Source organism: Haliaeetus leucocephalus, unplaced genomic scaffold (genome assembly GCF_000737465.1).
Source record: "Haliaeetus leucocephalus isolate CR32 unplaced genomic scaffold, Haliaeetus_leucocephalus-4.0 Scaffold228, whole genome shotgun sequence".
Taxonomy (NCBI): Eukaryota; Metazoa; Chordata; class Aves; order Accipitriformes; family Accipitridae; genus Haliaeetus; species Haliaeetus leucocephalus.
In genome coordinates this window covers 16,240,388-16,384,566 of record NW_010972664.1, presented here as the reverse complement: position 1 = coordinate 16,384,566, position 144,179 = coordinate 16,240,388, and the positions used below count along the sequence as shown (strand labels likewise).

Here is a 144,179-nt window from a genome sequence, read left to right as displayed (position 1 = left end):
CCGCATTCCCTCAACAAGCAGTGACAACTGGATGGGTTCAGGATTCCAACTTAAGTTGGACAAAAGCATCTGGAAAACTGATATGACACCACAACACTTACTCCGCTGAAGACACAGTAGTCACCAGCTACAGAAATCCTAGGTTGTCCCTTTTTCCTTTCTTTTTTTTTTTTTGGTCAAAAATTGGAAATAGTGACTCACTAGCTCTGTATCCTACAAATCCTACCCCCTGCAAGGAAGTTTAATCATTCACAGCCACTCCCATCACATTGCAGTCACTTGAAAAGGCTTCAGTTTTTAAAGGAAACTTGTGATTTTCATAACATTTTCTTCTCATACTGAAGTAAGCCATTTAAATCTCTCTACTTTATTGCATGCTCCAGTACACCAAGCAGTCTGAACACAGGGAAATGGATTAGATAAATAGAAATATTTTTGTTATGACCTAATTTAAGGATCTTAAAAATAATACAACAACTTCAAAAACTGCAAGGCATCAAAAGGCTTAAAAATATTGCAGAGACATGAGAGTGCAAGATATCTGGCAAGTATTGATAGAGTAACATTTAACTTGAATGAGAAACAGGAGGCATTCAAAGACACATGGTTACCATTCACATAAATTTATGACCAGGGCATTTCTGTTACTGTAATACTCTTTGTACCAGGAGCCATATGCAATGGCTCGCTCTTTTATGTGCAATGTCCGTTTATGTCATACTGGTGAAAATTGAAGAAAGGTTTGAATTTGGAATTTGCTGGCCGCCAGTACAACGTAAAAGATGAAGGTAGTGCAGCTTCTGCTCTTTGTAAAAGAAATCAACAGCCCTAGGAGAAAGAATCACACAGCTTTTACAAACTTCACAGCAAGCGATGGAAGAGATGGCTATGAGACAAAAGTATACTTGCCCCATCCTACATGCAATTAACATCAGTCTAATACAGTTCAAACTACACCCTTAAGAAAGCTGCCTAATGTTTCTATCAAACCAATAAATGCACTGCTTCCTTGATTACCTCAAAAGTTCATTTGTGGATGTGCACTAGCACTGAAACTTTGTTAGCATTATAGCCTGCTCTAGAGGATGCCTTTGGTAAGCCACTTCCTACCACATAGTGAGTGGTCTTTGGTTCCTTGAACAGAAGTTTAAAGTGAACAGTGCAAAATACAGTCTCCAAAGCAGACACACAATGCCATCTGTATTGCAATTCCCTCATTAGTTATACAGTTTATATTATCTTCCATATTACATTCCTTCTTACAGAAGGACTCGGGCATCACAGCCTAAGTAATAAAACCCCAAATAATAAATAGTAACAACTTCTCCTTATCAGGCAATGTGTCCAGGATCCCAAATATGGTGAAGCAATTTGTAAACTGGAGAAATAATGAGTTGCAGGAAAAAATATTCCAACTCCTATCACAAACTGTTTTTCCAGAGGGTATCTGCCTCTACCTGCACACCAAATTCACATCGTTAAGATGTGATGGGAAGAACTCCTCAGCCACATGCTGTTCACAGCTTAGTCCTTTGATTCTTGGGTATGATGCCTGACCTCCTCAAATCATTCTTTACTCCCTGGTTTGCCAGGTTTATGGCTCCTCCTAAAGGCATTTACTTCAAGGGAAGAAAAACACTATGCCTAAATCCATCGGAAACTCCACTGCCCCAACCTTAATCCAAGCTTGTTTTACCTCTTGCTACTCCTTTAAATTCCACTGCATGTGTCTCCATCCTTCTGTGATCTCTTGTACTCTGTCATCATCTCTCTGAGGGTATTTGCACAGCCCAATACAGCACTGTAAATCCCCGAATCAGGCACCAGTTTGTAACACATCTACACAAATGCAACAACACATAAGCATAACATACAGTGCTAGCACATTTACGTTCCCAGACCCCAAGTAAGCTCGCTCAAAACCAGGTTAGGTATTTCTGCACAGCTTTGCACTGCACTATGGAGTCAGGCTCTCTACAGAAGAAATAATCTTTCGGCTCTCTGCATAAAGCACCTTGTTCAGCATCAAGCCTCAGAAGCGAGGTCCCTAGGCACTGCACAAATAAAAATAATCAACAGTATCAATAGAGCCCTCTTGTATATTCCTAAAAACCATGAGTGCACTTTGTTGACTGCTGAGAGACATGTTTTCCCTTTTCCTATGATGGAACAACATGCCAGTGTGGTTCTCTACAACAAAACACAGACAGAGGAGTCGCAACAGAACGCAGCTCCACAGGAAGCCAGGCGTGGGGGACAGAGCCCAGCCCAATACCTATGAGAACTCCAACTTGAAACAGAGACAAGAAAACTACATGTTTTAATAGCTTATTCCCATGTCTTTACCACAGTGCGGCCAGAGGCAAAAGCAGCAAGGCCACAGCTGAGGTTAAATTTAGACAAAAGTTTTCTCATAGGTAAAGGTTCTTCAAAGGGAGATGGGTTTATTAAGTCAGAAACATTTTATCCTGTGAGTTGGTAAAACCTCAAAAGCATAAGAGCATCATTGCTCCAAAGGAAAGCAAAATGTTTTCATGTAATAAGCTGCTTCCCCTAACTTCCCTGACCATTCATCAAGAATGTCCCCTTCCCTACCTACATCCTTCTACTAAAAAGCCTTCTTTGGAGAATAGTAGTGCGTTTTCCAGATGGAACATCTTGTTTTACTTGTTTGTTTGCTAAAAAAAAAAAACAAAACCAAAAAACCCCAAAACCAAACCAAACCCAACAACCACCCCAAAATGAGGAAAAATAAAATAATTTTCCACTTGTAAGCAGCATTCTTGGCAGGAGAAAAAAAATCAAGTACCTCACGCACACAGCAGAAAGATTGTTGGTTGTTTCACTCTGCTGGAATGCTTTACAAAATCACTTACATCCCCATACGGAATAAAATGTCACAGCAGTTCCTGACACCTCACCTATATTTTACAAATGTCTCAGTTCAGAGGCCATGTACATTTTGCTCTCAGTTCTTCAGTGTGCTTTGATCTTTCTATAGTATTTTTAAGGCAATTTTCAGATTGTGGAGTAAAATGGATTCCATTTAAAGGACATGAATTATCATACTGGAGAGTAAAGAGGAAAGGAGAGAAATAAGGTTACATGTCATGGACAACATTTTCAGAACTTCCTACATGAGTTACACATTTAATCCCATGAAATCTCAATGAGACTGAGAAGCCCAATATGATGTAGATGCTGTCCCCACGCTAACTAAGTGCATGCCTGGACCCCCCCCCCCCAACACATCAGCTACAGACTTCCAACCAGGGCTGTACCTTATTCAAAGGAAATACTGGCCACAGCCAATCCCTCTCACATTGCACGTAAAGAGTAAGGGCACGCAGCATTATCTACATCACTGGGTGTTACAGGTGTCACAAATGCACGTCGTGGTTTGTCTTATCTGTGTACTTGGGGGTTTTCATGACCACGGTTCAATTCCTGCTCAAGGTCACAAAACGAGAAACAAACTTTTTTGGAAGTCAAGGCATTTGGGAGACTTTTAAGGCCTATTTTTTCAATAACTAAAATCATCTGAAATTAATAAGTGAAATATTAAAAAGAAATTTTCTGTCCAGCTTTTAACATTTGTGGAGATGCCTGCTTTTCTTCCATCAGTATCTGAGCAGCTGATAAATGAGAACTTCAGGAAGCTTGTAATGCTGCCATGTAAGACATTATCGCCCCAAACCTTTAACAGTAGCTTAAGCACACTGTAAACCGACTGCAGTACACTAAAATTGGACAAGAGAGTCAGTATGCATCATTTGAGTAGGACAACATAAGAATTTTACACCATTCGTAACCAATCTCTTGCTGTTTGTGTTATGCAAGTAATGCCATTCACACTTTAACAAAGGGGGGGAAAAAAAAAAGAAAAAAAAAAAAAGGGCAAAAACCCTAACGCTTCACTGCTTTTCCAAAACGTGACTACCCCTTTGGTCTGTTATTATAAAGACATTTCTATTGGTATGGATGACTGATGGAGAGTTTACAAATTAATAATTCCCAAAAGCTGCTTTAAAGCTACATTTCACAGATTTTTTTAATTCAACTTCCATATTAGAAGAGGGGATTAGTGTCACTGTTATAGAGATTACTGCACATTAGGATAAAGACTTACAGAATTTTGAGCTGGTGCCATTGAAGCAGAGCACTGTGCTATATGGGAAACTGTTACTGCACTTATAATAGCTCGTAATATGTTCAGAAATGCAACAAATCAGAAAAACAAAATCTCAGATCTAATTCATTATGTTCATATATTTAAAATAATGCATGCAGTGCTTTACAATTATTTGCTCTTCCATAACCATGGCAGTATTTTGACATTTAAGCAAAAAGACTGCTCTGATTTATTTGCAGATTAAGTTGTATTTTTGTGCTTAATGCTCAGCTACTCTGCCCCACAGACCAAATCATGACATTTGTTCATATATGGTTATTCTGGGATGCATGGAAAGAAAAAAAAAAAAAAAAAAAGAAAAACCAAACCAAGAAGTTACTCAGTTAAAAGCTTTCTCCATCTGCCTGGAGTTTTATTAATAACTCATCACCATGGTATCACAGCATCTTAAGGAAAATAAAACAGACAGATAGTTGCTAGGCTCTCCAAACTCTAAGGATAAAAGGCAATACTTCTTGAGGAAAAGTGGGAGAAACTGTTTTGGTCTTGTTTCCTTATCACCCTTGAGGGTGAGGCTAAGCCAAGAGATGGACCTCATATTGTGTTCTGAAAGCTGCAAGTATTGTGGCCATCACTCAAATCTGTCATCCATGACCCAATTCTCTGCACTAGCAGTTACATAAAATAACAGAAATCCAAGCTGTGAAGGGACAAAACCTAAGCAAAAGAGAATCGGATGAAGGAATGCATTGCTTTCTTCAGCATTCCCATTTAACCCTCAAAAGGACTCTTCAACCACATCGCTGTTGCCCTCATTCATATTAACCTAAAATGAGCTGTTTGCTGACATACACTGAACTCTATCTTGCAGAAGAGGCTCCAGGATCAGCACATGGCATGGACATGCCCACACTGAGCCCCACAGCGTCGTGCCGTAAATGAATCTGACATCAATGGTGGGAACCAGGGAACGGTTCAATGACAGGTCCTCTACCCAGAAGAGTCTCAGCTGTTTCTCACAAGTATTTTCAAAATTACTGAGTCTGAGAAGCGTAACCCTTTATTTGTAGCGCTCTCCCTATCAGTACCGAGAGAGAAGATGTCCCCATGCCTCTGCCAGGTTTAGGCTCTAGAAGGAACAGGCAGCCAGCACACACACTTGTAAACATTATCTGCTTCAGTAAGTGAAGTGAGCTCAAAATAGGCTAGAACATCTTCAGAATTCTAATAGAGAGAAGCAGCAAGCTTAAAGGCAGTAAAACACATACGGCAGAGTTTGCAGTCTACATCCCCTTTCAAAAAGCATGTACTGCAAGGTTGCTCATGTCTGACTGTTGCCACACTATTATTCCAGGAAAGAACAGGACAGCAAAGGAAAAATCCATAAAAACAACATATAGACTGAAGGGTACAAAAGTGTGCTTCCTACTTACAAATAATTACAATATCAACTGAATTCATTCTAAGGCCAAACAGCAATGCAGTCATAAGTCAATACCTTGAGTCGGTATGCTATTCTGCTGAAGTATCTCACGAGCAGAAAAGCTTTACAGAACCATTATGTCTAGTACCAGGGAGAGACATCCAGATGCGCCAACCATCCAGTCTACCACCTGTGAGAGGTACAGTGAGTGGTTACACCACCTCCTTCCCTTCCCTCTGTTAAGACAAGAAAGCAAACAGGGCTACAAAAAAACCCCCATGAGATGTGGTCGATTTGTCTCCAGCGCCATCTCCTTGAACTCCCAGCACTCATTACTTTCTTCACATTTAAGGTTAACACAGCGAAAAGATTGTGCAGCTCAAGGGGGAGAGAAGACAAGAAGCGCCAGAGAAGTGCCTTCCCCACTGAAGGGCTGGCATGAAATGAAATTCCACAAGCAGCAGGCCTGCCCCACTCCCCCAGAGACACTGCCATAGCTCAACAGACTTCCCTCTCAGAAGGGCCTTCACTCCTGTGTGCTGCTTATTTAATATTTTAGAAGGAAGGAAACTGCTCTTTATCCCGTCTTTTTCACACTCATGTTACTGCATACTACAGCAGAAGTCTGCACCTCCATCAAGTATAAAATACTGTATTTTGGTCTCTCAGGTGGCCTCATGTTAAATTTCTTAGAGTTACAAGAGAAGTAAAGCACAGGAGGAGACTGTTCCCCTTGTCCTTCAGTTGCTTGGCTAATTAGTGCAAGCGATAAGAAGCCAGAAAATCTTTTTATTTTTGCTAGATAGTTGTAGCTCTTGAGAAGGCAATGATTCCTGCAACACGAAGCTGTGTGCTACTTAGGGTCCCCCTTTTAGGGTGAAAAAAAAAAAGCAGAGGTCAAGGTAAAAATATCTGGAAACAAACAATCACCCTGATTTACCCCTGCCTGTCAGGCCTGGTGCATTTTGTCTCTCTTTGTACCCAGAACATATACAACTAATTCTATTTTCTAGAACTGCAATTGTTGATTGATGAGTCATCTTTCCTGTAAATTTATTTTTTTAAGTGATGTTGGCATTGTTCCTTGAAATTCCTCTCTGGCTATGTAATGGAAAATTTGACCTCACACTCTGGTTTCTTTAACATCACAGATACCAAGATTACAAGTTTAGGAAGACCAAAGAGTTGAATAAAGGATGCAATGAAGAAATCTGTAGCTTAAAAAGCAAGCAAGCTGCACTAAATAAACTCTCAAGTAAATATTTAGCTGTATTGGCCATTGGGTTATGTTCCTAATAACACAGCAGCTCATTTATCATAATTAAGAATCCATGGGGGGAAGGAGTTGCTTCCCTCTTTCCCCTCCCAAAATTGGTCATGTGGCCAAAGTTAGTGGCAAGTGAAACTTGGCATATATCAAAGTTCAGGTTTTTTTTCTTTTAATTTGCGACTCCCCATATTATGGTTTTGAAAACATACTGCAATTAGTAGTCAGAAAACAAAAAGTAGAAAAATGTAAACCAGAAGAGAGTAGAAAGAAACCAAAAGCACCAAATAATTCATTCATGAGACAGAATTATTGCATAGAGTAGCATAACACTTTTCAGATTATAACCAGCAAGATGAAGGACTTTTCAGCTCCCTATCCTTCCTCCGTTTGGGGGCAATGTGGAAAATACATGGTAGCCCAAATTTCTCAAATATGCTAAGTTCAAAATACATGACAAAGAGCTTGGAATTTTGCACTGCCTTAGTCCCACAAGAAAAATTAGATGGATCCTTATAGTAAGGATCAAAACTGAACACATTTGTGAACTACTCCAATTTATCTAAAATGTCGCTTAATAAATAGAAGAGAAACTCCTTGATCTACTCACTCAGTCTGCATTCAGCTGGCAGGAAAACCCCGCAGCGCTCAGAAACAGGCGGATGCCGCTAACACCTACTGGAGTCTCTAACCAGTAATTACCATCAGCCAATTACAATCATCATGGCAAGCTAAATCTAAGAAGTTGCACATCCATGACCCACGAAGGCTAAGACTATTTAAAATGAATTGACATTCATGCCTGTGTTTCAAACATTAAGTGGGATAGCCAAAGGACAGGACAACATGAGCTTCAAACTATGCATTCCTGGAAAAACTCTAAACGAGATTTCTCAAATGAGAACGCCATTATGGTCTCTGGTAATTATTCATTGTCCTGCTGGGGGGGGCATCTCACTCTATCCCTCCCATGTTTAGCTTGCACCACCAACCAGCTTTCACTGAGGCCAACCAAAGGAGAGAGAGTATTTGGAAATGAGCTCCACTGCTGCTCTAACCACAGGACAGCCCACAGCAATCTCTTCACAGGATTCATTAGACACTGACCAACTTAAATGGCCAATTTAAGCCACGAAGAACACAGCAAGTTTGAAACTTTGAAGAGAGTCTCTGCTCTTCCCCATTAATGTAGCACTCTGAATGGAAACTGTGCACCCAACAGTAAAGTAGCTCTGACCACACAGGCTGGGACAGAATGTGCTGCTGGCACCCCAGACAGCCTTGCAGCTGCTTTCAAACTCATAGGAATGTCTGTCCTCAGTCTGTTGCAATGACAGAGTGAGTCAATATGACTTGTACAGGTGTGACGACTGACTGATAAGGTTTCCAAAAACATTTGTGATAAGATGCTACTGAAAAAAATCAATGTGTAATCACATTCCCAGCTCTTGTCATAACCTTAATGAAGTTGAGTTCCCCAAAAACCACAGCATTTGGGGGAACGGGGACAGTCAATTACTTTGTTTTTTACCCTTCTAGTCTCAGCAATCAGACTAACAGCTGGCAAAACCCATTCTTATGGGGGGGGGGGGGGGGATCTTCAAATTTCCATGTAGAGAAGGTCTATGGAAAAAACCAGCTCAAACTCCCTGAGAACAGGTAACAGCCACGCTGAAAGTGTTTCTACATACATGGCTCAGAGATGGCTGCAGACTAGGAAAATAATGCCTGTGACATAGGGAGAAATACAGAGGCTTTTAATACAAGGTAGTACAGAAACCCTTACATACTGCCATTAGCGGACGCAGGAGAGAAACAGCCAAAAGCTTTCTTGTTACACCGACTGACACAATTTTAAGTAAAGCATTTCCAAATCCTCCAAATCATTCTCTTCAACTTCATAGGCAAACTTTCACCGACTCAAATGTAAGTCATATACTGGGGGAGGGGGATGTCCGTTCTAGTGATGAACATACAAACATCATAAGCAAAGTTGGGCAGAATATGGGGAAAAAACATTTAGCATCTGTGTAGTTACTTGAGCTGCTAGGGAAACTTCCACCAGATGTTCCTAGATGTTACCTCAGCTGCCTCCCAAACCACTATCATGTCTGCTCTCTTCCTTACTGAATACCAGTGTTATTAACTGGAACCATACATAGTTCACTCCTGGGAGAAACCTTAATATATCATTTATAAGCCTGCCAAGTGCCACATCTCTTATTAGAAACTGAAAAGCTCAATAAAGGTAACATGCTAAACTCGGCAACAGGTTATGCAAATGGAACAGGAAATAAACGTTCTCCTCAATCTCCTCTCAGTCGGGAAAATTCAGCAAGCATCGCAACAGCCTCATTTTTACACACTAGGAGTATTTTCCAATTGATTGTGTGAGGCAACATTTTAAATGCTTCCATCCACCTCATAAAGAATGTTGCATGTCTAGGGGAATACCCTACTACCAACGCAATCACTAAAATATCAGAGGTCTGTAATTACACAGAAAAGGAGAAAAGTAGCTGGCCCAGAGAATCCTGACACTGAAAATGAGAAGGGTTTGGGCATGGGGAAGAAGACAGATAGAAATGTCTTCCTCTTCCCAGGAATATGATTATGTTACATATAAGTGTACCTGATTTAACTTGGGTAACAATCCATGAAAACATGACAGCTGAAACATGGTAGCAGAAACATGTCAGAAAGCACTCTAATTTCTGTAAAATAAATTTATGTTGACTTCATTTTCATCCTCAGCAACCCTCCTCCACGTTAAAGCCACTAACAATAGAGGTTCATGGACTGTTGGGAGAGGAAGGGAATCTTTCTCCCTGGGAGGAAAGGGGAACACACAGCCAGGGATCCTGAGTGGGACCTGGCCAGAAGTTAAGAGTAGTTGGGCTAGAGGATGGCCTGACACTGACAAGGAAAAAGGTTTGGGCTACACGGGGAAGAGAAGCGTGTTTCTACTAAGATACTACTAGTAATATCAAAAAAGAAAAATAAATAGGAAAGAGGTGAGTTGTCAAACTGTATTTAACCTCAAATGTAAACAGCTTTCAACTTGGACAGAGCACTAAGGAGAGATGATGGTAGGTGCTCACTGCTCAATAAAACACACACATCTTGTGCACTCTAAATGAAAGTTTTAACTGTTTTGAGAAATCAGTTTCAAATGTCTATAGTTTAAAAAAAACACCCAAACCCTAAATTTCTTAACCATTGCTGTCTGAAAATTGTTCTTTCCTCTCATGCAAGAAATTACTTCTGAACTAATGTTTTAACTCATCTTTGTAAAACATTGAGCACCCTAAAAGAACTTTTTTAAAGGGATAGGCTGCTCACAAAAAGTACTACGAAAAACCCCAGTAATTACATGATTGAATAACGTGAAATTCTCAAGTTATTTAATATATGGGGAATAGAATCACCTATCCAAAAGCATTATTGGAAGTGAAAATATTTTTCAAAAACACAAGGACTGAAACAGCAACAGAAATAACGGTCCATGTAAATTACCAGAATTAAAGAGGGAAAAGGGAAGAAAAACCATCATTACTAAATGCACTTTTATATTAGGGAGACTAAAATCCTTCCACAAGGCCTTCCTAATATACCTAGTACTGAAACGATCTTCTGTTGTTCAGTTACTGAAAAGTCCCTCTGCCTATCGCCATTGTTGTATGCAGGATTGGATTACACTTAGCAACAGTGAAAGTACTGTACTTGTACCCTTCAGGAGAAAAAAAACCCCAACCAACCAACCAAAACTAAAAAAACCCACACACAAATAAAAACTTCTTATCCTAACATATTCTATCCTGGAATTTAAAAAATTAACCTAAACTTAAGTTTACGCATAAGCAATATATAGTATCTGTGTATGATTTTAAAAAGTCCAGAAGGAAGTATCCTGGTAAGACTAATAGTATAGTCCAGTTCATCTATTATTCTCAACTACCATTGTTTTAAAAATGTATAGGGAAGTAATAATTAATTACTCCAAACTCTCTCCAGTTATTCTCCAGACTTTATACATTCAGCCCAAAGAATTTTTCCAGTTATTTTCTAGGTATGTTGCACTACACTGTTCCATGTAATGCAGAGGAAAATACAATCAAGACATCAAAAAAAGCCCAAAACTTAGAGATCCATGTCACCACTATGTTCCAGCTGATACACTGGGTGACCCTGAGCAAATCACTTAGCCACATTCCCACCAAAAATGGAGAAGGCTCCAGACTCTGAAAAATGACTGTCAGACCAAAAAATGTTTACAGAGCAGCTTGCAATCATCAAACAGAGGGCTCTGCAAATGGAAAGTATTACAGCATATGCTATGTTCTAGCCATGAGTTTTAAAAAACCAGAAAGAACAGTAGAAAAGAACCTTTGCAGTCATGACTAGGCACACGTTCCAAACAGAAATGAATCTCCTGTTTCTTGGGTATAGCTCTTTGATTTTTCATGACTTATACTGGATAAAGACTAGGTCTAGAAACAAGAAAAATAAATCAGAAGTTCATACATACGGGATCATACGAAAGCTGTTGAAATACTTCACAAACTGCAGGCGCAACAAGCTTCTTGGAAAGAGGCAGCATCTATTACTAGATTTAATTCCTATAGCTAAAGGTCAAATTTCCAGGTACCAAAGCCCTTCTTGAGGTTTCAGTCACCTTTGTAATGTAAGGAATAAAAGGAAAAGCAGCACTTTCCATGAAAGAGCAAGATGCAGAAGGGAGAAAACAACCTGTGTCAGGTCAGGAGGCAACAAAGCACACACAAACCCTTGATTTGACAGATGGAATGAGAAGCCCTTGCCTTTGATTTGCGCATGAGAAATCAAGATATGTTGGTGTTTATTTGCGGGAAGAGAGGGTGTCACCATCTGAAAGGCACCCAGCAAATATTTTTTTCTCCTCCTGCTTGGTCTGGTTGGTAAGATTTGGATGAAGGTGCAAAGAAATCAAATGCCACTCTGTTTCCTAGCAAAATGCTTGTTCCATCCAAATGACTGCTCCCCACGGGGAAGGCAGCAGCAGAGTTTGCATTAGCTTCTTCTGCAATGTATCAGTTGCAAGTGCGAAGACTCAGCAGGAGGAATGAGAACTTTAACGCAGATAGAGGCTCAAGCTGTAAGTGTATGATAATTTACTGATAAAAGCAAATCTTGTTTTATAGTATACACTGGCCAGTGATACTGCCAGCAATTAATTATTGCTATGAACAATGCTAGCTAAGACAAACATGGTGGGAAAAAAAATGACAATATGATTAGTCACTGTGCAGGAAATTAGAAGCAAAGATACAAGTCATAATTTTGTCTTTTACATCTACATGAAGTAGGGGTACTCAGGTTTTCGAGAGTCTATGAAAGGAACCACTGGAGATTATTTATAATTTTACAGGGTCACTTTTCCTTTTGATTCTTAAGCTTTAAACCAAGCAAACAAGCCAATAAAAACTAAGAAAATGGGATTATGAAGTGTAAAAGAAGGGTATAGACATTTTGTTATCCTTGTTTACGTTCCTCTTCTCATCTGCCTCTACATGAAAGAATCACATAAACACATTCATTGATTAGAAAGGCACTGTGTAAGACCAACTCAACACACATTGTTCCCAAATGCATAGCATAAGCAAAGCAAAATCCTACTCTATTTCCCATAATTATCTTTCTCTTTTAAAAGAAAAAACAAAAAACACATCAGCGATACCCATCATTCAACATGTAAATCTAAACAGACAGAGAACAGAAATAAGCATTTTCTCTCCATGTGTGAAATTCATGATTACTCCAAACAATTAAAAGCAGCAGAGTGCCTAACACCCATTGGTTTCTCCAAGCATTCATCCATACTGCACTCCTGGCAGTGGTTTCAAAGAAAATCTGGATTAAATAACATGATTCAGATGTGAAAAGACTGACAATAAACAGCATTTTAGTACCGCTCAGTCATAAAACAGAAAGCTTTAGTACTGCATGTCCACTTTAGGAAAAATGAAACTGTTTCTTCCGAGAACACCATGCTGGGTGTTTGACCCATGTGCCCTGCAATGAAAACCAGGGGAAATTTGTTTTTCTGATTTCCCTTGTTCCATCAACATTTAAAAGCAGCCATATATCATAAAGTGAAACTATTAAAAAATCCCAACTTTTCTTTTAATATCTTATAAAAACAATTTTTAAATTAATTACCCACTTCTGTCATTTTTAATAAAGCCATTTTATGATGTTCGTCTTAAAGAACAATGCTCACAGAACAACTACAAACAAAGCCTTAAAAGGCTCTTCTCAAAGATCACTAAGCAGATTGGAATGCCCTGATCAATGCAAAAGCATTGCAAGCATGTCCTGACGCTAACATAAATGATAGGCCTGCCCATGGCAAGGAGGCAGCTACAGAGCTCTGGGAAGAAAACATGAAGCACAGTGACTTCTTCAACATTTTATAAGGGCCTTCCTTATCTCTCTTCAAATCCCTGCAGGAAAGGGTCTTTTAGTAGTTTCCATAACCATTAGTTCTTCTCTAAAATGGATAAAAGAGCAAACACAGTAATGGGACTCACCACATTTCTGGAGTCATCTAGGCTATGGTGGACAGATGAACTTATCCTGCTGTAAAAGAAACTTCTCAAATGCAAGTATATATCACAACACACTACTAGCAGATGGCGATTATAAAATGTGTGTGAGGGAGGCTTGGGTATGCTTAGTCACACTGTTCACAAGAAAAGACAGATTACTATGGAGATTTTGCCACAACGATGCATAACTTCCAAAATTCAAAGCTGAAAAAAGATTTCAGAATAGAATTTGAGTAGAATTGCAGAAAACAGCAAGATGTGGCAAAAAAAAAAAAAAAAAAAAAAAAAGGCGCAACTGTACCCTTGCCTCATTCTTGTAATCTTTCTGTGGCTAACAGCTATGGCTAGAAACAAGATAGAGCTAGATGGACACTGGTCTGACACAATACATCTGCTCCTCAGTGCTCAGGAGAAGCCAGATATAAAGAAGCGATAGCCTTTCTTAGTTTAATCATGTTACTGATGGTGTGATCTTTTTATTACTTAATTATTTAATAGCAGTTCTTTTATTGTTAATGGATGTGGTTTATGCAAATCTCATCCACTACAGATACAGACTTATAAATTACTCTAAATTACAGTGCTGTAATTGGACAGTGTTGACATGAAACTTGAGTAGTTTAGGAATTTCCAGAGGCACGATGCCTGGAGCCAAAGTTTAATTTCAGCTCTGAAGCAGATTCTCTCTGCACCTTTAGGCTACTCATCTCCATTTCCTCCTCTAAACTTGCCTCCCATGACGGTGCTAGAGGTTTAATTAATGTACGTGAATCATCTTAGCATTGCCGCCTGAATTCCAGATATAACCAATAATGAGCCAAAGTTTTACTCAGACAAAACTGTAGCTGCATTTGAGGAAAAGCACACCTTCCACTATGCCAGTCAGAAGCAGTCTTGCAAAACATCAAAACCAAAGCTGTGCTATTTTTAATCTCTGCCAACAAGTGCAGTAGCCTGCCTTTAAGTGTGCAGCCACTTACGCTGTTAGGCTTCCATACAGCCTGCACTCTGACCTGTGGCATCATGGCTTCTCTGCTAACCATGCTCAAGTTAGCAAACTAAGATACAGCAGTCAGACGATAATCTATGTGTACCTGCCTTCTCAACCCCCAGATGCAAAGCAGACACCGTCACTGGTTGTGAGCATGCATCCTCTGCCAGGAGTCACCTCTCCTCAGATGATTTGTCTCCCCTTTCCCACCCACCACCACAGGGCAGGTCGACACTCCTCAAGCTAGCTGAGCTGCTTGCATGATCACTCCCTGTTTCCACCCAAGACAGGTTAGCACAGATGACCTCCTTCAGCTTTTTCGGTTGAGCCCGCTCGTTCCAACCGAAACACACCCAGAGAACAATTGCAGCTGAGAAAGTGGGAATGAGGGGGTAGAGGAATATCGTAAGAGATGTCTGGTAAGTTCTTGTACGTGACCACCATACCATTAATCAATGACAAGGGACTTGTTCAAATTACATGGCTGCCAGATGTGTTCCTCTCTGTGCCTTCATGTCATTTACATGACTTCACATTCATGAGACTCCCTGAGCACCAGATTTGATCACCTCCATCTCTCTGTTCAAGTACTTTTGTATGCTGTGATCCCAGTTGTTTTTTGGCATCAGCATGAAGAACATAATTTCAGGCACGTGTTATTGAAGAGACTGGTTTTTTATGTGACACTAAACAGCTTTACACTGTAGAACAAAAGGAAAAGGAAGCTACTGGAAGTACTGTAACTGGAAAGTGCCATTACTTTCCATCTGGTGACCTCCTGGCAATTCCAGAGGTATCACAGCAGGCACGTTCCTGTCCCACCTCCCTGTTTAGTTTCTCATGACAGTCATCATCACCCTCTTATCTTGTCTGGCCATTAGGATCACTTCATCACACACTGCAGGCTAAAGATCCTCATTTGAGTAATTTCAAACCTATAACTTCAGAGTTGTGAGACAGCTTGTGGGTGAATGTCCAGTTTTAAAGACAAGATGTGAAGTGATGGGAGGGGCTGTTATGCCTCTCAGAGGCAAGCTGTTCCTTTAAGTTCCAAGACCAGTTTCAGCAAGTAAATGTCAGGAAAAGAACTGTCAAAAAAAAAAAAAAAAAATTAAACCTACATCAGTCATTTATTACACAGAAGAGAATTAAACTGCTGTCAGTCATAAGTTCCTCAAGGTCTGACTGTTTCTGTTTCAGTACCAAGTATATTGCCAGATCCATTAAAAAAAAAAAAAAAAAAAAAAAAAAGGGACGACAAAACCAATGCATGTACATGCATGTGCCCAGACACACACACAGTGGATGATATTCACTCCACGCAAATCTCATGGCAAGATCCATTTAAAATATCTGCTAATTACCATCCTGGAAAAGAGATTATATTCAGATTTTGTGACTGATATAAAAACCACACATGCATTGTTAACACAAGACAAAACATGAGCATCTCATCATGGAACTACCTGAAATCTACCACTTATTTTCATTTCATCAAAACAAGACAGGTGGTCCACTCATCATCAAAAGCTCGCCTTTCTCAGAGATGTCAGCCACTGTGAAAACCTTCTCAGAGCGTTACAATCAGCAAGAGATGGAAACTCACTGAATGTTAAACTTTATTAAATTTCTATTGATATTATGTTACAACCAAGACATTACAGGCCCCCTGTTACTAACTGCAAACCAGAGACCTGAATACTCAAAGGATTAAGGCTTTCATCTTTTTCTCTAATGGTTAAATTTGTTTTCAGGTCAAAACAAGCAAATTAATATGTATTTTTTTAAACTGAACTCAGACATCAAATCTTTCCACTATACATACCATTTGTTAGCAAACTTGCACATACTTTCCATCCATTTACGTTCACTGGCACCAAAGCACAGAGAGAGTATGAACTGCTTTCCCATTTCCCCGCAAGCAGCATTCTTCTCCAACCTTTGATTAGCTAAACTGAAACTAGTTACAGGACGACTAAAAGCAGTTACCCACGTAAAACCAGTATATTAGTGAACAACTGATTATATTAAAAATGTGATACTCATTTGAGAATAGCCTTACAAAAAAATCCCATGGCTTTTTAGGAGTCTTTTAAGCTGTAATCTAGCTTACATACACAATTTATAGCATAGAAACTAAGTCAGCTGCTATGTAATCAAGGCTCCTCATGAGAAGTACAGCTTTGCAATAACTCAACGTGCATTGTTCTCAACGTACAGGAGTCTGGAACACTGCAATCATTACCAAGGGCAGCTCACGGAGTTTTACCCCTAAAATTCACAGGAAGACATTTTCACCTTCCCCTCCCACTCAGAAACTCTCCTAATTGCTCTGTTAGAAAATGGAGTCTGTCCTTCTCTGACACAGCTACTGCCTCCCAAACACAACTCCCACCTTTTGACATCTATGAGTAAATAAGTGCCTCCAGTATGAGACTCCCCCTGCCCTGAAATGCCTGGTCTCTTCTTAACATGCTAGGAGAGGCTAGGCTGGCAGGAGAGACTATACTCTGACCTAACTTTCAGTCCTCCCTTCCTCCACACCCTGCTGTGTGTCCCTTTGCCCGCAAGTCCAGATCAGGGACGCTGGCAGGAAGGGATGCTGCTCACTTCTGCAGAAGTGAGACCTCCTCTGTATGGAAATGCAGAAACTCTCCTGTGAAAAGCCTTCCCTTTGCATTTGGAACAGGCCCAGATTTAACTGAAGGCAAATTTTCCTATTCAAATGGGAAACGAGCAGAAAATGCAACACATATGAGTAAAAACTCATGTGCATGAGAGTTCCTGTTCCTAGTAAATAATTATTACCTGCAGTAACAGGCAGTGCAGATCCTGCCTCCCCCCCCTGCTCCCCCCCCCCGCCTTTTTCCCCCCCTTTACTTCAATCACAGCATCAAAAGAAAAGCAAGACCTTTTAGAGACATAAGTGAAGCATTCCTGCTCTGGAATGGCATCAGCATCTGGACACCTGGCAAAACATAGTTCAATACCTACTGTACCTATTTCTCAACCCTCCTGACAGCAAGCATGAATATTCTTGCCTTTCTTCTTATTTACCAACAACATTTAAAGCCAAGAGTGTTCAGAAGTCCATTTCAATGGGTTTTGTTCTGGTTACATTACAGCAAATTGCTTTGATCTGGGGGAGGGAGGAGGAGGGGAGCAGAGAACATCTTAAGTTCACAAAGCCAAAAGCCAAGATGCACAAAACTGAAACATTCCAAAGTTAAAAATAATCGTCTTTAAACTGCAAGAGCAGAGCTGTAATTTTGAGCAGTACAGCATGACATCATGGTTTATATGGGGCCAGCTCAATATATCAAACCGTGCCTAATTAGAGATCCTACTGCAAATCTACATTATTTGGACAAATAATTAAAACAGGACAGACCGTAACACAAGCCAGATATATTTACTAAAATATGTTCTTTTCAAACTTTTAGGTTCACTACTGCTTACAAAGCTTTCACATTTAGTAAATTACAGACCCCTAAGCTTTTATTTTAGGCTGACTTCACTTTCAAGGAATTCTTCAATTAACTTTACGTTGCTTTAAGCTCTTCATCCAACGAGAAAACAATCTGTGGTTTCTTACGTCTTCCAGTGCCAATGGCTGCCCTCCACGTTTGACTTGCAGACTTACTGTCTTTCTAGAGCCAGGGTCTGTTTGCCTAAAACCAGCCTAGTTGTCATAGCATTTTGACAAGCCCTCTGTAAAAGGAGAACAAAACTTTGTGGTGGGTAAACTGCTGAGAATAATGAAGGTTGTTCTCACAATCTCAACAGACGAGCGCCAAATTTAAGGAACACTCAGCAATAAACCCAGAGCTGAAAGCTCTGACTACCTGAGTTGCCCTTCTTTCCTACCTACCCCAATTCTTAAGTTTCCAGTTTCTACTTTTCTCTTTTCAGTTGTTTTTCTAAAATGTGTGCTTTTTCTCAAATCTAAAAGCTATGACATTCTCAAACATTTACAACCTAAAAAAACCAGTGGTATCAAACGTTACTATCTGTAGATAGTCAGGATGCCTCTGAATTGTTGGAAATGCTGTAGAGACTTTGACTATCAGTTACTGGGTAGATAATGTTAAATCAAGAGCCAAAGAACTTAATAAAAAGCATGAGCTGAACAAAAGGGACAGGACTGATTCCTAAACTGCACATTTTTCCTCCTAGAGTTTGAGAGATTTGTATGTATTTTTTTAATCTCAGATTAAAAAAGAGGGGAGAATGGGCAGCTCTCCTTCCTTTTCCCTTCTGACGTTTGACTTGCTAAATGGACCAACATACAGGGAATTAGAAAAACTGTAAAGACAATGACTGAGGAGCAAAACGTTTGACACTGTCAACAAAAAAGGGCTACACAAAAATGAGAGTTATATCTATTAGTGCAGTATTATGTTGTCCAATTAATTTTCTTCTGTAGAACGTTAACCAAGAACAGACATGGAGAAAGTATCATTCACTTCTTAATACACAGATTTTAGATAAAATAATCCGGAGAGTTTTAAAGGAATCAAAGTGTATTAAATATTATATGCACTGCATAACAATGTTCATAAAGACATGGCAAATGCACCTCCTTCAACCACAGCCACCATGATCACCATAACCTTAAAACAGGAATGCACCTTCCAGACCTCCATTTGAATTCTTTGTTACAATAAAAATGCATCGGATGGGTAAATTAAGATTTTTTTTTTTTTTTTTTTTTTTAATTTAAGACTATCTTTGTGGACAGAAATATTATGACAGACCTCTGTTAAGTGCAAGCATTTGGAGCCATAGCCATTCCAACTCCCTTACATTCTCAGTGTGCAGCAACAGATTTCTCAGGAAAAAACCACCCTGTAACTATTTGGACATACTTCTGAAAGCAACAGTGAAAATTAAGAAAGCAGCCTTCCCAAAGTAGTATCTATTTTTGCAATGTGTGCTTTTAAAGCACAATGCTTACGGAATGAAATACTTAAGTTCTCTTGTGTAAACTTGTACAGATTGTTTGCTGTTGATCTTTTGAGTCATATTTTGGCAGTAAACTGGTATCCTTGTAGAAAATATAAGTCCTACCGACTAAGTGATGTAATCTGCATCTATATATAACTACTTTTTACCTTTTTTTTTTTTTAAAGAGGAAAACTCAGGAAAGGATATGAAAATCAAAGACAGGTGAAACAAAAAACCCCACCCCAGAATACATGTAGTCACATTTCTATTTCAAAATAAATAATCTGGACTCCATACTTCATTTTTTTTCCCCAGATTACAAGCCTTGTGATAATGAAAACCTTCAGAAGAAAGAGATTGTTTGTTTGTAGGTACATGGCTCTTAAGTCACAGGACAGAGCTCAAATGAAATAAAGTGGTGTTTCTACCTGTACTCAAGATGTAGGACTATAAAGTACTTTGTTAACTGAATGACATAAAGTGACTCTATAAAACCAGGGCAAAAACTGATCTCAAGGAACTGAAATCTACATTTTTCTCACAGCAGATTCTTCTTTCCTTCCTGCCCCCAAGCTACTGTCTATTCAGAAAAAAAGAAAAAAAGAAAAAAAAAAAAGAAAATTGCACTGTAGCAAGGCCATCCATGTGGCTCAGGCTTGTGCAGCGTGCGCAGTACATGTACATGCACACACTGATGCAACATTCCCTCTCTACTTCTGTTGTGGCCCAGAGCAGATGCCACAATGTCCAGGTTTCTAGTCCTTTGTGGAGTATGTAACCCTGCATGGCAGTTTGGACAGAAGCAGGGAGAGCCTATGGAGAAGGGTAGCTGACAGAGGGAAATTAATACAATGCTCTTGACCGGTAATTAAAAGCTTTGCTCAGCAGAGACATTGCCAGGAAAGGACAAGAGTGAGTGAGAGAAAGCGCATGAGCAAGAGTGAGGGCATGCACAGGACATGGAACACATGTGCTTCCCCCATTCCCTCTCTCAGGTTTCTCCCATCAACTGAGAACCACCACTACCTAAGGGCTCGAATCTCTTCAAAGTCTGGTCACCCTAAAAATAAGAACACGGTCAAGGCCAATAAGTTATTCCTCCAATAACTGGAGGAATCCTACCCTTTCAATCTTAGGTCAATGTTTTCTTAACTCTCTGAAGCAGGGACTCACTGATGCCAGCTTTTTCATACCCTTTCCTTACTCCTCATGCCACCAGTGTCACTGCCTCTCTACCCTCGCCCCTCCTCCTCACACAGCCTCCCACCTCTTCCTCATTGGCATCTGGGAACCAGTCGTGTGGGGAGCGGTGAAGATGAGGACAAACACCATGAACCTACTTCTGGGCAACTACGAGCTGTGTCTCTTGGAATAAAGCATCTCAAATCTCCAGAGTTCATCTGAGAACATCACTAATTGCCTTTCAGATGGATTGTTCAAGGAAGAAGCATATTTAAGGCTTGAGAAAATTAAAATCCACACAACTTGCGTTGACTTCATTAGAGGCTGAAACCCACGTAAAATCTGTTTGAATAATAAGCAGAAAATTTTTGCCTTACATTACACAAAGGATCAGACTAGATGGCTACTGAGGGTCCTTCTGACTAAGCTGTGACAATACAGATGCCAGAGAATTTTAAAGATCAGGATTATTTCCCAGTATAAATTATACTATTTCTTGTTTTAGTTTTGGTCTTCTAAAGCCAGACAAAACCCAAAGGAATATTATGCACACAGCAGCCCAAAGCCTGCCTTTAGATACTGTCCAAATGACATACTACTTTGACCAAGGAGATAGCAATACCTCTGTTTCCATTAATTCTCTATTGAGAATCACAGGATTCACATTGTTGATTTCCAGCATTACCTCATGCCCAGGCCTCTCACTAATTAAAACTGTATACATATAGGAAAAAGAACAAAAAAGCAGAACTGCAATACTATGAACCAAGAGTGTCCTTGATAAAAGAAACGGACTGCTGTTCTCAACTCCTTTCCATAGGTTGATTGTGAATTGTAACCAGACAAGATCTCCTTTTTCAAGCTTCCAGCAACTGGCAAACATGTCTAATACACAGGAAGTCATATTTATAGTTGCATTACTCTCCACAATATACCAATTCTCTTACAATCAGAAGTTGTCTCTAGTCCTGCTAAATGAAAGATCTTTTTCCTTGGGATTGCAGCCTTTTAACAAGAAGCTTCCAAATCTACAGTTAGTAATGGCTGCGGAGGCGAAAACACAGTACAGTACAGCTCCCCACATCATTGTTACACAGTAAAGACCTAGCAGACTTTGTTTTTTTACAAAAACAACACAACTCTGGAATCCTGGTATTGCAACTTGCATTAAGTACTCTGTTGGATCATCATTTAACTTACAATATATGTTTAACATACCTACTTTTTGCTACCTAGGTTTAAATTCTTCTTGGGTATAGAGAGATAAAGACCCTTCTACTACATAAGCTTCGTTATATACTTGGGCAGAGCCTTTGAGCATGCAGATACTCCACAGGAAATATGAAGCAGCACACTCTGCTTCATTAAAGGAAAACCTATTTCAAACTACTGCAGGTGACAGTTAATAACTTGCTTGTGCATTTGTACTATCACCCTGCATATAGAAAATTTTTCAGAAAAAACCCAAACACCTACTTGAGATTTTCAAATTCTCTTCCAGCAACCATACCAGACTATTTAAAGGGGCACAGCACTAGCCTTGGTCGAGGATTCCCCCTCCTCCCTTAAAAGTATACCATTTTTTAAGGAAGATAGAAAAAGAGATCAATACTTTACCAAAGGAGAAATTCTTCCAAAGCAGAAAACCACTGCAAAATTAATTCTTACCTAAAATTGAAAGAAAAGAGAGGGGAAAGTAAGAAAGATTAAGAATCATCCCTTGGAGCATTGCACTTTCAAAACATAAAGAATTCCTGAACAATATTTTACAGACATCATGACAGCCATGGAACAAATCTAAAGAAAACAAGCTACACCAGAACAGGAAATTGCTATTTCTTTGAAACAGTAATTAACCTTAAGAAGGAAACCACTACTAATATAAACAAACAAGTAATAAATGAAACCCTTTTACCACAGGGAAACCTGTCTTAAAGCAGCGGAACAAGGGAATATAAAAAGAGTTTGCCAGAAATCATGGGTCTTTAAAGAAAATCACAGCAATTCTGTAGTAAGGATGATGCACACGCAGACTTCAAATAGGTCACCTTCAAGGTTTCAAAGAGGAGGCTGGACCACAGAAATTCAGTATCCTTTAAATAGAGGACTCAAATTTAAACTGAATGTAATCTCATACTGCTGGCATTTACACATAATCAGGAGGAGTTTGAAGGATATCTAGCAGGCTAAATTGCTTTTATAATCATAGCTTTTGATGCCCAATCCTTGTCAATTATAAATAACTACAGTTATAGTAAGCATCTTGGTGATTATTTAATTATCTTAAATGGGAATCAGAAATGGGAAAAGATGAAAAATGAGAAACTTGAACTTTTTTCATCAGAAGATAATGATTTCGAAATCTTTCATGAGAAACATGCATAGAAAATTGAAAAAAGGTCTAATTTTTAGAATTTAAAATCATTACTTTTAACATAAAAACTCATTCTCAAATCTGAAGTATTAATTTTTGCTTCCTTCTGCAAGTGAGCAGTAGTCTGCTTGTTTTTACTGATATTCCAATGGGAGAAAAGAAGTTCACAGGGGTATAAGAAAGCTGTAACTAAAATAAATACTAAAAACAGAAACAATTTATTTCAGATGTTAAGTCAACTATCTGCAAGTAACAGCATTTCAGATTGTCCTTATTTGTTCTTGTTTATTACACTGGTGCCTTTTGTGGTTTCTAGTATTTTGGCAACTGGAACATACACAGTAAAGCTAGCAACACAACACAAGTTTAGCAAAGGCAACCATAATTTGATTTAAAAACCAACACAGCATAGAGCAAGCAGCTCTATGAACAGTGGAACCAACCTAGTTGGGCTTCCTACGAATTTGTGTTCTATGGGGATTTGAAAAACCTTCCATAGGTCCACAAGCTCACAATAAGATCTCTCTTCTACCTGGGAAGCCATTTTAATGAAATTTATTCAAACTTATTGTCATCAAAGTCTCTGTTTCTCAGCTGGTCCATCCCCATCACTGGGAATGACTGTCAGACAGGCAGATAAAAGTCCTTCTTCCCTAGAAGAGCAAGCCAATGAGAGAAGCATCAGATCCAGTACTTCTACATAGATTCATTCCATTTTTACACAGTGGCATTTAACTAAGAAAAAGAACTTTCCTGGTCTCCGAACCAGCTTCTTAACACTATAGCAGTGTTAAGTTTTGTGACTTCTTGCTATCTTTTACACTCATTTAGGAGGAAAAACCTTTATACAACGCTAAACCAGATTCACAGTCAACAAGTTCCAATAACTTACCTACAAGGAGATTTTAGTAAAGTCAGAAATGGAAAATATTTATTATGGAGATCTGAAACACAGATAGACCACCTGTGGCTCATCACCCTCACAAACTGGGTTTTTTCCTCTCTCTCCTAAAGGGATGTGGGAAATGGAAATTCCCAAAGCTCGACAAATGGCAGAAAATAACATGTACAAATTAAGAATGTCACAACGTTGCATTCAGGAAGCTTAAAAGATTATCGCTGGAAAAACCTTCTCAAATGGAAAAATGGTGGCAGCAGCAACCATGGGAGATGAGGAAAAGGCAGGCCTATCTGAAAACAAGACAACCCCCCCCGATTCCCAGGAGGAAACTTAGAGCAAGAATGAAGTAAGATCGCTGATGTTAAAGTTACGCACTTTTCTCATGCTGTTAAACCAAAGAGCAACAGTGCATTCAGAAACCCTCTGCATTACCCTGTAGCTGTCTACCTACTTGAGCTCACCAAGGGCTCCCAGGTAGCTAAGCAGCAAGCCAGAAAGCTCGAACAGTCAGCAACGACCCTGCAAGGGGCTGTTTTAAGATACAGGCAGACCACCAACGAACCAGGAACAAGGGCTTTGTTTCTGCAAAAGTCCCCACAGAGATAGAGTCTCAAAAGAATTGCAAGAAATCCCAATGTAGAGATGGTGTCTGGGCCCTTCTCAAAAGCCAGAGGGAGCCAAAGGAAAGGCTCCGGGCATAGACCTCTGCACTGCTATTGCACTGCATCACCAGCATGAACCATCTCTCTTTGACACGTGATGCCTTCATAGCACAACCTTTGAGCATCATGCCTATGCCCAAGATCATAATTTTCTTCAATTCCAATTGCTCTATTACTTTTCTTTTTTTTTTTTTTTTTAAAAAAAAACAAAACAAACCCTGAGGTTCCCCATATCATTCTGGTATCTTGTAACGAGAGATTGCTCAAGTGATGAATGGATACCAAGAACATGCAAAGTCTGAAAGCAGATTTGAAGAAGCATTTCTGTGCACTCTCCCTAGAAGATAAGGTGACAACACCCAATTTAAAGTTTGCTGTAGGCTTCCTATGGTCCTGGTATGACTAATACACCCAGGTATCTTTTACACCAGGAAAGGTCACAGGAAGAAAGGCATACACAGCAAAAATAAAATACTCAATCTTCACTGTTTTGGAGACTTCACAGGGCTTTTTCTGAATATGCAGGACTCTAACGTTGGCCTTTTGCATTCCCCTATGCATGGTGATCTTTGGCCAAATACAAGATAAAAAGTACTGAAGTACCAAGATGACCATACAAAGCATTTGGAGAAAGCTACCTAGCTGCACACAGAAACAAATGGTGACCTGGAGCATTATCAGACAAGCTGTCTGAAGCTTGACAACAGACCACAAATGCCAACCAAAGAAAAGCATGTGCAAAAGTCACATTAATCCTTAGGTAAATCTAGATTTAACTAGCCCAATAAATAAGACTATGAACTATTGTTCTGGCCATTTAACCCACTTACGTTATTTTGGCTTGGTACACTTGCTGTCAGGCCACCTGAGCCAGGACACTGCTGCTAACATCTGTTTCCTGCCTCTTGGGCCCTTCCTCAATCAGAGCTTCCTCTGGACTCGTTTCACCAAGCCAAGGAGCCAGATGGAGTGCTCTCTCTCTCTCTCTCCGTGGACTGTTTGCTGCTTTGAGCAGCAAAAGGCAACTACAACTTGACATGAACTGCAGAGTGGGCAATGTCCTGCCTCATAAACCTGGAGAAACGAAGGTACAGGTTTTACAGAAGTTGTTTAAAGACAGTTTCTTTCTTGCATATCTACTTCATTTAGTGCCTTGAAGTTTTGAAAAAGAAATTTTTAAGCTTTGTTTGATTCATTTTCTAGCTGAAAGTGCAGGAGAAGAGGGGTTTAGATAAAAAGCAAAAAATCAGTTCTACACTCAAGGCACTGGCTATTTAGCCAGAAGAAATCAAAAGCCAGAAATACCATTTCACTGCTCAAGCTGAAAGACAGATTCTAGATACACAGCTTACATAAAGGCACGTGTCAAACAATATGCTTGATTTTTGCTTAAACACTGACTCACTGAATAAAATGTACGTTACTCTTATGTAAACAGTTCCTTTAAAAGGAGCAAGATGAAATACAGGCAACATTGAGCTGGACGTGAACTTTTGCCATCCCCATTCAGGCATCTGTGTAATTATAATCATTAACTCCAATAACATATACTGCAATGTGTGCAAAATGTGCTGCATGTTGCATCAGAGAACTTTTTTTTTTTAAAGATTTTTTTATGATATGTTTATGTTAAGAATTTACTAATCTGGTGCACCTTTTGACACTAGCAGATCATAGGATGAGTTTGTTTTCCTTTAAGATATGTTTGTAAAATGTAATCAGAAAGCGCATACGGAATTTTATCTCAGCATCAGTATGGCCCTTATTAGAAGCAGTAAAGAGGTATACCTTATAGAAATAAGCTGGGGTCTTTTTCTGGTTAATTATTCACTTTGACCATTCTTTTCTCTTAAGGGAATGTTATTTCCAAGAAATGTCACTTATCTAAGTATGAGGGTTGTTTACATTCTACACAAATGTTACACTCTCAAGCTCATTTTTGAAAATGTCAAAAAGTAAGGGGGATGATGCTGTGCTTGTAAAAACATTCTTTATTAACAGAATGAGTCTCATGGCATTTTAGGTTTCCCACAAGACATTTTTCTGTCTATCATTTCAGAACTTTTTCCCACACATTGTGTTCCTGATACAGGCTTTGGCAGGTTGCAAGATATGAGCTGGCTGGAAAACGGTAGCTTGTTTTCAGCATAACCTTCTACTGTTAAACATCAAGCGCTTTTTGCACAAGGTAATTCAGACTGAGCAGCACACACACAGAGGATACGACAGTTTTAGCTGAGGAAAGCTGAAGGATGTCAAATACTTCATGACAGTTTTACAGAGAAAACAAAGGAATCTTGAAAAAATAATCAGCATTTCTTGCAAATTCTACACGGTCTTCATTCTGGTCTCCTAAGAGACACCTGAGAGCATTTGACAGAACACTTTCTAGCAAGTTTAGGGGAACATCAATACAGACACTCTACAAGGAACCTGTAAGTTAAAGAACACACATACGCAAATAGCAGAACAAATACTGATCTTCAGGTACAAAAGAGGTCCAGTCAGCCAGCCTACAATAAGGGAATGACCAAGACTTCAAAGTGTTACCAGTGAACATGCTCATGTTTTCTTGATCAGCAAGATGAACTTCCTGACTACCCCATTAAGTAATGAATAGGTGAACCGAACATGATGGAAACAGTTGCACCTGCAGCCCAAGGAAGTTTCAAAAGCTGGAGACAGCATCACAAACTTGCCATTTGTATTCTGCAAGCTTGTATCTGTGCAAATACACAAGAAGAAACAGGAGGCTTTACTGACATACAGCAACTGACTCATGGTCCTGTTGCAAAGCTTACTAATGTCGTAACGCTATCATTGCTAAACCCATGAATGTGAAAAAGGCTTTAGCTGATAAAAATCAGAATTCATATAAGGACAGAGAAAGTTTCTAAAGCTGCCTGGACCACAGATATCTAATGGTGCTTTTCATTTAGCATTATGGTCAGCTATCTCTAAGAAGTGTATTTAATGTTTCATAAACATAGAGTTTAAAACAAAAGTGCTTCTAATCAGATCTGGCAGGAAAGGGAGAAATGCATACATAGAATGAGGTAAGTGTGATCTTGCCCAGCTGAAGAACAGGGAATGGCAGGGCTTCAGGCCATGACTCACTCAGACACTAAACAGTAGAGAGCTACAGATAATTCTCAGGTAAACTTTGCATGAGCCACTACGTCATCCTTCTCTACCCTTCCTGCATTAATCATGTCATTAGTAATCTGACGCAGCCCAAGAAGAATGTCTGATTTACAGGGAGCAGAGCAATGCTAACAGAACAAACACTTTGGCAGGTCAAAAAAGGAAAGAGCAACCTAAATTTCATTTTAGTCCAAACCACACCCTAGAGAACAAGAAAACGAGGAAAAAAGAAAAACAAAACCTGAAAAAGTTATCTTCCCACCGTGAGATTGCATACTTCATTAAAAGTTCCTGATGAACCAGTTACTGAGAGTACAAATACGAAGGATATGCAAGAGCACATGGATAAAGAACCAGCCTGAACATGTACCTGAACAAAGCGAAGAGGGAAAAAACCCCCACGCTTTCTTTTGAATTTTTCATCACAGTTATGCAATTTCCACATTAGTCTAGATGTTTTTAAACATCTTTTATAGCGTACAGTTGTGAATCAATTGTACAGTGAGTACCAAGTGTACTGTTAGGAAAGAGTCATGTCCCAGCCAGGTATCTACCTTACTCCACTAAATTAAAAAGGACAAGGGGAAATACTGGGGCAAAAGAAAAATATAGAGTTTCACAATTTCTTTTTAAAATTATTACTCACTCTTGATTGATAGCAGTCTCTTTAATTCACGTGGCTATCATTTAAAATATTGTATATGGCTATTTCACCTTAAACATCTCAAAAAAGTAATGATCATTTGAAGGAAGGGCAGATCACTTCACTCTGAAACAAATAAAGTACCCTCTAGATTACTTAAAAAGCAGAATGAAGTTATCCTTAAGTTTCTTGAAGCAAAGAAAATTACCACCCAAAACATGCAAGGGGTGCAGGTAGCAGCAGCAGCAACTGCATTAAAAAAAGTCCACAAGAGCCATTTCACAGTAGCAGTTCTCAGAAGAGCATCCACAGCAAACGTGGGTTTTGTTCAGGTTCTCATGACTTCATCTGCTTCTAAATCTTCCTAAGTAAGCTGCCTATTTTCTTAATGTTTCCTTCCCATAGAACACTCCCTTTTCCCTCACTTTCCTCTCATTTTATCTTAGCGCCAATCCTGTGAACTGCCAAATTGATTTCTTAGCTTCATGACTTTAAACCACAGGGTTGTAGGTCTACTTTCCAACATAAGGCAAAGCTCTAGAAATTGAAAAGCAAAGTCAGAAAAAACTGTTTTATCTCCTCCTTTTCTTCTTTGTCTTTGGCCCACTACAATGGCTGCACGTGAGCTACTAATAACTAAATGTGTCACCTCAGTTAAAAACAGCTAATCATTTTGTTCTTACTGATTATTCATGGCATCCTTTTCTCAATATCAAAAGTAGCATACAAAATATTACCAATTTTATAGCTAAAATGTTAAGACAATACATCAAAAATATTAGTGGAATGCAAAATAACAAAGAAAGTACAACATTTATCTTCTGATACCAATTTAGAAAGCCTCTCCATTGTGTCATGACAGCAAACCTAAATCTCTCATTAAAATTTAAATCAAGATGTTTTGAAGGTTTTTTCAACTTATGTAAATAGGCATGTCCCTTTCCTGGCTTCTTGCTTTAAGGCCAACATTGACTTGAGAGAAACAAAAAACTGTTTTGTCCCTGATAGTTGTTCAATGTCATATGCAGAAAACCACTAGTAATCTGAAATCCAAAATAGGCAGTAATCTGCTTTATAACTATTCCCTTTCTCATCAGTTTTTTGAAGGTCAGCTAAAGACTATTTGGGTAACAGTGAAAAATCTCTCAGGAGAGTCCCAGCATAGATAAACAGGGCTTGCCAGAAAATGGTAGGTTGCTAAGAGTGATCTGTTTCTGCTTCATTCAGCAAAGGCGTTAAGAACAGTTTCACAACTTTGGTTTATTTTGGGAGGAGTGGGGGTGTCTGGTTTGTTCTTTTTTAACTTAAGACCTTCTGAAACCAAAGAAAAGATTTAGAGATACAATGCCAACAGCTTAATGCATAATGTATAGTGTATATGAGCATCCTGGGGGAAACCTGCACTCTGATAAACAACAGATTCCATCTTTCCCTACCCTGAGGAGTATAAACCAGGCTCACAGTTTACACCTAATCTAATGGTGGCTTTCAAAACAAGCCCTTCAGACATATCTAGCAAATACTCCTCTTCCCACTCTGCATCCAAAACTTTCTCATGAAAAAAAGGCCTTCCTCCCTGACAAAGACTTCAAGGATATCTTCCAAATCTGCTGATGGCTTGCATTACATAGTACACCTAAGAATTTTAAACTGACCTTTGTCCCCTCCGAGAGGGCCGTCAGTCTGTTCCAAATGACCCACGCACACTCAGCAGAAAGCCAAAGCTCCCAGAAACTCTTTCAAATACATACTGTATCTTCCCCATGGGGTGAGACTGCGTGTGCCTCTACGTGCACACGAAAGGGTGAAAAGAGCTTTCCACACTCTTGAACATCCCACAGCACGCATCTGGTCCAGAGAAGTCTTTCCCTATTCCTTGCTCTGTGGCACTGCTTCCTTCCATGTCCACGTCTAAAAAGGGTCTCAAAAATTTACTCACAACTTGGAATTAACGTGCATGTGTGCTGTGCCAGCACAGGCTGTAGAAAGGCAAGGAGGAGGAACACCCACAACCCACTTAAGCTGCACACCTACTCTAGCGAGGCTCCTGGGATGGGAACACACAGCATAAATACCTCCCCCAGGAAGCTGCTCTTTCCCCAAGGGAGCTTGCAATGGAGCTTGCACGGCTGTTATATGCCCCATGCAAATGCAGAGTCTTCTGGCGGTGGAAACTGAATTTGATACCTTCTGCCAACTTAAAAATCTATCTCTAGTGAGGAAAAACAAAGAAACAAAACAGACAATGGCCATAGAGACTCCAGAGGACTGTAATGACTATAACAAAAGGCAATGGCAGTAGTGTGACACGGGCTTGATTTGTCAAAAAAACAGGCTGAAATGACTCAGCCGCAGAATCAAATTCCAGCAGGATTGCCTTAAATCTCCTTCAGAGATTGCAGGCCTTCGCGCAGTTTGTATTCAAGTTCTCTTGGGACCACTAAAAACGAAGGCTCTATCTGCTCTTTTTACCTCTTGATCAGAAGGGCACCCTACCAAAGCAGGGCAGCGTCGCTATCCCCTTTTAGCAGAGCAGAAACAGGCTCAGAAGCATCAAGCTGTACCCTCTTAATGAAGGGCAGCGAGTCAGAGCAGAGCACAAACAACTCCTACCAAACTGCCACTGGTGCAATGCAAATGGTTTTCTTAAGGTGATTGTAAAACTATGGTAAGATAAATGCAACAGAAGTTTGCACAACTACTACTGAAAGAGCATATAAACAGGCTATCAATGTGAAGAGAAGTGACAACACTGGAGTGACTTAGGTATTTTATCGCATTCATTCAAGGGAAGGCATGTCTAACCATCTTAAAGCCTCAGTCCTTCAAAACACTACCTTTGCCACTATTAGGAAGCAGGCCTTTCATGCACCCTATATACTTCAATATTTCAGCTTGTTTATTAATGCATATGTAGGTGTCATTCCAAGTACGCAAGAGACAGCAGCGTGATGTGATTTTGAGCATTTCTTCATTCACGTGTAACTACTCACAAAATTGACACCTTCAACCCGTCTATGCCACCAGGCCTTCTCTCAATTATCCACCTTAAATAGCTCAGTAATACAAAGATTAAAACATGAATTCAACAAAAATCTTAATTCCTTATTTACAATGATTGTTACCCCCCCAAAAAAATCAATTAAGAAGTCCTACTCTTTTCACCAACAAATCCACAGATTTTCAAACAGAGCTTTCTAAGCAGCAAGACATTGTCTTCCTTGATGTTCCATGTGCACCATGGAACAGCCTTTGAAGGGGACAGTAACAACAGTTTGGTTTTAGTTTCTTTCAGATTACCAAGTCAGGTGCCAAATTCTTCTATATATTTGACGGGGAGGTCAATGCCTATAAGAGTGCTTCAGCTGGATGCCTAAAGATGAAGGAGAAAGACCAGAATACACCGAGATCAACAAAAGGACAGTCATGGACCTGGCAGGAATTATGAGCTGAAGAGAAAAGAAACCCACCACATTTTGGACAGGGGTGAGACATGGAACAGACCTCTCTACAGTTGCCAGAAAAGCAACAGAGTGTCAAAAATTAAACTTGCTGCAAACCATTACTCAAAGAGTGACTCAAAATAGTAAAGAGCTATTTCGTTCTTAAATAAAGTACTACGACAATGTGTCAAGAAGCATTACATTATCTTCTTATGACTTAAGTATTTGTGAAAGCTATGTAAAAACCTTCCTTTTTCCCTGCTTGGAGGGCTCAATACTAGCAAGAAATCCCTGAGATCCTGCAATCATCTCCTTGGGGATTCAGCATATTGGACGAGTCACTGGTCTTAACAAGTGCACCAATTCACTTCTAGTATTGTCTTAATACCCCTCGCTCTGACTAAAAACAAAAAAGGACCATAAAGATCTAATTGTGCTATACTGAAAATCAGGAAAAGATTTTTTTTCTCTTCTTTGAAGCAGAAGCACAGAATTTCCTTACATACATCTTGTTATTAGTCAAAAGTAACTCAGTATACTTTGAAGAAAAACAAATAACGCATTTGACTTGATTGTTACATGAAAACAAGTTGATCAAATGCTTTGTGATAAATCACCTTGAAAACTCAAGGACACAGACTGATAGATCGACACCCTTTGCCATATCTTACATCGCTAGATGATTTTGTAAGGTGCATATTTACACAGCACTTCACAGAAACTTTCCTAAGAGAGTCAAATTGTTTTAACCAACAATTAGTAAAACGGGATTCTGGTTTTATCTCTCTCCGGTGACTTCATCAGTAACTGTTCAGTAAGTAATTACAGGTTTTTCAAAATGGTAGCCCTTTTTGACTTTAGAGACTAAATCCCACGCTTCACCATCAAAAATTAGGAGCTTAAATCAGAAAGCCACTACAGATCCAGAAATCTACCACCTGTAATGTTAAAAATCAAAAATACATAAAATGTAAGTGAGAAAATGCTTCTTTTGTTAAGAGATGTTATTATGGCCATTATAGTATTTGTTATCTTATTATAGTACCTAACAGAAAAGTGATCAAATGGCACATTACCTGAAAAAGTATGAGGAAGACTATCATGGGAGTACTTGAGATTACCTGACACTGACATGGGAGAGGAAACAATTCGTCACGTCCAAAAAGCAGTGGGAAATCAACATGCCCTAGTAGAAGTTTAGAAATCTAAGAGTTCAAGAAAGAGCTATCCAGATCACATGAGCTAACCCAGACTAACTGGTGCCTTCTCCCTCTACTCTGTCATTATCCATCAGTAATAGATGGTTTAATACTAGAAATATATTATGTGGTTTTCACTCTTGGCAATAACTTCCAGAAACGGCAGGCAAATATAAAATATAATTCAGTTTGAAACAACTGTGTGTGTATATTAAATTAGTTGCTACCACCAAATAACAAAAAATGCCTTCCTGTGTCCAAAGAATTCCATTTTCCTTCCCTTTCTCTTCTGTTACATCCTTGGATCATCTTCTAAAAACACAGATCATACTTGTTTCACTTCTCAGCATGTGACAGGGCTGAGTTCAGTTTCACTCAGGTCTTCCTCCCAGTAGCCTGCCTTCATGTCCTCCTGCACTTCACCTGAGCTCCTTGGTCACATCTCCATAAAAAAGACAAACCCTTGCTAGTATACCATTCGACATCAATAGCGTGGCATTCCTTCCCCTCCTGTAGCTGCCTGGCTGTGGGCTACACTCTTCAAAGGGTCCTTCAAGATTGGTGACCTAGCTTCACAAACCAGTGGATTCCCAAACATGAAATTCTCTGTGTAAGTTCTAGCAGCTAGAATTTGCTCACTCCCTACCAATGCAAACGAATATTTTTTGAAACTATAGGAGAATACAGAAAAAAGTACAGAGGAAGCAAATCTTTAAATGAAAAATCAGATATTAAATAGCAGTGCTTTAATTTAATATTCTTACAAGCATCTGCAAGACTTCATAACAGTTAATCAGAAGAGCATATTATTAATCTGCAACATCTTGAATGGTAGAATCTTTACTGGATCTAGTCTAAGCCTTAATAAATTATTTTACAAGAATTTATCAAGTTAATGCTGAAATAAGGTCCTCTGAAGTCAAAAGAAATCTCTCAAGCAATATTCACTTCTGCTTGTTAAAAAAAAAAATCATAATTGACTTTTGAATTTTATTGCAGATTCATACTACAGGAGAGACTATTCTGGACACAACTAAGAGGAAATTTAGGGAAAATATCCCTAAATATCATCAGAAGAGCTCTGAACCGGTAGGAATTATTTTTATCTGCATGTTTTTAAGTGTGTGCTACTGAAAAATAAAAATAAAATACAAGCTCATTTCTGATGTATGAATTTTTAAATAGGATGAAAATGATAGGAACCTGTAAGTATAGGACACTTTTTGCAGATAACTTGGTAGACTGACTAGTGAAAAATGCTAAATCTTTTAAAAAGCAAACCATTCCTACTTTCTTGGCAAAAACTTGGAAGACTTTCTCACACTTCCTAAACACAGCAGGCATTGCTCCATTTATCCCATTCTTTTAAATTCCAAGTCACTGAATGCAGCGAGGAAAAAAACTGGGATTTTTTTCTGCTTACTACGGAACTCTCCTAGTTGATTAAATTAATTAAAAGCTTGTTAGATATCAAATCTCTTTGAATGTAAAGTAAATGTGAAAAACATATTTTAAGTAGATTTGTATTTCTCCTGTACCACTTTTTCAGGTCAAAGCCCCCCCTAAAAATAGTAAACAAAACTATCAAAAAAGTATGTGAAGCCTCCAGATGTTTAAGTAGGTTCATATAGCCAGCAATGTCATTATATTAAATGAGTACAGCGGTTAACTCATCTGCTTTTGCCATTTGCACACTAGAACAACAAGCAATGGGTTTTTTGGACTGAAATAATGTTTCTGTAAACACATTCTGGAATTTCACTGTTCCATTTAAATTAATATGGATCTTACGGTAAGTGGCCCTGGGAGAAAGCACATTTCTGATGTCTTTGCATGAAACATACCTTCCTGAAACACTTCCTGTCTCGCACCCGTTTTTGGATATTTTCACTGTTGTCTGACAAGAATGAGGTCAGCTAGGATTGTAGCAATACTTTAGAGCAGCTGTCAGGCATTTCTTTGAAACTCCACAAGCCTTTAACTCCTTAATTGCCTCACCACAACAGACATTGTAGTCTTGCAGAACACTGGAAGAATGACGACTTTTCAGGGTGCCATCCACTGAGCAATCTCAAAGTGCTTAACTGAGGGAAATAAAAGACTAAGCTTTTCAGGTGAGCAAAAATGAGAAAGATCATGAACAGGCCACGTGATGTGGAATTGAGAAGCGTTACCACCTTTGTAGCGGCCAGGCCCAAAGAGAGCTGGTGAGGCAAGACTACATCATTTATGCAGAAGAAGGAGAGACATTGTGCTTTAAAAACAGCAGAGACAGACAGCCAGATTTAAAATAGTAAGGTTTATCAGCACTCTCCCACTGAGACACACTTGGCTGACACTCAGCAAATTAAACTCTCCAGTTGTTCACTAGGACCAATAAAGCTGAACTGAACCTGTATAAGCAGCAAAGAGTACTCTGAATTTGCACAGAACATACTTATAATGCGACACAAGGAACTTCCACCCCCACCACCCTCACAAAACCTTCCTGATGCGGACTGTCAGAAACCTTTTAAATTAATTTATGAAGCTGTATTCACACAACCACTAGCACGAGCTCTGTGTATGAATGAATCTTTCAGTAACAAAAATTTGATCTGTATCAATCATGCCCGTATTTCCACTAAATGAGCCAAAACTTGCACCCATGTTACATTGGCTGTGGGAGGACAGAGCCATCCATAATGATGCAGACTGATGATATCTGGCATACAAGCTTTACTTGTATAAAAGTTAACATGTTGAATTTCTTTTAATAGAGTAGAAAGTTCCACTCATGGTGTAAATTTATTCCATATCAGTGCACTGAACTGCATGGTCACCATTTACATTTGAGAAGCTTTGAGATGACACAGACTTAACCGCATCACCAAACCGAAGTGCCTTTGTTGCTTTCTGACGCACTGCGTAAGAGCTGTTGAGGGGACAAGGAGAACAGCTCTGCGCCACACCACAATCTCTCCAACTCAGGCACCAGAAGAGGCTGTGAGAGAACAGCAACTGGGAGTGCCAAGTATGTTCTAAAAACACTCAGTTATGAGACTGATGAGAGACAAAGAGACTGTGATCATGCAGCATAAATGTCCTGATAAGATGCGATTTCCACGGCTTCTTACTTTCCTTTCTTACTATGTGTTCACAGCTGTCATGCACATCCTCCCCCTTTTGTATAGTGAACCTCTTTTTTACATCTTGTTTCAAGGATAGTGGGATGATTTTGTGACTTAAACCATTAGTTACAAGATCAAGGTTGGCATCATCTTAAAAGACCAGCGTTCCTCCTTAGGCTGCCTACTGCTCACGCTTTGCAGGCTTTTAGCAGCAAGCAACTTAGCTCATCTGTTATCACACTGGAACACTTCAGAGTGCATACCAGATTTAAGAAAGCATTTACAAACTCAACTTGAAAAAAAAGAAATAATAATAAAAAACTCTTTCACAAAACTGATTCCATCTTGCAAAAAATCTCTGTATGCCTTTGGCTGCTTCTGTTCCCACCTGAGGTAGGGTGTATCCACATGTAATACATTATACATGTGCGTGCAGGTCTGCAGGGCAACCCTCTGTGCTTCCTTCCAAATGGCAACTTTTCAAAAAGCAGTTGCCGCTGTGTACCTTATTGTGTACAGTAACTCAAGCTAAAGGCTGAGAAGCAAGTCAATACGCAAGAAATTAGCTCAATTTTGCCTACAGTAAAAACCAAGCAAAACACAAATGCAAAAGTAAGCAATTTCCAACCACTTCACCTGGCTCAAGAATCAAACGACAGCCTCATAACGCTGTACCAAGATGTGCTGCAATAAATACTACACTGCTCTAAACTAAAGAGATTGTTAATGTCAACCTGGCATCATCATTGTCAGCAGAAGATCTCTTCCTCCCCCCTTTCCTTTTTTTAAACTAGCCAGGTCTCAGTGTCGAACTACAGGTTGTCTGGAAGTTCTGTTTGCACCTGGCAAAGGACAGTCTGGTTTTTTGGATGAGTTAAAGCCAGATAACCAGCAATACTGAACAAGTAGCTCCTTTATAAAATCCCATGATTCTGCAGTTATGGACAACTAATGGAAAAGGGCTGAAAGCTGAACTTAGCGTAACAGACATGATATGAAACAAGTTGGGTTTTTCCCCCCCAAGCCAAAAACAAAAACATCAGATCCATGCAGCACATCAGAATACTATATTTAAAGGCCTAAGGAGCCACAGATAATTAGCAAGATGGCTAGGGTATGCTTCTTTTAAGCTGGTATCATTATGTGGCGTCGCATTAACAGGACTGGGTTTTTATTTTGGCTAGATTTTACAATACATTATTTACTGCAAGGAAGAGACAGATGAACTTGAGTAAGAAAAAACAGCTGTTCCCAGTAAAGAATTTCCAAATTAATTGATTGTTACATACATTTTAAGTCAATATTTTAATGGGTAGAACAATTTTGTGTCAAAAGTCAGGTAAGTTTTGTGGAAAGCAAAAGAGAAAGTAAGGAATAACACTGTATTCAGCTATTTCTGGAATCTGACCACAACCAGTACCTCTGCCACAAGAAGATACAAGAGTTGACAAAGCTCAACTAAGAACTAGGCAAAAATATTATCTCTAGCTAAATGGGCAAAATTGTCCCTTTTCATAGACTTTTCCCCTCCCTCCTGTTCTAAGCTGAAGATAATATATTTCTGCAAATGAGATGATGGAGCAAGACCTACAGGCAAGCCGGCAGAGCACACAGGTAACAGGGAATGTACAGCATAAGAGTCCCACAGCTTCTAGCCAGCATTTGTAAGTTGTCAGATGTCGTCTTCTAGTCTGAATTTCTGAACAGGTATTAAAAATTCATTTAGGAAAAAATTATTTCAGAAACATTGTGCAAAGGCCAAAACCTTCCTGACTTTGCAGCTCCAGAAACCTAAAGGAACCAACTTTTGAGAAGTATACCTTTACCAGTAATTCTGTCTTTGTTGCTTTAGTGTAAGGGTACACCCACCATAAAGTCAATGCCTTGCAACTTCTATTAGCTTACATCCCCCACTTCAGAGGGCACACAAGACTTACTAAATCTTAGGAATCAAGAAAATATTTCCCAAAGCCAAAAATTAAAGTATGTGTACTACTGTTTGCATTTGGTTTTCAGTTGCCCTCAATTTCCTTCTTTTTCCATAGCTATAATGAGTAGAGTAAATATAAATTTACCGGTTTTTATATATACATTAAACAATACATTAAAAAAAAAAAAAAAAAAAAAAAGAGGGAGCTAATTAAATGATAACAGACCAGAATCATTTCGGTTTTGAAACCGTTTGAAAAGCTACCGTGTTCCTGCAGGCTCACACAACAACTCAAATTGGTTTGTTTTGTGTTCTGTACACATTGGCACCTAACTGTTCAGATAGTAGCAATGTGTTCTTCAGGGACAAATTATATTTGATGAAGTGGGGAAAAATTGTCCAATCTTACAGACAGTTTAAATTATTAATTTTAGCTTGTACTTACTGATGAATCATTGACTTAACCTTAATGTAGCTTTAAGTGCCCATAATGGGCCTTTTCATGTGCCTATTGTAAGGCTTACACACAAGTACCTCAGTGTTAAAGGGGAAAGGGGTGAGGGAGAGGAGACCAAGGGAAGCTGATTAGGAAGATCTAAGAGATGCCAAACTTTGTGCAGAAAATCCAGTCTGAGAGAAACAAAAGAAAATACAAGACACTAACAGCTACAGCTACTTAATCTGATACATGCAAGTTGATTTAAAACATTCACAGCAGACAGTATCACAATACCTATCCTAAAATACTTGTAGTTTGAAGTATGCAAATGTTCACCAGTTCACTCAGCTGAACAAAAGCAGACAGTAGCAAGAAGGAAGCCTGAATCGTTTTGCCAAAGCTAACAGGAAAGCAACCCCTTACAGCTTGGGTGCAGGTTCCGCTCTGGAAATCTAAGGACCAGGAAATATAAACGAGCGAAAAGCTTCACAAAGTCTTATGAGGACTGCAAAATAATTTCCAAAGGAATGCAGAGGAAGTCTCATCCCTTGTGATACCTAAAACGAGGTGCAACAAAATAGTGTAAAGTAGCCCAAGGAAAAAACTAGTACTGGCAAGCTGACAGGCTATATGGAATACATTTTTTCTTGCATCTCTGACTTTTATTAACATTTTTGTGGCTCTTGAGGCAGCAAGGTACGAGCTTCGGTTTATACTCCATAAACACAAGCCAAAAGCCTCCTACGGTTCCATTTGGTAACATCAGCTTAACATGCTCAAATACACACAGACTTCTGACAATGAGTCAAGTTCCCACTCAAATGTAAATTATGCCAAAAACCGCCTAAGATTATTTTGACTAATAAACACTTGGTTAAAAAACATGTCAAATCAACTTGGTCTTTACATCAATTTAATTGCCTCTTACCACAACCACTGCCTATGCCATAGTATGCTGCAGGAAGCACCGAAAGATAAAGGCGATTGAAAACATTCTCACAGCGCTCCTCTGACTGTCATCGCTTCTGTGGTTGCACAAAGCTGAGGAGTCTGCACTAGGAAAAGAGATTCTCTAGCAACCAGGCTTATGTTGTGAAAATCATTTTAAGGATGTCAACGTCCTGACCCCTGAAGACTAGAATTTGGGACAAGTACTGCACCAAAATGAAGTTCTTAAAGGAAAGGTCAAAATTTTGTATCTTGTCATGGTACACAGTTTCAAAGTCCTCTCAAAATGTTGTCCCTTGAGTCAGCCTTCATAGTATCATTCTTATAAATGACATCTCTTCACAAGAAATACAATACTTGAAAATATGCATAACGTTACCCCAAGTTTATACAGATGCTGTTCATTAGCATATTCATTCTCTTTATAAAACTGTGACATTTGGACTTCAGATTTTTCCAAATTCCTTTCCAACTCCCCTACTGAGTTGGTATATCGAGCATTAAAAAGACAACCAAAGCAAAAAGTAAAAAAAAAAATTCAACACAAGGACACAACCAAAGTGCAAAGTAACTTGTGACAAGTTGGATTTACAGATGCTAAATCGTCTTCTCCAAATGACTGTTCTTTCCAGAATTGCGTATGTAGTTACAGTAACACAGAAGGCAGAGCTGGTGTGATTAGTTCTTGCCCAAGAAGCCTTTCAATGTAAGTAGCATCTCTAATAGACCACTCTGACAAGCGACTAGAGAAAAGCAAAGCAAATTTCTACCAGGCAGACCAAAGGAATGCAGCAGAAATGCATTTGTCAGTCAAAACATTGATTGAAATAGCATCACCAGCAGCAGTTATAGCATGGAGAAAAAGACTGAAATATCCTAGGGACTACTCTACTGCACTAAAAGCTGATTTTTCTGATTAGGACCGAGCCACATTTGAGAGGCTAAGCTGAAGTGCACCTTTTCCATAAGAACAAGCCTTCTTCCTCCACAACTACCACGCTGAGGCTAGCCATGGACAAATAAATACTAAATTCACTCAAAACAGTTCAGAGACAAAACTTCTTAAAGACAACCCAGTTCAACTGAAAACACATGTATCTGAACATAATGTCCTGCCTCCATATGTATTTCCTCTTACAGAATGGTGACATGAGCTAAAATTTCACTCCCACTGTGAGATCTCTTGAAGACTCATGGCAAGATGAATCGCTATTCTCAATGGAAATAATGACTTGTGACAGCTGTAACTTCTGATATATGAAGTAATACATGGGCAAAGTTAGCCTGACTCCCTGCTGTAAATAATTAGTGGATTGCAACAAAATTTATTTCACTACCTAGCTTTAAAAGGTACTGGAGAATTAATAGTCTAGAGTCTCACCCATGCTACAGGACAAATGCATGAGGAAAGCCAGAGGTTGAACTAGTTCCAAAACTTTCTGACATGGGCCAAAAGCAGATGCTTGGACAAAGAGAGCAACAGGAGCATCAACAGAATGATCGTTCTCCTAGCATGCCCTCAGCTGACATTCAAGGATTTAAGCTGCCTCCAGAACATCCTGGTAAACTACCACAACCAAACTAATCCTCTTTTAATCTCACTGAATGTATTAACACCTCTGGCCTTGGTGATATCCTATGGCACTGACCAATACAGTTTGACTATGTGCTGTGCAAGGAAGTACTTTGTTTCAATTTTGTGGCAAAGTGATTCACTGAGTGTCCCCCAATTATCATGCTATGAGAAAATAATTATTGCCATTTACTTCATGTGTGCTGCTCAGGATATCTGAGTCCTGAATCAGATGCCTCGTACACATTTTCTTTCCTATTTTAACAGCCATGGTCTAGTAGTCCTAGGAGACAAAGCATAAGTAATCTGGTGCTACCTTACATTTTTTGAAGATAGGGAATCAACTGCATCCAACACCCAAAATATATTTGCATGAAGGCATAATGATTCTTTCCAGTTTAGCTTACTTGCTTTGTTAAAGCTGTCTGCTTTCCAACCGGTGCTAGAGACTGAGCTGAAGTATTCCCAGAACAACGGAGAGGGATCCCCTACAAGCCCTCCTTGCAGAGTAACACTTGCTAATAACTACCTCAGGACTTTTTCTTTGAGATATCACCAGAAGCACCTAATTAAATAGGTTGATAAGCCACCTATTTTAATAATTTTCCTGCTACAACTCTGACATCAATTCTGCAGGGCTTCAGCAAAACAAATTCTCGTATGTTGCACCGAACAAGCAGTTCAACATCTTTGAGAAGCAACACTGATTCCTCTGGGAAGGAAGAATGCAGAACAGGGAAGGAAGCAGTTTTCATACCTCAGTGCTTAGGTACTTAACCGACCAGTCTCTTCAGTTTCCTGCTACACCTCATGGAGAAAACAGGGCTTCTCCTGAGCAGGAATCCAGCCTTGGACTTGTGGAAGTGCCCTCTGATAGCTCCACCCCTCTTCATCGCCTACAGCCAGCTACGCTACGCATGTATGCACAGCTAGTGTGAAAACTTTCCCGCATGCTCCTCTGCATATCTGAAAGCAAACATTTATATTAAGATACCTGATTCTGGACAAAGAATCATCCTTTTTACAAGGCGTCATGGTCTCAGCCATTACAATTTTTCCCTCACAGTGGAGTAAGTTTGCATATGTATATATTTACACATTTTAAAAGATATATGCATTTTACATATGTAAATACATAGGAGCCTTATCTGTGTCCCACAGTAGGGCACAGTGTTATTCACAGGCTTCCAGATGCTCTGCCCAGTTCAACCTGCACACATACCTTCCGTAAAACAAAGCTGACACACCAACACTGGCAGCCACTTCCCCAAAACTGTCGTATACATCTTTTGCCAAGGGCTTCTTTCCTCCCTCCTGGCAGACTCTCCTGCCCCTTCATCCTTCCAGGCAGTCCTGCTGGCCCCAAGGCAGCTGGTTCGCAGGTGCAGAGGTGCTCTGCACTCCAGCACACAGCGGCAAACTCAGAGCCACGCAGGGCTGCCCACCGCGGGGTAGGGGACACGGCAAGAGCCCACGGCACCCCTAGGACCAGCGCTGGCAAGCACCGCTGCTCCAGTGGTTAGACACTGGCTGAAACGCTGCCTTTATTGTACCTGCCAAGCCGGGGAGCAGATGACCAGGGTCCAAGCTTAACAAGGCAGCTGCAAATTCGACAAAGCTATTTCTTACAAGTATTGTACAAGCCCTTTGGGAAGGCGGCTTTAAATCTCCACAGGGTTACGTCTTGCACAGGTGGCCTGTATAACTTCACAGGATCCTGTTCTTAATATTTTTTTTCAAAGCTTGCTCACTACATTTATTACTGTAGTTCTGACTAAGCCTCCAAACTATTTTTACAGGCCCTGAACAATAGTAATCATTTAGGATCAAGTTCAACTTGCTAAACTGAATTATATCTAGTCCAGATCCTTAAAACCCCACACCTCTGACAAATCCTGTTGATCACAGAACACAAAGGGTATCAATTGGGATAATATTGGTTTAAGAGATATATTAAGAACACCACAATAACAAGAATTTGCCGTAAGGCTTTTTCATCATTTAGACCCTGAAGAACTGCAATGCATTCTAACACCCTCTTAGCAACAACCTCCTTTTGAAACACACAATGCAGATGCAGTAAGGTAAAGACGATCGGTTTCTGAACGATCACTCTTGTCAATTTCTTCAATGGCATTTAAGAACCCTGTCTAGGACCTAACAGGACATTAAGAACTTGCAAATATCATTCTCCAAATAAAACAACACTAAATCTAGAACACATATTTGCAAAAGGCTATTTTCAAGACTGAAGATTTTACTTAACTCCCTTGATGGGCAGCAGAAATAAATTCTTTTGGCTTATTTGTAGAAAGACAAGTTAAAACTATTCCAATTTGATTCAGTTTCCTGAAACAATTCCTGATGCTCAAGCACTACCATTTACTATTGAAGCATTTGCCTGGAACCATATACGTTCTAAAGAAATCACTAACTAACCTTAAAGAAATGGGTAAGTTTCAGCTCTGCAGTTCTAACTCGCATAAAGCTGAAATTATGACAAAAACAATCTCATTATGCAAATGGTCTGAGGACAAACCTACATAGTTTGTCTTAGACTCATACAAGGTAAAAAAATAATGATGAATGTGTATGATAAAATGGTATTGCTGTCATTATTAATACCAGTGTTATGAGCCACAGTCTACCTCACTGTTAGCATATATATGCATTTCTTCCTCAATTCTCCTGCAGTTCTAACCCTAAAAGCCAAACTGGACAGTCAATTTTACTTCTCAGCTATCATGAAAATACCTTCCCCTCTCCTATCCCAGTGAATTTTATGTTCTGTTTTGTCATGTGTCCCTGTCCTGCCGTCCCGCCCCCTTTATCTTATTTTTCAAGACTATATGGCAAGAAAATTACTAAACCTTAAAGTAAGAAGAAGTCATCTTACTGTCTCTAAATTTGTTTCCTTAATTAATTAATATGCTCGTGTTAACAAAAGACCTTTAAAAATGCTACATTTTGAGACTGGCCAGACTATACTTAAAGGAAAACGCTGGTACTCAAGAGTTATACTCGCAGTAAGAGTCACAAAATACAATCCCCGACCCTGTAATCCAATCTTACACATGCAGCCCCACAGACTTTAACAGCCCTACCTGCACGAGAAAAGCTTGCAGAATCCCACCACATGCACTCTGATGTTTCCTGGGTATTTGGTATTAAAAGATGCAGGACAGATTCTCCAGCCTTTCCTTTAAAAGCTTTTCCTTTATTTTATCTGCAGAAATTTATTTGAGCAGAAAACTTCACATTTTGGTGTCAGAGGAGTGTTAGGATCTGTGATCGTCCCTCAAATAGAAGTGCTTGCACACACAGGAACAACTAGCTATTCAGGGCTGTGTATCGTTTTAATCAACGTAAATCCACTCTACTGTTAACACTTTTTAAATACTTATTCACTCACTCAAACTAGAATTGATTGGAACAGAGCGCTAAGAAAAATTATCCTCTTAGAGAAAGAACGTAAATACTACTAACGCACAGGAACATATGATCACTACACACACACCTGCTGTGTGTTAAAATGACTCTTTTACAGCCACTCAGAAATCAAACAGGGGGCTGCTTTGGAATTATTTTTTTTAATGCTAAGCAAATGTTCGCAAGCAATCTTACATGTAGAAGTTTGATCAGGAAGTGTCTTTTTCATATATGTCTAGCAGAGATGTCTGTACCTATATAACAGAATTAGGAGGATACATTCAGATGATGTGGTGCACAAGTACTTTCAGAAGTGGCATTAATCTGCCGATTTCATATATAACAAGTTAGCACTATTTATGTGCAGAAGAGGCACGGTGCTCTCGGGAGCTAAACATTAACTTCAGATAAAATAATTTTGGTGAAGTCTTACTAAACAGCAGCTCTAAGGAGGCCCTCTGTGCCTGCAGGATATGACTCATTGCTTTGCTAGGAAGGACTTGCATGTTAAATGCAAACATTTATAGTCACCTGTCCATGCCCTCCTCAACACACCTAAAAAACTGCAGACCTGTCCTCAGCTGCCAGGAAAACACCAGTGGGAACGTAACAGAATTGCCACCGAGACCAAAAAAAGCAACTCCAACAGGACTCTCCTGGCAGATCAACCCATTTATGGCACCTGCTGCTCAGGGACCGATTCCTTCCCAAATCTTCCCATGATAATTGCAGGGCTGAACACAGGCAGCAGAAGGGTCCCCTACTGCATCCCTCGGGTCCCATCTTGCCTCTGCCTAGTTACATGCTGTTTGTCACTGGCCATCACAGAGGCGGGCGGACAAGCTTTCTGCAAGTCTCTCCAGCACCAACAGACATGTAACAGAGCTCCAGCAAAACACAGAACTGGTGCTGAGCAGCTAAGCTAGGTAATACCAAGATTTTGCTTTGATTTTAATTACTGTTCTTCCAAAAGGATAAACAGGTGTTTTAACTGGGCTTTTCAGAGAGGCCTTTAAAGGGGTGGGGATAGGGAAGAAGGCATCCGGACTTTAGTGTACCTTAGGACCATTCTGAACATCAGAACCCTGGAAAATATTCCTATAGATACATCCATTTACATCTGCAAAATCCCTTTCCTCAACTCCCAGTAGCTACTGGGCTAGCAACTGGCCACAGCCATATTTTATTTGAACAGGGGGAAAACCAAAGAGAAGAACAAACAACCGTATGGGCTCTAAGCTACCTCTCCAGCATGCCTTGCCCCCCCTCTGCAAGGACTCAGCTACAGTATAATCAAAACCAGGGTGAAGTCACAGCTGCAGCCACAAATCAACATTTGCCTTTACGTATGAACCTCATGTAGCACAACTGCGGGGTCCTTATGTAGCAATGAAAGGAACATAGGAGTTTTCTCTGCTTGTCCTATGCCAAAGCACAGATGATGGCCTCAAGACCAAATTTCAAACAAAAAAAAAAGAAGAAAGCATAGCCAGGGACACAGAGAAGGTACATCTACCTGGCCCACCAACCTCCATTCCACTTCCTTTTTTCTGTGAGGAGGCAATTTAACTTCACTGCTTTTAAGAAACTTCCTATTAGAAAGCTGTGGTTTCCAGTGCATTTTTATTGCATTTTCCAAAGTTGCGTCATCAGAGCAGGGCATATTCCTATGGGAGCTGAAGGTCCAAAACTGTAAGCCATTATAATAAATAGTAACGAATGTCATGGCTAGTAAAACCTGTAATCTGAACACATACAAAAATTAATTTCACTGTGTACAGTTACTTTTCAAACGCTGTGCTTTTCACATTTTCCTGGCAGACACATATAGTCGCAGTCACCAATTAATATGAACAATATAAAAGACATAAGCCACCACTCAAAGTTGTAATTTTATTTTGGCTTATTTAAGGCAATAACCAATCTTAATGAAAAAAATTCTTCAAAAACTAAAAGCGAACTACAAAGATGACTTGAGAATCTACCTGTAAGCTCATGTTTCCTTTGTGTTCAGTTGAGCAGAGGTCACCCTGCACCAGACAATTAAAAAAAATCATGCTGCCACAAAATCAACAGGTAGAACCAAGATAAATAGGAACAAAACAGAATACTAAAAGCCAAAGAAAACAAAATAAAAAGCCTCCAAACCAACAAAAAGCAGAAATCCATATTCCTGCGCAAAAAGAGATTTTTATTCAAAACACCAATGCAACACTGACTTCCACTGCCACCACAGCCTAGAAATTAGTTTTCAAAATTTCTTCAGAGCATCTTGTGACTCTAGGGTACTCTTGTCAAAATCATGCAACTTGTCACCATGAATCATCGTGAGAGCCCACAGGCAGCATTTGTGGTGTTGGACAAGGGAGATACAGGGCACTGCCCGTCAGCACTCCTGCCTCAGAGGAAAGAAGGGAACTCATGCCATTCACCCCAATGGCAGCATCCCTTCCCTTCACTAAAACTGAAACCCAAAAACCTCTGTTCCATAGGAAATAAGGTCTAATCTGCATAGAAAGGTTACAGCGAGAAGACTGGAGATCTGAGAGATTTTGTTTCCATTAAACTCCTGGGAAAGAATGATTTAGGATATTTATGTGATTTATCCAAATTCTTCTCTTGGATATTAGATTTGGAGAATGTGGGTGTGGGGAGTGGGGTAAGGCATGTTCCATGGCCGTCTGCATGTTGCTGTTTTGTAGTTGCAGTTGGAAGAGGAAAATGCCAGAGCAGATTTCTTGCACAACTAAAGATTGTCTCAGTCAGAAAAAATATGTTAGCCTGCTGTTACATACTTAGGTATTGCCATTAATGAGAAAAGAAAGCAAGGAGAATAACAACATGCAATCACACTGGTTTTGTATTACAGAATACAAAGAAAAACTCAGTACTTCCCCAACTATAGGAACACAAAGTACCACACCACAGAACGTAATAAAGATCTGAACTTTAGGATATATAAGGAAAATCCAGTCCACAGCTAAAAAAAACCCCCTAAAATCCAGGAAAAAAGCAACCAGAGTGATTTCATTTCTAATCAGATAAACCAATGAAAGATTACTGTCCGATATATAGATAGCAGCAGAACATAGTCGTTGATGCCGATGGTATGAAGAAGTTTGGTTTAAAACAGTAACAAACAAAACCCCAAACAAATCCCACACCAACAACTCAGATATCCTAGGCTTAGATACAAGCCTGAAGTCCTACTTTGTGTTGTTCACAGATGCTTGGGTGCCAGCATGACAAAACCAGTGAAATCCCTCAAAAAGAGAAACGCTATTCTCAACAGCTTCTATGAGTCAAGTACTCTCTGCTATCAGACAGCAGATAAAGATTTGGTCTGAAGCATAAAAGATGAAGTTCATGAAGGCAAACAGACATGAAGAGAAACATAAGAAAGAAAACCCAGGGCTTAGGAAGAACAAAAACTAAGCTGTTTTCCTGAAAGCTGTCTAAAGGTGGGGAATTCCAGATTAGGGAGAAGATCACAAACTTTTAAAGCTTGCCTAATATGTGTTCTGTGTTGCTTAGATGCAAAAACAGCTGAAAAGGGATTTTTTTGACAAATCAAATCAAAACCAAGCAAGCAGGCAAGGAAGCAAACAAAAGATCAGATACATAATTTGCATGAAGCCCTGTAAGCCGTATCTGAACACTTCACCTAATTTCAACAGCCACAAAAGCAGATAAAATTGCGTATGTAAAAATGTCAGTCAACTCACATAGAACTCTTGAACATGCACTACTAAAGACAGTCGTTTGAAGTAGAGCATCCCACACCATATAGTGGGAAAAACAACAGAGTTGGTTTTGAAAAGTTATTTTATTCGTCTGTCTGGGAAAAATTAGGGGGCATCTGTGGATTCCCCCACCTCCTCCTTCTCCAAACAAGGCATCTCCTCTCAGAGTAGGTTGCAAATGATCAAATCAATGGAATAATGATCTTGATTGTCTTAGCCAGCTCTCCATAGACATGAGTTCACAACAGAGGCAGCCATGCCGCTTCCTCAGATGTTACTAAAGACTTTTGATCTTTCTTTGAAGCAGCTTTTCTCAGGATATTTAAAAGTCTGTGGTTTATTTTCATGTGTGGGGAAAAGCAATACTGAGGCAAACACTCCCACACAAAGAAATGTCTCAACAAAGCTATGCTTGTCAAAAATACCCTTGAAGAAAATTAATATATACTCACTTTGAAGGTGTACATTTTTATTCTGTAGTCCTCACTGTGGTCTCTGCTGCCTATTCCATGACTCATGGATGTATGGCACTCCATGCAAACACCGAGCAGATAAAAAAATGAGTAAAATGGAAATGGAGATGGCTGCAAGAGTTAAGAAGTTTGGGTCTTGGATACCCAGACCAGTTACTGTGGGGTAACAAATTAGCTTACACTAGATAACATATACTAGATAATCCTTGCTTACTAATCATACATTTTTCATTGAAAACAAAAGCAAAGTACTTCAACTCTGTACTACTGCTCTTTTGCTGAAAGCTTATACAGGACCACTTATTTTGTATTTGCCACGTGCACCAAGCACAAGAGAATTACACAGACACACACTTGGCACAAAAATACTTTATTTAAAATGGTGTGTGTGTGCGTGGAGACACACTCGCTGAAATACAAGAAATACCATTGGTTTCTTCCTTCTCTTCTGCCCAGAGCTATTATAGCTAATAATACCATAACATTGTATTTCTTCAATTAGATTCTCTTTAGAGAATTGTGATTATAGGCTGCTTTTCAAAATGACCTTATACCACATTACCAGCATGTTTAAGGGCACACAAGATGACTGTTCGTCACAAGCACTTCTTTGCCAGAGTCAATTTAGCCTCCACCAGAAAGGAAGGACCGTACTATAGCAGACACACAGGCCACTGAAATGGTGTTTGTATGCACACATGCTTATGTGCAGGGAAAGTTAATCGCTGAAGTCAGAGATGTAAAAATTGCACTAGGCTGTGTGAACTTTTGTCTTTTAGTCTCACAGACTTCTCTTCATTTTAGTGTGATTTGCTTATTCTTACTTTGAAAAATAGTTTTAAAATGAAGAGGTCTGTCATGCTACTAAAATCATCGGAGGAAAAATACTGAATTGACAGTATTTTAATTTGGCTTAGATGATTAAAATAGAACATTACATGTTCCCGTTCTGGGGGGTGACAGGAAGTTTTGGGAAGTGGGAAAGAACACTATAAAAATGGGATTTTTTTTTTTTTTTTTTAAACCTGATATCACAAAACTCACCTTAAAATATTTATAAGATTACGACACAATGATGGCATTTGGGCTAGATCAGGTCTGTTGAGGACAGCAAAAGAAGTGTGGGCAATAGCCTAGATTGTCAGGAAGTCAGAAATAGCTGCTTTTGCAGGTTCCCCATTTACCAAAAGCATGTTCAACTTGGGGAAGGAAGGGCACATACCTGCCTGCTGGGAGACAAGCAAACACATGGAGCATTTGGAGTGCCTTGCACACTGAGAAACTTCCCCCGGATTTTAAACTATGCCAAAACTGTCATGTACTTGCACAAAATCAATTCCACTGCTGAGACAATACCTTCAGGATTGCACCATGTTTCGTCCAGGGAGACACTAACCTTGACCAGGGCCTGTGTAAGATTTCATTTAGTAAGTCTCTAATAGGAAGGGGGAAAGCAAAAGCCAGAAACTAGGTATTGACCTGAGAGGCACATGGATCTCACGTGAAAGAATCAGAAATATGAATGTACAAACTAGAGCAGATCAATAACCTGCAAAACATAAAATAAAAGCCAGTAAAAACCCTCAGTAAAGTTGGGGGAAAAAAAACCCAAAACCAACAAAAACCACCCAACACCCAAACAAAACCACAACCCCCCACTGTTCAGTAGACAGAAGGTGTGTGACTTACCATACAAAAAATTTTGGCCTATCCTGAAACCCCAAACCTAAAAACTTTTGGATTGGATTTTTTAATTTGTTTTCAAATCTTGCACATTTTTATTTTACAAAAAGATAGTTAGCTCCTTCTCAAGTCTTCAAATACCCTTCTTTAGCTATTGCCCGTGGGATTTACAGAAACGTATTACACACCATGCAGGTAATTTTTGTTGCACAAGTCTGAATATGCCACCCTTCAGCTTCACAAATACTCCCATGACAGATGGTTCTGCAAAAAGGGCAACCAAAGTTTCCAGTGTATTCTTCCTAATGACAGCCTGAGCTTGTTTCATTTCTCTGTGGCAATGAAGCTGCACACTTTGTCTATCCGGGGGTCCCATCCTGAACCACTGCCAATTTCAAACAAGCCAGAGAGAGAGGGCAAGATACTGACATTTCTACAGATTCCAGGGAAAGCGGTGCCTGCAGAAAGCATTGACAGCCAGCCACAGTGAGGAAAAACTGAAATGTGGGATTCAAACTCAGCCGCAGTAGCTGCTGCCTTTGCCTTTCTATAGGCATAGATCTACAGATAACCAGGCTCCGTTAGTAGTTCTGTCTACACAGCTTCTTTCTTTTTTTATTTTAATTTTTAAATATATACTTGGTTGTATACACTATAGTACTTAACCTAAAGTGGAGCTGAATTATCCTGCTACATAAACGTCTACGGTGCAGTTAATTTCAAGATATTCAGGAAAAAGGACAAGTTTAGATACACAATTTCTAAGATAGGAACATTTTCTTTTCATGGAGCACTATTTCCCATTTTTGCTTTGGATAATGCTGTAATTACAGAGTAATTATACACTGGAGTCAAAATTACAGCAGCTGAATAATAAGTATTAAACCACAAGTACACTGGTATTACATAACATTAACTGTTTCTTATGCTTATAAAAAGAGAAAGTTCTGTATTTGGAAAGCAAATTGAAATTGAAGCAGTTGAGTTTTATTTCAGTGTAATTTACCAATAAAAATCTGTCATACAGACAACTGCAAGATTCACTTTTAGAAGGAGAAACAGGTAAGATGGCATTGCAGAGTTTACCTGTTCAAACACTTAGAGATCTACTTGATGTTAGTAACATTTTTTCACATGCACCAAAAATCTGTCTTGCATTAATCCTTATAAATAATCCACTTTTAGTATCTAATTACAAAACAAGTGCAAAACATTTTACTTCAAAAAGAAAAAAAAAACCCTAAATCCAAGGAGGCAGACAGAGAAAGTTCCCCATATTTATCTCCCAGAAGCAATTCAGTGGAATTGCGTAAAATTCACCACAACCCTCCATTCCCAGAAATAGAAAGTTAAAGAAATTCTAGCTATCTTAATTTTGATTCCTCCTCAACCTTTTGAACCCGTGAAAAGATGGGATTATACTAGTGTTGTCACCCTGTAGCAGCACATTGACGCTACAGTGCACATACAGCTTAGGAGTCATTCCGCCACTACAACTAAAACCTTACCTGCACATTGTGGCCTTGCAGCCTGTGTAATACCTCACTGAGAAGACAAATCACCTCAAACAAATGCAGTGCATCCAACCTATTTGCTACATAAACTGTATACATATAACACAATAAGTAATCTTCTAAGACTACCATCAACTTAGCAAAATGCTGGACCACAAACTAGGAGAGCTGAATTTCTGTGGAGGAGAGAGAAGGGCATAGCAGGAGGAAAAAGTGATACAAGTGTCTTTGAGTGTTAGGTATGGTCAGAAGTTGTTCCAAGGTATGACCAGAGACAAGGGAAAACCAACCCATTTGATTGGTTCTGATTTCTGAGCTGGAACCTCTGTGGAATACAGATCTTCATTTCAGATTTCAGAACAGCTACCCAGTTTTGCCAAAGAAATGTTAAGCGATACAGCAAGGAGCCCACCTCTTCATTTTCTCACGGATAACCACAAAGAGGTCTAGTACCCAGGCCATTCGGTTTTACAGACCAGCTGAAGAACCCTGCTTAGAACAATCGTGCCCCAAACCACATTTTTAGTGATGGGCAGAGGATTTCAGACCTCTTTCCAAAAGACATCATGTGTTTTGTGCTCTCCCATTACATTGGCACGCTAAGCAATTGCATCTCAACTCCTTTTAAAAGTCAGCCTGTTGGTAGGGATCCTATCAATTTCAGCAAATCAAAAGCATTGCCATAACCCTTTAAGGGATGTTAAAAAACAGAAAGACATAATTCCTTGCTTAGTCATGGATTTTTGGAAGAAACAGCAAGTTCTCAACTGTTCAGGATCCTTACCCTGGGATTAAGGGAAGATTTGGTCCTGTGAGGGATTTTGTTAGCTCATAAGTCAATCACTGACTAAAGAGAAAACACTAAAGGGAAAAATAGACGGAAAAAAAATGGATGTCTCTTAAAACCCTACAGTGTCTGTGGTGAAATCATCTCTGAAGGATATTCAGTCTTTCCCACAAAAGTGTGGGGATTTCTGAACCACCTGCTTGTTCACTGCTGCCAAACAGACAAATGCAGTTTCATCTCCTTCAGCATATGATTGAGAGGGTGGAGACCAAGTTAATATCATAGAAACATTTGGTCATTTATTCATCTGGCTCTTCTGGAAAGTATATTTTGATCCCTCAGATTACTTGCTTATCACCAAGGAGAGGAAAATTTCTCCTTTATAGGCAGAAGGACAGCACACATGTTCAGAGATGAGCAAGCTCTTTAAAAAAACAGAACAGAAAACAAACTGTAAGAACAAGAACACGAACACTGAGAATAGATTCAAACTTTGCAGAGTATGTTACTTGCAATAATTTGATTTACCAGAACGTTTCAATGTCACCTACCCTTACTCCATTTTCAATCTGGAACCAGTCTACCAAGCTGCACTGAATCTGATGAGCCTGGGAACCAACACCTTGTGACTTCAAGCAAGATAGCACTACAAAATCTTCAGTAAAACAGACACCTCATAACATGAAGGAAAGCACAATAGTGCAGAACACAGGCCTTGTGCTCTTCAATTAGCACACTTACAGTAAACTAACCTCTATTAAGTGCCTACTGCATGTTGGTCTGTGATTTCACAAGACGTGACTTCATGATCTGGACGGTCCCTTTCAATCTTCTTTCATTTTTGATGCAAGCAGATGCCGCCTAGATGGTGCATAAAGCATCATATGAGAATGCTGACAAGTATCCTTGTTTCTTCTGTTCATGTAGCTACAATCCCTGCTGTACAGTAATCGATCCAAAACAGATGAAAGATCACAAGTACAAAGCACACACCTGCTTTCTTCTTTCTTAACAGTTGTTTACTGTTTTCTACAGTATCTTATATTGTCATCCTTCTTGGTGGTACAGAGAAACAGGGCTTAAAGTAGCTTCTATACAGAAGTTTACCACAAGATGCAAGAGTCAGTCCTCCAGGAGAAACCACAGAGACTCTGTGAACTACAACCCCTGTTACAAGCAGGGACACTTCTTCCTTACCTCTTTTTTTGCAAGACAGCTCTCTTGTACGCAGCCCCCATCAACATGTGATTTAAAGTAAAATCGGGCTAAGACACAGGTATGCAAAAAGGCAAATTTGCCACTCTTTAGTCTAATCTTTAGAGCTTAGGCTCAGGAGGGATGAGATACCTTTTTGGGTGCCATGAGACAACTGATACCCACAAATTTTATGAGCCTATTAACATTTTTACCTTGGGGCAGGGGGGAGGGGAAGTGGGGGGGGAGGAGAAATGTAGCTCTTCATTAACCTTTAAAAACATGGAAAGAGTTGTTCAAAGTAGAAAAAATAACCCAACATGCCACAACACAGAGCTGGAAAGTTTCGAATGACACTGCTTCTATCTTGAATGTTACACTAGGGCCGTTCAAGGGCTTAGTAACATTGCAGAAAACCAGCATCCTCTGGATTAAAATGGAACATCTTTCTGCCATGGTGCAAGTGCATGACACGGCAGCTGATATTCTGTCCAAAATGTCAGGTGCACTTTGAGGGTTAGTCCCTTAGATGGTGCCACGTCTAGGGGGTCTGACAATTTGAAGGTGGTGAGGAATTTCACGGCAGGTGGATGGGATGTTTATTTTTGTCCGTTCCTGAGCTCCCGCTTTGCTTGCTTTACCAGCAGCTACACTGTCTGCAGTAATGTGAAGCTTTGAATTGCCCTTCCGTTACTCATACCTACATCCTTTGATGACCACATTAACACTAAACACCCTTATGTAAACAGATAACACTACAAATAATAAGAATGCCAGTCAATGTACAGGTAATAAGGCTTAAATAAATCAACAGAGAAAGAATATGTTAATAAGGGGCCCTACTAATACCAGAGTGTTTGCGCCTCTCTTGTGAGCTACATTCAAGTACCAATAAAAAAGTACTTAAAGGATACATTTAGTATGCCACTTCAATCTCTTATCTTTCATGTTAATTGGTAAATCTAGATAAATATTTGCATTAGCAGATTCAATAATAGGCACTGGGATTCAGGAATGCAAGAACAGAATGCAGCTAAAGTGTACGTAACAACTCTGCTCAACAAGAAAAGAAGAAAAATCCACTCTGGGATGCTGCAAAGGCACCATCTCCATAGGAGGGTCACCTGTTTGGCAGGTCAGCTGGCCTTCTCAGGGACCAAGTACCTTTTGCCAGTGCAATAAGGACTGATCTACCTGATTAAGAAGTAGGCATGACAAGCTTAAAAGGGAGTCACAGCTAGCCCTCTGTAGCTGTGAAAACCGTATGTGGCACGCGGCCTTGAAGCCAACAGCATGTGTACAGTGTAAGAGAAAACATGGGGGAGGGTGTCCTTCTTGGCAGGATCGCCGAGACTACTGTCCTTTCAAGTTCAGGATCCTGTTGCCAGATGCAGCCAACTCAAAAAGCTTGAAAAGGTACGAACCTCTTCCTTACGCACTGGTTCCTCTTCCCTTCCACAAGGAATGCCATATTGACACTTGTTGTCAACAAGTTTGACAGTAGCTTGATTTCCAATTGAGACTGCTGCTGCACCAGGCATGCCATGAGGTGAAAAATGCAAGGGCTTCTTGGACTATTTATGCATTTCACAGCGTCCTGTGCTTGCGGGATCAAAGTGCATGGACAAGCTCATAATGCATTCAGGTTACCTGATTTAATTCACAACTCCTACATTTGATCTTATAAACACTAGCTATTAACCGTACGTAAAAGCCAAACAGGCATTCGGCATTTTAGGCTCAAAGGAAACCAATGGTCTTCTTCCAAAGTAGTAATACTTTGTAAGCAAGATACAAAAGGTGAGTAAGCCTAATAAGCAGACCACAGTGAACAAAGAGAAACTACATTCAACTGAAAGGACAGGATGAGCACCAACTTAAACTAATCATCATCAGCTAACATCCCTGCCGGCCTGCTACGAACAACTCTTGTTTCCTACATGCACTGTAACAAGCCTCCGTCCTAACCTGACACTGTTGATGCACAGCTTCACAAACAGGTTCCAGTGCACACTGCCAGGCAAATCTGACACACCTTGATTTTTGGAGACCTGGAGAAACAAGTTTTTCTTACGAAATACAAGCTATTATGAATGCTTTAAATTAGACTAGAAGAGACTTCAGCATTATAGAAAACATCACTTGCTTTTCTTGTAAAGTTTTTGATAAATTCTCCCCACTCTCAGCCATCATCCATTACAAACTAAAAGCTTCTTCCACCTCCTCTGTTCTTGCAGAAAAACAACAAAATGAAGTATTTGTAGCGTTCAGTGGAAAATCAGCACAGTTAAGGAGTGCAGTCACAGAGTTTAGGGTTTAGAGTCAGAACCTGGCATAAGGGGGAGCTCTGAAAGAACTTTATTAGGCACAGATTTGTGAGACCAAAAAGCAACAACACAATCATCTCCTGCTTACCATAGGCCACAAGAATTTTCTGGACCTTTCAGCAATTAGCTTTGCAGTTTGATAAGAAAACGTCTGCCTTATTTGTATTTGGAACACATTTAGTTGCACCTTTGAATCACACGATCAGGCTTTTATCTGCTGGACAGTATGCATGACCACAGTTTTCCTGTAGAGGTGGACTATAATCCATTCATACCTTAATGTGAGTGCTGATAAGTAAAACCAAGTTCCTGAGGTTAATCAATATTTATACAGTGTTAGTCATTTATCTGCAAAAGGCATTAGGGCATGTTTATTTAACAGTGGCACTTCAAAGGGGCCTAGTTAGGACAGGTCTCCCTTTGGCCAGGTACTAACACCTCTAGAATGCTAGAGTCTAGCACTAAAGAAGTAGTAAGGTTTCATACTATATGGGTATTGGCGAGGCAGACCACAATCAGCAAGGTAGTTTGGTTTTCGGAGTGGTTGTGTTGGGGAGGGGGTGTTTACAACAAGGTTCACCCCTTGCAGTCTGGACGTGCTAACCCTACATTTTGCCAAACGTGGAGAATGCAACTACATAACTCGTAGTAGTGGAGAACCAATTCTGTGCTCTCCCTTGGAAAGACAAAGAAAAACAAAACACAGCTATACAGTAAGGGCTGGTACGTTATGAAATTGGAACAGAAAGATTTTCCTAGTGAAAGCCTTCTAAATCTCTAAATTTGCCTCATCACAATAAGTACCTGAAAGGTGAGGTAGGCGCTGTCTCTCAAATGGAAAACGTGGTCTGCTGTGATGTGCACAGTACTGTTGCTAAAGTTGCTGTCTTTGCAAATATTGAGGAGGGAATTGTTACAACTCCTTAAAACCAGTTAAGACTCACTTTACTAAAGACATCCAGTAAGGATCACGCCCAGTCCTGTTGGCTTACATGAGGTTGTCAGTTTTTGTCAAATGACAAACAGCCTTGTGTGGGAGGGAAAACTACCAGTCTGGAGGGAATAATACCCACCATCATAAATTATGGCAATAGTTTTATAGTCTTTGTTAGTTAAAACAATTACTTTTTTTCCCCACCTTCCTTCAGCTTCAGAGATATAAACCATGCATTCCAGAAGTAACAGCACAGAAAGCCCAACCAGACCAAAGCTGAGCCAGCAAAGGCCGAAAGACCACCATAAAGAAGAGGTCGGTTACAGTGGGAGAGGAAACGTGCAAAGAAGGCAGAAGGAAAAGGATGATGTAGCCCAAGCCAGTACCATCCTAAGAAGCCCTAAGGCAGAAAAAAACCAAAGTTCTTCCAAGAAAAGAGAGGATCTCTCTCGTGATGACTTGCTATTTCTTCTTAGTGTCCTCGAGGGTGAATTACAGGTGATTTATTGTCTTATTTTATATTCCAGATTAAAACACGCTCCCCGCCCCACCAATTTACTGCAAACACATGCTGCTTTCATGTTAAAGAAACACCCTACCTAATCTGATATACAAGGGCAAATATAAACAGCAAAGTACATAAAAACACAAATTATAGCTATTACTATATTACAGCTATCAGCCAGAAAAGGTGATCTTTATCCCACCCTTAATGCAAATAATATTTATTCAAAATGTACCTGTATCGCACTAAAAACACTCATGGTCCACTGTGAAGGATCACGTAACTCTCAGAGCAGAGAACTCACAAAACTGTCCTATTGTGCTGCCCCTTTCTAAGTACTCTGAATACAAAGTATTTTCACTGTAAAACCTATATGGAGAACCTTTAATATCTGTTAATTATTTCTTATCTCCCATCTCCAACAAAGTCACGAGCATTACTGTTTACGAATCACTGTGTGCCAGATCACAAGAACTAATTCACTCAACAGTATTCTAACATCTTTTCCTAGAAAAATCAAAATAGCCATTTTATTTCACATAATATTAAGCCTAAGTGTTGCACACTACTTAGCCCACAAGATACTGGATTTTGAAGAGCGAGCATTTTTCTGTCTGGAAAAGGAGCCAGCTGCCACGTGGTAAACGATGCCTAACCTGGTCAAATGTAATTTTAGGAAGTGGGAACCAGACTTCCACTGAGCAGGAAGAATATTTCTGTGGCAGGCTGATTGCACAGAAGTAGTGGTAGCCTCTTAAAACTGCTCACAGACAGAGGAAAGAGCAAACTGGCCAAAGTGGTATAAATGGGTGTATCACATGGTTTCAGAGTTTATTACCTAGACAGCACCTGGGTAGTTCCATTCTTAACATAGGCATACATATATTACATAATAATACATATAAGCTTAACAGAACGCACATGAAATATGACTATTTAATAGATGTACCAATCTCTGAGGGTAAGATCCAATGCAAACTTCTAGAGAACACTTCATTATGCAAACAAAACAATTTCCATGTTTGCAAAACATTTCTCTCTGGCTCACATGCCCTTTCTTAATTTAGATTATAATTCAGATGTCACACACTCCTCCAAAACAGTTCTCTCTTCCTCTCAGAAAAGAGATGTTTGTGTATGTATATTTATATATGTATTTATATTACACACACACTTCATTACACTTATGTAATATAAATATATATATATATATATATATAAAACCCACATACACTTCAATTCTTAAGATTTAAAACTGGAACAGAGTGAAATAAGAAACTGGAAAACAATAAGCATGACATGAACATTTTAAATCATGTCCAACATTCCAAAGGAAGCATCATGAATGAAAGAAGCAAGAAGTCATTTTTTATTTCTAATTTTCCACCACCTGTAATGCCAAGTCAAATCTCTGAAGATCAGCTGTCAATCCAACCATAATTAAGTTTCAAAGTTAGATGCCATTACTTTCCGATTCCAGAACATTTAAGATGCACAAAGATCACTATTCTAGGTTTCTTCCACAGGATTAGAAATAGAGCATTTTATATTTTTTTTTAAACACAGTCACAGATAGAGATACAGAAGTGCTCTAGTCAAGAGCAGTCAGACTGAAAATTGTTACCCTCTCCTGAGATATATCCCTCTCTCTGATTTCTTCCCTTCCTATTCTACCCTTCTAGGATTAGCATGTATTTCATTTTGGTTTTAACAGAGATCATTGCAGACAATGGATGTTTGAGATAGTTCATGTAGTTATGTCACTATAACGGAGGCAGGGGGCAACCTCCACCACCAGAGGATGCAGGGAAAAAAGACATGGACACAGCCCTAGGGGAGGTGGTGACCTAAACCAGTTTCCCCCCCAGTGCAAACATTCACATAATCAGATATTCTCATAAAAGAACATTCATTAGAAGTGGGACTTCGAGACAATTAGCACAATATTCGGAGCAGGTATTCTGTCTCCTTCAACTTAATGTCTAGGAACTAGTAACTTTATAGGAAAGAAGTGTTCTTGGTGGCTTGTTTTCTTTTTTAAAAGAGCAAAGAGAATCTATAGATCACTTCAAATACTGCAGATACATACAGCATGTTTCTCCAGCATGGAGCACGGACTTACAGAACAATGCTGTATGATAGGAAGAAGGCATGTGTACCTGCCAGCGCGCAAGAATTTCTGAAATACATACATAGAAGAACATACTGAAAACATACCTGAGAACATATTGTATCTACTCTTTGGTAACAGGATGTCATCAGATATTTTATAAGATTAAGGAAACAAATGAAGTGACATTAGAAAAGGAAAAGTATAATGCACATATTTAGGCTATACTTTTTGGAACTACACGACTTTTGGAAACCAGATAACACCACCACCTCTCAATCATTATCTTTTAAAATGCCTTTTTTTAACATGCACTCACAAGTTGTGAATACCCTTACAGCAGTTACTTCCAAAAAACTTGATGCTGCAAGGTTGCTTATTACCTGAGTGCAGGTACATGAGCATGTGCACATCTACATGTCTATAAAGACATAAGGCATGGTCTCACACATGCATGCACACGTACATATACATGCACACAGAACTCCACTGTCAGCTTTGAAGGCAATTAATCTTGTTTTAAAGAACTGCCATTATTGCATGGCTCTGGAATGTGTGTTGCGAAGTGTCACATCCCCTGCACAGCACACCTCACTACATTCACTGCTCAAATGAGCTCGGTATAACAACAGAAGCGGACAACCCCAGGTGGGTTTAAACTACAGAAGCCACCTTTGCACCCAAAATATACATGATGTGCAGCACTTCCAGGCTTCAAGAACCAGCCTAACATCTTGCACTGCCACAAGTCACACTTTGCCCTGAAATTTTGCATTGTGAATGCTACAAACTTGTCCAGAAACAGCAACACAATCTAATCACTAACAAAGTACTTAAGCATTGATGAGGGTTCTGAAGATGTTGGAGTGTATGCAGAACTAATAAAATACAAAGATGAATAGCTCCCTCATGTTTTTTAACTGTCTTCATGTTACTGACTATTTTGGGGCACTTTACATAAACAGCATTCTTTAAAAGTTTTTTAGTTTTCTTAAAATCAAAAGTAGAAAGCTAACCTATAAATACACATATACAGTTTAACAAAATAAAACCTTTGTGTTTCTGCAGGCTCAAGATGAAGTTATAGGAGTACTTAAGGCTGAAAAAATTGACTTGGCTTTGCTTGAAGCACAATATGGCTTTGTTACTCCAAAGAAGGTGTTAGAGGCCCTCCAGCGAGATGCTATTCAAACAAAGGCTGAGCAATGGCAAGAAGATATCTACGAAAAGCCTATGGGAGAGGTATGAACATGTAATTGATATTTAACTGTAGTTCCCACCAAATTCAACTGTAAATATCTCACTGGCTTCAGGGGAAGAAAGCAAATGAGCTCTAAATCTAGAATCTAACACGAGTGTAAGTGATAGAAGAACAAAGTCCAGGGTCCAGTGGGTTCCCTAATAAAAACAGGTATCTAATGATCCTCATTTATACTGTGCATTGGGGCTTTAAACATAGACACAGCCATGATCTTGTCTAACTCAAACTTTGATAATCAGCCTTCTATTTTTGACATCATCATTTTTTTTTTTCTTTTCTGTTATCCAAATTCACAACCTATACAAAGAGATGCCTCCCCATTCGTCTCATTGAAGCCATCCTACCAATGGCTGGTAAGGGCCCATTCAGCAGTAATCACACAGCTGTCTACCTGTACATATCTCAGCTCCCATTAATTCTGGGGGAGTCATGGGCATACTAACTTGGTCTGAGCAGTTACTGTAATGAGCTGTCATTAGAAACTTCATCCAGGCAGAAATCTAATAGTCTCGCATTATACCTAAGTAACCTTTAGTTTCACTACACTGCAGCAGCAGCCATACTTTCTGAACAATGTTAATCTGAATTTCATTTCTGCCCTGCAATGCAAATCACTGGATATTAAAATACCTTCATATCAGAATATATGAGTTTCTCCCAAGAAAGTGTCTCCTCTTGAATTTAGATAAACATTTTTAATATGCTGCTCAGTATAGATAATCATCATAAAAATAAAAGCAGAAATTATTAATACAATTCTTCTACCAAGTGTTTTCCAAGCTTTCTGAACAGAAATGTACCTAAGGATATAGAGTTAATTTCAGCAAAAATTATGTCAGGCAAAAGGTCAACACTCATTTCAGAGGCTCAAAGGTTAAAATCTCTGGCTATAATCTGAAACAGATAAAGTTCAACTGTGGAGGTTAATTTATTTTAGAACGTTGTGGCATTATGTCACAGAAACTTTGAGCACAAATGGAAATTATTTGAAAAGAAGTCCAAAAAAGTTTGAAAACATAAGTTCAGTCTGTTACTTTACATAAGTTTATACACACTTTTTCCTTCTTACACTTAATGGCAGAGAAGAGATTTCTAACACCACTGGATTTGGCAATTCCAAAAGGCAAAGGTAAACATCCTGAAAGCAACTGAAAGGCTAGAAGGACCACTGGCACTTCATATATCTTGGTAAACCAAAGGATGCCATAATCAGCAGGCATTCCACAATTTGTTTCAAAATCCCCCCAAATTAAGTCAGAGATCCATTTAGTTTTTGTTCGGATTTTTAAAAAGTTTATAAAAACCAAGGGAGAGGTGGAACCAGCCACAAGGTATGGGAATGGACCATTTAAAGTCCCCCTTTGCCACCATGACAATGTACCTTTGTATCCGCCTACAAAACCTCTGCTGATCCAGTTCCTCTAGAGCATGTGCGTCTTGCCCTTGACAATTTAGCCTTGTAGTCCTGAACACAGAGGATCTTCCCAAAACTCACTTGAAAATATAGGAAATTTCAGAAGGCATCGGTAAGATTACTGGTCCTTTGATGTTCTCTCACAATTCACTCACCTATCCTAAACTTTATGAAGTTTCTTGGCAAATTTGATTAAAAATGTAGTGGGAAAATTTGGTAACTGGACAGCTTTACTCATCAGGAACAGGATTCATAGATGAAGAAATGTAGCAAAATAGAAAATAGTAGTAACACATATTCCTTTGCAAAACCTATGAGAAGTGTGACAGACCAAAACCATGTCGTCTTTTTTTTCTTTTTTTTGAAAGCAGAGGGTTTTTTCAGCCAAATTTGCTCTACACCTATTTCTTTCTGCAACCTAACAAATGCCAGATAAGCTTACTCTTATTCCTCGCACTCAAGGATACAATGAATTATGTTTAAATGGGCAGAAAAGAAAATACTTTTATTTTATTTTTGCTTCTGACACAAAGGCTTGAAATGGTTTTCCATCTTTGTACGGTTTATAAATTTAGATCAAGTCAGTTATTCATGAGAAAATCTGGCTTCAGCTCAATTGCCATTTCTCTTGAATAGAAAACAAACAGTATTCAACATTCTAGCAAATACCAAATAACAGCATAAGAACCATTTTCCCAGATTCAAAAATAAACAAATAATTTTTTAAAAGAATCAGAAAAACATCAGAGAAGGTGATGTAGGAAAAGAGATAAAGAGGAAGATACTGCAGAATTTATGGAGTCTTTTTCTCATGTTTCAAACTTTCATGGAACTATAAAAGCCACTTCTGGTTTCTAACTTTCCCCAGCTTCCAACAACACAGTCAAAGATAAAAAAAATCTGGTGCCTCACTGTTTTGAAATGTGATGAACAATACCTCCTACCACTTCGAGAACTCCTCTAAAAGCAACAAAACTAGAAGAGAGCCTATATTCTACATCCATCAAGGCTAATTCAAAATCAAATCCATTTTTAAAATCCCAGTGCCAATCAACTCATGGAAAGATGCATCCTCATCAGCCTTTTAACAAAGTCTTATCTGATTGCATCCTCACAACATCTTACAAGTGCTGGTTACAACTTTCGAATGATGACAGCTGTAGGTAGGGCACCAGTAAGTTACAGTCATAGGAAGAGACTGAAACAATAACATTGACAACATAGCATTCAGGAAAAGCAGACCAACATATCTGCATGGAAACTTGGCTCAGCTAGGGTTGAAAAAGACAAGTGAGGAACTGCTCCCATAATCTCCAGTAATCCTAAACTCAGGATTATACATTTATAAACAATGACCATGAGGATATTATTAACAGGAATAATACTTCACTGAACTTTGGATAAAGAAATGTAACTAACTTGGATTTTATTCTGGCACAGCACCAAACACAAAACAATCTAAAAAGAGAAAGACTAAAAGTCTAGTTCCAATGTAACAGATACGAGACACACCATCCTAGTCTGACTTCAGACATGAGTTGGTGGTAAAATGTATTTAAACGGTTAAATTTCTGTGAATTTTTAGCTTGCTGAACTATTCACAGTTACGTAAGACCATGCCTCTTATTTTCCATTGTATTGTACAGTATGTTCAAGTATTAATTCTAGCAAAAAGCCCATATGGTTAGCAAGAACAAAACAACAAATCACTTAATTAAGATTTTATCACTTTAATTTTCAACAGAAGACATTTATACTGCTGCTTATTAGTCCTCTGCGGTTTTTAGCCAAGAACTGTATATGCTGAGTGTGTGCATACATATAAATGGATACCTCTGCATGCGCAGATTTAGCATTTGGACAGAGTAATTTGCGGAACCAGGGGCTGCTGGAGACCACTCTTCTGTGAGGATCTCACACTAGCAGGGGTTCACATGACTTCTCTCTCTTCTTTGCTGGATACGTGGGAGTCAGCCACAAGATCTCACAGGGAAAATGCAAGAGTCAATTTTGCTCCCTGGGGAAGTGCCCTTATCTTGCAGAGGGACACAATAGAGCTTCCAAACAAACCACAAAGAAGCGCAGCAACCCAGTACCAGACTCTGCTCTGCTTGGTCCTGCAGGGAGGGAGAGGCATGCTGCACAAGAACAGACACAACTGTCACAAGGCCAAATGCTCATACCCATCATGCAGCTTACATGCAGATCTCAAGTGTCTGCATTAATTGTGATTAAGATCTGCTGCCTCTCCAATTCTCTTCTCTATCACCCACCTGTACCAGGACACGGGCCCAACATCTCTTCCCTTCTCCCCCAAGTGGAATCTCAAGCTCTTGCTCTCCACCTTGTCCCCAGCCACAACAGCTTCACACCAGCTGCAAATGCTCGTGGTAGAACTGATTTGACAGCATTCTTGAAAAGAACACCTAAATGCATCTTCCAATCTGAGCAACAGGAGAAAACTGCAACATGAAAACAACTTTGATGCAGCAGCTTATTTACTTGTCTCTCTTACCTTTTCATGTAAGCAGATCTCCCCAGGACACTACTGTTCTTTTACCCATTTTCAAACTCCTTGTTCCATTTACCTGCCTTGAATATACACCTCACCCATCCCAAATACCAGTTTGTATTCCAAACTGCTAATCTCAACACTGACAAAAGCACAACTGTGAAGTGAAAGGCACTGGCACTGATCATCAAGAACTGCAAAACAAAAACCTGGAATGACTACCTTTCTTCTTGCATACATGCTGCTTGGACTACTGCTTGAATTAACTTCTTCTAGCCATTCAACAAATACTCTAGAGCAAACAAAATATACTGAACCCATAAACCACTGCTGGCAGGTCCCACATTTTTCACATCCAACAATGCAGAAGCAGGACTATCTTCTATCTGGTTAATGTTGTTTGTGTTGACGACTAACCCTCATCTCCATCAGGCATTTATATGTTTGGAAACAGGAGTTACTTGATCTATGAACAGCTTGTAGCGAGAAATTTCAGTATTTTCTTATGATAGCAATTTACACATCCCAGAAGATTCTTACATGTACTTTTGAAGCTGTGGACCAATCCATACAAATGCATCACTTCACTTTCTTAATCCCATCCATGCAGACTGCCTGCCAAAAGAAATCAGTTCACACCTTTACCTTCTTCCCCACCTGACCTTGCACTGAGGGCTGAGATCAGCAAGCAATATCATGCAAGGCTTATGCCCAGTTCATATCAATTTAAGCAAGACACAGCCATAGTTGCAAGCAGCACTGCATCAGAGGCAGGTTGCTTTCTGAGAACAGCATATCGTCACCTGACATGACCTTTAAAAAGGCAAGGATCAGGAACCCAGGTGATGGTGCCTCATGCATCTGTGCAATAGCTGTTCCAAAAAACCCTCCAAAATCTTGGTGGGGGAGGAAGGTTGGTCAAACACGCTGAAAATTCTCTTCTCTCTTTCTGGTAAGCTAGTATCTGAACAAAAGATTTCAGATTCTGAAATTTCCACTTCTGCTAGAAGAAGGGAGACTGTGGAGAAATTAGAAAATGGCCAGTTTTCTTCAACCTGACCTTTTTAGGCAATTCAGTTGTCAACCTCTGTACAAGACATAGAAAACACAGCCAGGAGATTACTGTATAAAGTGGCACTTGCTTACTGAGAAAAAATCCATATGCAAGGGTTTAGGTAAGAAATGTTTTCCCAAAGGAGGTCCTACTTCAGATCACGGTTCCAGAAAGAAGAATTGACCTTGCTGGTGTAAAAGCATGCAAATTATGAGTGAACAAGACAAAAAACCCCTTAACATTCTGCTGTAAGAGCATGACAAAACAGCCAAAAAGGACGCTCAGGTTTCTTTACATTTTTTGATCATGCATGAAATGAGCTTAGCGATGTCACAACAGAAAAGACACTCTAATGTCGTAAGCAGAAAGAACAGGCAATTTTCAAAATGGTCCGCATTTCTGTTGTAGTATTTTGCACTCAAACTATCTTCAAAGTCTTGTCAATGGTTCCTTTTTTCTTATTCATAGCAGTGTCACCAAAAAAGTTAGCAATGATTTAGGAGAAACATAAGAGAATATATAAAGTTTAAAAAGAAGCTGAGGTAAGCAGAGGGAGACTCGGAAGCCTATATAGAAATTGAGGTTCTCACTCATTCAAGAAACTCATGTTCAGGCATTCCAGCTCTTCCTGTCATCGCTTCTATTGGCCAAACTGTGAATAAACATGAGGAAAAGACAATTAATCATAGTCCTTGGAATTAAATTGTCCAAAATAAGCAGTGGCCCTTAGAATCTGAAGCTCCAGTGTTTCTTGTGGCACATGGAATTCCTTGTGAGGGAAACATCAGAGAACCAGAACCAGCCTTGCTTCCCACACCGCCCATTTGTGAATTCTTTCCTATTAATAGAATGAAGCACTGCAAAGCAGCTTGACCTACTAGAATAGACTGTGGTTAAAAGGAGGCACTGGGCCTTGAGCTCAAAATTTCTCTTTTCCAAAAAGGACACGAGGACTCCTGTGTTGACCTGATGAGGGAGGCAGTCTCCACAGAGGAAGGGGAACGAGCAGGGAACAAAGACTCTCACAAATACAGACTCTTCCCAGGTCTTTAGATGGCCTCCAGTGATCTTTCCTCAAACTTCAGCTAGATCAGTAAAGCCTAAGGAAGAAAACCCCCTCTTGTTTCATACACACACTTGCATAACTCGGTCACATACTGAATTCAAAACTCTTAAGAGAATCCTCAGAATGATAGTTTTCACTCGGTTTCTGGAATTCATTTTGTTTAACAGCATAACTCCAGTGAACAGTTATGACAATACCTCTGTGGTTTACAAAAACTAAAAATTATTACCAAAACCTAAAATAGATTATTTAAATTAAAATACCACTATACAATAATATTTAGAAGCTCAGCAGAAATACCTGGGGAAGGGTAGGGAATTTGATCCTCAAAGTGTGCTATAAAGGTCCTATCAGCAAGGCAAACCCCTTTACATGTGAAATTTGAGGAACAAAATGGGAAATGCCACCATTAAATAAAAATACTTTCAACTATTTCAAAATTTAGCACTTACTTATTCCAGAAACCCAGAGCCATGCTCAGAGTAAGCACAGGAGACAGGACTGTTTTCCACTCTTGCTTCTATCACATGTTTACTGTGAAACCAGAGGAAAACTGCTTTTTGATCTACCTGTCTACCTTACAAAGACAATTCAATGCTCTTATTTCCTATGGAGGTACAAATGAGGCAGCTATTTCTATTCAACCTAAAGTCAGTTGTCTACTGTATGAAGCAGAGGCTTCTTCTGCCAAGACATCTGGTTCTCTACCACAATGATCAATGAGAAAAGCACAGCCCTGGGAACAGTAACTGTTAATTAGCAGCTGTTGAGGATCAGTCATGGCAGGAGGAACAACAGCAGGTGACTGAGGGTCCTGCAAAACTGTACCTTAACTTATTTTTCTAGTTTTTCAGAATTAGACTGACAGAACTAAATAACCCCTTCCAAACAGATACCAAAGGACCTGGCCATTAGGCTATTAAATGCATTTTTTATTATTTAAGCCTCTCGTAAAATCTTTTATTAATGAAAGCCTGAGCAAGTAAGAATTTCAAAAGACATCAGGAGTTTTTGCTTTTTTTGTAGCTTGATAAAGTTGTAGAGAAACAGAAAGAAACTCACAGACGAATGCTGGAGCAACTTCTAATGGTAGAAAAATCACACAGACAGACACTGTATGAACTAGAGGAAGAGAAGAGGAAGCACAGCAAATACATGGAAAAAAGTGATGAGTTTACAAACTTACTGGAACAAGAATGTGAAAGGTAAGGTTACCTCTTCCCATAGTACTAAGAAATATCTACAGTTTAACATGTCTAAGCATCTGTCCGCTTTCTTATTCTGCATCCGCTAAAAATCAGTGCATTTGCAGAGATGTATTTTGAGAGTTCAGCTGTGAAAACATGACTAATTACTCCTAAATAACAGTAATGTCTACATATCCATCAGCAGGTAAGGTAGGTCAAATGGTTGGCATATTCTTCAGCACTGTTGCAGGATGACAGGTATGTTAGACTACAGAGAATACAAAGAGAAATGCAAATGTGTAAAGTTATAACCAACATGAAGTAGGTAACCTTTCAGCATGTTTAGATGTTCAGTGTACACTATAGGATGTAAGTAACAGAATATGAAATCAGGCATGCAGCCTTTGATGGCAGAAGAAAAAGACATGAGGAAAAGTAGAAGGTGTTTGGACAGACCACAGAGAGAGGAAGCAAAGGCAGAGGATAATTTACAGAAAGCTTGAAAATAAGAATGCCATAAAGTTCTCATATCAGGATTGGCATGAAAACCATAAATCCAACTTTAAGTATAACCTAAAAGCACCACAGCTTGTTTAAGCACAGTGTGAGGGTTTCATTACCAATTCTCAGAAGGATTAAGAAGAATTTAATGTCACTTACTGTCTTTAAAAAAGCCACTTTAAACTGTGGCTTCTCTGAATCTGCACTAAAACTGAATACATCTTAAGGAAAAAAAAATATGTATATATTGAAGAACATTTCCTATTCCCTGGATAGCTACTCCAGAAGATAGGAGAATATTGTCTCTGTTTCCTTTCGCTTAGGAACAGCTTCCAGATGGAAATGTTTGGGTGTGAGAACGTCAAGCTTATTCTAAACTCAGATTACGCGTAGATAATTCTTCCTCTGCTTCGCCTGTGTAACATCATGTTCCACATATTTTGGCAGCGTTCACCCTCCACACTACACCTCTCTCCTGCAGGTCTATCGAAGATAGCACATATGCTTCCCACCAAGTACACAGCCATATTTATGGTTTGCAATTAAAGAGGCTGGGGAAAAAAAACTTTTGCTTCTCAGAAAAATATATACAGATGCAGGCAAGCACAGGCGTACACAGAAAAGCACATACAGAGTCCCCCCACAAGGCACAGAAGTGACTTCTTTCTCTAAGAACTGTTTTTGTGAAACACCATCATATCAGGAACTAAAACCTGAGCTGAATTTAAGTTTTAATCTCCGCTGTCTTTTTCTCAAAAACTGAGACACACATCTCTTGCAGACAGAGCTAAACAACTACAGTTGCTAAAAGTGGCAAAATGTTACATCAGACACGTGCTCACACAGTGTGAAAAGCTGCATAGAAGGAAAGACTAAGCATCAGAGTCCTTGTATTTTTTTTCTTGTGAAAACAGGGTAGACATGGGATTAAAACTCTCTTCCCTGCCCCTCCTCCATATTGCCCCCAAAAAGACTATAAAACTTTTACCACTGTTATCTGCAACATTTAGTCTATCTGCCTGGGAAAAGGGGGGCAGGGGAAATACTGAGGTACCTAATGAGACCTTAGAGGATGTAATAATACATTTCAGATTAAGTCTCAATTTTTGTATTTTCTTTGGAGGATGTATTTTATGTGGAAACCTTAAGGGGGTGTGATGTCACATGTTGAGCCGATTCCAAAATATTTGCCAAGTAATGTCGCCATCAAGATCTCCGCACAATTGCCTGCCCTAACTAAAAAAAAAAACAAAACCAAAAACAAAAAAAACACACTCCAAAAAAACACCCAAACCCCACAACCAAAAAAACCACTCAGCAAGTTAAGGCACAGCTCTTTCTACATTAGCCTGCCTGACCTGACATTCAGAATACACACCCATAGGCAGCGAAGTGACCTTTTCTTCCATTTCAAAAACCTTAGTCCAATTTAAATTTTCTCAGGATGTGAGTTTTGCATTTGGATTACGAACAAAGAGAACTCTACGAAAAGTTTCATACATAAAGTGATAACAAATGAATTTTTGCTTCCCCCCTAATTCAATTTAAAAAAATAATCAGAAAAGCAGTAAGTATTAACCAATGAACTTTCTTATTTTTTCAGCCAGAAGCAGTATTCTAAGTGTGGAAGGGTAGATAGCATTCCTCACGGTATTTCAGTTTCAAAGCAAAATCCTCCACTCAGTCAAAAAAGTATCTTGCTTTTATCAAAGAACAAGGCTACAGTATATGCTAAAGTTACCTTGAAGAGTATAGAATCCATGAAAGCAAAACAAGGTACATGAATAATATGTGATTATGTGATCAAAATGAAAAAAAAAACAAACCAAAAAACCTTAGATGTTATGGGACAGTGATGCTGAAGCACTGAAAACTACTCTTGATAGCAAGAATACACAAACTATCAGTCACATCCAACTCTTACATATGACTCCGAATATATTTTCAAATAATGTGGAGAGAAAACATTTCCTCTTTCTTACATATGTCCGCAGGAAGAACAGACCTGAAGAATTCTTAACTGAAAATTTTACTGATGAACTAATTTATCAGATGATCAAGTTTTAAAAAAACTAGGCAAGCCTCCACCTCTAGTGCCTTTCTACTCCCTTACTCCCTCCATACATGACATTTCTCACTAACAGAGTTAAAAAACCATGTCCAGATCAAGCAAAATATTAGCAGTCTTCACTGACTCAGTAAAAACTCTTCACCTTAATCATTCAAGAATCCTTTTGACTTCATAGCAAGCCAACAAGACTAAGTTTGGCCTCAGCAATTGTACGTTGTCGGAATTGGGAGTTTAACCTTATGACAGGACTAGTGACAGCTTTCTAGATATGAGAACTGGATTAGCATTTAAGGTTAACCCTTCAGGCATTTTAAAGCATTCTTCTTGTTGCCAGCCAAAACTAATCCTCCATAGTCTTGCTGTAGTTAAGAGACAAAGATTGCTCTTCCAAACTGAAAAGAGTCTCAATACTTAGCAACAGACATTTACCAGTAAAAGGATGAAAAAAATCACACTACTACCATTACATTTATTCCTCTTCAGTCATACGTACTTTTAAAGCATGGAGCCACTGACAAACGCCTATCAGATAAGGAACAGTTTTGCGGAGGAAAGAAGGCCAATGGGCAACGCCTGCATAGGTCTTTCCTGCATTTCAACATGAATTGTACTCTGTATGTGCGCAGATCAGACAGGAACACAAAGACAAACTACATGTGCATGGTAGTGCACTAGACCAACTCTACCAGAGTCTAGAGGGGAAAATTTTGTTGTATTGCAAGAGCCTAAAGAAATAGCAGCACCCAAACTCACAGTACAAAAAACTCCAGAAGCTAGATACACAGACTATGCTACTGAAGAACCATAGCATAAAAGCCATTGAACTTGTTTTGAAGCTCTTGCATTTCATGGGCCTAGGGGATGGAGGGCAGGACTAAAGACTAGGAAGAATACTTACTTTAGATTCAAATGCAGATTCCATCGTATCTTCCCTGAGGATGCACCCATTTGTCCAAATATATTTATCCACATTCCATATTTTTGCAGTACAATTAAATAATAAGAACTATTTTAGAAAACATTTTACAAAGCTAAAATATGAAACGAGAAGGTTTTCCACATATGCGTGTTCCCAGTTTGAAAACACATGCCATATGCATACAGGTATTTACGTATTTACATATTACTCTCCACCCCCCCCACCCCCACCCCAAAAAAAAAGAAACGAAAGAGTAAAATAGTAAAATGATTAGCATTTACACAGCCCTTTTCCTCTGCAAATCTCAAGGAGTGTTAAATACTACATAAGCACAGTTATTGCCCATCTTCTGAATACTGAAAGGAAATGAAGGTATGAGTGGAAGAAACCAGTCGCAAGTACCCAAGGGTTAAACTGGAGGAAAGGAAGAAATCTCCTAATGTGTAGGTGTGTCCCATCTTCAAACCTTCTATACAGTGTATAGACTTTCAACTGTACAAAGGGTAAAGCTTTATTATGAAGATACATTGGTTAAATAAGTGAATGTTGTTCAACAGGACAGGAAAAAATAGCAGTTTTTCAAATAAACAATATAAACATTTTTAAAGGCAGTTATGATAAATGTTGCTCACAGGAATTCAAATATCAGCACAAAACTTTGCAGGTCAGTATAGCAGGAATTAATAAGTTTAAGGATCATCTGCTAAGATGAAGGTTATAGGGAGGAAAGCCATCGTAAGTTTTTGTTTTAGCTCTGAATTCACACTCACAAAGGTCATATACAGAACCTAGTCCAAAGAAAAAGAAAACACAATTGTTTACGCATAAGACAATCCTAACATTTCCTAAAACAAAACTTATTCCTTAAGTTTTAAGCAAGTGAAAAAACCTAAGCCAGCCACCAAACTCTATTCTACTGTATCAGACATTTCTTCTTAAAACAACAAGAGCATTTTCAGCATTAAGGTAAGTTATTGTTATACCCATCTGAGGAGTCAGCATTCACCAACCATAAAAAATGGAACCTAACCTGCAAAAGTCTCACAACTGTAGTCTTTCTCATCTAACACACCACCACAAAACACTGTGCTTGTTGCTCCAACTGGTGCCCCCCTCAAGGTCAGTCAGTTCATATGACAACCTGTTGAGTGATACAGGTTAGAAGGGACCTCCAGAGATCTCCAGCACAACCTACTGAGTGCAGGGCGAACTTCACAGTCAGATCAGGTTGCTCAGACCTTTGTCAAGCTGACTACTGAAACCCCCAAGGGACAGCAATTCTGCTGGCTGCCTGGGCTCCTGATGCAGTCTTTGCCGTCCTCACCAGGACACCCTTTCCCTCAGTTTCATTGTAGGCACCATTCAGGTCTGGCTTCTGCCCCATGTTCAACTGAAACTGCTCTCATCAAAGGCTCGATAACTTCCCTTCCGGCAAACCTCTGAACCTAATCCGTCTTCACCATCTCTGATCTTTTGGCTGCCTTAGACACAAATGAGCCTTCAGCACTTCCCTGCCACCTTACCCCCACAGAGTTTCTGTGACTCCAGCTGGACTCCTCTCTCTAAGTGCTTCCACAGTGTACTCTGAATTAGAAACTTCTCATTGTCCACCTGTGCTCTGTCCATAGGACCCCACAGGTCTTATTCTTTAGGTCTTTTTATCCATTCACTCTCTGTGCTTCTCCTCACAGAAACTCAAAGCCAGCCATCATCTCTACGCTGATGATTCCAACCACCACCACCAAAACAACAACAAACGTCACTGTTCATGAGCAACCCCATGCACCATCCCCAACTCCATGAGATCGGAAGGGAACTCAGTCTTTTAACCCCCTGCCCTTGGTTTCATCCTTAAGATTCTTAATACCTCAGTTCTTAAAACTGGGGTAACAAAGTCATACTGCTTGTCACTCAGCCTGTCATACCTAGGCACATTTTCTACCTGAGCCTTTCTACATTTAAGTCTCACAAATTCTTTTTCATAGCACCGCCAAGAAAATAGAAAATAAAATAAAAACCAAAACAAACACACAGCACCACCACCACCACCCCAAACCGACACAAATAAACCAAGCACATCTTTCTGCCCATCCAAATAACGAAATCCTTTTCCAGGCCCCCACTTCAAAAATATTTTTTATCATTTCCACATTAGCTATTTCACCCCTCTATGTCTCCTCACTGTGTGCACTCTCATTACTGAGTTAAGGCTATGTGTTTCCTCTTGTGTACCTTTACAGTACACACTTACCCTCTTATGCAATGTTATTACACAGACTAAACATCACACTAAAAATGTACCCAAATTAAACAATATTATGTTATAATACTGCTCAGATATTGAGTAGGTAAGAAATGTGATTTCATAAAACTGAGCATTCTAGGTCAAGTGGTTTGTTGTGTTTTTTTAAAGCGTCAGATGAAAGTAATTGCTACACACAGTAGGTCAAGTGAGCAACGCTTGAAAACTGGGACAGGGCATCAAGGAGAGAAGGAACTATCTCAGCTAAAAGGTGAAGTGTGTTAGTATGTTGTCAGCATAACATTGCTGTACTTTAATTCTGACACATTCACACGTTGGAATAACAACATATTGCATATGCCCAGGTCTGGAAAATTTCATATTCTATAACAGTTGGTATAATTAATATTTGCTGTTTTTCTTAATGAAGCCAATCAAATATTATAAGAAGCAGGATCTTATCTCTATAGAAAGCTACAGTAAAAATAAACACTATCGACTTATTTATTCTACATGCGTTACCAGCAGTTTTTAATTTCATGCACACTGAACTATTGTTGTAGATTGCATTGTACTCAAATGCAATCATTTCCTTTAAGCTTTCTGGCAATGAGTTATATATATTACATATGCCTGAGACTATGTCTTGCAAGTTGTGAAATGGATGCCAGATCTCTGTACATTTGACCTTTTTCATGGGTATCTAGTGTTCTGTAGGTGAATAAGAGAGACCCACCACAAGCAAAACACTAGCATTTGTATTCTACATTACACCCCAATGGGACAGTCCCACTAATAATACCACTGAGGCACGAAGACAGACTCAAGGAAGTGATGTACACAGATTAATTACCTCGTGCTTGTATGTGAAAAACTTTGTACCATTGCGCTAAATAACTTTCAACAGATGTTCTGAAATCAAACCCTTGACAAATTCAAGGATTCAAAGATTTCTACAACAGTTTCTGTGCATGATGGAAGGTTAAAATACTCTATCTTAAAGCAAATAAATTGATAGAATCCAGGTTAACAAAGGGATTAAAAAACCCCCAAACTGTTAAATAGTCACATTATGTTTATTCAAAACAAAGATTAAGGATAAATACAAATAGAAGCAGGGCTTTCAACTTGGTGTTAACACAACTGAGAAATTCTCTAGATCCATGGTGCAATTCTAAATCACTCCACCTACTGTAATCAGCAAGCAGATGCAAGATCTAGTTGATAACCATTTCTCATGCAAATGCACTGACATTGGAGAAATGACACAGAGAAGTGAGGTTCATATTTAATTTTTTTAAATTCTGAGCACATTAAGATGTCTGTTCACTGCTTCAGGCACACTGTCACGATTATCAACCGATACTATCATTGCACACTTTGAGGCTGGGGAGGACACAATGAAAAGCCTTAGTCAAACATCCTTTTCCTACACCACTACCATCTCTCCCCGCATGAGTGGGGAAAGCGATGGCCATTGCCATACGCCCTCCCTCCAAAAGGGCATAAATTCTCCTGAAATAGATGATCATGGAAAACCGCCCTGGTGGTAGCTCTAGTCAGCACTTTTAACCCTAGTGTCAGAGCTCAAAGGGAAAGATGATCCTTCTAAACTGGCAAGTCTCAGAATATTTATGGCTCTTGTAAATCAACACCAACTCCATATACTCTGTTTGGAACCTAAGCAGTGACCAGCACTGACGACGAAGCACTGGCCAAATATGCTCATGGTGAGGCGCTGCCCTCAGTAACGGGGCACTTGCTCTAGTCACCAATTTACATTTCCAAATAAGACTGAGTGCACTGCTCCATGTGTGGCACAGCATAACTAGTCTAATCATAAGCAACAATAGAAGCGGATGACTGCAGCAAGACCTGTGACCAAAAAAAGACACGGTGCACTTCTGATTCATTGTAGGGTGGGGCTGTGAGAGAGGGAGAAATTGGCACAGGATTTTGTAACTGGAGTTTGAAAAGAAAACACACAACATCAGACAGGGAGAAAAATCTATAAATCATTCTCCGAGATAGAAAGTTTGACAGTATCATAATTTTCCAGAACAAACCATTGCTATGGGAAAAGTTATATTCCTGTTCGAGTGTGGAGGAGGAGAAATCTCAATGAAGTTAAGATCTTTCTTGTGGCAGAAAAATTTAAGTGATTTATATGTGCTATAATTAGTTACATATCTTAAGAACAGGCAAGAGAAAAATGGCCATGAGAACTGAGAATGCAGGTCACACACCAGTTTCCAAGACCTGTGGTCTAAACTTGCAACCAAGTTTCCCATGGCATATTATGAGCTTCAATGTGTTTATGCCCAGCTACAAAATCTCTAAGCATTATATACACATATGAAAGTAGCATGCATGGGAGACTGAAGCAGTTTAAGAAAAATGTCTCAGCCTCAGTCTCTGTGCTAAGACAGTAATTTTAAACAGAGAGTAAAAAAGAAAATCAGTAGCACTACATCAATTAAGAACAGAGATTACTGGACAAAATTGTTAAAAAATAAACACCAAACTCTTCTTCTGTGATAATTTTGATTTTCACATAAGTACTTTTTTTGTTGTTGTTTCTTGAGCCTGAAATACACACTGTATAACCTTTCAGGAAAACACCACACACTTGGACAAGGTAACACATAACCTGTTTAGTGTCTGAAGACCAAAAGTGTGAACACATTGAAAAAGTATGTTCAATATTTGAACCCTTCTGCTAAGAAGACTGGAAAAAAGCCAGAGAATATGTATAAATTCAGAAATAAACTAAAAGGTCAGGAGGGACATATGAACCATCGTTTCTAAAATTTCTGTTTCAGACTCCTATATGGGGGGGGGACAGGACGGGTGCATGGCTCAGAGTAGGAAATGGGAGTAATAGGAAGTAGATACAAGAAAAACCATTAGATCATCTAGTCTCAACCCTGACAACAGAAGGTTGTTCTCCAAACAATACTGTCGACAGCTTTGCTTCTCATTACAAATGCCCAAAATACAGAAAGGTCTCAATCCCTGTAGAACTGTTCTATAAAAGTTGCATTGTTGTAAATAAAATTATACTTATCTATTCACTCAATAATTCATTCTCTTCAACAACTCAATACAGTCCTTCCTGATAGGACTGTTACTCTGTTGAAAGATTTCTAGATACTTGGCTAAGACTGAAAAAGACCCCTAAGGCACCCATTTTGGTCACAGAGACAGACCCAGCTGAGATCCACAGCAGATAAAAGCCCAAGATGAGAGTTTCAGTGGGCTACAGCAAGGTCTGCTGCTTAAGGACGATTCCAAAAAGAGAACTGCTCACTCCCCTTCTGCAGTAGGTCTCAACTGCGCATGCCTTGGGATAAAAACCCAACTCAATGGCCCCTGCAAGGCACAATTTGAAGGAACTCCAAAGGCTGAGCAGGCAGAGAGACTTAACCAGTCCCTTCACCCTCCCACAGGAAAGCTAGAGCTTCTACAGACATACTGACAACAGAAGGCCTAAGCACTAAAGGCTCTCGAACTATCACTTGATCATCAACAAGGTTAATTTTCAAGCAGGAAAAAAACCCCAAAACCAACAGTTGTGATGGGGTCATTGTGATCAGGCTACTGAAAGGGGAGAGGGGAAGTATTTTGCCATAGGAAGGTTCTATTCCCCTCCAAAACAGGAAATTGAAAGAGCCAAAGGGACAATAACACTGAAAATACCCAGACAAGTAACTGATTTATGTCTGCCAAATTTGGCCTAGCATCAGTTACCTTCTCCCAGACTCTATCTTTACCAGGAGTGTTGGAGAAGAAGGGAAACTCACTGAATCCTGAAACATGGTTGTTTTCAAATGTGCATATGAGCTTGACGAGATATACCTTGCACAGGTCTGCTTTCATTCTCTGCCCAAGATACTCCTAGCAGTTTCAGTGGAGACAGCATCAGATTATGGCACTGCAAAAGAAAAATCACTAAAACTGCTCTTTGGAACAATGCCTTATTTACTTCCTTGCCAATACTTTTCAAGTTACACATTTTGCTTGAAATTATAAGAGCTGATTACAAACCTGTAACTTGAACAGAGCTCTTCACTTTTAAAAGCAGTGAGAGTCTTGTCTCTCGTACACTACTGGGAAATTTCTTAGCCTCAGCACTTTGATTCATAGTATTCTCAAGTCACTGGGGAAAAACACATGCCCCACAGACATTATCAGGGTACAGCTAACAAAACTGGTTTTCTTGAACTATCCTTCCATTTCAGTCAATCGTAATTGTTACCATCTCACTTGTACTTCCTTACACACTATGCTAGCCTCCTTCCTCCTCATAACCTGGAAAAAAACCCTGAACAAAACCAGACAAATCTGTGGAAAAGGAAATAAAACCTAGCAGAAATGGAGACCATGCAGCCTCCTCCCCCTTCAAGTTGATTTGTATGCTAAGAATTTTAGGGTTATCAGAAAATTCTTAGCACTGTAAACCTTATTCTGACGTATAAATTTATTACTACTAAGATGACTTTTAGGAATGTTCAGATCCTACAATTTGCATCTAAGTCATCAGGAAATTGGGTCATCATTTATTCAAATGTTTAGACAAGATTTCACATGCTTCTCATTTGAAAATTTTATCTTGCATCCAACTGGAGAACTGAGAAGCAAGACACACTCCCTGAAATCCTAAAATTCTCCCTTTTTTTTCAACAGTATTGCCAGCTAAACTCTGGATGTCTTTGCGTTCTGTCAGACAGGAGAATGAGTCAGTCTGTCCCTAACTGGCCTTCTAAAAAGGAAATTAAGAAGTTTGATGACATATTTGGATAAACACACTCACTGGATGAAGTTACTTAACTTTTTATATCTTTAAGTTTGCTATAAACCTTCAAAATCCTTATAGACTAGATTTAAGTATAGCCAATAAAAACTATAGATTATAAATAAACTTAATGAAAACCACTATATTAAAACTCTAAGGACCTTGTAAACATGCTCATCAAAGTTTCACCATTGTAATACAGCACCACATCCATAAATCCATGTTATTAATTGCTAGTCATCTACAACTCCTATTGAAATATCAGCCCGATAGAGATCATCTTTGATTCAGAACCCAGTTTTCTGATGGTCTCTGAACACAATGTAACAGCCAACATTGTAGCTCTGACTGAAGGAGCAACAAATAAACCCAGAGTTTATACAGTTCAACTCCCCTGAAAAGACAGTGAAGACTACTGTTATCATCTATATGCGCTTTAGGTCACCCTGAGTGTAGTATTCGGCCTAGAAACATAAGATGATTGAAAAATACAGTACTGAACCTATAGAAGGGCACAAATACCAAGCTGACTTAGCTTCTTAAGCCCTCAGTTTACCAAAGGGTAAGGAAGTTTAAAATATCATTTTGGAAAGCATAATTTCTTGCAACAGTGAACATCCAACAGCACAGTGTGTAACTCAATATAGTTTTAATAAAGGAATGTACCTTACAGATTCAAGCTCCTGACCTCTGTGAATTCTCATCTTCTTTAGCTCTGTATTAACTTCAGATGTAAAGAAAGAAAAGAAGGCATTCCAATGCAAAGAAAGAAAAGAAGGCATTCCAAACAGAGCTTTTACTAGATTCATAAAATAAAACATTTATTTCACATGAATTATACATCAGGCTGTTTTCCACACATGCTTATAAACAGTATCAAATTTTAAGATTAGTCTGGTCTAAATTTCTTGTCTGTAACCAGTCTTAAAATTAAGCTAATTTCATATAATTTCAGATTTCACTACCAGCATTTCATTGAAGTGTCCAGTTTATCGCTTACATATGTAAAGATCTGAGTCTCAAAACAGTATACACAATCTTGCCCTTGGGTGTTCTGATTACTAAATGCAAAGATAGTGGTTTTATGATACCCAGGAGGCATCCAGAGCATTTCTTGGAGAAAACTGAGAAGGAGCTGTTCACGATAAAAATAACAACATATAAAGGAATTCACAAAGTGCTTGGAGACAAAATTAGCTTTTTAGCCACCTGACTACAAGACTGTTTCCATGGCTACATCTTTGAAACGATCCTAGTACCAAGCACAGGTTCAGGCAGCAAAGTACATTTCATTAAGTAGTTGAGAAAATGATGCAGGAAGAAAGGGTTCAGTTTTACTAGACTGTGGAAAGACTTTTGGAATAGGATGCACAAACTTTACCTAAAATAAAACAAAAATAGGCTGCTGGTATTTAAGTTTAAAATTAAGATGAAGATCATTTAAACTTAGCAGAAAGCTGGCAGCTGCAAAGGCATGCACAGGTCAGGATGACACATCGATTAGGGATGCAATCATTAAAACTCTGTATTCTTGGAAATAAAGCATTAAAGTAGTTAATGAAGTTTGACAGGAAATAGCAAAGCTCTGTCTAACCAAACAGTATTTCAATGAAGCAGAGTTTAAAAAAAAAAAAAAAAGACAGACAGCGAAAGAACAAGGGTGCAAGGGCTCCTATGTTAATGCAAATCCAAGAATCCAATAAAAACTACACTGTCTAGTATTAAATGTGGACATGGATAGAATGTGCTTCTCAGTGCATGAGAAGAAAACATTCAGAGGAATACGATTCTACTATTGATAAAGTATTTAAATTAGAATGAGAGAACTAATTATGCTGATGTAGGAGCTGTACAGCTGTAACAAAAAAAAGGAAAGCAGAAAAATGGAGAGAGTGAAATAAGATAAATGTATTTAACTCTCTAAAAGCATATCCAGACTTTCTGTGAGTTGAAGCTCATACATAAAGAGGTAGTCATATAAATGCTAGACTACTGACCATCAATCCAAAATAATGATACTTACCACATAGTGATGAGAGGTAGAAAGGGCAGAAATAAGCGGAATCTGCAGTTATTTTTTACATGCTGGATAAACATCACACTAGAGTATAACAGAGAATAGCTATTTAAATACTTCAACTTTTTGTAAAGCATCTAATCATAAATTTCAATAGTAGAAGCAAGTTATGGCTTTCGCTCCTGCTAGTCCACAGTGTAAATATTGAAAAGCCAGAGATGCATGAGGCACCACAGAAACAATTTTAACAACACTGACAAAGCAGATCCCATGTAAATGTGTTATCAGCAAATCAAAAGCAACTAAAATACTCTCCCCAAAGCCAACTAAGCAATTTAACAACAGATTAGAATAAATTAAGTATAAAGACATCTTACAAGGGAAAATATGTGCAAACAAAGATAACGTACAAGAAATAGAAATGCTGGTATGTTAAAATCCATCCATCCATCAAAAGTGGGAAGTCTGCATTCTACACAAAATGAAGAACATGGAATTGCTCTGGACATTCTTCTCCTCTGAACACTGAGGCATAAAATTAATTTGGTTCATTTGTCACAATCTTAGTTCTGTTTCATTTGCGTTTTTCCCTAACCAACAACATTGGATTCCACTGTTTGGGAAGTCAAGAAGGTTTTCACATTAGACCCTCTTTACGGAGAAAGAGTCTGTGAAGCCACCTGAAGCTAAACTGATAATAGAAAAAGCTTTAGATCAAATTTGTACAACACAACGCAACAAGCTTACTAGCACCTTACCAGGACTAAATGGTATTTAAGTGTTCTAAAAGAACTTGCATGAGAAACTGATGAACTGTTAGCTGGTGGGTCATTCCTCTCTTTGAAAAGCCAGAGAAATGGGAAGCAGCACTAGTTTTTAAACAAGAGATTCTAGGAATAACTCAAGCAGAACTCAAGACCAATTCATTTGATCCACCAACTAATTAGAAGAAACTATAGTAAAGAAGAGAACTGGCAGGTATCAGGCAAACACAAAATACTCCAGCCAGTTGAGAGGAAAGCAGAATCATGTGCCAAGTCTGCTCTCCTTCCCCACCTGTCCTTAAACTGAGTAATACTTTGCCCTTCTATCCTCCTGTTAATCGTGGTATCTGCAATGAAGCAAAACTGAGCTCACAGTGGTTCATTTACCCCTTTCCCAGCATGAGTATGTTTTTCATGCACTTTGACGTGCATAAAAACAAAACTCAAGGGTCTGACTAGTTACTTAAAATTGTTTGAAATAGATGTTTATAAAAGCCAATTTTTAACTGAGTTCCTTATGGCTGTGTGCCTATCCATCATCATCCCATTTTCTCATCTCTCAGCTAATTTCAAATGAAGTGCAAGAAAGAAGCAAAGACCTCTAAATTATGAAATGCCTACAGGGTTCTTGAAAACAGATACCTTTTCGTGTCCAGAATATTAAGCAAGAGTCCAGTTTGACCTTGACAGAAGTACATTGCATAAAAACTTTGTGTTCATCCTAACAGGGGGAAAGCCTAGTAGCTTGCACATTATTGGACACTAAAAAAATCCAGCCATGAAACAAACTTCCATAATGCATTTTGTTTCACTATACAAACAGCTTTTTTCCACAGCAAATAACACTGCTTTTACAAACCTTATGGAAAGAGTAAAATCAGAATGTTGATTTGCTGTTGCAAAAGCTGAATATTTGGATAGTTGTAGAACATCACAATCTTCACTTTTTCCTTCTCTTCTTTCTAAAAATCAAAGAATGAGATTATAGGAACCCATGCATAAGTCTCATGAAAATATCTATAATGAAATATTTAGTCAAATTTTCAAGAAAGAAGTACTAGCATGTGGGGTCATCATTTCAAAAGAGCTCAGGCATGCAGCCTTCAACCTCTTAGAGAATGCAGCCAGACTTCCCAATGCATTCAGGAATGCAGCAGCTCACAACAATAATGGGGAGAAGAATGAAGATGCTGAGCTCACTGGAACAGTTTGGCTTTTAAAAATTATTCCCAATAAAGCAGAGCTCTCCTATCTCCAAGGAGAGAGGGAGAGGCTGTTTGTTTTTAAAAGAAAAATACTAAAAATATATTCAATTATTAAAAAAAGCTGGAGAGTACATATCACAAGTCCTCTTCAGCTGAATCCACACAAAAAAATGTGATAAGGCAAAATGTATATGATGAATGAATGTTTAAGACACTGAAATATCTTCAAGAATTAGGATACAGAAGTACTTGGATCCCAATACTAGATGACATTGGGACCGTGAATGCAGAAAAAAAAGTCCTGAACTATTTGAACACCATTCCACTTTCTCATAGCATCCAGACCTCTACCTTAATTCTTTAAGAAACTTCTCCTCATGTTATCCTGTTTGTTCAGCAGTTATAATTCCTGTGGGAAAGGGAAAGCTGATGATCTGCTGTATAACACTGAAGAAGTTATTACACTTCCTTATTTAACACAAACACCTCACTTTCCTCAAGTGTAAAATGGAATGACAACACAACACCGTAAGTTATTACTCGTGCCAAGTCTTATTCACTGTCATTGCATTCAGGACAAATACATAAGACAAGAGAGTACATACTACCATGTGCTACAGTATATATAAAGTATATACTAAGCAGATATTCATATGAATGCATTGGTTTCTTTTTTTTTTTTTTTAAAATAAGTTTATTCTATTTGATCCACCTGTCCTCAGATAACTTCAGTCCTTAGTATTAAAATAATTCAATTTCATTTCCTTTTTGGTTCTTGTCATCAGCTCTATAAAGAGTACTTATTTTTGCAGAATTTATGGCAAACCACAGATTTTTGGTTGCAGCCTCAAAAGAATCCTAAACTTCACTTTCTCTTCAGATAATGTTTTTGTTTCTCCAATTTTATACAAGGTGTCCAGAGTATCTTATAATAGGTATATTACTTCACCTTTTAGTAACCTTACTTAACATGGAGCAAATTTTGCCCTCCTAGCACTCATGTTCCCCTCTCGGCTTTCGACTGTAGCTGTAAACTATGTTCAGAAACAAAAGGTAAACTTTATCCCATGTTTGACATTAAAGGCGTGATTCAGCTTATAGATGAAGATATCTAAAGTAAGTGACTTTGTTCAGATGCCTCCATTGTGAGGCAGGCACCTAAGATCCAAGCGCTGTCCATGGAAATGTACTCATGACAGCTCCACTCAACTGACTGAAGATAGTGTCTTCACAAGGACTAATATCTCACTCCAAAAGTGCTAACTTGTAGATAACTCAGATAGGGCCACTACGCCTTTCTGTAACCTCTCTTTGAATAGGCAATTTGAAAGATAAATCTCTACTGGGCTGTTCCCTACATTTATTACACAATCATTTGCAACATGGTTTCTTGTACCTCTCCCTCATGTGCTGGTATTGACCACTGTCTCTGACCCCCAGCTTAACCATTTCACATCTATTGCATCTGCCCATTCGGATTTCTTACCATTCTACTTCTGTTTACACAATCAGACTTCACATTTCAGTTCTCAAGGAGGAAAAAACACCCTTTTGGAAGAAAATGAACTCGGCAAATGGAAAAAAAAACAAAGCAAGCAAAACCACCAAAAAAGAACAAACAGCAAAATCCCAGAAATATCTGGAAATTACAGATCTTATAGAAGCCCACTAACTTCCATTCTGTACTCCGAGTTTGGAGCAAGTGGAACATGATGAGCAGATATGCAATGTATGGTGGAAGTTGTGTCAATTCTCACAAGGATACACTTGGTAGTAAAAGATAAAATGGTTAGGAAATTGGTGCTAAACCCACATGGTTAAAAACAAAGAACTGTGAAAAAAGAAAAAAAGTTGTTAGATTACTGCTGTCTTTTCTCATTATTCAAGCTGGGATATCCCTATTTATCAGCAAAGGAAAGGAAAAATATGTAATGACATTTTCATGGAAAGACGAAAAAAATAGAGTCAGTATTTGATTTTTAACTGTTTGGCTAAGTTCAGAGTTACAAAACATGTTTACATTAAGAACCTAAGCTTTGTTTGAGTGTTTACTTTATAAAAGCTCTGAGTTGAGAAGCTAGCAGAATAAACTGTGTATTATCATTGTCAGTGTAAATTACAGGTTTTGTTTGCCATAGCCCTCTGCAATGAGAAGCTGGCCAAGAGCCAAACAAAAGTGAATAATTCAAAACACTCAATCAGTTACATTCTGAGACATTTTGTTTAGTGTTTAATAAGCTCTCCAGGGATGGAGAAATTACTAAAGCACATTGTCTTGACATGAGCTGAAACGGTTCTCTCTCGTCACCACATTTTTGGGAATTTGACATTAATGTATTAGATGAACATAGGTCCGTATATATACATGCATATATGCATGCTCCTATTTTTGCACATACGTATATTGAGATACATTTTGACAGTTTTGCACATCTGATGTTCTTTATTGCATTCTGTCTTTGAACTGAAATGTGTATAGAAATTTTACTGAATATGGACATTTATACATTCCCCCACCCATCTACACTCTCTGCAGGATTTCTTGTTTTACATAGTAAGAGAGGACACAATCAAATGCATCATACACTATGGATCACAAATGAAGGCTGTTCAGGAACTGTTCTTTACTTTATCTCACATTATGGAGAAAGAGAGCCTCTATTAACATAATAACATGGTAACTCCAAAACTAAAAGTATATAAAAAAGTTTGTGTTTCTTTCACTGATAATCAGGTTATGACACTCACTTTTACTAGAAGTTTCTGAGCCCAAGACTTTAGGAAATTCTGCTGAGACTTTAGATGCAAAACAAAGAGACTGAAATTGTTAACAGTTGTTTCTGAGGATTCAGTGGCAAGCAAGAAAAAGACGGGAAAACTATTATTTTGAGATCAAATGTATCTCCTCTCAGAAATCAAAATGTGACATTATCATAGAAGAAATTATTCTGCCCCTGTTTTCCCTACAGTTTGGCTCCTACAATTTTGTTAGGCATCCTGTGTGAGTCATCGTCAAGAGTCCTGATATTATGCTAGAATAAGTGTCCTAACACAACAGTATGTAGGCTCTGATTTCAACACCTATCATTAAGTTTTATTTAGGACCAAAAGGGAGGTTGGGACATTTCATATAAAGGCCTTTCAGAATAGACTGTGGCTGTTCACTGAATGTAGTTTCTTTAATTGTGTACCTTAAGAAATTCAAGACACCACACAGGCTCTAAGGAGTGGACAATACTGATGCTTCTCAAAATACAGCATTTCATTGGTTGTGCAAAGGAAAGGTGCACAGGCTGGAGGGTTTGCCATAATGCATGAAGTCTTACCGCACAGCTGTCCTCATCGTTTGAGATATGCCATTCACGCTTGTCCCACTCTAAAGGTGTACATACATATGTCACACAGGCAACACACGATTCTTTGAAATAGCGCCTGTTCAGCTGCAGCCCTACCTGTATCTCAGCCGCCAGCTCAAGAGGGCATGACAGGCCTCATGGCCTCCAACTACAACTTCTGTTGATGGTCTGGAATACAAGTCAGAGGCACAAAAGCTACCCTGCAGCCTCTAGCCAGCATTTTCAGAGGCATTATCAACACCCTCCCCATCCTGGGAAGGACAGTTTTACCTAGTGCCTCACCAAAGTTGCGATCTTATCTAGAAGTCCGCATCAGGACTAAACGGAGACTGTATCTGCATACATATACATGTATACACACACACTTTCATGCAGCCAGCTTGTGTTACTGATAGCATCATACTGCAAAGCTGTAAAGAACACTGAACCCAATTAGGATATTTGCTAATACATGATGAAAGTTACTTCCTAGGTATCCAATAACAACTTCTAAATAACTGTAAATGCCTTTGAACCATATTTAGGGGAAAGCAGGTTGTGAAGAGGAGCCAGGAAGGCTTAAGGAGAGAGTAAATAAACAAGTTAAAACCAAAACAATAGAAGAAACCATTCTACTAAGTTGGAGCAAAAGTGCCTCGCCTTTCAGAGTAGGCCAACAAAATCTACTATGAGGCTGTTTAAGGTCCAAACCCCAGTGTCTCCCTAACATCACAGGAAAGGTTGTACGACTACATGACATGACCAAAATGCTGGTGTTCCCTATAACACACGTGCCCTCCAACATGTAAGACATGGTCATTTCACAGAGGAGGACAGCAGAGAACAGGTTACAGGCCAGCAGGACAATTCATAAAGCCCACACAGGACTCCTTACCTTAAGGAATGATAGTAAAAGAAAAAAAAGCCTGGTCAAGTGTTCTGGCAGGCCATGCCCAACCCCAATGGTCACAGACTGGCTCTCCTGATCTGAAATAAGGTTTTGGAGAAAGAAATTGGGAAGAGATATTTATCAACTGAAAGCCTCAAGTCATCCTCAAATGCACAAACTTGGGATGAGGTCTGGCACAGGGTTCCTTATAGACGGTGCCGTATGAAATACAGACCCTGCAAGTTCATAGTTTTATCTGTTATTCTTATAAACTGTACTGGCAATACGTTGCCTGGGAGGAAGAAACAGCTGAAGCTGTGAGAGTCAGCAGGCAAGGATGACTCCCTGCTGCTGTCGCACGCAGTTCCAGAATGCTTTCTGACACCAGCTTTTGTATGTACTATCCACTTCTTACCCCTCTCATAAAGAATATAAGAAAGTTTGACGTGCTATTACTCATCAAAAATAGCATTTAGGAATCTGTTATGTGATTTTGCCATTTTTCTTCTTTTCCAATCAAACTAGATTACATTTGGCTAAGCTTTATGATTATAGATTGTCTTCTATTTGGCAGTGTCAACAAAAACCACAAAGGATTACATGCAGAAAAGGTCACGCTACACCCCCCACCACTGTCTTTTTTGCGCTGTGACACTTTGAACTGCCGCAAGTTATTAAAGTGAGTAAAAAATGGTATAGCTTGAAACCTTTATACTTTGGCTGTTTGATAAACAGGAGTTCTTACTGCAAGTGCAACAAATCAAATAAAATTTCACCTCCAAGGATATCCATCAAATAAGAAAAGCTACAGCCTCTATAAAATGAGTTGCACACAGCCATGTGTTGCATTTCTCTCTCAAAAACAGAAGTACATTTCACACCTCCTTTTTCATTTTCTTTAGTAACATTCTGAAAAGGCCAGAAAATCTCTACCTGCAAGTGGCAAAAAAATACTAGGAAATATTAAAGTGAATTTCAATAAACTTAGTTTAGACAATCTTTTTATTCTCTACTCCCAAGTCACTATGAAATAGCAATGGCTGTTGTTGCTGCCCTAAATACACATAAATAAATATGAAAAAATGAAATTAGGATGTTTTGGATTCCTGGAAGGGGAAGGGAGTAAAGGGAAAGGAGTTTGCAATGCCTATTCGGGGGGGGGGGGGGGGAAATTCCTGACCTGGTGTCCATCATCTCAAAAGGTGAGTTTAGGTTTCAATTACTGTCATCTATTTACATTGTTGAAATATTTAATTCATTAGCCTACATGTAAACTATTTTTATACACTTTAATTTCTCCACACTAATCAGATAACATCCTAGGAGTTTACATCTTTTAAAAACATACAAACATTCTGCTTATAAGGAAATGGTATAAAATAGCATCAGAAGACATTCTAGACTTTAAAAAACTAATATTTACATAGGATCTCTACTCTAATCACGTTGTATCCTCCTCTTAGGATATTTACAAACTTCAAATCATCATTTGCAATAAAGCCCAAAACCCATTAGATTCATTGCCTCTTTAGTTTATCCAGAGTTCTTCAGAGTATGCAATTCTTAATCACCTCTAGGCAAAATTTCAGCATTGTGGTGGGTTGACCCTGGCTGGATGCCAGGTGCCCACAAAAGCCGTTCCATCATTCGCCCCTGCCTCAGCTGGACAGAAGAGAGAAAATATAACAAAGGGCTCGTGGGTCAAGATAAGGACAGGAGAGATCACTCACCAATTACCGTCACGGGCAAAACAGACTCAGCTTGGGGAAAATTAACTTAATTTACTGCCAATCAGACTAGGGTAATGAGAAATAAAACCAAATCTCAAAACACCTTCCCTCCACCCCTCTTTCTCAGGCACAACTTCACTCCCGGATTCTCTACCTACCCCCCCAAGTGGCTCAGGGGGACGGGGAGTGAGGTTTACAGTCAATTCACCACACGTTATCTCTGCTGCTTCATCCTCTTCAGGGGCAGGACTCATCACACTCTTCCCCTGCTCCAGCGTGGGGTCCCTCCCACAGGAGACAGTCCTCCACGAACTTCTCCAACATGGGTCCTTCCCACAGGCTGCAGTTCTTCATGAACTGCTCCAGCATGGGTCCCTTCCACGGCGAGCAGTCCTTCAGGAGCACACTGCTCCTGTGTGGGGTCCTCCATGGGCTGCAGGGGGATATCTGCTCCACCATGGACCTCCATGGGCTGCAGGGGGACAGCCTGCCTCACCATGGTCTTCCCCATGGGCTGCAGGGGAATCTCTGCTCCGGCACCTGGAGCACCGCCTCCCCCTCCTTCTTCACTGACTTTGGTGTCTGCAGGGTTGTTTCTCTTACATGTTCTCACTCCTCTCTCCAGCTGCCGTTTCTGTGTGCCCCGCAACTTTTTCTCCTTCTTAAATATGTTATCACAGAGGCAGTACCACTATCACTGATTGGCTCGGCATTGGCCAGCGGCGGGTCCGTCTCAGAGCTGGCTGGTATTGGTTCTGTCGGACATAGGGGAAGCTTCCAGCAGCTTCTTACAGAAGCCACCCCTATAAACCCCCCGCTACCAAAACCTTGCCACACAAACCCAATACAAATGTAGAAAAGAATCTACAACAGCAGCAGCAATCCGGGTAGGATTGGGAAGTAAACAAGAAAACTGATCCCCAAGACTCAGAGAAGAAATTCATCCCAGTAGAGTGAACCAACACAGCCTATATTCAATCCTGAAAAAAACAACTCCAATGACACTGGACAAAAGAATTTAAAGAATTCCAAATTTTGAAGAAGCTCAAATCTACCCTTGTTAGAAGTCTCAGCTGAGAGAACATCCCATCTTCTCAGCATTAGAAAGGGCAGGCTGAACCCAAACATGACTGTGATATCCAAACCAAAGTAAATTTATGACTCTCCTCAAAATAGTTCATGCCCACTGCTGTATAACAGCACAGGTAGGACACACAGCAGGCAGGTCAGCACCGATTAATCATGCCACTGTTTTAAAACCAGCTAACTTGTTGGTGGTCATCTTTACAATGTTAGATCTTTAGACATCTTCCTGTGTCCTGTAGAAAGGTGCACCAAGTGAACCAAGAACAAGGTTCTGTTAAGGAACGTAGGGAGAGATGCATGAAGACATTGCTCCATTTCAAATACTGAGTGGCAAATTTAATGGGATTTCAGATCAGCAGGTCTGTAAGTGAAGACAGCTACACTTCTGATCAATGCCCCACAATTCTAGTGCCGAGAAGTCAAACTCGAAAAGGGTTTCTCTCAATGCTCTGATGGCAAACCAAATACAAGTTAAATACAGGAAGAAGATACTAATTTTGTCAGCACCACTAGTTGAGTCTACAAATAAAGCAGTCTGCTGAAAACTGAGCATCAGATAGATCTTAATTCAGAGTACAGAAAACAAGCAGCCCCACTCCCAACTCTTGTGAGAAATACCCAGACCAGATCCTGAATTAGTTTTAAGGAGAACACTTGGCCAAAACTTTCTCAAAAACGCTGCATTCACAAACTTGAACATGAGCATCACTCCACTGATACTTGAACAGATTATCTATCTGAACTCTACAAATTAGGCAGAAAATGGGCACCTTTTCAGATTTCGGAGCTACACACCCACATGACACTTTTTTCAAAGCTCCAAAGACATGTTTTAAGCAGCCAATAGCTCATATAAAAAAGAGCAACTGTTTTTAGGGCAAATAATTGCCAGGTGTCCTGGTAAGAACAAGCTCCTAAAGCTCAGCTGATCTAGAGAAGGATATGTCACTTTATTAGGAAAAGGTAAGACTCCTGGTGGCACAGATTTCAGCCTTCAATCGGGGAGGGATGGCAGCAGTGGCAGGCTCTCATCCAGCATTTGCTATATGGGGATTGAAGTAACATGGAGCAGTAGAGTTGCTGCTGGACATGAGAAAAGGAATGGAAAAAAGGATGAGTTCACTCATGCTGAAAAGGTTGTTAGCATTACACAAGAAATAACTACCCGTGCACGTGCACTCCATGCCCAGCAGGCAGCCCGCACATGTCTGTTTGAAATTTGCTCTTCTGCAGGATGGTTGCCAGTCACGGCACACAGACATGCTGCAACTCTGTTGCTTAAAAAGGCTGTACAAACCATTTGGACTTTCTCACACCATAAAAATGTCACATCTTGTGACTACAGTTTCATGGTGGTGGAATAGAATGACGTAAGAGCCATGCACTGACTCTCTTCCGCCACCTGACAGTGGATTTTAGTTGATATGTTTTAACCAACATACTGAAGCAAAAAGCTGTACCTCAAACAGGACAAGTCCTCACAGCATTTTATGCTGGTGTGATGGCCAGTTCAAGGAAAAACTCCAATCAGCTGAAGGGTTTATTGTATAAGATGTAGTTATCTCCTTAGCAGTTACTTGCTCAGAAACTGAAACTCTAACAGAACAGCAGAAGGACCCAATTCCTTTAAATGCACTGTACAAAACTGATTCATAATTAGGAAGCAGGGCCCCACAACAAGGATACAAGTCCTTGTCTCTTCTGACCTGCATCACTCTAGTCCACACATAATTAGTTACAGGATTCTGCATGCATGGAAGTGATTCCACCAAAGTCAACTTAATAAAAAAAAACCTACGGGACAACTGAATGCATTTATACTTAAGTAAAATAAGACATACAGAAGCTACCGAGTATATTTAATAATCTTCCTGAAACATCTTTAAAAACATCTCCCCCTTCCTCCAAAACAAGTAGTACATTATTAATTTTTGTTGTTTAAAACCAAAAAGAGTAAAAAACAGGTGCCCCATCACATACTTATAAAAAGGAAGAAAAAAACCCCCTAACCAACTCCCCAGATTTCTACAAGTTCCAGATGTGTTTTCCTGGCTTTTTGTTAACACGGGTGACAACCAGAATAACATAAATAGGTTTCCTTTCAAAACATTTGTTTTCATTCCTTTTGCTGACAGTATTTGTGATGTCATTTACTCTAGTAAAGAAACTAGCTCAGATTTCTCAAGTTTTCAGGGCGTTAGTTGTTAACACAGAGTACTGATTATGGAGGATTTTGATTTTTTTTTTTTTAATTAAAAAAACTAGACCTGGCTTTTTATCTATTTTTAGAAGTTTAACACTGCATACTTTCCGACTTTAAGTAAGATTGGTAAAGCATCTGTCCTTCTTCTCTACATAATAAGCTACATTTGCTGGCATAATACAACCAACTTTATAATTATAATGTCACATAGGACTTACCATCTCAGAATGAAATCACTAGACCATAAAATCCCAGAGCCAGAAGAGGTCAGAGAGAAGAGTGAACAAAATTAAAGTGCCATTTAGTCAATTTTCCTTTTCCATGCAAGGATTAAGATCCCCTCAGACTACGGGCCATAACATGACCGAGCAGTTGCTGAGTTACAGTTCTCCAAGGGCCTCACCAGTCTTCAGAAAAGAGGCCATACTTCTGAAGGCAAACATGGTGAGAGACATTCTTCCAGGTTTTGATCAATCATTTTTCAATAGAAAGAAAACAGACTGCTTTCCTCCTAAGCATTTTTTGAGAGCATATTCTATGGATTGAAGAGTTTTCAGCTGCAGGCCAAAGTAAGTTCCTAAACAGACATTTGGCTTATCAACAGAAGCCCTAAAGGACCGGGTTTGATTTTGTCCTTCCCAACAACACTCTCACTTGAAATTGATTATTTAACAAGGCACAAAATGAACTGAGGAAACGGAAAAAGCTACCCATGTTTTCTCTACATCACAGTTTGAAAGACTGCATTTTGCTTACAATTGTGCACAGATGTGTGCACAGGGTAGGAACGCTTCTATTTTGGATGATGCCTGTTTCCAGGACAACTATTCTTTTCACTAAGCAGTTAAACTTAAGTTGCATTAAGCCATAAACGTTCTTGCTAACTTGACATGGTTAAAAAAAAAAAAATCCACAAAACTGGATATTAAAATACAGGAGATTTTCAATTTTTCCTCTTTTAAAATGACAATATGTACGAAAGCAGGTTTGTGTTTTTGCATCCAGATTTTTCCCTCTATTCCTTGGCAGAGAGGCTCTGAACCTTGCACATCACCTTCCACTCCCTCAGAGAAGTCTTTAGACAGACATTATGAAGGAACTACAAGATATGGACTACATACAGAAAACCTGAATAAACGGAGCATACATTTTTGTCTTTAAATAAATCAGTCCCTCAGAAGTTAAGTGTACCAATTATGTGGCTAACATTAGGGCAACAAATTTTCCCTTGCCTTCCTATTGCCATATGCCTGTCATTTTTTTCCTACAGTTTCCACTCACTGTTTCAAACATATGTTGCCACTTATGTGCCAAGAAAGGAATCTCTGAATTACCCCCTTCATGTATGATGAAATGGCAGACTGGATGGAGCCAGAGAGAGCACCATTAGCAGTTATTCACACTTCTGTTTTCTCTTAACTTCCTCTTCTCCAAAGTTTATTCCTCCTATGCTAGGGGATGTAGAACTATAAAGCCATCCATGACTCATGCTGCAAAATATATAGCTGCAGCCTTGTACCAGAGAAGCAATTTTTTAATTTTTTTTTTAAAGGCCACCTTAAATAAACTTTTTCTCCTTTCAGTTTCCAGACGGAGGATTCTTTTGTGAATCGCTTACCCAAGCATCAACACTGGTGATCCAACATTCTTTTCTTGTAAACTCACTGCTCAGTTTACCAGTGGTTTGCAGCCTCTCTCCCTGCAACTCCTGCTTCCCGGGGTCAGCCTCGGTGCACACTTCACAGTTCGAGAGCAGTGGACCTCAAAAAAACCATCTATAGCACTACCCCCCCTATTCTACCATGAAAAGATAAAGTCATGCACATAATTCTTCAAAGACGGGGGGGGGGGGGGGGGGGGGGGGGGGGGGGAATCAGTAAAACATAAATGGAGGGAAAAAACAGGATGCACAAACAACCAAAAAGCAAGTCAGTTTAATGACTTAAATTCCCACAATGCCAAGACATCCATGCTCCTGAGGGTGGTTCTTCTGGCACCCTGAAAACGCAGCTGAGTAACAGCCCATGAGGATACAATAATTTCAGCACTCTAAGAACTCAGTAGAAAAAAAAGCTATCTACTAAAACAGATGCCAGCAGCTACCTTTCTACCTTGCTAACATTAAACAGGGGTAACAAGAAGTTAGTCCATCAAGAATTTTTTTTTTAAAACAGGTTAAATGTAACCAAGCATTTCCAGAAGGAGTCACTCAATGTCAAACACAGTGCAAAAGTAAATATGTTGGAGAGTTTCAAGAGAAGTTACCAAAAAAAAAAAAAAATTAATTAAATAAAAAGTACTGCTAAACTACAATGAATTCAAATAAAATTAATACCTTCACTATTTTCTTTGATGCTCTTGCACTGGTTATCAGAATCAAAATTGCTATGTGGTAATACTAGATTTTTTTTTTTCCTTTTCTTGTTTTGTGGGGGTTTGTTTTGTTTTGTCTTGCTTTTTGGATTTTTGGGGGGTTTGAGTTTGTTGGGTTTTTTGTTTTGTTTTTTTTTGTTTGATTTTTTGTTGTTTTTTTTTTTATGTGAAGAGATACAGGCAGAAGTTTTCAAAGGAAAAAACCAGAATCATACATTTAATGCCAGAAAATTACTTAAATTAAATTGCATAATTAAAGGCCAAAGAATTACCTTTTGCCTCCATTTAAATTCTCAAGAGCATAATGAAACCAATAAAGATGCACAGCCTGAAACCTGGTATTTTTTTAATTTTGTGAGGACGTTGTTAATTACTTAAAGACATGGGTTCATGCTAAGAATGGGAACTATCCAACACATCTTACTTTTACACTGTATTTTGTTATCGAGTGACTCTTCCTGGACATGCTTGGTTATATTTACCTATTTTTTAAATATAATTGTCATCCCAGGGTTTTATGTTTTTTACTGCCAAGGCATCCTATGAAACCAACTGCAATTCATACAGAATAATGCTTTTCCTTAATTCTCAAAGTAGTGGCCCCAAAGTGAAATGATGTCATGTTGTTCTTATTCCTCTTCAGTGCCACAAATTTCTGCCCTTACAGATATCAACCTCACCTTTTCTGGAAGTTAAATAAGCAATTATCATATTTCTTGACAAACAGAAACATAGTAGAACATAGCTCAAACCCTCATATTTATGCTGATTCAGCAGTGAAAATTGGAAGAAATCCTCCACCACTTACTTCCATCACTAAAACGAACAAAGACGGGCCCCACAACACAGTGTTTTTCAATTCTAACTTTCTTCAAAAAGCATATAAAGAAAATGAACAGTCAGCAGGGTAAAGCAGCAAATACTGGGTCCCAGAAAGTTTCAAATGATCCACTGTTTGTGAGGGGATGCAAAAGTTCTTTGGTCCTTTTGCAGAAAAAGGAATATTAAGGCTTAAGTCAGAGCGGTCAAAAGGCAAGAAAGTCACATGGCAAGCTCCACTGCCAAAAGGGAGAAATCCCACAGGCTAATGTTTTTCTACCAAAATCCAGGGGAGTGAGGGGGTGGGAATCAATCTTTTTTTCCTAAACACACATCATTAACATGTATACTTAGCTCTCCAAATTAACTAATAATCCTTTGTCCCAATGTCTGCACCACAACTGGTATAAAGATCACTGGGAGACTGAAACAGTCACTGATGCCTACATGAATAACTATCAGGGACAAAATGTCACACACGCACACCGCAAACTTTTCTAAGCAGAACTGCTGATGAGTAAAAGTAAAGCAAGCTGGTAAGATGCTAAACATCACCTATTGCCCATCAAACGGATAACAATTGGAACTTGCATTCATTTTATTTAATCAAAAATTTGAATATTAACTATATTAAGCCTACTGAGTACTCATCCATGCTCTTTCCTGCGGATGAATGACAAAAAAAGGTCTAAGAACTACACTGCTGTGAACAGATAAAAATACAGTGAAGTTTTAAATAAGTCTTTGCAGTGTGTGCCTTCCTTTCCACTTGAGGATCTTCAGTATTAAACACACTTATGTCCCAGTTGTCCTTGAAGTATCAAGATTAATATTTTGAGGACACCACTTTCAAAAACAGTATCTTGTTTCAGGATTTTATGGGAGCACTGACCATCTGGAATTAATCTGGAGAAGAACTGGGGAATTCTGCGAAATGACCAAATCAAGTTTATTATTTCTGAGGATACGTTGGGACAGGCACATTTACAAAAAAGTTGCCAACAAGTTCCCATTCTTCAGCAGATATATCCGAAAAGCAAAGTTAATATTGATGGATGACTCATACTGGTGCCTAATTTAGTCTGGGAGCAGGGCATGAGGGAAGAGAGGAGCAAAATCCATGGCCTTGGGTTCAATCAGTCTTTTTACTGAAAAACACTTTCCGGTCTAAAAGGTACACATACCCAAAGGCTGACTAGCAGTTTTAATTTGAAAGTTTGGTGCAATTTTACCCTGAAGCCATGCATAAAAACTGCGTTAAGACAACACAGGAAGTCACCTTTAGATCATCATAACATAAAGCTCAGACTTTTAAACATTTTTTGTTTTTGTTTTTTTTAACGTGGTCTCATTTCCCACAGAGTAAGGGCTCACCTATTTATTTTATTTAAGATGAGGTTTATGAAGTCCAGGTTCATTAAAACTAGACTGAGATCACACAAAATACCATGACAATCAATAGGAGACCAAGCTTTGGTATCACTTTCATACAGCTTGAGAACTATGAACTCTGTATAATATCTTTCACAAAAAAAGGTCTTACTAAAAACCACATCAGTTCTGAACTGGGCCGATTAAAGTTGCCAGACACATAACAATAATTTTGCACATAGGGTCCTTAACACGTGAGTAACTCTAAAGAGTGGTTAAATTAGCTTAGAAAGACAAATTTAATATTCCATAATCAAAAAAGTTTCTTTCCAGTATTTTTAAGTGGATCATTTTCCAATAAATTAAAACCACAGACTGAGTGGAAATTGGTCTGCCTCCTTTGAATTCATTAACAACAGGAATTACACCACAGGAAATTTCAGCAAATCAGTCTATAAAAATATCTGTAAAACTCTTCTGGTTCTTTTTGTTTGTCTCAATACATTTAAGTACATTTACAGAAAGAAGATAAACTCTTAACCAATTTAAAAATCTTATTTTCTTCAGCTACACCCTTCCAAAGTGAATCCTATCCCCAGACTATTATTTCACCTCATAGCTGTTGATAGGATGGTTAGGAAATGGTTAATTCTGCAAGATTACGTCTTCCATATGCAACTAACATTCAGCATCCCACCCTAAGGGTACAATCAACCAATAAAGACTTTGTTCTGATTATGTAATGCATATATTTGATATCCCACTTGAGAGCTCTTTTGGATGTAAAGACAACTATAGCATAGTGACTTTGCAAATACGATGATGTAATGTTTGGAAGTAACAAAACATCTGAGCATGCCCACTGCAAACCACACAACTCAAAACCCCAAGCACATTTAAGTCTGAAATATTCAATTGCTGGAGAGCTGTGTCTCCCCTTCTGCTTTGTTTGCTCCGTAGCTCTTACGAACTTTCCGCTACCGAAAACAGAATCGCAATTTTCTTCAACACTAGCCACACAAAAAACCCACCCAGAACAACCCACCTTCGTGTGAAGTGAACAGGTTCTCAAAAAATGGGAAAAAAAACATTATCCCAACTTGTATTTATGAATAAGAATGTGAAAAATGTTTTCTAGATAACTTTAAGCAACGCATATGCCCAAAAGGCAGCAATCAAAAGAACACATGCAAGATTTGTGCAATTCTTAAGAGAAGTTGTATGTGGCAATCCAACTTGTATCAATATACCTGTAGCTTACGAGTTATGAAGGTGTTTAACTTGGGATTTACATTCAAATGTTGCAAGTGAACACATATCCAGTACATTAATTTTTCAAAGTAGGAACAGTAATAGCCTATGAATGTCACAAGACCATGCACACACACATACAGTTTTAAAAGGACTGTCACCTCATGGAGCTTTATATATAGCAGCTTTCTTATTTCAGGTCAATGAAGAAATGTTTTTTAAAAGAGGAAAAAAAGCTTACTGAAAGTAAAACATTCAAATATTCACCAGAAGAATCACACAACAAAACAATAAAATTTTATTATCAACTCAGTAAAATCACTCTCATTGAAGAGGTTACTATGAATAGTGAGAGAGAGAGAACAACATCAGGGTCAGAAGAATGAAGACAAACACACACATCAAGCTGAAAGCTCTACTGGAAAACAAAGTGAGCATTTTTCTTCATTGTAAAAGAGGTGACCATTTTCACTATCCTCAATGCCATGCAATTGCATTGACAGCAATAAATTGGCCCTATTTGAAATAAAAGATTCCTAGGATAATTCCATGCAGAAATGCAAGACACGGCCATTTTCCATTCTAAACTCAGATTAATGCCAAAGTGAAAAGTATGCATTTGAGACTCTGTGTGGACTACTTCATGATTCTGGACCTCTTCCCTTTCCCATTGACCTCCCTTAGGGAACAAAACTACAATCATAAGCCTCCTTGCATTCCAGTACAAATGCTAAAAATGCCTCTTAATCATTCCTTCCCAGTCGCTCCATCAGACATCGGCATATTCACATGGTCCTCCCTCCACCTTCCAATAATCCAACCACAGATTTTCTTCTTTCAACATGACAAAGGCAAACTGGAACCTCACCTGACAAAAGTTAGCCTCTTTTATTGCTTTTGGCTCCTGGATGCACTTAAAAATCAGAGACGAGCACAGAATAGCACAAGAAGAGAAGAGAAAAGACTTGTTAACATCTGGTGAAGTAGTTAAAGAAAAAACAAACAAAACAACTACTTCATAGGGTGATTGGGTCTACCTGTTCCACTGCAGTTCTGAAAATAAAGAAATTATTATACTTGCAAAAGAATCCACAAACATGATTTCCCATCTTCCTTTTGTATTACTTAAGATATTAATGCTGCTTGCTGAAGCCTGTAGGAATTCACTACCAAAAATGGGCAGCTTTCCTGCTTTTGAGAAATACCTAAAATAGAGAAGATGCGTCCAAGAAAGCATTTTTCCACAATACTGAGGCAAAAGTAATGAGACAAAGTTTGGTTAAATAACCCAAATTCTGTGACATCAATACATGTGGAACACATACTGGTACAGCATTTAAAGCTAAGGTATCACAAAAGCCCTCAATCACTTCTTCTAAAGAGTAACTAGCTGGAAGAAATCAAAATCCTTTGGAACCATTGTCCTTAAAAGCTCAGAAGTATCCACAGCTCCTTTATGTACATTTGCATATGCAAACTTTTCAGAGCAATTCCCAAAATGTCTGGAGGCATTTCCGAATTCGCTCCCACTTAAACCCTGCTCTCCCTGAGCAAAGCCATGGATAAGGGTTTCCACAAGCCTCTGAGCTATGAGTGTTTCTGCTCCAGGGATTCCCGTCCCCATCAGAACTGCTCCAAGAACTCTAACCACCCATCACACTGAGCACTGAGCAAACCATACATAGCAACATCTTTTGGCCATGACTTGCATTGATTTAGATATACACAGATAGCTACAAGTTAAGGCTCCACTTACATTCCCAAGCCCCAAGGTCAAAGGCATTTTATAACTCTCAAATAAAGTGTTTATTCTTGTCAAGCTTTGTATAACCTTATGTCACTCTGGACACACCTTAGGCTTCTAGCAAAATAACTCCTCCTATTTTGGTAGAGTTGGATCCATGTATGCTCTTCTTTAATCAGCAGCAATATCAAGGAGGACCGATTTGTTTTATGTGAGAATAACCTTTGCTCACCTACTATGGGAACTCTGAAATAAAACCAGATAAAACCAGAAAAATAGGGTAAACCAAAAATGCATCAGAGAACAAAAAACTTCACATATCCCAAAACATAGACATCTTAGAGTGGGAAAAGCCAACTTGAATCAAATTCTAAAAGGTCATGCACAACTGGGTCTTGTTTAACCAACACAACATACCTTTGGAATTTGGAAAATACTTATTCATTTGCAACTTCTAGTTCTAGGCCTCTGTTTATCATACACAAAATCCAGACACTTCTTTATGTATCACTCTAAAAGTTAAAATAAATAATAATTGTTGTCATTCTCCACAAAAAGGCTGCAAGCAGTATCCTAAGTACCATATTAAAATAACTGGAATTGTTTTTCTCCCTCTGCTGTTACTACTGCCTAGAGTTATGCACAAATATTTATTTATACATAAAGTTATGTATATATTGGGGAGGGGACAGGGGGACACGTAGGGAACAACCCAAAGATTAACAAATTTACCATGCTTATGTTCTGTAGAGTCACCTAAGAGTACTAAGGTCTATGATATTTTGTTGTACTATCCTTGCTAGGAAAAAACAGCTACGTTGAAAAGATATGCAAGAGAACAACAAATCGTATGTCCATTTAAGAAATCAGCTTGTTTAATTTTTTCTTGAGTAATAACATGGTCTGCTTCGAAGATAAATTATTAAGAATTATCAAATGTACCATGAGATTTTGTAGTGAAAGAAGCCACTTCATATTTCTCTTATATTAAATTGTATCACTACAAGAAAGAATCCAATACATGTCTACATTTAATCAATTCTATACAGTTCATCATGATCACACACTTAATATACACACAATTTTTTATGGACTGTAACTGTCTTTCATCTAATTAATATTAATCTTCATATTGTAAGCTTCTGAGTTCACTGGCCAGAGCAAATAGAAGCCAGAAATTATGCTCTGCCAGAATGCTTTCAATTAAGTTACCAAGGGGAAACAATGTTAAAAAGAACAGACACTTCATCCTTACAACTAAAAATAGATAACTGAACAGAACAGATTAAAAATAAAGTACTCAACAACTAAAAAAAACCCACAAAATAAAGCAGATCATAGAACACTGGGGAAGGTTGCAGGGAAGACTGTTTAAAGAGCACAGGATTTTAGGGACCAAAAAGGAATTTTTGTCTTTCCTTTAGGTGCTAGAAGAGAATTTCCTTAAATCACTTCTTTGTGCTTGAGTACAATTCTCAAGCATGAAGCAATTTGTAGGTTATTCAAGCATTTAGTTCATCTCCTGAAAGACTTTCTTAGTGATAGTCCGTCCTGTTGACATAATATCCAGAGACATGAGATCAATAAAAGTGTTCTCAGATAATGACACAACTTTAGTACTGCTGGGTTTAAGGTAACAGTTCTTAATGCTGACATGTCTCATGCAGGCTGCCATAAAAAAGCCAAATTAATACCCTTTTGTATTTATTCCCCTTCCTCACTCAAGGGTTTTGTGAAATTTTTGTTGCAGACTCTGGAGCTATGGAGTGTCTGAGTCTGCTAAATACATTTTCCCAAGCCCAAGAGACTCCTTGAACAGTACCTGCTGTGAGCAAGACTAACACAAAGAACTACATGTGACTACACGCTAGGAGATCAAGAAATTCTGTAAATACTTTTCCAGACTAGAGAATTGAACCAGGCAACTAAGTCACATTTCTGAACTATGAATCTATCAGATAGCTCAGCAATTCTGAATCCCAAAGGGATCAAAGTTTTACAAGTTGCATTACATCCCTAGGAATCCACAATCTAAAATGGCCTGTATAGGATACATTTGCCTCTGCATTATTTCAATACAGATTCCTTCAACAGGTATTGAAATTACCAATAACTTGAAGTACTGTGCTTTAAACAGGGACTACTGAAATTACAGAGAATAAGGAAAGCCTTTTAAAATGTACTTTTTAGCAGGGATCCTAAGTCAGGGGGAGGGGGTGGAGCAGAATTTATCAAGGTAGAAAAAACGTCTCTTATTAAATAGGTTTCATAACTTAAGTGCCAGCATCTAGAGACCCAAAGAAGGGCGGGTGGGGCCAAGAGCATGTTTGTGTTTTACTCGGCTATTGCAGGCAGCCCAACAAAAAAGTCTTTTCTCTCCTTGCAAAGTTTGCCTTCTTTAGCATCCACAGTCATTCTTTTACAACTTTACTATCTTTCACGTAAGCTCTCTTTAACAGCTATATTTTCACTGGGTTAATCAGTAGGAGGCAAGAGAAGCCTACTCAAGAGAATTATAACAATGAAATGTAAGACACAATACATTTTGATCCTGGATTCTCTCTCCTTAACCACTAAAAAAAAGAAAAAAGTATGACAACTTTGTACTCCTCTATGTATAATATCAATGGCTCCAACAAGCCTTCTTACAGTTCCTAAGCTGCATTCAAGTCCATGTTCACCTAAGTGTGTGCCTCACAAGCTTGTGCTCTCAAAGTAGACCATGGCCTCAAGTGACTCCTGTAAAACTTGCAACCTGTAAGAAATGCACTGAATGCCAAATCCCTTCTACCCATGTGCTGGGCTTTGCACTCCAAGGCATTGGTGGAACAGCATCACCCAGCAACAAGTGAAGAAACAATAGACATGAAGGGAAAAGCAGAAGGGAAGAGATGGTCAGTGACATGGAGGAACCAAAGGAACTTGCAGTAACTTGATCAACTTCTTCACATCACCTGCATCGACAGGAGCATCCTCCATTGACGCCATGTTCAATTCATCTCTATGCAAAAAGTTGAGTTGACTTCACTCAAACCTGTGTGTTTATTAATCAAACAAGAATTAAACTGCTCAGAAAGAGGTTTGATCACTTTGGACAAAATGAATGAATCCACAACTTAGGTTAACACGTACAAAAGATCTGAGACAGGGATTCATGTCGAGTCAGACTTGAGGCTCAAAATGTTTCAGTCACACTATTTCCCTTAAGTTCTACAAGAAGAATCTTTCTTTGACTGAATTTCAAAGGAGATGGATGAAGAAAAGTAGGCAACTAATTACATAGTGTCACGTATTTTTTCTGAGGTCTAATGACTAAAGACAGACATTTAAAATATGTTCTACTTCCAAGCATGTTCAACAGATGTGGAACTTAGTACCTTCCAAGGTACCTCACCGCAACAGTCTTCACATGATTACAACTCACTTGCTATTGCGTTAATACTGATATGGCTGTCATGCTTCTAGAAATAGCCCAACTACACAGGCATACTTGGAGGTGGGGCAGGGGAGAGGGGGAGATAATAAAAATCTCAGTGCAGAACACCACAAACAAAACAAACGTCCAAGCCCAAACTACTACTTAAAATACACTATTGTGCAGAGTTTTCAGACTAAAGAACATTATCTCTTCCCATTATGGAGAACAGATTACTTGGCTACATACGGTTTATATAGACTAGGGGAAGGCATACAAATGAAATTCTATTCATCTTTGTCATGGTAAGCTCTGCCATGCAAAAAACGTCTTTTTTTCATAAAAAATTATCTTGGTCCCATACACAAGAGAAAACCATCTCACAAGCAGTTATGGAGCACTTGCCAGTTCTCCTTAGGAGAGAAGTCATTAGTACTTAAGAGATGTAGTCATCAACTTCTCAAGGCGGTGCCCAACAAAAAGGGATCTAATGATGCCTAATATTTGGCTAGGAATTTTATTTGTATCTGCCAAAGAAGGGAGAATAATGGAATCTGCAAACAATAGGAGAGTTTGGGAAAATATTTCTTCCTGCTGCCAAAAAAATTAAACACACACAGTAATGAAGATATGAATCTCTTTCCGTCCATGGTCCATAGTAAAAGACACACGAATCTAAAGAATGTTATCTTTAGAACTTTCCCCTGCTTCTCCCCCTTGCCTTCCACATGCAATTTATCAGTTGTCAGTGCATTTCAGACTGTCACTTAGCCATAATAGCCTCCATAGTTCTCTTCGTAATATTCAGAAATTAATCTATGCATTAGGATATAAAACACTAAAATACTCTTTACTGATGTGTCAATCACAATGCTAGAAGTAATAAAGACAAATTGGATACAAAATTTTTGAAGGATGCTATCAATCCAAGACATAATTGAAGAGTAAGCCTTCTTCCACTGAGTTAATGTCAAAACTCCCACAGACTTCAGAGACAAGGCTGAGCATACATTGGAGAAAAATCCTTGAAGTCACATGAGTTATTAAAACATTAAACATCAGATCCCATTTATGCAATTCATTAAAATTCAACTTGTCAATTTTGCATGTGTTTCAGTTCTCCAGTATCACTTGCAAAGCTTAAGCAGACCACCTCCAAAAAAGTAACCGGTTTTAAGTAATGTAAAATGCTAATAGAAGCTTTGACAATATTTGTACTTCTGTAGATGTCTATTTTTGGAATATGAAAGTAACCTAAAGGTTTGGACCCCATAGAGAATTCCAAAAGCCCGAGCTTCAACAATATCTGCACAAAGTGAATGTGACCAAGAGCCTGATTCAGCCAAGCGTTTAAATATATCATTAAAATCAGGCTTATGCTGAAGTCCTTTCCTTTTTCAACAAAAATACACAGGACTAGGCTTTAAGTGCTTTGTTGAACTGAGGCCCAAGTTCCAATTTCCTTTATTTATCTTAGATACAAAATGGCTAAAGGAAGGGGTCAAATGCTGCAATAGATAGGTTATGGGTTTAAGGACACTGGAACTGCTGCTATGAATTGCTATGGGAAGAAAAAGGAAAGAAAAGTGGTTTAACGACAGAAGTAACGGGAGGAATTCAGATAGTTTAAGTTAAAGTCTAAACAACAGTCTCAAAGTCTTTTAGCTTATTTGTCCTATTCCTACCCCCCCCAATCGACCATCTTTCCAACTTCTGTTTTTTTCAAGTAAAATCCTGAGAGAATATGGGCACAAATAACAACACAAAATGATAAGGAGAGAGACTAGATGAAAGTCGCTGGAAGCAGGCTGCAGGGAGCAGCCCCACATTGTCAGGGGATGCACCAAATGATCTAAATAAGGTTTTCATTTGGTCTCCAATTTCTACAAATCCACAGTTTCTTTTGTTGTCACAATACTTGCAAATGCACCAATTCTGAACAACTGTGTCTAGTAACTAAGGAAACAGAATTCATTTTCAGGGAGCAATGGAGAATGAAACAGGCATATCTGCCTGCCCAAAGGCTTTTTTCCCCCTTCGGTGAAGTTCATCAGGGCCAGGATTCCACCTACAGATACTGGAAGACACTGTAAAAAAGCAGTAAAGGAAGGCTTCTCAGCAACTCTAGTTGTTGTCTCAGATATAAATAAGCTTTTCATGTTATAGTAAGCCAAAACTTGGAATTTTTAATGATATAGTTCCTTAACAGGGCTTGGAATAGTACTGTACTCTGTCCTTTTTTAAGTTGTGTCAATAGCAGAGACAGAAGTCAGGTCATTACACACTCAGCTGATGCTCTTTGATAAAGCTGTTTTGCAGAAGGTCACAGATGTGCACTTTTGTATCATAGAGGAAAATTAATTAAGAAACTAGAAGTTCATACTTTGGCCATCCCCAGATGTAAACACAGATTTATAAACAGGAGGATTTGCATTCCCTATTCCCTGCTCTAGCCTGCCCCCAGACTGCCAATAAACTTATCACCAGCACTATCTGAGCTGTGTTCCTAGCAACTCCAGAAGAGAAATGGACTGCAAGGATGGATTTTTGATTACCAGCTTTTGAGAAGTCCTCTTCTTCAAAGCTGTTTACGGTCTACAACAAGTGTTTCATGTGGGAGGACAAAAATGCAGGCAATTTTCATATAGAGATAGACTAGAGAGATAAGGTGTGTGCAGGCGAAGGGGAAGATGCAGGAAAAAAACCCAGAAACAATTGCAAAGGGAAGGAAAAAAAATTAACTGAGTAAAATACGGAAACAGTAGTTTTAACTCTAAGCATTCGTATGCTTGCACACACACACACACACACACACAAGTAAAAAAGAATGCATGCGTATTTAACTCCTAGCTACCTTTCACAGATCTACTTACCTGACTCCCCCTGCAAATCTTAGCTGGATACAGCATCCTCCACAGCCTGCTCTAAGACAGTATCTTACACCCACAGTTGTCCTGTCTTTTTAAACAGAGTCCCAGCAGAAAAGGTGAGTATGTAGCTGAAGTCAGCTTCACTTTCCCCATACCGAGGTCACCTGGATGAGCTTTTATGTAATTCAGATGATCCACACTGACACAATACTTTTGAAAAAACTATACAAAATATTAGTTCCCAAAAACGTTAGCAGTTCAATTTTAGCTAAAGGACAGGTTATTTGGGGGGGTTTGGATATGATTATTAAATCTCCCTAGAATAGGAAATAAATCCTGGTCTGTCCATTGGCATATTCAAATAAGACATTTCATTATCTCTGAAACCATTTTGGAAGGGTCAGTATACAGGTATTGCACTATTAAATAGATTTGGAAGTTTTCTGATTTAAGTACCCAAATCTGAACTTCCTGAGTACCTTATAAGGGGGACACAGCAGGATCATCCATACACACAAGTTGCACACTTCTGAGTAAGCCTTTACCCAGTCACAGTGCAAAGGGCTGGCTGGAATTTTCCAACTGAAGAATAAGTATCTTCTTTAGGTTACACTCAGGGTAAATATGTGCAAGGTAGCTAAGAGATGTCTGTCTCTTCAATGAAATGCAAATATTTTAATCACCATTTGTCTTCATACCTACAGACAACACCTCCAAATAAATGAATTGCCTTATGTTAGCACGTTCAAGTATGATAAAACACACAAGAAGCAGGCAGTAGGACAGCTTAAGCTATACCGAAGTTTATCGGAAGACTAAAATCTGAATTCTGCAAATGAGTTGTGGATGCACCTACTTTAACAGAGCTGCACAAAATAGGGTAGAATTCCTTTCAGTGGTCTAATTGACCCATCAACACAAAAGGACTTTATTTCATTAACTCCTGTTAACCCTTAGAGGAATTTCAAAGTGTTTTGTGCCTATTTCAAGTATTTCTTCCTTGTGTTCTCAATGTTTATTCAGGGTGCACACTGAAGGACAGGGAATACAGGAGATAACATTTAAGCTCTTCAATCTAAACCCTACATTTTGGCTTCCTGCCTCTTTCCTAAACATTAAAACAAACGACTCATTTCTTTAAGACGTTCTTACTAAAAATAGTTGGTTGGACTGCTTAATTGTGTTAGCTGAAACACAAACATATGAAAAGGAAAGGGTTTTGTAGCAAAAACATTGAAGAGAGAAAAAAAAAAAAATCAGATTTCATCTGGCCTTCCCATCATCACTTAGAGAATTGTTTTGTAGTTACATCATCAGGAAATAAAATACTATCCTCTGAGGACCCCGACTCTTTACAGAAGGAAAAAAAAAAAAGCAAGGCTCGAAGTTCATATCACCCTCTGAGGAGTTCAGCTAAATTCACATTTTTTGTCACATTAAAAAAAAAAAGAAAGAAAGAAAAAAAGAAAAAGCTCCCTTAGAACAACTAATTAAAGAAGATGACCTGGAATTTAATTTTTCCCTTCTCAAATTCTAGGCTGTGAGACTAAGTGGAAAACATTATAACTAATCAGCTAACAACTTCTAATGACTTTATTATCAATAATAGAAAGGAACTGCCCTAACCCAAACCTTCCGCACATTCTTCTTGGCCATGAACTAGTAGACAAATGCAGTATTTCACACAGTCCTGAGCGTCAGCTGGAGCCAGAACACATTAATAAGCTTTCTAAGTTCTGGCTATCACTAAAGTACACCAGTCAGACACGACGAGTCTGCACAACACAGAGCGCCTTATATGGCAAGGCAATGACGTAATGCTCCATAGGCTTGGGGCATGCAAAGAGCCTATCTCTCATTGTTTAGTGGGACTGCTGGAATGCTCACATCTCTGATGCTACAGCTGAACGCCTCGCACCATGGAGCAATAGCTGACCCAGGATTTCTATAGTCCGGGAGCGCAAGGTAAGGGAGAGGGTGGGAAGCAAACTTCTTCTGGCACGCACTGGCGCTTCTTGCTTTTTCCTATTGACATACTTTTTAAAAAAAGTCGCTTCCAAAAAAAGGGGTGAGGACTGAGAAACAATGAAATACCCCAAAACAGCACCAGGAGATCTAGAAGATGTCTGGTTACTCGGAAGTAGGATGACTATTTCAAGCGTTAAAAACTGTATTTTAAACAATTCCTACAGAGCCAACAGATGAGGAATTAATTTAATGTTAAAGGAGGAGGTAGTTATGAATTACACACACTTTCCAAATGGTCGGATAAAATCATGCCTGCATTTAAAGCTGTGGAAAGAGTCCAACAGTATTGTAATATATTAGGTAGAGCTACTGCCTCTCTTTATGCTGCATTTATATGCATATGCTATATATTAGTAGACATGTATGTCCATATGTCTCTAAGCATTTACTATACTTTTGAACGACTTTTACTGTAGTTTACAGAAAGACATATAAATTGCCACAAACATTACTTTGCAATAAGATTATGCTATGTCTGAAAGAAACAATTGTAAGTAGTTTAATTACTAACAAACTTTTCAACTCCTACACACTGCTTCCCTCTTCTGTGTCTTGTGTGCAAGTGTCAAATCACAAGTGGACAGAGATGTCAGACTTTGATGAAAAAACTTTAAATCCTGGTCATCAAATGATAAGGCTTTCAAAATCAGATAACCCACGAGTCTTTTCGAGGCTTATTCTGCAAGATGCTGAAAAGTACTGCAGTTATTAACTCTAAAAAAAAAAAAAAAGAGAATCGAAAACAGTTCTGATGAGGCACTAAGCACCTTGAAAGATTAGACCTTAGTGTGTTTATAATTCACATCTGCATAGTATACAAAATTACACTGTCCTCTCTGTTGATTAAGGGCCAAACCCTGTCAAATCCTTGTTTATAGGAACAACTGCAATTAAGTCAATTGTACTGTCCTACTTGCAAATTCAGACTACTAAGCATTACTCTCCAGAGTCTTACGTGTAATTTAAAATGTTACAAAAGTTAGACTCCTTAAGACCTTTAAACTCAAACTCTTCTTAAAAGTAAAACGTGTTTTTGTTGTATGTTTTCATTTTCCTTAGTACAAAATTAAATCAGCATTATATGTTAGGACAGCAGAAAGGGTTTTGGGGTTTTTTTCCCCTTCACTTAATTTTTTAAATCCCGCAAAATCCTTGTTCAAGTATGTATTTAAGAAAAATCAAAGCTGATATAGTACAGCAATGCATGCAATTATCAGGCATACATGGATTTAGAGACCGAGTCAAAATATGTGTAAACGTTTTTTGGGGTTTTTTTTGCTTTAAACAACAAGAAAATATTAAGCAGTTATTTTCCCCATGCTTCTAAAAATGTAAATATATAGAGACACATTTCACTTCAAAGATAATTAAGGTATTTGTGTATTATTAACCTTGGCATTTAGATAAAGGTCACATCCATGTTTCCAAGACAATCTTTCTTATAACAAGCAAAGTTTACACCTCTGTTGATGCCTTAAGTCTGCCTAGCTATAGCATCAGGGAAGAGTATAAACATATAATATATATAGAATGAAAAGAATCCTAGCAACCAGAACAAATGTAAGTCTATAGTAGAAAACCAATACCCTGGATCAGTATCCTAAGCCCTTTACAATGTTTTCTGCTTGCTAGTCTGTCATATCTGCAGACTTGCAACCTATGTCCTAGCATTTTCAGATCTCTTCGCTGATAAATGATTACTTGGTTTCCTACATATCCTATGTCCAATGGGTTTACTACTTAATAAATACATTGTCAACTTATAAAGTGGAAAAGTTAGCTACGTTATGAAAAGATATGTTATGAACCAAAGTTAAGTAACAGACCTCAAAAAATGTGTCTGAGTAGAAAGGATAACCTGAAGTCAGAGGACTATAATATGATGAAGAAAAAATAGAAATAGCATTCACAGAAGTGCTATACATGCAATAAATACATATATTTCATAAGGGCAGTAACTAGAAAAAGAAAAAGGCCTACCCATAGGTAAGACACTATTTCAGCTCCTCCAAATCCAACAGAGGAGGGTAACAGTTATCATTAATTTCTGCTTTAGCAATATCCAAAGAACCATCTGTACTGTGAATGCTGCTAGCCTAATACAAATCATAACATCTATGAAAAGCCAGAAGAATTCCATTTCCCATAGTCTGTCTGTCTTAGATTGAAAGGGAAAACATTCTTCACTTAATACTTACAGGATCAATTTTGGTCTCATTTATACTGGTAAAAGTCCAAAAAAATTAGACTGAGGTATGATGATTAAAATGTCTGTTGTTTTCCCCAACCTCCAGTATTACACTCCTTTGTTTTATCAGATTTCTTAATATGTATTGAGAACATCTAATTTTAAGCAATTAAAATGTTAGTTTGCATCACTTAACAGTAGAAGGAGACAGTAAAGGAAAAGAATTATCGCATAATTCAGTCTTCAACAATGGCATTTCTTCACTTAAATTTCTTTATATAGTATTTTTTTTACAACATCTAACATAAACAGAAAGCATTTTAAGAACAAGTATATCCTCCAGAAATTAAAGTCAACTTCCTATCAAACTGCATTGACCCTTTGTTCCGTCCCTGTCACTTCCCTTCCCTCTACTGACAAATGTCACGTAACTGCTGACAGCAGAATTTTTAGAGGTTTGATCCAGAAGACCAAGGGATGCAACTTAGACTTATTTTATTTTCCCCACCAGTACTAGAAAAATCAAGTTATTGCTTGATTTTTACTGAGTAACAGCACTTTCATATTATTTACCTAATACTGTGATGAATTATCACATTTGCCATTGTCATGGAGTAAAAAACCAGCCTGGTTTTACTCCCAGCAAGTTTCCCCTCTGTAGCAGTTCTTAAAAGGCTGGCACTTCTCTTCAGGAAAAATTCTTTACCAGGTGTAGTTTGGCATGGACAAGTGAGAAGCCACTGCTCCTCTGGACCTCTCCTGCAAATAGCTTCTCTCAAATCCTGGGTGTGGTTACTACCTGAGTACACTTCATTTAAGAAGCAATTAAAATAGCTAAGTCAGAGAATCTTAAGGAGTTTACAGTGTAGGAAGACAGATCTTTAAAAACCATCCTGTAAAATTTTCGTTCTGACTCATTAATAGTTCCCCTTAATACTTTAGCCTGTCATCAAGTTGATTTGAACTTAGAAACTATACCCTACCAGTAAAAATAAATTATTTTTAATTGCTTAGGTTTGTTTTTCTCATATTGAATGGATTCTGCCATGGCATCCTTGAGGTTTATGTTGAGCTTTTTTGAAGTGGCTGAAAGCTTGATTAGTTCAGCCATTCAATAGAGTGTATTACTCAGCTCCAAGAAGGTAAGAGGCATTGCTGAAAAATTCTAAATATAGTGCCCAGTCTTGTGATTTAAGTGAAGTAATGGACATTTTGAGTCTTAACACCTCTCAGTATGTTATGCTGATTTTGAGGTTTGCTGCGTTTTCTGTCAGCGAGACAAAAATCGCTTTGCTGCACGTCCAGGGCACCATGTTGTTTCTGGAAGGTCAGTAACAGCACTCACACTGATGGACCAATGGAGCACACTCAGGTATTCACAGCTCACTTTCCTCAAGTGTTCACAAATTCAAGGAAAATATATTTGAAGATTTTCTGTGGCAGTCTGTAGCCGCCAGTTAAAAACAGTACAAAAACAACACCTCCCAAAGCACTGCCTCCTCACCAGAGCAACAGAACTGAGGTGACAGTGAAGAGGTGAATGTTCATGCAATAAATGAATGCTAGCTGTGCAAACACCCAGCAACATCATTGTATAACCCTCCTTTAATAACAAAATGGAAAGCTTGGGGGTGCAAGTTCAAACTAACCTTGCTAGACAATATTTCAACACAACTCAAAGTCCTGTAACCTTGGTCATTCAAGTTGATAAATGCACATAACTTTTTGCCTGTTGCAGAAGTCACCCTTTCTGCTACATCATGCATGTCACAATGAAGTAACACAACTGCTCGACTTCTGTCACCAACTGGGCAGGGGACCTATGGGTGACCACCAGAGAGTAGCTGCTGAGGTAAATAAAGAGAACTTGAGCCATTTTGCTTCACACTCTATGCTCACAGGAGCTGAGCAGCCAGAGCCCACAACTACCTAACTGCTCATACTCAAGCTTCAACAAACCTCTACAGACGTATTTCAGGTAGGGTACACAAAGCTCAAGTGAACATGACTGAAAATGTGGGTGGAAAAAATGGAATACTTCTGACAAGAAAAACATTAATCTTGCATACGTTTCAGGGATGTGAAACAACGCATCAACCAAATTTCATTGTCCTTTATAGGCTTCCAAAGGCCTGGGAAGGAACACAACAATTGCACTCCAGAAATGATAGGTTAGAGTTCTTAAAGATCTGCCTTAAACCTAATATTCAAAGCAATTTCTTTCAAATTCATTGCAGATAATGGATTTAAAACTTTGTCCTTTTTTATTGGAGACTTATCTAGTGTTTGCATAGCAACTACTGTAATGAAAGCATAAGAGAAAAAGGAAAAAATTTAAAAACTGAAATGAAGCAGCATATTGCTACTACCATGAAAAAAACACACAAGATTGGGTGTTTAAAAGTGGAAAGTAATACACTCATAAAACTCATATTTTCATTACATATTGGATTTCAGCACACGGACAAAACCATCTTAGAGAAAGTATAAGCTGACTGAATTCTGTCAACTTTTTATGGATTTAATCAATATTCTAGTAAAATATGCATAACTTTAAGCCAAATCATAAACAAAATGAGGAAATTTTATCACTATTAAGTTTGGATTACCTGAAACTAATGTCACCCATCACATTCCCAAACATGATTCTATTCTACTTAGCTACACAGAGGTTTCTCAGAAGAAGCCTAATGTATGCCACAGTTGTTTTTGTTTCCAGCTTCAGAATGCTCCCCCCAGTCAAGCACATTCTCAGCCTCAGCAGAGCCATTCTGTTTCAGATCCCTACCCAGAGGAGAGGAAAATGAATTATATGAACCTAATTTCTTTTTTAAACTTTGGTCACTTGAACCTGGGGATACAACAGCTCCACATTTGGGACAGCCAACCCCTGACCTAAATAGCTGAAATGCAATGCTGAACATACTAACTTGGATGTAGGAAGGTGGGAAAAAAATGGCAATTTGTTAATACTCAAAGCTGAAACATTTTCTTAACTTGCAAGATAGTACTATATACTCCTTGATTTAAAGGGAAAAGGCTTTTCACTAGCAGCCCCTGCCACTCCCAAATTAAATACTGAATTGGCTTCAATGAAAAGGCCATGAACCTTGGCAGGCTTAAAACTTCTCCTAAAATACATGTTTCTGAAAACATATCTAATATATAAATGGGTATGTGCATTTGCTTGCATGTGTGTTAGCAGAGCAGGGGGATAAAAAGCCTCTGAAGCGAAGTCAGCAAGTACAGCTTCAATATAGGTCAATTCAAGATAGGTAAAATAGACTGACTATGAAGGTGGTGCAGGGACACCACCAAGCAGTGGAGAATGCTCAGGCTTGTGCTGGGAGGTGCACAGTTGATTCCCTTTGGGAAAGAAGCAGACAACAGCTGACAAAAATCTTCAAGCTTACATATTTTGCTAACCCCTGTAAAGGAGAAGGGAAGAAAATATAACAGTATACAAAGAAGCAGCCACTTTGGAAAGTGTCTGCTTGCCCTTGCTTTGTTCCCATCCTCCACTTAAAGCTCTAGATGATTACTGCCATCTTTGTAAATAGCAAAATTCTTCTATTTCAGTCAGGATTAACTGGGTGGGGGGGAATCAGAATTTGACAAGGTAACATTTTATAACCTGTAAATAACCCTCTCATATCTAGGCTAATGCAGTTAACCAAACAACTAGCAAGTTCTGTCTATAGATAATTGTGTCTCTTTATTCTCAGCATTTGAAACCACATTATAAATTAATGATAAAAGCTAAAATGTATTAAATCAGAAACATGCTGTACATGAAAGCATGCTACAGCTCCTTCATTTTCAGAGTGACATCTGAAAATAGGAAAATATAACCTAAACATCACAGACCATAAGCCAAGAGGCAAGAAAAGAGATCAAATAGGGCGTGTAGCCAAATGCCCTTCAGTCACATAATGATACTGAGTTATAAATCAATTTGGGGTACAATAATGAGGCAGAGAATGTTAGACTGAATGAACAGGGGATACCTGGGAGTCTAAAAGTCTTCATAAGAAGGGGCAAGGGAAGCATACATACACACGACTCTCCCCTTTCCTAAAAAAGCATTTTTGTATGACGGTTTTTGAAAGGCAGAGAAAGAAAACTGGAAAACAACTGAAGATGGAAAAAGTAAGTATCTCTCTTGGCTTTGGGAAGACTGTTCAGACCAATTTTAAAAGAGTTCAAGAAACCATTGGTCACAGAACAGATAGAACTAGTTAAATCCACTTTTTCATCATAACAATTTAGGGGTTTTTCCTAAGAAATAGAGAAACATTTATTTTCCAAAGCAAGCAACAGTTACTCCAGCTGCTGAACACACATGGTGGTAACTTAAAAAAAAAAAAAAGAAAAGCTGATTCTAGATACAAACTGAGTGGACATATGACTAAAGGACCCAATTTTCTTTCATGCTTAAGCAGGGTATGTGATCTTTAATGCGGTGAACTACTAAGGCTGCAGAAGAATGAAAAATCTTACTTCAACACATCATAATCAACAGATCTGACAGTAAAAGATGTTCTTTAAACAATTCATCACAGCTGAAGAGGCTACTTAAATCAGTATTTGTTATTTAAAGTGTTATTTAAATATGTGAATTAAATCTATGAAGTAAACCTTGGTTAGAACTACAACCATTAAAAAAAAAACCTCTTTATCACCTTTAGCTCTCCACTGTAGCTTCCTATCCTGCAGTCTAAAACAATGTGTTAATCCTCTTTGAAGAGGATCAGTTTGGAGAAACCATGTAACCTTAAATCCTGAACAAGAGCACCTATGCTAAGGATTAACACACTTTAAAGAAACATGCATTGACTTTGCACCTTTAGATGATTCACCAAGTGCTCCCAGGCCAATGTGGCCCCAGGTCCTACTGAGACAAGGGAAAATGCAACTTTCAAACATCCCACACTTCAAGTCCCAACACATTCAGATATAGGAGACATGCAGCAAGACATTTAGCAGGGTTAGGACAGACAGCAAAAAAACCTCCAGGTAGCAAAGTCCCCAGAACTACAGAGCTTCCATACCTAGAACTGTACCCAGAAGCAATTTGTAATCCATCAGAAATAGTTTTAATACAATTTCTGAAGGTCACATACTGCAAAACAGGAAACTAGCAGCATTCTTCATCACTTGTAGCTTCAAAGCCATTGTTAGCTAGTTAACCATGCTGCAATGCATTGCTACAACCTCTCTTTCACCTGCATCCTCGAAGACAAAGTGCTGGCCAAGTCTGTCTTAGAGAAAATGGACACCCTCATATTATCAGGTCTACAGAAAAAAAAAAGATGCATATTTAGCTTCAAAGTGAAATCTCTGTTTGACATTAGTGTTATTACTGCTTTTATTACTGCCAGTCTTGGCTACTAAAAAAAGTTGCAACTGTATCAGCAAACCTGATTAAATAAAGTCTTTTGCCTATTTGGAAATCCTCAACTACACTGCTTCATGCAACTTTGCATGAAGGAAAAATTAAGTATCTCAAGCTAAATTTGCAGTAACAATTAAGGTTGTTTTCTGCCAAAAAAAGGAATGGGGTGCCACCCAAGCCCAGTCTTCAAACACTCAAGAGTTTATTATACACATACACAGAGCTACTTCAGGAAGTAAGCACACCAGAAAAAGGGATTGCTTTTGTCTTAGGATGTATGTATGTAATAAAGATTTCATGGGTACAAACAGGACCCTCAAGAAGTCATGGAATTTTACCCTCCTGCACAGGAGTGACACCACCTACATCATTCCTGAGGAATGTTTGTCTAATTGTTTTTAACTAGCCCCATTTCTCCAAATGATGGCAAACTCGGTCTTCCCAGACAGCCCCATTCAGTACTAATGTACCTTTATTTAACTTACAGTGTTTAATCTATGTGGTTCTAATCACAATTTCATCACATAAATTCCTGTCATGTGCACTGAGCATGTGGAGAACATACTAAAGTTTGCAGCCAACTTCCACCTGTCTAAAAGTGAGTGGCTACTGTATGACTGAGCAGTTTATCCAGGACTGGCAGCAACGAGGAGGATCCCTTCAGTTCAACAGAGGAAGTGCACGTGGCAGTATGGAAAGTTCTAAATTTCACCACTGCTGCTGACTGATAATATACAAACAAGGCCATGATTAGCTTAAGAGATAGGCACAGTGCCTATTCTGCCCGTGGATGAAAATGTGCCCCCAGACATTTATTTCTATATAAAATGTGTGTTAAAATTGTTTTAGAGAACATCCAGTTCCTGTAAATGTTATGGGAAAATGACATTTACGACTAACCAGTCTCCTCTGAGTAACATGATGTGTTATTGTTGGCTGAGTGCCATTTTCTGTCATACCAAAAATAATAACTAATTGAAGTTTAAAAAAGTTTGTATGAATTGGATCCTTGCACAATTATGCCCAGTTCTGGTCAAAACAGCAGCGCTAGCACTGCCGCAGGTGAATCAGATACCAGAAAAGCACCTATTTTCCCAACTGCCCCCCAGAAAAAAGCATCCATAAAAGAGGTCCACCTTAAACCTACACACTGTGATGTTATATACAGAATAAAAAAACCACAATCAAATTCTAGACAGGATTTATCTATTGAAATTGCTTAAAGAAAACTCAGATTGTTCTCTTAATCTAAAACAAGTATTATCATTAAACTGTAAAGTGTAAAAAAGATAACTTAAAGATTACAAACTTAGAGAGCTGAAGCAACTGTCTCATTCAGGGAATCAGAATTTCTGCAAACTCCTCAGTCACTTGAAGGATGCAGATTAAATAGCCAAGACAAAAACTCAGCCCTCCAACTATTACACTTCCATCAACAGTAAACACAGCATGGCAGTGATAACTTAGTAGGATTTGCCTCTTACAAACTAAACACACATGGCTGGGGTAATCAGTGCTAGTAGCTGCCTGACCAGAGATTTTCAGAACTTGGACAAGCTGCGCTCCCTTGTTTGTGCCTAATCTTCCCATGGGGAATGGAGGGAAGGCAGGCAGGGCTCTAAAAGACATTTTTCAGGAGCTCAATTAACTCCTGCTACAATTTTTCACTTGCTAAATCCTAGCAGTAGGCTGCAATGGTACTGACACTCCAAACAGAGGATGCAAACACATCACCTGCCCTCGGCGGGGGGCAGGGAGGGGGAGGAAAAACACTGTCCTGTTTATCTCTGTAGTAATGAGATTTTTTAATAACACTGGTTATTTTAAAAACAGCTCAATAACTGTGGTCAAGCAATAATGTTCTAGCAGCAATGCTTAAAGTACACATTTAAAACGCAGATTCACAAAGTCACAGGATCTCTCCCATCAATTCAATTTGTTATCATTTAATATCAAATAATCAAATTTCAATGACACTGTCATTTAAAAAAAAATCACAAATTATAAAAAGCAGTAGTTGTCTTGGTTTATTTTGCATAGTTACCATACATGCTATTAAAAACCTCTTTGGGTTAATACTAATTCTCAAAATAATCTGTTACAGTAAGTCAACACTGCTTTTCCGTTTTAATAAATCTGAAGTTCAGGCACAAAATTTTACTTGTTAAAGATGAATAAAAGACAAAAGCAGGACCCGGATTAGTAACTGAGAAGTTCTGCCTCAGTCTTGTTGCTTTGACCCCTATACCACATCTCTTGTGGTTCATCTTTCCATTTCTTTCTGAAAGCTTTCCATCTGCAAAACTATAATTTCCTGGCTGACGTAAATTTGAAGAGTTCCAAATTCTGGTGTTGCATCTGAAATTACGTGCTTTATTTCCGACCTTACAGGCAGTGTGAAGGGGGGCAGCGGGGGGGATGAATATGCACTATGGCAATATGAAAAACATCCCAAACTACTAACAAAACCCAAGTCATATTCCCTTGAGCCGGTTAAGTTATTGATGCATTTAGATTCAGAACAGAAGAGGATTAACAGTCACACTACATGCACAATTATATGCCATTGAAATGCCAACAGTAACAGATACTGACTTCAAAGAATACCTGAAATAGCTGTTAAATCTAGAAAGAGAGAAGAAGAAAGAAGAGTGCATCTCAAAAACGGTGACACATCAGAGTCCAGCTCACAGTTCATTATGCCATGTATTCTAGTAGCTGAACTCTGGGACCCAGAGTTTTAAGGCTAACTTCAAGTAAAGCTCCTTAATATTGTGGTATTGTCAGGTCAGTGCTCATTTACAATTGTTTTTCAGGATATGCAGTCAAGAAAAAAAAACAACAAACAAACAAACAAACAAACCTGCCAACGATTTAATAGGATCTCAACTTCTTCACTCCCACCTAAAAATCCTGCACCTTCCTAACAATCTGAGACATTGCGGTTAGCTACAATTACAAGATTAGAAATGAACGGACAGAATTACCAACTATCACCTTGCACATTCGAATAGTTACTGCCACAGAAAGCATTAATACTTTTTACACAAGACTGATGTTTTGATAAGTGATTTCCAAGAACATCTAGATATAGAAAGAATATAATTCAAGACAGAAAATTATTTTCTTAAACTGAGGTTTCATGATAAAACAAAACTGAATTTTAGTGCTGAATTAAAATTACTCCAACTGGAACTGAATGTTAATCCAGTCTTAAATCTTAAATTAACCAACATAAATTTGTTAAAATTTCTTGTGCCATTTACTGTCATCAAATTCACACAGGATTTCATAACATTTATGGGCGCCAATATCCCTATATCACCAGGAAGAATTTTCAGCAGCTTAGTAGTTGTGAAATCATAGTCACAAACAACATTACTGTTCCAGATTAATTAATTTTCAAAAGAATATATTATCTGTGAATGTTTACTCAGCATCACAGCTAAATACATTGGGTTATCCATTTGAAATTTTGCCCGTTAACCCAGAACTGGCAACATCATTCATCATATATGACTTTTATTAAAACTTGCAAAGCAAGTCAGCATTTTAAGTATCAGATAAAAAAAATAATTACTCTGTGGAGTAATAAGCAGAACTCACATCCCCCTCATTAAAAGTTCTCATTTCATAAAATAAATTTCCTTATTGGGAAATTTGCCTTACACACTGGTCTCTTGCATACATACATAAATAATATACTGGACAACAAATTTTAAAATAAGTGTTCGTGTTCTGTTGGGAAGTTCTGACTGATTCAGATAAAGCCAAAAGATTACACAACAGCTATGGTATGTTGTTGCTGCTGTAATTTCAAAGGCTTTTGACTTTCTTTATGACAGGAGGAAAAACGAAGCATTAATAAAAGATAATAGGGAGCCATAAAAGTAGCTATAACATATGTCTTCATAAAAACTACACATCAGTAAGTAGAACTGTAAGCAAAGGAAAAAAAAAAATGCATAGCCACCCCAAGACCAGAAACCCATTTTAACAAACCCAAATCTTGTTGCAATAAACTCTGGAAGGTACAGACAGACTGGCTTTCTTCTGAAAATAAATATTTAACTGCCTTGGTGTCAAAAATTAAAACAACTTGTAAGATCTACCAGAAATGAAGCAGCATGTTTCTTCTCTTATTAAAGGCCAGACCATGGCTTATTGCTAACTGGGAAGAATGCCTCAGACGAAGAGGCATGACTTCATCTACATTTAAAAGCTTTCAGCTTAGTGTTTTTATTTGCATTGTAGAGGGGGAAATTCAAGCACATGTCCAAAAACTTTAGAAGCAAGTCTCCCTCATGTTATAACCTGTAAAACCTCTAGTAAGCCACATCTTTTACCTCAGGAAGGGTGAAGAGCACGATCTAGATAAAAATATGTTATCTTAATGATTCGCACGCACACACACAAAAAAAAAGAAAAAGAGAAGAAGTCACAGATGTTCAAAATCTCAGTCATTTCTGCAGGATGATCTGATAAAAATAAGGATATTGATAAGGTGTATATTAAAATCTCCTCATTACTTTGGTGGAAGGAATGATAAAAGTACAGCTTTACAAAGTAACACCTATTTCACTTGCATTCTTACAGAACACAGCCTTTTCTAAAGTTATCATTAGAAGACTGCTTAAAGAAAAAAAATAAATGATTGTTTATTCTTAGAGTAATGATACATTCTAGAACAAACTCAAAAAATTAAAAAATAAGGGTCTTGCAATCTCAGTCTCCCACGCTTTCTTTGGTTTCCCTGAAACTCACAAGGAAAAGCTGCCCCCTTAGAATCCTATAAAAACATAAATTAAACAACGTTGATGTAATACATGTCCCCCCATGACAACGGAAAATGCCACTTAAACAAAAAATGCTATCATCTGACACCAAGACGATGAACTGTTTTGGGAGTCCCCACGTCTTGTGGAAAACACATAGTCATTATATTGCTAAATATAATGTAGTGTAGCTGAAGCTATATGCACTTGAAAAAAAAAATACCTGTAAAACAAGACAACACAATTGAATGCACAGTATTAACACCAAGAAGCTGTAGTATGCATACCGAGGAAAGCCATTACAAGTGACTACTCCTCTCTCAGAGGAAAGCTGACAAATACAATTTCTTTAAGGAAATAAAAAAGCAGGCAACTGGTATTGCAAACAAGTACAATAGTAAGCCACAATAAAGGAGTAATTTATAACAGAAGCTCTGAAGAAAAAGTAATAAGACACTGCCCTGACTCTGTTTAACTACCTAACATTCATGTTCATAAAAACAATTTCCAATGCCTGTTTTTGCTGGCCTGGATTCAGAAAGGGTTCTTGTAGTCCTATGAAGTCAACTGCTTGGAATTATCTGTGAAAGCTTTGACTAAATGATATACCTACCTTTGCCTAATATTGAATTACATGATCATGAAATTCAACTGGAAATGAAAACGATAAAAATATTTTATTGGATGGGGGAGTGCCTGTTCTTTTTTTAATTATTATTTTTTTAAGCCAACTTTTTTTGACCTTTGCATATTTTTGGTAAAATTGCTCTCAAATACTCTGGATACACTTCTTCAGGAAGAGAGTATTTTGGATGAAGTTAACACAAAGTATTTTTACTCTGTCACAAAAGTATGCAAAATATCACAAAGTACTATTATCAGTTACAGCACTTCTTCAATTAAACGTGTGATTTGCCTTAATTCAAATGATATACATAATCAAGCCCTGACCTGCAGAAGTCAGGTTCCCCCCAAAAAACAAGCTATTAATTTAAAAAACAAAAACAAAACCCCAAAAAACCCCAACACCAAAAACCCTAAACATTTTAGCGTCCTCTTCCATTCCTAAGCGCATGTGCACAGACACAGCTTCTGTGACCTACTGAGCCATGAAACAGGAATTCAGCAGCCAAGGAAAAATTCTTCTGCAAATATTAACGGACTCCCAGTTGACTTCTTACAATATCAATCTCAACTCTGTCCAAGAAATCATTGTCTATTCAGCACTCTTGAGGACATTTTCCATATAGGAATACATGAATAAGCATACAATTATCAAAAACAAGCGCAAAAACTTGTTTAACTACACAATGTATTAAAAAAATATACCATGCTTAATACTCCCCTTCTTTCTGTTTAGAAACACATTAAAATCCTTTAACTCACAGCTTCTGCACTATGCTCAGTAACTTACCTTCAATTGAGTGATTTTATAGAAGTATTTTTTTTAAAAGAAATAGATCTCAGGGGTTAGAAATGCTTGTATTTCTCTTTGAATCTTAAAACTGCATTTACCTTTTGAATGAAGGAAACATTTTTAAATAGCCTAAAGTCTTTTGGCATGACCAAAGAAACAGAATCTCTTGAAAATGCTTCTCAGTTTATACAATGATCCAGGTCAGATACCAGTAATTTAGGTACTTTGTTCAAATAACCCTTGCAACACAGACTTGATCAGAGGTTGGGTTATACTACGTTACTCAAGCACTCAGTTTGGGCTGGAAACTCAAGTGCTTTACTGAAGCAAGTCCTAAGCATTCCAGATACCTTGAGAAATGAAGTTATAAAAGAAAGAAAGAACAGAAGAAGATAGAAAAAAATACAAATTGTACATACACTGATGCTCACTGGAAGGACTGCTGGGATTATTCACTTTAACATTTGTTAACTTATTTTATTTTTTATGCACAGTTATCTTATGGGCATCATAAAAACTTATACAGCATCCCTGTGAAAATTACAATTGTTGGTTACCATTTGGTCTAAGAGTTTTCTTTCCAAAGCAATTTAAGGGGCATCAGTCACTGGAGCACTGTAATTTCATTGGGCCAGAGAGATACCAGCTAGTTAATATGGAAGTGTTGGGTAAGAATTGATTAATTTAGGTATTAATCACCTCAGCTACATTTGCCTCACAAAAAAAAATTATAGTGAAGCAAGCTAAAATGAATCAAATGCTAATAAGCCCAAGTCTATTTTAACAGTATTAATATAAGATGTCTTAACTCCATGCACACACAAAAATTGTGTTCATTCCAAATGAAATTGTTAGTTATACTTCTGTTATGGTTTTATATCTATGGCAACAGTAAATCATCAATTAAACTTCACTACTAAAGCATTTAGAAACAAGGGTGGGGAGGGAGGAGAGATTTTTATACTAAAAAGAACTTAAACTGAAAGTAGCACAGAAAAGTGGACAGAAGTTCATACACCAACAACACAGTAAAAAGCTGCCTTTGAAGATGGTGCAGTCTTCTCCCCATTTATTTGTTCTGTCAACCAGCAGTAGTCCTTCAAGCTCATTTCGCAAACCTCTCCCTCTCCACTTATACTTTTTCATGTTTGTTTTCCCCATTATGTTAATTGACTGTTATAAAGAATCTGGAGCTGCTTTAAGTCTTTGATATCACTCTATTTATTGCTACTTCTCATTCTGTTAATTTTTCATTTAAAGCATTTCATTACATTCAGTATAGTGCAACTTATGCACTAAAATAAAAACAGTGGGGATGGTGAAGATGTTATAGAAATTTCAGTCTCATAGACTTCTATACAATATCACCATTAAATCAGACAAGTCTGATGGACAGTTGTAGAACGCCAGGTACTTCCTCTCTCTGTGCAGGGAAACTGCAATGCTGCCAAAGGGGATGCTGTTGAGGCAGCCTATTAAAGGCCCAGAAATAAATGCCTCCAGTCAGTCAACAGCTAATAAAGAGCTGTGCTGTTATCTAAGCTCTTCCTGAACTAAAAGGATGGCTGCAACAGGAACTTGTCAGTGGGAAGCTGTAAAGACTCACCATTTGGACAAGGGCATCACAATTTTGACCGGAGACAAATGCGGAACAGGAATCTTATATTTCAGCAGCAACTTCCAGAGAGTCATCATCGTATTTCAAAGGGGGGGGGGGGGAAAAAAAAAAAAGTAAGGGGCCTCAGCTAATGAGTACTGAATCAGTCATTTTGTGCAAGTACAGTCCTGATATGCAACTCATCTCCCTTGCATGATCTACACAACTGGATACATACCATACATATGAACAACAGTGAAACATACAAATTCTAATACTTTATTACTTCTACCTAGGACTTTTCAGATTTTTCTTTAATATCAGAATATACTTACAGTTTGGCTCTGGAAAAAATCTAATTGAAAGGAGGCAAATGTGCTGGCCACATCTAATCCTACCTTAGATCAACTCCACAAGCATCTCCCTGACAAATAGAAGTCCACAAAAGAACTTCATTATTTCAGGTATTTGGAGGTTTCTTATGATCTTACATAAACAAATGCACAACCTTATCCCAAGTCTCTAACAAATTAAGTATGTTGCATCTCAGTAAAGACCGAGTACCAATACAAGCTTGTAAAACTAATTTTGGAAAACAGTTATGAAAAACTTCAATAATGTAAAAGCAGGGTTGCACTTCGATGTATCTGCAAGTTTTGGATATTAGACCAAAACCAAGCCTAAAAGACAGCAAGACATTTGGGCTTTCCTAAGTTCAAAAGGCACAACCGGAATACCTGTTTATCTCCTGACTGCCTTTTTTTTTTTTTTTTTTTTAATGTATGATATAAGGTCACAAGGCCTGCCTTTTCAGTGAGGACTGACTTACCTACAATGTTTAGTTTTGCTCTGATGTGCTGCTTAGAAATTGACATTAAGCAGCCTGACTAACTGCCTAGTGTGGCTACATTTCCTTCACATACTTTAACATCCATAAGGTTTAATCATAAAGCATCACAAAGCATCATAAAACATCAGGGTGGTTTATAAGTAACTTACAGTTACTAGGAGGCTTATGATGCTGTAAATCATACCTGCCCTTGAGGGCTGCACTGATTTAATTTCTCAACCACTACGATAATCACATTTCTTTTAAAACAACAAACACCCCCCCCAACCCCCCCCAAACAAAAAACCACACAATAAACACCCCCCGCATGCACATACGTAGCCTCAGCAAACAGCCAAGATCAGTGTTGTTCCAGTGCAGAATACCAAAAAGTTGTGTTGCACTGATACCTGTCAAAAGCTGAAAATGTAATCGAAGATGCATAATTACTGAAGTTGTTAAGTCTAAATGATCATATTGAAGTGTCCATTACAAAAGAACTTCTGAGTAGAAAGTAAGACCTGTGGGCACTTCCCCATGATGCTACAAGGAGAGATCTGCTTGTAGTTACAGATGGATGTTCATGCACATCTGGCAGAGATGTCATAGTATTTCAAGTGTGTTTTTAAATGCCCATTAGAATGGCTACAAAACACAATATTATTTCCTCCCACAGATTGAAAAAGCTTCTTGAACAAGAAACAGCGTATCAGGCAAAAAAAGAGAAGGAAAGCAACAAGAAAATAGCTGAACTGAAAGAAGAATTGACTAAACTGAAATCCTTTGCTTTAATGGTGGTGGATGAACAGCAAAGACTCACTGAGCAGTTGAATCAACAAAGTCAAAAAATTCAAGAATTAACCACTTCTGCACAACAAGCACAAGAGAACCTGGCTTTTACTGAAGCAAAAGTTCAAGAAGAGGAACAGAGAGCCAGCAGGCTGGAGGCTGAACTTCAAGCCCAAAGCAGTAAGATTTCCCAAGACCAAGAAGCAATGATGGCCAAACTAACCAATGAAGACAGTCAGAATCGTCAGCTTCGGTTAAAATTAACTGCTCTCAGCCGACAAATTGATGAGCTGGAAGAGACCAATAAATCTTTACGAAAAGCAGAAGAAGAACTGCAAGATCTAAGGGATAAGATAAATAAGGGAGAGTGTGGGAACTCCACGCTTATGACTGAAGTAGAAGAACTACGGAAACGACTGCTGGAGATGGAAGGAAAAGATGAAGAGCTCATAAAAATGGAAGATCAGTGCAGAGAACTTAATAGAAAGTTAGAAAAAGAAGCATCACAGAGCAAGAACCTTAAAGGGGAAGTTGACAAACTCAATAAAAGAATTATGGAGCTGGAGAAATTAGAAGATGCTTTCAACAAGAGTAAACAGGAATGTTACTCCCTGAAATGCAACCTAGAAAGAGAAAAAATGTTAACAAAGCAGTTGTCCCATGAGCTGGATGGCTTAAAAGCTAGAGTTGGTGAGCTTGAAGCAATTGAAAGTAAGTTAGAAAAAACTGAGTTTACCCTTAAAGAAGATTTAACAAAGCTGAAGAGTCTAACAGTGATGCTTGTGGATGAAAGAAAAACTATGGGTGAAAAAATAAAGCAAACAGAAGAAAAGCTGCAAGCTGCAACTTCTCAGCTTCAAGTAGAACAAAATAAAGTGATGTCCGTTACAGAAAAACTAATTGAGGAAAGTAAAAAGGCACTGAAATCAAAATCTGATGCAGAGGAAAAAGTGTCTAGTGTTACAAAAGAAAGAGATGAACTGAAAAACAAACTCAAAGCAGAAGAGGAGAAAGGAAATGATCTTGTTTCCAAAGTGAATATTCTAAGAAAAAGACTTCAGTCACTGGAAGCTGTTGAAAAAGAGTTTCTTAAAAATAAACTCAAGGAGAGTAGTAAATCCACCACGTCCTTGCAGCAGGAAAACAACAAAATCAAAGAGCTTTCTCAAGAAGTTGAGAGGCTTAAGCAGAAGCTGAAAGAAATGAAGGCCATAGAAGATGATCTTATGAAAACTGAAGATGAATTTGAGTCTCTAGAACGAAGATATGTCAACGAACGGGACAGAGCCAAGCTCCTATCAGAGGAGCTGGAGGCTGTGAAAATGGAAGTGGCTAGGTATAAATTAACAGAAAAGGCAGAGTCCAATCAAGAGCAGCGCCTTTTTAAGAAGCTCAAAGAAGAGGAAGCTAAATCAAGTCATCTTTCCAGAGAGGTAGATGCACTGAAAGAGAAAATTCATGAATACATGGCAACAGAAGACCTAATCTGTCACCTCCGAGGTGATCATACAGTCTTGCAGAAGAAACTCCTTCAGCAAGAAAACAAGAACAGGGAGTTAGCAAGAGAAATGGAAAGCCTCACGAAAGAATTGGAGAGGTACAGACGCTTCAGCAAGAACTTCAGGCCCAGTCTCAATGGAAGGAGAATTTCTGACTTGCAAGTTTTTTCTAAAGAAGTCCAGACAGATCCAGCAGACAATGAGCCACCCGATTACAAAACCCTCGTGCCTTTAGAGAGAACAGTCATAAATGGGCAGCTGTATGAAGACAGTGATAATGAGGTCAAAGACAACAATGAGGAGGAACAAGCAGTGTCTTTCAAAAGCAACCCACCCATTGCAAATGCTGTGAACAAAAAATTGTGGATCCCTTGGATGAAGTCCAAAGAGAGCCACCCTCAAAATGGAAAGATTCATACAAAGCAAAATGGAAACTGTGCACAGACTGGAGACCTCGTGCTAAGCCATACACCCGGCCAACCTCTTCACATAAAAGTAACTCCAGACCATGGACAGAACACAGCAACACTTGAAATAACTAGTCCTACCACTGAAAGTCCTCACTCCTACACAAGCACAGCAGTTATACCCAACTGTGGTACTCCAAAGCAAAGAATAACCATTATTCAAAACGCCTCCTTAACACCTGTAAAATCAAAAACAGCAGAAGGCTACATGAGCCCAGAGCAAGTAATTTCTCCTATTACTATGGCTACTTTTGCAAGATCACAAACCCCTGAATCATGTGGTTCTTTAACTCCTGAAAGAACAATGTCCCCTTTGGCTTTACCAGGTTCAAGTCCTCAGGAACAAATACTCTGCTCGGAGCCTCTGGAAATGGGAGCCAAGCATGCCATTTTTAGAGTATCCCCAGATAGGCAATCATCATGGCAATTTCAGAGATCTAACAGTACGGGATCAAGCGTAATAACTACTGAGGACAACAAAATCCACATCCATTTAGGAAGTCCTTACATCCAAGCTCTCACTAGTTCCAAGCCCATCAGCCCTTGTAATCCAGTGCAAGACAACAGAACTCCAGCACTAGCTAATGGCCTACCCAGTAAGCCCACCAATAAAATCACCAGCAGTATTACTATCACACCAACAGCCACTCCTCTCCCACGGCAATCACAAATTACAGTAAGTAATGTCTATAACTGACCCCCATCCATGCTGACACCCTTACCAGCAACCCATCCTGTTTTTCATCCCAGCAAGAATTATTTGGAACAGCCTCTTTACTTTGGGAGAGATCTGTGCATGAACTATACAACAGTATATGGAACTAACGTTAAGTTTTGCCTGCTTAGTGTTATCAAGTGTGCACTTACTGTATATCTTCTCATTGAAATACAGTTATGTAAAACATTTAGTCTTGCACTTGTATAAATGCATCTTTATGTATTTCCATTTTCAGAATAACTCACATTACTTTTGACTGCAACTTACCTTGGTAAAATATTTTAACATTACAAAACCAGTAAATAATTGATTATTTTTATCATTGCTTGCAGAATACTTTTGTTCGTTACGTGTTTTGTATTTTTTTGCATGTATGGTAGAACTTGAATTAAGCCATAATATTGCTTGCTAACTTCAGGTAAGACTTGATTCATTATCTTCCCTGCTATTTCCCCAACTCCTCCTAGCCCTCTCATTTCACTTAATTATTGGTATATCACACACAAATACTCAGAATATTATGTACTGTATCTCACTACAAATTTATGATGCATACATGTATGTTCCAGAGCACAACCACAACTTTTCCTCCACGTTTTTTGTTTTGTTTTGGGGTTTTTTTTTTACACTGTTTGGTTAAAACTCTTTTTAAACGCTCCTGTAAAACTTTCCTGTAAGTGAACTGAATTCACAAGCTTGTATCACAAAATGATTCTCCCCAAACAAGCCAAGTGTTTTTTTTCCAATACAATAGAAAAACTGCTATCATTTAGGTATGCTGTAAAACAGTAAACAGCAACACTTACATTTTTAAAGGATAACTCAGAATAATGGATTCACACACAATATTCAAATTTCATCTAAGCTCCTAGCCATCAGTTCAGCATATAATATACATCACACAGGTATACTGAAGAAGAAACAAGATTAGCAAACTATGGCATACCTTCATATTTTTCATATAATAGGCAGAGAAGCCTTGACAGAAAGATTAAGAAGTAGTACTAGACCAACTCTCCAAACATGTAGGCCTCTAGGACTAGGATAAATAGGAGTACCATACAGAATGGACAAAACAGGTTAAGATATTTCAATGATGGATACAGTATTAGTGCCTAAGAAAAGGACAGAAATGTAAGCAATTCTGTCCTTTACACATGTGCCAAGCAGTCAGTCTTAACCTCCCAGAAAATACTGGTAGTAGTGGACTAACGTGACCCTGAATGTGAATCAGCCCAAAAGACCTGGAATGCACTTTCAAATGTCTCTTTTTCTCAAAAGCTGTAAACTGCAAATGTAAATTGGAACATTGCTTCTTATTTTAAAAAGTTAAATGCCCATGTATCTTATGCTCTTGGGAGTGGGATTATTTTTTTTAAAAATTCAAGCTCCTTCTCAACCAGGAAGCTTGCAAGTAAGCAAGAAGTTCTTATTCACTAAACCCTTATCTTTATTCAGCTTACATTATCTAGAGAAAAAAAAAACCAAAAACTTTCTGCAGTATAACTTAGCAACTAATTCAGCAAAAGACTTTGGTGCATGCTTTCACATAACAAGGGACTTTTACTATTTTAAGTCCTTTTGATGGACAAGAATCGAAATGATTACAACTGTAGGTAATAACTGATTTTAGAAAGAACATTTTCTATTGAAATGCAAAGCCCACAACCCATACACAGTTTTTCTCAGTAAAATTAACAATGGGAAGAAGAACATTAAATTATAAGGTATGTGGTAGAAATGGATATAACAGATGTATTACAGTTGAGCAGTAGCAATTTTAAAATGTGGACCTGCACAACCCTAGCTTAATGTCATGCATAACCTGATACAGCATCTCCTGAAGTTACTGGGCTTCATAAGAGGTCACTCCTACTTGTGTTGTCTCAGTTTATCTCCAATGACTGTAAAAGTGAAATCTAACTAAGATCTGGGTCATAAGTACCTAGTCTTATTCTGCAAAGCAAACTTTGACTCCCACCAACTTCAGCAAAAGTTACTGATCAAGACAGCAGCCAGCAGTCAGGCAAGTCAAGATTATAGTAATTTTAGACTGTGTTAATTATATGAACAAGTTAATTAACTACATTCAGGTTACACAGTCTTAACCGCAGGGCTCATTCAAAATAAAAAAGCAGTCCATTCCAAACACATTCTCTGCACTTCTAGAATTTGGGATACTGCATATCCTGCTGATCCATACCCAAGATCTCTGCAGGGACAAATTACAAGAAAAAAAAAAAAAACAAACCCAAAACAAAACAAAAGAACAAAATAAACCCCACACCTTCGTTTCATACCTGGGTTCCAAAATACACAGAAAATGTGTTGACCATTAACCACCTGGCCATCTATTACAACATCTTATAAAAGAAAAGCATAAATCCGGACATAGCAATAAGCACACTTAGTCCTTTGGACAACTACCAAGCTATTATGAATAAGGGCATTCAGAGTTTAAAGCTAAGTTTTGAACACAAAACCTAGGTGAGAGTTCACACTAGTTACAAGTTTAATTATTAAATAGGACAGTACTGCTGTTCACATCTTAATCCTTACACTCATGATGGTTTACCAGTAACTGTCCAATTGACAAAAGACAAAGGAAGCACCCACTCATGACCATTAACTCCTAAGTAAGACGCAGCAATCACCACTGCCTGTAAATGAACTTGCCACTTTTCCTAAAAACACACCTTGATTAAGGGATAATGTTTACATTCCCCTGCTGATGAAACAATATGTCTAGATCTTCACTGACTTCACAGTGGAATTTTTGTCATTCATCTCAACAGACGAAAAATCAAGTAATTATTTTGCCTGAAGATAAGGTTTGCAGAATAAAACAGGTTCATCCTGTTCAAATTCCCAAGATCTATTTCAAACCGCACAGCAGAGAACATAAACACCTGGATGTATTTGTTGAGAGCTGAAACTTATTTCTGTTCAAACAGTTAAGTTAGCTGTAATTTTATCATAAAATAACAAATAGGAAGCATAGTTTAAGGACTCAAATTACCTATTTACAAATTAACCTCAAGTTATTCAGATCACCACTCCATATTTCAGATTATTTCCATTTTGCTGAGTGGGAATATTCACCCACTTCCTTGGCAGACAAAGAGAAAACAGCAGAGCAAGGAGAAAATTAAATGAGTTGTCTGCAACTTGATTTAAACACTCTGAACAAAAACATTTACCATAATTATATTAAAAATCAACCAAGTAAGGCAGCTTTTCTAGGAATTTCAAGCATTCTATAAATGGTAAGTATTGCTGTTAATTTGGAGGCTGAGACACTTTTGTTTTCAGCATTTGCCTAAAAGCCTAAAATCTGATAGGTATGTAATGATTCAATTAAATGTTAAAGGGAAATGTGGTCACAAAGTAAGTAGCATGTATCAGAGGGATTAAACTGTGAAAGAGAACGTAAAAGCAGTTTTCAGCAGATCATAATATCAATGCGTCTCTTTTCCAAAACTCTTAGAAAGCATCTCCTCTGAAGTCTAAAAATCTACCCTTTCCCCTGGATGTTAAGTCCCCACGGAAAAAAGGGAGAATTAACTGATAAAAAATGGCAGTAGTTATCAGCCTTCCTTCATCTTTTCAGTTTTATTTCAGTGAGTGAGCAAAGGAACACAAGCAAGGGCAGCACAAACAGTTTGGTGCTCAGCATTTTTAAGTCATTCTTTTCATGTGATTAAATATTTCAGAAGAAATATTTGTAATTTTTGTCCTTACAGGGAGGATGGATGAGGGGAGGGAGGGAAAAGGAGAAAGAAAAAAAAGAGAATAAGAAGCAATAATGGTATTCTGAGAGCAAAGTGTCTATCCATCAACTGAGAGGTAGTATTTCAAGTTATTTAAAAACTTCCCTCAAGTAGCTAATTAAGAAATAGAATTGACAAAAATTAAAGGAGCAGCCAGCTAATCTTCCTGATCCCCCCTCATTTGGGGACAGAATGTAAGGCTATAATAAGAAGAAAGACCTGTATGTAAACATCTCATGGAAGGCTTAAGAAGTCATGCTCCCCGCACTGGGGAAAAAATAATCAGAAACAGAGTTGTACAGCACCACTTTCTGATTGAGATTGAATGGATGCTGCAGGGTTAGGTGATGGAAATGGAGAAACCATCTGCAGGATGACTTTGTCCCTAGGAAACAGATAGAGACAGGCAAAACAAAAACTGACAACTGCCTAATCTCCAGGCTTAAGCAAAGATTACCAAAACATTATGTTACCAAGAAACAGAAGAGAAAAAGATCTTATGGTTCAAGTAGAGCACGAGTGCGTGTATAAAGACATTTTAAAATTAACACCAAGTACTGTAAGTGGGAAATTGATAAAAAAAAAAAAAGACCAACCTTAAAAATGTAAGCAGCATGAAGTGTTTGCACAAACCTGCAGTCAGTAGCCCCAAGATGCAGCTGACTAGCACACCACTCAATGACCCACCATATTGTGGGCACCCAGAAAGCCTCAAGTATCAGACCTGTCAACTGAACATGATTCTCCTCTGACCACTAAGCAAAGTACTCTTGGGAAACTGATTTTGAGTACGAAAGGAAAGACCTCTTATCAATGACTCTCTATTTGCCAAGCAAAGGCCTGATATCACACAATCTTCATACAGGGATGGACAAAAGAAGCTCCCTCCCCTTTCTTACCCCTACCACATCCCATATCACAAAACACTGCCCTTACAGTTATGCTGTCATCTCTGTTCAGGAGGGCAGCACAGAGAGCCAGGTCAAGAAACTAACCTGGATTTTTAAAAACAAACAAACAAACAAAAATAAACAAACAAAAAAACCAAAACACACACCACACTCCACAAGTCTTTATTAAAAAAACAGGATCCATTTCACAGCACAGCTCTACAAAAGAGCTACATCAGCATAACTGAAGGAGCAAGCAAAAAGGATGAGCACTTTATGCTGCAATCACTGCCAAAGCCCTGGTCCCATCACCTTAGATGCTACCATTATTGTCTGAAGAGATACAATCTAGCATGCAAATACATCACAAAGCACTCCAAATATACAACAAACATTCATCAGTCCCATTAACATCCTTCTGGGGTAGTAAAAAATTACTCCTCTTTTAGGAGAGAAGCTAATTGACTTGTGCAAAATCACAGCAAGGCAGCTTCAATTGTGATTAGAATCTAGCATTTCTTATCCTTGATTGCCTCACACTCAAGCCATTATAGGTCATGTTTTATCCCGTAGAAACATCAATCTTGGCTGGACAAAAGGTAAAGTTTTTTTTAAAAATATCATTTTTATATATATATATATATAAACATTTTTAATATATATTTAAAATAGAACTCTGATTAACACACCTTTAAATGTGGCCTTCACAGAGGAAAACAGCCTGCTCCCAGCCAGGAAAAAAAACCCATGATGGTAAAAGCAGAGAGTTCTTTTTCCTTCTCCATGCAGAACACATTTGAGCCCAACCTGGTTACCCCTGTATGCTTCTTCAACATATATATTAATTAATATGGGAAAAATATAATCAAAGCTTTTGAACAAACCATATTGATACTGAAGACGTTTTCATGTTAAAACGTGCGCATAGGTATGAGTGCAGTTCCACAGATCTTTAAAAACTGCATACTTAGAAATACCCAAACACATATATCCCTACCTGCCCACAATCTGTACAGAATAATAGCCACTGCCAAGAATCATACTCAACAAATGGCAGTGCAGCTTTAAACGAAGTGAATTGATGATCTCACACAGATTTGTAAAATAATGTATTATATAAAAACACTAACAGTTAAGCACCAGCAGAAGACTTTAAGTGCCGGCACTACCCTCTCCTGGACAGAATTAACATTGCAGTGTGTTTGGTATCGTTTAAAAGGGCCATACTCCTACTGTTCTTAGGGACCCTAAAGCGCCCTAACAAGGTGCCCGAGATCCCTCCTCGTTTCAAGGGACAAAGGGAAGAAAACTAACAGCAAGCAACTGTTCATTTCAGAGAACAGCCAGCAGCATGGCGATATTGATCAACCAGTCCCAGGTAAATCCCTGTCCTAGGGGAGTTGACCCACAACATAACCTTTCCCTGCATCTTGTCGATTATCTGTTAAAAATGAGTCTTTAAACTATCTTATGTTTGAAAGATTATCACATTTCCCAGTGAAGACATGTCCCAAGAAAAGCAAGGCACATAACAGAATTTTAGCAATTAGGAATACAACTTCTGCCTCCAACTCTGTCCAACTGTGCTTCTTTTCCCTACCACCAGAAAGTAGATTTAAACCTAGTGTTCAGGAAATAAGACCACAGTGACACATTTGGGTACATGACTGCAAATCATGTCACATATATGGAAATTATTTCTAATATTAATATAGATTTTTCTGTCAAATAGGTCATATTATTGAAATCAAGAGTGCTGTAATATGCCAAATATCAGCAGAACAGTAGAAATCACAGAAGACAGAGCTTAGAAGGGAGCTCAGGACATTTTCCAGCCTATGCCCTTACTACAACTTGACTTAAACCCTTCCAAACAAATGCCTGGTTGATCCTGTTCTAAAAAGCTTCTGCAATGACAATTACACAGTTACCCCAGGAATCTATAACAGACTGGACTTCAAAAACCGTCTTCTCTGCAACAGACTTTCACATATTAGAAGACAATTATCATGTCTTTCCTCAGTTTTGTTTTTGCTCTCCCACTTAATAGCTCAAGTACAACTGTACACATTACTAATCATTTTCCCTCTGCAGAGCTGTTTATAATGGTGTGACAATGCAGTGCCCCAAGCCAGACTATACCCCGGCTAAGGTCTCACCAACATTAGTAAGTATAAGGATTATTTATACTGCTCCTGCTTATACATCTCAATGTAGTCATGCATACAAGTGGGTTGCATAAAAGGAAATGCAGAGCAACTGAGAATTTTCCCTCTGGATTCCTAGAAGACACCAGGACCTAGTGAAAGAAAGGAAATATCTGAATGCCCTGTGCAGTTGAGGAGGCCTAACTGGAAATTTCAGCCAAAGCTGTGTTGTTTGGAGACCAAAGAGAATATTCAGGTTTATCACTTAATCTTAACTCATTCTCACTTGCAGACCTGGCTTCTGTTCGGACTGCATTCAGTCATCCAGGAACAAACTTAAGTCTGGCAACAGGCATGCTTGTGCACATACATGGACTTCTGTGTAAAGGATCTTAAGCACTATCCCCCAGCCACCCTCAAAAAAGTTGAAAATTATCCTCTCTGACATTCAAATTTCTTAAACTAAAAATTTAAGCAGTGAGAAAGAACCTTATCTAAAGTTATTTCTCCTAGATCAAGTTCTACAATAACTGTAGAAAGGTAAATAATAAAACTTACAGCAGAAATAGTACATGCTCCCCCCCTATTTAGATGAATACAGTTCAAACAGGAAGCAAAGCATACATCATACTTCCAGAGGGGGAAAGAAAAAAAAAAAGTATTAGGACCAAAAGCAGGAGAACTACTCGAACAGTACAGAAACAGACATATTTTGTCTCCTTGACACCCCTTCCCCGACTTGCCTTAGCTCACTGCCCAGAAAGCAAGCATTGTATTGTGGTAAAATACCTTATGACCCATATAAATAACAGATAAGCTACCTCTGTGCCCGGGGGGGGGGGGGGGGGGGGGGATATCAAAGTGTGTACAGAATATATATCCTGATATTTTAGAGCATGCTTTCACAGTTAACTTGCTGAAGTTAAGAAGGGCCATTTTCACAGTCACGTGTGAAAATTCCACAATTGTCACCCATGGGGTGTTTGTCCCCATCCCTGAGGTACCTACTGTCATTCACTATGAAACAACAAACACAGCTGCTGCATGCAAGTTCTGACTCTAACACTCTTTCTCCTGCCAATTCCTATTGACCTCCCCTTCAGAAGTTAATTTAAAACTGAGGAAGTTAAAAGATCCTTATGAAACTCCAGTTTTCTTGATTCTTAGATCATTGCTTGCCTTGAAAATGAGCTTTAACTGCTTATTTCTACAACTGTAACCACTACTGACAAAAACTTCGGTATTTTCTGAGTCTAACACCTTAAACTAATATGATGCTGTTATATTTACAGACAGACATACCAAATCTTCTCATTTCAAAAATGCGTCTAGTTTAATGTCTTTGGGGTTGTCTTTGTTGATGCAGTAACTATTTGCTGATATTTACTTAACTGTGTTTAGACACATTAAGTAAAGGGAAACTGCACAACTACTCAGATAGGTAGCTCCTGGGTAGCATTTCATTTCTAGGGGTGTTTTGAGAGCACTGATGGGAATTCACAAGGGCTCTCCAGAGCATGAAAGGCAGCTCAGTTTGGTTTTTGACAGATAAACATATCTTATTTCCTCTTATGTCACTTGGAAAGACAGCAAACATAGAATTGGCCTACAAATGGGAACTCAAGGAGCCACAACAAAACAGCAATGATGAACACAGAGCCACCAAATTCAGAATACATGTGTGTGTCAAAAAAAGAATGGGGGAGACTGAAAACCATTCATCTTGAGGAAGAAAACAAATTGCTAGACAGGGTGCATGCTTTTGAAGAGATTCTTGGTGTGTACACAGACTTCCCATACATAGATAAGAGTTAAAAATCAAATTGAAAAAGCCCACCAAAATCTATATATAGGGGTTTTTTTAGTCATTCAAGCCTGCCCAAAGAACCAAAATGGACATTCCAACACACAAGCATAGCCAATGTATCTGCTTACATGCCCCTACACTAGGTAGTATGGAAAGAACCCAGAGGATTGCACAAGAATTTTCAGTACACATACAACTAAACCAATGCAGAATTTGATATACAGTTACTTCCAAGTACTTTCCAGACAATTCCCACATTGTAGCATTTGGGGACATAGTTTAGAGGTGGACTTGGCAGTGCTAGGTTAACGGTTGGACTTGATGGTCTTAAAGGTCTTTTCCAACCTAAACAATTCTACGATAATGCCATTCCCTCTTTACAGGTACATCTTACAGCAGCTTAAGCATTGATCTAGTCAACTGACCCATATCAATAATATGATATTACAACTCATATCCAAGACTCATACTTTGCTGAGTACCAAGTTTTAAAAAATAAACCAAGTTGAGTCCTTGATCTAGCTACACATGTAATTAAATTAAAAAGTGAAGTGTCAACAACCATTTTCCTTAAATTTAAGTCATTCAGCCTTTCATCTCTAGAATTTGTAACAGGAATGATGAAAAAGAAAACAATTTTTAAGTGCTAAATGAGGAAGAAAAGAGAACTGGATGGACGGTTCGTTAAATCCCTGCCTACAATCAAAGTTAGTGCTATACAGTTAGATTGGTACAACCACTGAAGCGCAAGTTTAGTAGTCCTGGCACAGAAACTTAACTGGTATAGTTTATTTGCATATGAAAAAAGCCCTATAATACAGCTGTTATTCTCAAGTTTGAGCCTATGCCAGAAATTTCACCAATTCAGTTACTGTGGATTTAAGCAAACATAACACACACAAAAGAAAGCAATACAAACACTGTAAGCAGACCAAACCTTGACAAAGTCATCAGTTATAATGCAACTCTCAGCACTATGTGATAATAATTTAGATGTATTCAATACTGTCATTCAGAACTGCAAAACAGAACATCATTTTGAATCACCAAAAAGTTTTTGCTTGAAACAAAATCTGACAGCTCAGAAGTCTATATTGTAAATGGTGGTTTTAATGAGCTGGAAGCTGGTGCAAACTACAGGCCAGAGCACAGGGGTATTTTCATACCTAACTTCCCACTGATTTAGTAAGACCATAGAGCCTAAATACTGGTTAGATGCACAAGACCTGTAAAAATCTGGGCCTACAACTACCTTCTTGAAGCACTAAAACTGCTGTTCAATCAACTACAGACAGAATCCTCCAACTACTCTGTACCCCTTGGAATCTTTGAACTGGAACACTTCTCAAAAAAAAAAAACCAAAACCAAAAAAACCAACCCAAACAAACCCACAACTCCTTCTTAAAGCTACAATCACACCTTAGCATGCAAGACTTTACATAAATATTTTTATCTATTCATTTCAATATGCTTAGCAAGTCATGGCTAATTTAATTCTTTGTATAGTCAAGAAACCAAGGCATGTTTTATATCACCTCTAAATTTATATCAGACAGTAGCACTGCTAGGAATAGCCCACCCAAACGTTTTATTCTCAATATTGTGCCTTATCTACAAGGCCATACCACACAGTCAGAAGGCAAACTGTTCCAACTCAGTACTCAAAGCCATATAGCGGTAACACAATTATCCCTTCCAATATCAACCCCTTCTTTCTTAACATGGTGCCTTTGATAACTGAAGCAAAACGCTTTTTGGTTTGGATTTTGTGGTTTGGTTTTTTTTCCCGGCATACTAACAATACAAGTGCTAAAACTGAAGACTACCACGAAAATGCATGTTATTTTTTTTTATTATTCAGCATTTAACAAGTTTCAGTCAGGTTTTAGTGAAAACACTGGGATGCAGTACAAAAGAAAACCTCTGCTGCCACCTAGAGGTAAAATCTTCAAGGAACACAGAGCAAAGAAATGCATCTCCTTTTCCCTCACTCACCTTCAAAGCCAAACTCTTTCCTTTCTCAATGTATTAAAAAAAAAAAAAAAAAAAAAAGCTGCAAATTGAAACTTTCTAATCTTGAAAATAAAAACATGAAACAAGTTATACACATTCAGATCCAGGATCTATGTATCTCATCTTTGGCAGTGACCAGCAGAAAATGCTCATGAAAAAACTTTTAAGTATCAGGCAGAGTAATAAACCCAGTCTCTAGCAGTCTACAACTTATGGCTATCCACAGCTGAAATCTACATCACATCCTTGTGTTTAGCAGTCTTTGACAGACGCCATGAATCAGTCTAAACTCTCTCCAAACCAATTTATATCATTACCTCAAAAACTGCCTGTCCCGATGAGTTTTGTAGCTCACTGACAAGGGAAAACGCTTTTTACTTATCTTTAACCCATCCTTCAGTGGATGCCCTCTCAAGCATGTTATTATGTTGTTAATCTTCATGCAGAAGCCATTCCATAACTGATTGTCTTTGCCACCTTTTTCTGCATTTTGCCATACCCTTTTCCGAGCTGTTTGGACAAAACTCTGCAAAACATTCACAATGTAGGCATGGTTTGGATTTATACACTAAAAAATTATGGGCTCTGTTTTGTTATTATTCTTTTCCTAATAATTCCTAACCTGCCTGTTACCTGTTTGACAATTGCCAGGTGCTAAGCCATGACGACCATTTACAGTGACTCCAGGATCTGCATTCTGAGTGACAACAGATGTCATTTACTACTGTATGCAAACTAGTTTTCCCTACATACATTATTTTTCATTTGTTAACACTGAACTGCCAGACAGGTGTCTATGAGGCCCAGATGGTATCTCCAATATACTATGAAAACTTACTACATCCTCTACTTGCCACTTTTTAACCGTGAGAATTTTCCTTCTTTTTCCACAGAAACTTTGCTCTCCCAAGATTCTTTTGTTAGAGACCACTATGACATTTTTTTGAAAAATCATAACATAACATGGTCACATCTAGAATAGTAAGTTAAAGGCACCTGTGTCTAAGACACAGGTCAACCCAAACTACAAGAAACTTCCTAAGCCTCCAAAACAGCCTAGCCATATACAAACTACCTACTCAAAATGAACGCTCCCCTGGGCAAACTCCCCAACTATGCCTCAGAATTCTTCCAGAGTTAGATCCGGGTTGTGGACCACTCAAACAATTCAACAGTACTGACAATTTAACAGTTCCAGTGCCTTGGAACATTCACAGACACTGCCTAGCTCATTGTTAGACAATCCGATACCATATAACAATATCTGACTAACACATTCTTGAATATTATCCTCAAAAAGGAGTGTGGATGTCTTCCCATCGCAAAATTAGTAACCATGTGGGTGTACATGCTATTTCTTATTGTCATTTCTACAGTTTGATCAGTTCAGCAGTTATACTTACAAATCTTCCGTGAAGCTTTACTCTAACAGTGGCATCACATGTCTCTAGCGTCACCAGCAATTTCAGTGGCAGACTGCACATCACTACAAGGATTCAGGAATTTAAAACATCTCCTTCAGAACTCTTGGGAAAATACCACGTTGTTCTAGGGGATCATTACTATTCTTTCTATCTCTTTGTTCTCAAACTTCAATTAACCCAGGTTGATTTTTTTTCCTGACTCGTGATCCATTAAACATGTCTGCGATGTGCAAACTTTCCCCAAATTCCTCCATCTGAGCACATGCAATGAACTGATGTTGGCTCAGCTTTATCCTTTTTGAGAACTCCTGTCATGTATGATTACCTGTGGCCAAATGGCAGGCTTTTGAATTCTGATACTTTCTTTTTAAATAAATACTTATTCCAGGCAGACTTTTACGGCTACTAGGAAGTTGTTTCTCAAAACTTCTTTTGATCTAGCTCATTCTTATTCATACTTAATTCACCACAGTCTCGATGCTGTTTTCTATTGTCCAAGTTTGAACACCATTTCCGTTTTAGGTTTTTTAAAAAAACTTCAGTGAATTTCTTTTACTCTGTTGCTCAACCATAAAAGGTATATAAAAAGACTTGTGATGTAAAAAGCCTTTCTGATGGGTAGTACATGTTTAACCCTAATTTCAGATATGGTACCTTTCAAACAATCTCCTTGCCTTTACATGTCTTCACCACTTTTTATTTTTATTTAGTTACTTCTCTGCAATTAAATATGACTATGATGGGTTCTGGAGGGGCAGTTCTCTCTTACAAATACATTCATTTTGTGTACACTGTGGTCATTTTCAAAGAATGACCTCTCACAGTAAATATGAGCTAGGTACTGCCTGCTACTCAGGACTGAATCAAGATTTCCTTCTGCATGTGGAAGTTCTCTGATTATTCACTTGGAGAAGTCACACAGTTCACAGCCTTTGCACTGCATCACTCAGCCCCTAGGGCTGCTGCCCTAGTCAGCGGGCTGACAGGAAACACCTCTTATTTACACTCTGGATTTCAATCCATTCAAATTCTTTGATATTCACCAATCAAGTCGATAAGTTAAATACAAAGCTACACTCTCATTACCAAGGAGAGAAAGGAAGTTCAGACAAACAGTCCTAAGAGCAATGCGTTTAGTTTTATGAAGTGGAAAAGACACTGACGAGCTAAATATACAATCCATCTCTCTGCCCAAATGTATGACTTATTTTCTCGGTTTATTTCAAGATTACTGATGCGTTCCGTCGTTCAATTCCAACTCGGATCCCCAAACCAAAGACTGCGAGCACAACCAAAGTACCTGTCAAAATTCCTGCTGGACATCTCAACAAAACTCTCCAAGACAGCAGTTCTGGAAAGCTACGCATTATAAGGACTGTGTCTAAAACCTGCCTTCAAAGCGGAGGGAGAAGGTAAATAATTTTCTGTGATCTATGACACTAAAATGGACTTAAGCAATCTGAATCTCAACAGTAGTTGTCTCCATTGGGGAAAAGTCTGAAACCATCCACATGGTCAGCACGTCAATGGTCACCAATCACAGGACATCAAGAGACAGCCAAATTCTTAGGAGCCAAAGGTAACTGCACGCCTGCAGGGACCAAGCTCTGCTCCCAGTTTTCTGGTGTAATTCCAGAATTTGGCCCTCACAGTAGAGAAGCATGAGATGCAATTAAGTTTCTACTATAAATTCAGTTTTGATGTGTTCCACAAATAACAATACTAATGTTGTCTCAGTAGATTTATAAAAACATATGGTCAATCAAATGAAGAGGGGTTGAAGGAGGTGCCGTTTTCTTTTCAAAGTTGGTCTAGTCAAGAAGTGTTTCAGTATGCATATCTCATGTTCAGTAGTAAAGACAGAATAAAGAGAACTCTGCTCTTTTATAACGCACAGAACTGAAAGAAATACAGAGCTCCTTGTTGTGCCAAGCATCACTTTAAAAGCATGATTTGAAGATGAACAATTCTCTCCTCAATGAGTTAACTAGTGTGACTATCCCCACTCACATTTGTGCAGACATTATCTCAGGAAAATAGATGCAAGAACTGAGATGGAAATTGTTTATATTATCTGTATAAACTTTTGCCATTTTATTTGGACTATAGTATTTAGATTTCAGTTCACTTAAACAGTATTTTGGAACTGCTCAAAATTTGTGTCAAGCTTAACAGTAAGTTGTGACTTACACAGAAGGGTAATTCTGTTCTAGCATTCCTCCAAAATTTTGCCCTTCTTTTCAACTGCTCACATTCAAATAAATGCATTCATAACTCTTAGTGAAGTTTTTTTAACCAAACTAACTCTTTGCACAAGTAGTTCTAAGTTCATCCATGAGAGAATTTGCCTTTTCGCTTTTCTTAAAGCATTAACTTCTTTAAAAGACTTAAAATTCACTGAAAGTTTCCCTTTCAGCCAACACACACACACACAAAAATATTAAAAACATTAAAAAAGACTCCAGGTTTGTTGTTTTCAATTTTCTGAAAAATAGCAATTGGTGCTCTGACGAGAAAATTTCTCACTCTTCCACTTTAGAAAGGTAAAACTAACAAGACACCATCACTGTAAGGACACCCCCCCACCCCTCCAGGAATCCTGTAATACCAACTAACATGAGTTACTGTTTTAGAATATAAAAATTAATTTATTTCCCTGGTATTAATGTCTCCCTCATTCTTCTTCCCCTAACAGAGTGCATTCCAACAGTCTAAATGGCTCAACCGATAATTTGTGGGAAAACTCCTTTCACATAGGTCTTTCTTTAAGAACTGCCAAATCCTAATTCCTAAATAAAGCAAAAGCTGGTGGTGATCACAGTGCCATAGCCAGAATCGCGATCCTTTTGCTGAAGCAAGGAGAGATTTTGATGCATTCAGTTACCCGATTTTTTCCCTTTTATTTCACAGCTAAAAGTTTAACCTAACTACTGAGACAGTACAACACATTAGTACGGCTGCGTGACTATTTTTGCAAACCCACAACAGAAACTTACACCTCCCTCAACAGCTCTACAGGAAATTCTCTAGGAGTACTTAAAAAAACAGAAAAGTTTAAAAAGATCAGTCTACTGAAAAATTGTTTCAGCTTGTGTCCTACAAGACAGACTTGTGTCAAAACGCAGAAATTAAAGAATGACTCTTCCATATTAAAAAGAGGCAGCTTCAAATTTTATTCAATAATCTGCAGGTAACTATAAAGTTCTGAGGCTCCATGTCATATATGCTCAGATCCAAGTAAAGTTCACAGAAGCACACCATTATATGTGTGCAGCTTGTGGAATGAGTGTATGTAAACGTGAAGAAACACAAATTTCAAAACGGAGCTGTCAACTTGGCATGCTTATTGGAGAGATCTTCAGTACAAGAACAAGCTTCATCAGAAGGGACAGCAACTCATGGATTAGTCAAAAAAAAAAAAAGATACTCTCTGTACAGGGGTCCGCCAACAGATCTCAGCTCTGATCAAACAACAAAACTCCCACTGAATGCACTACAATGAACAGTCCGCTTCTCAGTAGTTCAAATCACATATTACAAATTGATGCTATTCGGCACCCTTTATGGCCAGTCTACAGAAAGAAGATAAAACCTCTGGCGAAAGAAATTAATTACTGCGATAGCATCCTTTGCTTTAGAGCCCACAAAGGACCCCACAAGTACTGTCAAATCATCCTCCATATTATACTTCTCACCTATTTGTACTGCTGACATAGAAGAGGTTCCCTGTCTTTTGCACCTGTCTTGGGATGACACAATTCATTTCTACCTATGAGGGACATGGCCCACATAAGCTCTTATTAAGGATCTAAATAAACGGACAAAGGGGGATACTACACTCTTAAGGGATTAATGGAGACAAAGAAAGCATGGAGAATGAAAGACAAGGAGTGGTAACATAAAAGGAGGAAACTGGAAGAATTTCTGAAAAATAGAAGTCCATCCCTCTCCCTCAAACTGCTCGGGAGATGTGGCATGCTGGCTACAGGCAAGATACGAACATTTATAGTGAGAAGTGCTCTTTCTGTTCATGGAGAGAAAAGGAAAAAGTTGGTGTCTTTCACCAGTACTAAACAAACTCCTTAGTATTCCTTATCCTCTCCTTCATAGTTCTGAATGCAATATAAAAATCATATTCAAGACCAGACATAGTTGTGACATGAACTGAAAAAAGGGAGGGAAGGAAGCCCTGCAGTTAAATGACTTGGGACACACGTAACACTAAACAACACTGATGAGTAGACAATTACCCCTAACCGCTCTCTCCACAAATATCCTCTCAAAGTTAAAGGTTTGCTGAAGAAGTTATTGGGCAAGATTGTTTAGTTTGTGTAGTGTGACAAGGTAAATAGATGGCTAATCCCTCCAGGTTTTTTGTCAGTTTTGGCTTTGGGGTTTTTTTTTACATTTATAAGCCACCTGCAGCAGGGTAAACATTCATGTCTCAAAGTGACAGTAACACCTTTAATCTTTATTATGGCTTCTAAAATAATGATTTCCAATGATGTGGCCAAAAGCAAATTAAGAACTACTTATATATCCGTGTACTAGGATATATATTTTGTGTTTTCATACCCTTCAAGTCAGTCTGAACATCTTTCATCCACTTCATATGTAGTAGCATCTACAGAGGCACAGTCTCAGAAGAGTAGCCTCTTGTAACTACAAGTTGCTAAAATCTAAGACACTTTTGAGGTCTGAGTTATTATGAAGAATATTCCATTGGTCAGGACTTAT

At 38.5% G+C, this 144,179-nt stretch overlaps 1 protein-coding gene across 1 annotated transcript; it reads left to right on the top strand.

Annotated features, from left to right (window-relative positions):
- Positions 1–57,210: 57,210 nt before the first annotated feature.
- Positions 57,211–142,228, top strand: FILIP1L (filamin A interacting protein 1-like). Its single transcript, XM_010567356.1, has 6 exons — positions 57,211–57,477; positions 60,663–60,836; positions 67,928–68,106; positions 124,594–127,348; positions 140,670–140,854; positions 142,138–142,228. The coding sequence occupies exons 1-6, from the start codon at positions 57,211–57,213 to the stop codon at positions 142,226–142,228; spliced, it is 3,651 nt and encodes a 1,216-aa protein (XP_010565658.1).
- Positions 142,229–144,179: the final 1,951 nt, after the last annotated feature.

Coding starts and splice junctions, on each gene's coding strand:
- FILIP1L (XM_010567356.1), top strand. CDS start 57,211: ATGCATTCCAGAAGTAACAGCACAGAAAGCCCAACCAGACCAAAGCTG. Junction 57,478..60,662: donor TCCTCGAGGGTGAATTACAG/GTGATTTATTGT, acceptor GTGTTTCTGCAG/GCTCAAGATGAAGTTATAGG. Junction 127,349..140,669: donor CACGGCAATCACAAATTACA/GTAAGTAATGTC, acceptor GTTTATTTCAAG/ATTACTGATGCGTTCCGTCG.